The sequence below is a fragment of the Barbatula barbatula genome (assembly GCF_947034865.1).
Source record: "Barbatula barbatula genome assembly, chromosome: 16".
NCBI lineage: Eukaryota > Metazoa > Chordata > Actinopteri > Cypriniformes > Nemacheilidae > Barbatula > Barbatula barbatula.
In genome coordinates, this window is record NC_136779.1 from 19569291 (window position 1) to 19676593 (window position 107303).

Below are 107303 nucleotides of genomic sequence, written 5' to 3' on the forward strand. Positions count from 1 at the left end.
GGGAGTGGTGGGAACTTTGGGCACGTAGCCAGGCCAGGCTCTCAGGGTCACGTGAGAGTCGCCGGGCCCGAAGTTAAGGCAATCCGGGGATACGGAAAATGCTTGCAGGTCCCCTACCCTCTTGATGGAAGCAAGCGCCAGCAGGAGGACCGTCTTCGTCGAGAGCTGAGAAAGAGCGGCCTCTGCTAGGGGCTCGAAGGGGGGCCTTTGAAGGCGTGATGGGCGGCGATCGCGGCTACATACGCTTTCAGTGTGGATGGAGAGAGATTACTCTCTAGCCTCTCCTGTAAGAAGGACAGTACGTACCTGATCGAGCATTTCCCTTCCTAGTGTTCTTCTCGCAGAGAAGACCCACGGAAGAGGCGCCACTTAAAGACTTACAGCTGCCTCATCTAGGCGTTGACTGACAAGAGAGCACGTCGGCTGTCTGGTTCAGGTCGCCCGGGATGTTTGTGGCACCTAGGGACTTAGTCCCTGTGTGTCCACAACAGATCTTGCGAGTGTGCCAAGAAAAGCCAGTCGTTGAGATAGTTGAGTACCCGCACACCTCTCTCCCTGAGGGGAGTAAGGGTGGCTTCCACGACCTTCGTAAAGACTCATGGAGACAGGGACAGACCGAATGGAGGACCCTGTACTGATATGCCCGCCCCTCGAAAGCTAACCGTAAGAACGGCCGATGACTAGGGAGAATCGAGACATGAGAGTACGCGTCCTTCAGGTCGATGGTCACGAACCAATCCTGACGTCTGATTGACGTCAAGATGCGCCTCTGCGTGAACATCCTGAACGGCTGCTTCTGCAGGTGCTTGTTCAGGGTTCGCAGATCTAGAATAGGGCACAACCCTCCGCCCTTCTTGGGGACAATGAAGTACGGGCTGTAAAACCCGCTGGACATCTCGGCCGGGGGAACGGGTTCGATCGCTTCACCAGGAGGGTGGCAATCTCGGCCCGTAGTACGGGAGCATCTCTGACTGAGGTGAAGAGGATACCACGAAACCTGGGCGGAGGCCTGGCGAATTGGATCGCATAGCAGAGACGGATCGTATTCTGTAGCCACCGTGATGGTTTTGAAGTGCTCCCCAAGCACCCGAAGACCGAAACAGGGGGACTAGAGGTACGATCTGCTTCATCGCCCCCATGGGGAGTGGTTCGACGGCAGCAAACTTAGTGGTGGCAGGGTCTTAAAAGAACACGGCTCCAACCTTTTGTAAAATGTTGTTTAAAAAAATTAACAGATGTATAGGTGAAATATACAGACATATTGTAAATTCTGAAAATTTGGAGAGGTCTCTTCGTTTTTTCTGCAGCTGTTGTGAAATGGAATTCACTGTAAAAGCTATAAAATATAAATAAATAACACTTAAATGTTATGTTCTGTGACTTTTCCATTTTGTGTTGTTTAAAACTGATTATCTTTTATGAATTTGAACTGTTTGCAGATTAAATGTGCACCATATCATTTTACGGTACAATTTTATAATTCTTTTTGTATAATTGTAAAGCAGTGTGGTAAGCAAGGGTCTTCAGATGAAATGACTGGCAGGATTTTATCATTCAGTCTTGTCTTGTGGTCAGTTTGTCATTCACTTACATTTGTACTTTTCAAGAGAAAATAAGACAAATGATATAGTTGTTACCTATTACACATGATAAAGTGTTAATAAAATCTGATAAACCGTTTAAAGTCCCAGTAAAATAAAAAATTACAATTCTTATTTTGTAGCGTAGTTTATCAATGCGGGTCATTGCCTTTTTAAATGCATGGGCCGTCCTGAACTTAAGAAGAGTACGTTTTTATTAAATATAGTAAAATAATACAATGAAAAATCATTAAGTAAAATAAGATTTAAAAAATAAAATTCAAGACATGTTACTCACCTCCAAACCTTTTTAATCCATGTCTTTGCAACAAACATGTGTGCACATGATTTCAATAACCCAATGACCATGACGGTTTACCATGACGGTTATTGAATACTGTCATAGCCGTTTCCGTTATCTGGCATATCGCAGCTTTGTCAGCTGGTGCTGGGGCTACTTAGGACGGGATGTGAGGGTTGTCATCCCGTCCTGTGTTGTTCGCCGGATCCGCCATCAGTAGCCTGATCCAGCTGGACAGTATGTTGGATTCCGGCCACCTCTCAACTAAACAGAGACACATGGCAGCCAATCACATCTTTGGAGGGTTTTTCTGTGACAACAGGGGAGTCGGAGTAATCTGATGTAGTTCTTCTGCATATGGCGCTGAGTCCACAATGACTTCACGTAGTAGACGACTCATAAGGTCATCGACAACAAGAAGTTTAACAAAAAGTACTTGTTAAAGTAGTGTCCAAAAACATATGTTGTGCACGGTAGATTAGTGCTATTTGATTTTGCTTAAATCTGTTGTATTGAAGTAATTTATTTGTTTTCTAAACTTACTGTATGTTGGATCTGTTTTCACTGGCTTGGCTGTGCATTCCCCTTGTTTTGACTCGGGAAAAATGATTTTCTACATAGCCTGTCCTTGAGTTGTTGTTGCCTCCTGAGCCTGTAAACAACACAAATATCAAACTATAAAAAATCTTTACATCTCTGTCTATGTAGACATAGCTGGTTGAAACCCATTTTTGGGATCCCTTGAAACTCTGTCTGGGTGTTCACATTTAGGAAAAGGGGGGTTGTCATGAACATGGATGTTCTGTATGTGACTAAGATATGATGTCCAGGACCAGAAACAGATGATGTCGATGCTTTTCAACCATTTTTTTCAGCACCTCGCAGTCCTTACCTTGCTAAAGCTTGTGAAGTTTCTTAGACAAAGTATGTAAAAACATTAAGTGACAATTATTTATAGGATGCTTAAATAGCTATAAAACTGTAAACAACACTTGCCAACTTTATAGTTTAAAAATAAAGCTAATATTTATCTTTCTCAAAGTGTCAAATATCATAATACTGAGTGACGTGGCGTTCCATCAGGTACTTCTGAATCTGTGGATGGCGTTCAGTGACTCTGATTCCAGCTTATCAAGACGGCGCTTTAAATCCTCCTTTTCCATGTGGTAACTACCACCTACCTCATTGCTCTGTCAAGAGGTTTACAGAAGTGCAAATAAGAATATATAAATATTAACAGATACAAAATAAGCAACAAGTTCAAAAGATATTTCAGGTGAATAATTCATTAACATGTTAAAGATCCACTATTGAGTTGGTTTCCATATCCATCAATGTGTACCTTCCATATTTAGCTGAGTGTCCTATGGAGAAAAAAAATCATAACATTGATGAGAACTTATACGATAAATGTTATGGTAAACTATTAAATACATTTGATTCTCTACATCTACCTGGTGAGTCATATTGTGTCATTTCTGGGTTGTTTTTAGATGCTTTGATGCTATCTGGGTGGATTTTTGAGTTTGATTTGACATTCCATGCACCCTGTTATTTACCACAGTCATAATATACTTCAACAGTATTAAGAAGTATTCATAGGAACATTAGAATATGTGGGAGTATTAGCAATATGATCTGAAACCACATTTATCCAAAGATGATATGATGTATACGAATGAATTATGCAGATGATTTAATGTTACAATCAGTATACCTGCACAATGATTATTTACATAAATGCACTTAAAAAGCGTGTTTAAGAGCACTTTTGAACATTAAACAGCAATATAAAATCCAGTAATGTCTGTGAGACCTAGAAGCCTGAGGCCTAAAGTTTAATAAAGTTCAGAAGATGAGGCACAGAAAACCTAGGTACTTTCCACTGACCAGTTCAGATGCTTTGGGAAGATCTCACTTTGTTTGGCTTGTACTCTTTGACACCTGGACCTTCTTTGTCTGAGAAACTTTTTGAAATAAAAATGTCCACATCAGAGAGCACGCAAATCTCCAACGCATAGCTGGGTGAATGCAACAGAAGTCCCCATTTGTCTTTTGTGGACATCTCACAATTCACTTTACAAACTGGACAGGACTCAAACGCCTCTCTAAAGCAGCTCTTAAAAACACTGTACTTGTTGTCACCGCAGTTGGACTCTATTCTAAAACAATTAAAAAGGACATTTATCAGAAAATTGTTTTTATGTCAAACTGTATTATTTGTACACAAAATGAATTGTGACCTATATGTTTCAAACACTGTTTTCAACATAAGACAATTCCGATTCCTGAATGACAGACTCTGGGTTATATGTTGAGTCATGTGGCTCTAATTTTTGCCAAAAAAGATAGAATTATTTAAAACAGACATGCAATAACATAAAATGTTTCTATACAGACACATTATTTAAAGGTGTCATGAAGTGGCCTTTTTATTGTTTTAAACTGTTGTATGGGGTCTATTTATGACGTCCGTGTGGCTATTTTGCCTAGCATATAAATACATTAAATCACCTTCAGTCAGTTTATTGAAAGTGTAATGTATTGTAGTGTAATGTAATGTGACACGAGTGCATCCTTACTGCATCCTAATTTAAAATGCATACAGAGTCACAGAGCCAGCGTTTTGTAGTAAGGGAGGAGGAAAAAAAATACTGCAAGCTCTTTCTTGACCCCCCCAAAAACATGTTCTCTTAGAAGCTGAAGTGTATCATTTAAAATGCTCCGTCTATACCAGCATAAAGGTCCCAGCTGAATAAACAATAGAACCCTGCCAGAAAATACCATAGAAAACGTCATGGATTATGGTTATTGAATTGTTTTTAATGGAAACTATAATGGTCTAATGTCTATACGTGATGAATCGTAATGGTAGGAATAATGCCCAAAACACACTACAAAGATGATTTTTTTTATGGTTTGAATGATTTATGTTTACGGTTTATAATAGTATTTTAATGGAAACCTTTGGAATTTCTTTAATGGGTTATGTTTGATTTATATTGTTTTTCCAGATGGGGTAGCCTATATTTATATTATAGAAATCATGTAATTGATCAGCCTTTAGAATTATTAGTTATTATTAGAACATCATTATTTTAAAATCTATTGTCTATGCAGTTGTATACAAATAATTTATGTTATGGTGATGTACAGACTTGATTCCCTGTATAGTTTTTACATCATTAGTTGAGTTTTTCCTTAAGAAATTTACATTTCTGCATTTAGCAAAACGACTTACAGTGCATTCAAGCTATATAGTACAATGAAGCTATACAGTAGCAGCACTTTGACTATTGATGGAAATGTCTCAATGCAGCTGGCTCAAAGCTCACTAAAAAGCTATTTTCAAAGCTGAAATAATGTCCTTGTTTTATTTACAAGTTAAAATAGGTCAAACAAAATAGTGATGAAGAAGTGGTCAAAAATGTGAAGAGGTGTGACTTTAATGTGGTCTGTGGTAGATGAGATCAAGCTGGTTTCCTGATCTGTGAGTATCAGCTGTAACGAGGCATATCCTTTTATTATTATTTAATTATTAATTGATATGTGAAACGTATCATTGAAAAAACACCAAACAACTTAATCACCTCGGATCAATAACACATGCATCAACAATAAACAGCATCTAAACATTTGTGCTTGTGTGGTCAAGGAAGTAAAAGAGTTTCTGCATCTTTTCCTTTAGTCTGAGTTTTTAAGGTCAAATATTCCCCCACCAAACATACCTGTGCGGTCCCACTTTGGGCAGAAAAGTAGTGGGATTTCTGTTATTCAGACCCCCTTAAATTTTTCACTCCTTGTTATATTGCAGCCATTTGCTAAAAACATTTTTGCAGATGTATTAAAAAAGAAAAATTGAAATAGCACATGGTCCAAAGTTTTCATACCCTTTGCTCAGTATTTAGTAGAAGCACCCTTTTGATCGAATACAGCCATGAGTCTTTTTGGGAAAGATGCAACAAGATTTTCACACCTGGATTTGGGGATCCTCTGCCATTCGTCCTTGCAGATCCTCTCCAGTTCTGTCAGGTTGGATGGTAAATGTTGGTGGACAGCCATTTTCACGTCTCTCCAGAGATGCTCAATTGGGATAGAGTCAGGGCTCTGGCTGGGCCATTCAAGAACAGTCATGGAGTTGTTGTGAAGCCAATCCTTCATTATTTTAGCTGTGTGCTTAGGGTCATTGTCTTGTTGGAAGGTGAACCTTCGGCCCAGTCGGAGGTCTTGAGCACTCTGGAGAAGGTTTTCGTCCAGGATATTCCTGTACATGGCCGCATTCCTTTTTCCATCGATTGCAACCAGTTGTCCTGTCCCTGCAGCTGAAAAACACCCCCACAGCATGATGCTGCCACCATGCTTCACTGTTGGGACTGAATTGGACAGGTGATGAGCACTGCCTGGTTTTCTCCACACATACCGCTTAGAATTAAGGCCAAAAAGTTCTATCTTGGTCTCATCAGACCAGAGAATATAATTTCTCATCATCTTGGAGTCCTTCAGGTGTTTTTTAGCAAACTCCATGCGGGCTTTCATGTGTCTTGCACTTAGGAGAGGCTTCCGTCGGGCCACTCTGCCATAAAGCCTCGACTGGTGGAGGGCTGCAGTGATGGTTGACTTTCTACAATTTTCTCCCGACTGCATCTCTGGAGCTCAGCCACAGTGATCTTTAGGTTCTTTTCCTCTCTCACCAAGGCTCTTCTCCCCCGATAGCTCAGTTTGGCCAGACGGCCAGCTCTAGGAAGGGTTCTGGTCGTCTCAAACGTCTTCCAATTAATGATTATGGAGGCCAATGTGCTCTTAGGAACCTTAAGTGCAGCAGAAATGTTTTTGTAACCTTGGCCAGATCTGTGCCTTGCCACAATTCTGTATGGAATTTGAAGGTTTAGAACCGTCTCAAGGATGATCAGAAGAAATGGACAGCACCTAAGTTAAATATATGAGCGTCACAGCAAAGGGTCTGAATACTTAGGACCATGTGATATTTCAGTTTTTCTTTTTTAATACATCTGCAAAAATGTCAACAATTCTAAGTTTTTCTGTCATTATGGGGTGCTGTGTGTACATTAATAAGAAAATAAAAATATTTTAGCAAATGGCTGCAATATAACAAAGAGATAAGAGAAAATTTTAAGGGGGTCTGAATACTTTCCGTACCCACTAACGTTAGCCCAAAATATTTTTCTCAGATCCGTTTAGCCTCACTATAAAAAATTGTCATCACAGCATCTGTCAAATACGAAATAAATGAATGAGACTCTTTGGCATCGTAATCTTTGCTTTACAATAAACAATAATTATGACAAAGTTATTGTACACTGTATATCATTTGTAGCGAAGTATAATAATAAGAATAACTTTATTTTCTATAGCACCTTTAAATGAGGATCTCAAAGCGCTTTACAGCAACAAATAAAAGCAAACACAATATTAAAAACACAACAAATAAAACAATATATATAAAAAACTAATGTTTACTTAAAAACTACCCTAAAAAAATTTGTTTTAAGGTGAGATTTAAAAGTGCTAAGAGTTTTAGCTTGCCTTATCTCAATCGGCAAATAATTCCACAGTTTTGGAGCTAATGGAGAAAAAGCCCTATTGCCCATCAATCTTAAACGGGTTAAAGGAACAATTAGAAGACCAGCTTCAGATGAGCGAAGGTCACGTGTTGGAGTATAAGGAATTAAAAGCTCAGACAAATATTGAGGTGCCATTCCATGTAACGCCTTGTAAGTGAGCATCAACATTTTTAAATCAACCCTAAAATGAACAGGAAGCCAATGCAAAGACTCCAAGACGGGTGTAATATGACCTCTCATCCTAGTTCTAGTAAGGATTCTAGCTGCCGAGATTTGCACTACCTGCAATTTATTTAGGGTAGCTTTTTACGGCCCAGCCAACAAGGCATTGCAATAAACAATCCGGGAAAAAAATATGTTTTCACAGTGTTTTGAACTCGAGGCTCAAAAGTTAGATTGGAGTCGAAAATTCTTTAGTTTTGTTTTAAACTTCACAATTGAACCATCAACGACTAAGTAATCGACCCAGCTTTACGTAATTGGTGGGGTGAACCAATGAGAATAACCTCAGTTTGTCACTGTTAAGACAATTTTACAAAAAGACAATTTTGTGACATTCATTCTCTTATCTTAGAAAATATACAGAAACAGTATCATTAGGTTTAGTGTGTTTATAAATCTGAGTATCATCTGCATGTAAGTGAAATTTAAGACCAAGGGATCTCAAAAGCTGACCAAGATGTTAAAAAGCAAGGGGCCCAAAATTGATCCCGAGGGACTCCAGATTTCACAACACCAAATTTAGACCTGAATCCACCCATGGAAGCAAATTGTTTACAAGATTGAAAGATAACCAGAATCTGAAGCAATTGACAAGTCATTAGTAACCTTTACCAGTGCTGTTTCAGTACTATAGAATTAGCAAAAGGCAGATAGAAAAGGTTAAAAAAAATAGTTTTCAGTCAAATGAGAAATTAACTGAGAAACAACCACTCGCTCCAGAATTTTAACAGGAAAGGGAAGATTGGATATTGGACGAAAATTTGGTATTGGGCTAACTGCAGCAATTTTGAAAAAACAGAACCAGAATAGAAAACATTAACAGAAGAGGAAGACAATGAAATATAAGCACAAATACCCTTGCGTACATTATCAATCTTGGTCGCAAAAAAGTCAAGAAACTTATTACAAAGATAAGTTGAAGCAGTAACATGTAAAGAACTATTCATCAATGATCTTAGAAAAATAATACGATCTAACAATTCTAACCTTATAGTCCTACTAGACAGTACTTACAGAGAGAGACTTTTGAGGAGCAAAAGTATAGAGGTCAGGCAGGAGAACGTCATTTAACATAGAAACCTTTGACTCTAGAGAAACGTCTCCGGTTACTTTCGTAACCTCGGTTCCCTGAGAAGTGGGAACGAGACATTGCGGAGAACCGCATATGAAACTCCTCCTCTTTTTCACTTTTCCTGAAGTCCTATAGGATAACGCCAGTAAAAAAACTGGCCAATTGTCGCAAGACATGCGATCACTGAGCACGCCAATGAACTGCTAGATTGGCCTCTTGGCAAATTTGCATATCCAAACCCAACGAACGCAGTGGGCTGCACTGAACAGGGCAGACACCACAGCAGTAGAACCAGCACGGAATCCCGGGCGATATAATAGCAAACATAAGTGCACCAAGCACAGTGTAAACAGCAATGCGGTAACAACTGTGTAGCACAAGCAATCACAAGGTAGAAGATAAAGCTTAATCAGCACTCACCGAGAGGACTTGAGAAGCCAACGAGGACACATCCAATCTGTAGAACCTGGCGAAGGTGTTCTGAGAAGACCAGCCAGCTGCACAGCATATGTCCTGAATAGATGTGCCCTTAGACCAGGCCCACGAAGAGGCGATAGCCCTAGTCGAATGAGCTCTGATACCGAAGGGGCAGTTCTGACCCTGACTTTCGTACGCCAAGGTAATAGCGTCCACCACCCAGTGAGAGATCCTCTGTTTTGAGACCGCCCAGCCTTTAGTACCCCACCAAAACAAATAAAGAGCTGCTCAGACTGCCGAAACCCGGCCGTGCGATCAATGTAAGGCCGCAAGACCCTTACCCGGCAGACCGTTCTCTGAGCGTTAGCTTCCTGCTCGAAAGGGGGAGAAGATAGAGCCTTCAACACCAGCGCTAAGTCCCAAGGCGGCACCGAAGGGGTTCGCCGGGGGAAAAGTCTCCTCGCTCCTCTGAGGAATCTGACCACCAACATGACGCTCCGCCGTCGTGGCGCGGACGTCTCTTCGACCCGTACCTCTTCTTAGCTGGGCCCGACCATTGTTTATGACGGACGTCCGGCTCGCGACCTCGACTAGCCGACTCCACAACGTCACCAAAGAGGCCGGAGGGAGTGATCGGTGCGTTGAGAAGGGACTTACGATCAGCGTCCTTTAGATCCGCCAACGTAAGCCATAGATGACGGTGGAGGATGACCATGAACCCCATTTACCTGCCGATAGCTTGTGCGGTGCGCTTAGTAGCCATCAGAGAGAAGTCGGTCGCCGCCCTCAGATCCTTCGTGGCGTCTGCCTCCAGGCTGCCGCTATCCAGCGACTGAAGGATCTAACCCTGGAACACCTGCAGCACCGCCATTGAGTGCAAAGCGGAGGCGGCCTCGCCTAGGGCCGTGTAGGCTTTACCGGCGAGATGGGCGGTAAACCTGCACGGTTTCGAGGGCAGGCCTGGGTCCGAGCCCAACGAGGTGGTGGAAGGGCACTCGACGGGTGGCATGCGCACTTAACCCTGCCCCGACCACGTGGGTGAACATGGCCGGCGTAACAGCGTGAACGCGCGCCGACTGAGGTGCAGACCAGGATTTCCCCACGTGCTCGTGGACGTCTGGGAAAAACGGCGCACTCCTCCTCAACGTGGTCTGGCGGCGGCTCGCCTGAAAGTACCAGGAGTCGAGCCTACTTTTTGCAGGCTCCTCAGGTGAATCCCAGGTAATGTGGAGCTCGCTTATGGCCTTCTCGAGAACCCTTACAAACTCCTCGTGGAGGTCTGGGGGGCTCTCTGGATCGGGACGATCTCGCTCCGATCCTTACCAGTCCTTGTCCGAAGGCGAGATGGACATGGAGTCATCATCCTCCTCGAGGCCGAAGGAAACAGCGTCCGCGATGGAAGGCGGGGGATGAAGGCTCTCGTCTACGTAGAGGACTGGGGAATGAGGTGACGGCAGAGGACGGGGGCCCGGAGCCGGGTCATCGCCGCCACCTCGTGGAATGGGTGGACTCACCAGCAGCTCATTGGCGGCGGTGAGCCTCGACCCTATGAGTCCACGAGTGATGTTCCTGCAAGTCCTCAAGACACGCGCCGGCAGGTCCACACAGTGCGCGCAATCAGACTCGCAAAATGCATCCTCCGCGTGAGCAAGGCCCAGGCAGGCAATGCAGTGCTCGTGAGTATCATGCGGGCCAATGGGGCCCGCCAAAGATGACAGAATAAAGCCATCGGATGCGGTGAAAGAAGTTCTAGTAGCGTCTTCAACGATGGCAGCGTGAAAAAGAAGATTCTGGGGAATTGTTGTCACATGCACTGTATTTATACTGTCTAGATTCGTCAGTATTTGCATACTGTGCATGTCTTGCGACAATTGGCCAGTTTTTTTAATGGTGTTATCCTATAGGACTTCAGGAAAAGTGAAAAAGAGGAGGAGTTACATATGCGGTTCTCCGCAATGTCGAAGTGACCGCTCTCGAAAGGGAACTACTTATTGAGGAATCAATAAAAACAGAAAAGTCAGAAAGCTCAATTGATCTCCATTTCCGATATGTCACAGTATGAAAAGAGGAGATATTGGCACCAGGTAAGTACAGATCAAAAAAGATTGCCAGATGATCAGACAATCCTAAAAACAGTATACAACTGAGACACAAGAGAACCACTTGAAATCACCAGGTCTAAAATATGTCCTTTGTTATGTGCAAAACAGTCAACAAACTGATTCAAGTCAAAGCACTCCAATAATCTTTTTTGTCCATGTGAATGTTAAAATCCCCCTGTATAAGAGTTCTCCCAAACAGGACAATAGCTCTGCAAATACAGGTAAAAAGTCTTTGTTTGCCTTAGGAGGCCGGTAGACTGTCACTATAGCTGAAAAACGAGACTCAGAAGTAGTCAGAACGAGGCATTCAAATGAATTAAACAAAGGAGCAGCTACAGGACTTAAACTGTATTGTTGATTATACAAAAAAAAATTAAATCAAATTTTATTTATATAGCGCTTTTCACAATGTGCATTGTTCCAAAGCAGCTTTACAGGGGAAATAAAAAAAACATGTTCATGTCTATGGAAGGATGTGACATCTTCACCATCAGAGGGACTGTCTGCTAATTTTGTGGTTGACATGCACACTTTGCATACCCATTTAAACAAGACAAATCCATTTGAAATCGTTAGTTAAAATTGCCCATGCTGTTATCTAAATACTGTGATGTAACTGATATTTGCACGTTTTGTAAAAATGAAAAGTGAGCTCTTTTATTATGTATATTGGCATATTTTATGTGCACTATTTCAAATATCTACGTTTGTTCTAAATATACATACATGTCTTAGGAAGGTTAGTTGCACCAAATTAAGTCATAAGAATGTGTTAACCTTGTTACGAAGTATAAAATTTTGTAGTGAGGTAGGCGGGACGATAGCCGGGATTCGAGGTCTTGTATCCAATTGTCTTTGCAATGTGATCTTTGAAGGACAGCTGTTCATCAAATGTGACTCCAAGGATCCTGGCTGATTCAGAGGGAGTGATTGTGGAATTGCCAAGTTGGATGGTGAGTTCGAGTTGGACCGTGGGATGTGCCGGAAACACGAGCAGTTCTGTCTTGGCCAGGTTCAGCTGGAGGTGATGCTTTGGAACTGAACCATAATGTTCAGAAACCAATTGTCATCCAGTTCATTAGCAGTCAATTAATGATGTTTAATGAGCCATAAAAATCAATGTGCACTGTGTTTAAGAGCATTCTTTTGATCAGTTTTGTTAAGTTTCTTCACAAACTGCTTAATGGTTTTGGGAAAATGTTGGGAAAAAACACCACCTGTTTTTCATTGTTATACTGTTTGGTAAGTCGTTCTTTACTTGGTCTAATTTGAACTTATCTCAACGTACTGAACTATTTCTTTAAAAAAATGTACAAAAGAAAATAATGCATTAGGTTTAATTTGTCACTTTATTGGAAATAAATTCATAAGCTATGTGGTCGTCTACACACATGGGAAAAATACTATAATACAAACAATTTCAAGATACTTTGTGCATTACCAAAGTAGATATCACTGCATGCTACAATATGTTACCCACCCAAAGTCATATTGTCTGATTTCTAAATAATATCATCTTAAATGAGTCAAATGATAACATCAAGATTTAAAATAGTTACGTTTAACCGTTTACTTTTTTAACTTTGAGGGATATATGAAGATTTTGTCATTAACATACAGTATTTTTAAAGTTTTCATTATGCCTGTACAATATTTTCATGTTTATCTTAATATTTTTAAGAGAATTATATTAAACACGCAGTCGGGTTCTAGAAATGATTATACCGGTGCGTATTAATCATTTTAAACCATTGCTGTGTATTTTTTCAATGCAATTTAATTTAACCAAAGACAGTTTAGCGGTACAGTGTCAGCTTAGTTTCACTTTCAGTTTTAGCTGCAACTAGTGTGATTAGGTGGAGGACGGGTTCATTTGCATATTCATGTATTTTCGTACACTTAATGAAGCTGAGGTATTACATTCAAGCTATTTCAAGGCAGGAAACATGTTCGCAGGATAATACGTTAAAATGTGGATAAAAGTATGGAACACAGGGGGACTTTGACTAACACAAGATCTGTCCTGTGGAGAAGCTAAAGGATGTTAATCGACAATACCAGGTACGGTTTCATCATTTTGATGAACTACACTTGAAACCTTAAGCTAAACAATTTTAGATTTTTCAGTTCGATTTTATTTATATAGCGATTTTCACAATGTGCATTGTTCCAAAGCAGCTTTACAGGAGAAAATAAGAAAAACTGTAAAACACAAAAAATGTAAAACACAGCACAGTACACAGTGTTTATAGAAAAGCTAAATTACACTGGTAAATAAAATCTTATAAATGCAGTCTCCCCGTGGTTCATTAGGCATATTTTGCATTAAGTGAATGATTAAAAGAAGTGTCTTTAATCTAAATTTAAATTGGGCGAGTGTGTCTGATCTTCGAATAGTGTCGGGGAGGCTATTCCAGAGTTTTATCAGTTGTGTGTTCTTTAACGCGGTATAACTACAAATGATTGAGGACAAAGTTTGGGATTTCTCTTTGAAGTGTTAGTTTTGGCAATGATGCCACATTGCCACATATTTCAAGATTTGAGGAAGCAGCGAGGTTGATACAGATGGCCAATCGTTTGCTGGACCCTACGGATGCATGTACCTCTTTGCCCTTAAACATCACCCTTCTACCACAGGGACAGAAAGATGCAGAACGTTACTCACACCTGTCTCTTGCCCTTCAAAGCCTCACACAACATCAGTTACTACAACCTTATAAATTTCCAATTACACAACAACCAATTTCCTCTACCCCATCTTCTCTTTCCAGTGTGACAAATCCTCTTACTTAACTCTGTTCACATCAGTTCAGCATCCTTTTCAGGCATTTCACCCAGCATCACTTCTACAAACTGCCACATATCACCGTTCTGCAAGTGGACTGAATTTGAGTGCTGGGTCAACCCTTAGCCAAAGATACCAAAGATCACGTCAGAGGCTGGGCCCTATCCCATGGAAGCATGATTTTTACTGTATGGCAAGTCCAGCAGCCAATACACTACCACTATCTCTTCAATGGTCTTGGAAAAAAAGAAGATTTGAAGACATAAATGGATCCTACACAGATTTCAAGAAAAAACATTAGAAAGGTTAGACCCTATATCACTAAGCATGCGGCACAACTCCTTGTCCAGGCCCTGGTTATCTCAAGGTTGGACTTCTGCAATGCTATCCTTGATGGTCTTCCTGCAAAGGCTATCAAACCACTGCAGCTGGTTAAAAACGCAGCAGCACGCCTCGTCTTCCGACAGCCCAAAAGGGCTCATGTGACACCCCTTTTCATCTCTCTCCACTGGCTACCGGTTGAAGCCCGTATCAGATTCAAGTCACTGAAGCTTGTCTACAGGACCATCACTGGATCTGCACTGGCATACCTACACACCCTCCTACACCCCACCAAGATGTCTGTTGTTGTAGTTATACTATGTTTAGTCATTTTTTCAAGATACAAGGATTTTTGCAAACAATTTTTGTATGTATTTTATGAGATAGAAGCTGGATTAAGTTATATGCATTATACAACTCATTATGATTCTATTTCAATTTTAGCTAAACATAAGAAAATTATACTGAATATACAATAATTTATTCTTTTAAATACAGTTAATTAAAATCAAGAAATTTGGTTTAAAAAATGCAGCATTATAATTTTCAAAATATTTATTTCTTCTGTATTCTGCTATTACAGTAAATTCAATTACAGTAATGTGGCTGGAGAATCTAAATAAACTGGCTGGCAACCCTGCTGTCAGTAACTTAGTAAAGGTTAAATGATTTTCTTACAGTGTATACTGTTGCTTCACTTCAAATAAACACAAACATTTCATTTGTGTGTTGCGTTTGTTCATTTCCTTCGGATTCCTGAATTAGTAATGCCTGGTTGAAATTTGTTTCAAATTCAGTTTGATTCAATATCAATTTATTTGTATATATAAAGTAGGTTCTTAGAGTACATACTGATTAGAAATGTAATGTCATATTTAAGTTTTCCATTATTGAACAATATATGTATAAACATTATGTGTCATCACATCTGTGCAAGCTCTGTACGGACACATCTTCCGCTGGTGTGGACCAGTAACCACCCTGTGAACACCCGATAACTCATAGAAGAGATACATATCACAGCGTAAGTAATTATAAATGAAATGAAATGTTTGAAAATAAATACAATATTTGCCTGAGAAACATTTAAATGATTACGACAGCCTTGTTGTAATAATATTACGGTACAAAAGTGACGTCTATTAGAGTTCTTACGGTAATTTGTTGCTGCAACATGGCAGCGCGCAGTGTTTGTTAGTGTGTTTAGTGTGACCTCAATGAATAAACTCATTTATATAGGATAGATCGTACCTGTGAGTATCAGTTCTTTTATATAACTTAGAATTACATTATATAGTGACTCGTCGGGTGTCATGATAACAAATGATCACTATAGCGTAACGTTACATTTTGACTTCACTCTTGTACAATATATAGGCTGCCTGCATTTTGAATCACTTCGTTGGTGCACAAACTACAAACTATTGTATTTATGTTAGTTAGTTCCGAGAAAAGTATATTAAGCAATTCATGTCAAAGTTATTCAATGCATGTACTATATATGTTTGATGTCTACCTACAAGTTTATTGGAAAGGAAACCACATAGCCACCGTGTTTCTTTTGGGTTAAATTGATAGAAAGTCTTGATTAAGATCGTTTTAAAACGACATGGTGAAACCTCATTTTTTTAATCTGTTTATCAGTCAACACACATGTTGGTAAGAAGACTGCACGTTCTCCACAAGGCTTTGTGCACCTGCTCCATTCAGGTTGCTGATGTCCACACTCAACATTATGATGTCATTGTGGTGGGTGGGGGTCATGCTGGGACCGAAGCCGCCGCTGCAGCCAGCAGGGTTGGTGCGAACACCCTGCTTATCACGCAGAAAATCCAAACTATAGGTAATTCCAAAATACTCATTGTAACCCTAATGAGATATTAGTCATGCAACCTCTAAATGCGTTTTTTGTGAGGCGTGCAGGGGCGCTTTCATGTAACCCATCTCTGGGAGGTGTGGGAAAAGGTCATCTGGTCAAGGAGATCGATGCTTTGGATGGTTTGATGGGACGAGCGGGCGACTGGGCTGGGATTCATTTCTCTATTCTAAACCGCAGTAAGGGGCCCGCAGTGTGGGGCCCCAGAGCCCAGCTCGACCGTGGACACTATAGAGACTTCATACAGGTTCGTTCTCTCTGTATTTCTAATTTAATGCAGCAAAAAGCCACTCAAGGGTGTCCATTACCACAGTTAAGACCCTCCACTTTGTGTTAAACCGTTTACGGTAACACCACGTCTAATTTTTGTCTTACAGTCCGAGCTTTTATCTACAGAGAGACTGACCATCTTAGAGGGGTCAGTGGAGGATCTCCTAGTGTCTGCAGCTGACCCAGATAAACCAGGAAGACATAAAGTGTACGGAATACGTTTAGGTGAGAAACAAACTTGCCTATTGAATAATGTGCTGTTGTGACTCATGTGATTGTAAGTTTACTCTGACAGCTCATGGAGGAGGTGAAATCCATTCCCCCTCGGTGGTTATGACCACTGGTACCTTCCTGTCTGGTTCTCTCTTCATGGGTCCAAATTCATCTCCAGGGGGCCGAATGGGTGACCCCCCTTCCTGTGTGGGCCTGTCTTATAGTCTAAAAGAGATTTTAGGGTTGAAGGTTGGACGACTAAGGACTGGTACTCCTCCCAGAATCATCAAGGAGACTATTGACTTCTCCTGTACTGAAATTCGCTTACCTGATGAAAAGCCCACTCCGTTCAGCTTCATTAACACGCACATATACTGTAAGGTAAAGATAGAAATCATACAAACAATACTAAACGTAATGACATGCTACTGTATGCATGCACTGCGCTCCATCTTCTAATTATGTGTGATTCATATTCGCCTGTCATTCTTAGATCTTTCCTTCAGTAAAACCATCTATATGTCATATAACAAGAAAAACGGCATGCAGTGGGATTTTACACTTCTCCTGATTTGCAGGAAAATTATGATCCAAGCTGTGATGAGAAAGATAAAAAGACCCCTTTTGATTCAGTTTTGTCAGAATACATAATAGAATGTCACCAATATTTACTAGTTAACAGTACTAGTACTACTTAATGCCTACATTTACCAGCAGTGGATACCATAAATAAAACGTTGATCTCTCGTTTGTTCATTTTTCTTGTAGCCTGAGGAACAGCTTCCATGTTATTTAACGTACACAACCCCTGGGGTAGAGAGAGTGGTGAATGAAAGCGTGCATGTCAACTCCCACATCCATCAAGACACCAAAGGACCCAGGTAATGCAAGGACAATGTTAGCATACAAACGTCATCTTAAAGGGATAGTCACCCGAAAATGAATCATGAATTACTGTTTGGTTGAACGTGAATGTTAGCAACTGACATTTCGGGGGCACCATTGACTACCATAGTAGAAATAATTATTGGATTTTTTTTGTTCTTTTGAACAGAAAAATATTTCGAAGAATTTAGGGAAACAACCTACCATTTTAATGGTTATCAATGGTGTCCCAGAAATCGCAGTTGCTAACAATCTTCCAAACATATTTCTTTGTGTCCAACAAAATAAATACACTAATTCAGCTTTGGAACAACTTGAGGTTGGGTAATTCATGACAGAGATTTTCATTTTTGGGTGAAGTATCCCTTTAACTGCTTAGTGGCCCTTCTCAAAAGATGTGTTATTACATTTAAATGCAGTTGTCAATAACAAACTGTGATGGAATTAAAGGAAGAATATCTCACCCAAAAATGAAACTTCTGTCATCATTTACTCGCCTTCGAGTTGTTCCAAATCTGTATACATTTCTTTCTGATTAACAAAGAGAAAGTTATTTGGAAGAATGCTTATAACCACACAGATTTTGCTTCCCATTGATTCCCATCGTAGGAAAAAATTGTTTTTGTTGTTGTTGTTGAACACAAAAGAAGAATAATGTAGGACAGCAAACCGATCTGGGGCACTTTTGACTGCCATTTGTATTTTTTGTTCTATTGTAGTCAATGGCGGGCTGGTAATAAGCATTCTTCCAAATATCTTTCTCTGTGTTCATCATAACAAAGAAATGTATACAGATTTGGAAAAACTCGAAGGCGAGTAAATTGTGTCAGAATTGTCAGTTTTGGGGTGAAGTATCCCTTTAAAACAAACATTTTTAGATTTTTTTTCATTTTAAAGCTCTATATGCAATAAAATGGCATTTTCATTGTCCTAAGTCTTGGAGCATCCTTGTTTCATGCAATTCTTATTTTAGCCAGTGTGTGCGGGTGCGCCTTTTTTATATGCTTATAGGTTATATGCTATGTACAGTTTTTGCTGTATCCACCAACACCGAACACAAATACCTGCTGCCGTGTTATGTGCGTTTTAGGATGTACCATAAATGGTTCATTAAGTCATTATCATCTATGCAGACGCGAGTATGAGATGTTCAGGTGGTATCCAACAATTGGATGTGTCCTGTAGGTACTGCCCATCCATTGAGTCAAAAGTGTTACGGTTTCCCGGAAGACTGCACCAGGTATGGCTTGAACCAGAAGGCTGGACTTCTGACCTCATGTACCCTCAGGGTTTGTCCATGACGATGCCCCCTGACAAGCAGCTCTGCCTCATCAGAGAGATCCCCGGTCTACAGAAAGCCCAGATTCACACTCCAGGTACTGTACACTTTTATATTGCATAGCCAGACTGTACCGGACACGAAGCCATATAGACAATATTTAGCATTTATGTGCTATATATGAGCCAGCACTTTTTCCCGATTATTCCAGTGGAACTGCACTTTCCAAGTTGGGTGAAGCCGTCTTTGAAGTGAAGCCGAAAGCATATTTTTGTGTACACACACATCATGCATTATCCATCTGATGCTAAAGAGATCATGCATTTGCAGAAGAATGTGTATTTGTGAATGTACTGGTAAAACCTGTTGTTTCGCTTCAGGTTATGGGGTGCAGTATGATTTTGTCTGTCCGACACAACTCTATCCGTGGCTCCAGGTAAAGAGCACTCAAGGTCTCTTCCTGGCTGGACAGATTAATGGCACGACAGGCTATGAGGAGGCAGCAGCACAGGTAAACCACACTGCACCCATCCAAAAGGCAAGATATGAAACCATGTACAGTCATGTGAAAATGTGTTGGAGATGTAAGGTAATGGTAGGGGAAGCACTGGATGGGTCTTTCGTCTTAAATTGAGTTAACATGCGTGCTTTCTGACCCCATAACTGATTCTGTTCTGCTTTCTGCTATAGGGTCTATGGGCTGGGGTAAACGCAGGCAGGACTTCTCTTTCCAAAGTTCCACTGTCTCTGTCACGCACTCAGAGCTATATCGGGGTACTGATCGATGATCTAGTTGGACGTGGAGTGACTGAACCATACCGCATGTTCACGAGCCGGTCAGAGTTCAGAACATCGCTTAGACCAGACAACGCCGACATGCGACTTACTCCCAAAGGTACTTGAACGTGCATGGAATGTAAATCATTTACATACACAATTGTGTCACCAACACTCATTACGTTACATACATGATGAACACTTCAAGCTAATTTGTTTCTCAGGTTTTGAGGAGATCGGGTGTGTGTCTAAGCAACGTTACAATGAAGCTCTTCGAGTTAAGAAATGTCTGAACGAGGCCATGTCTGCCCTGCGGTCTATCTCACTGTCTGCTACTCGCTGGAGAAATAAACTGCAACATGTCAACATCAGCGAGACTAAGAGCACCATTCTAAAGTATGCGTTCATCACATTTATACATGCCACTTGTATACGTTACATCTTAATGTTTATATTTTAGAGAAACTTTGACAGAAGATAGTTCTAAAGATAATAAAATACTGCAATTTCCTTTTTTTGTTCAGCGGAGAGGAGATGTTGCAGTATAAAGATGTTTCCTTCCAGACGTTAGCATCTGCCTTTCCAGAGCATCTTGCACCATATCTAGAGTTTTCAGAGAGAATCAAAGTCGAAGGTAATATATTCCAGAACATTACTCCTGTGCGTCAATGAAGCTCTTAACATTATCTTACATCATTTGGATGAGTGCTAAGATACAAAGTTAGTGCCAAAACATGACGTTTGTATTTCTTTTTAATGAATACAGTACCTGATGGCGAAATGTGTAATGATCATGTGGTTGTGTGCTCTCTGCAGCTTTATACTATCCTCACTGTGAGAAACAGAGGAGAGACATTGAGAGAATGCAGGCAGAGGAGAGTTTATATTTGCCCCAGAACATTGATTATCTGAATCTCCCCGTGTCTCTGTCCAAGGAGGTCCGAGAGATTCTGGATAGTGCTAGACCAAATACAGTAAGACATTTAATATGTTCAAAGTGTTGGATGTTTGTAATGTTTTTTTTTTATTCAGACGAGATAAACAAATTGGAAATTGGGGTGTATACAGTGACTACCGTACACAAATAACTGACCAAACGCAATATTTTTACATGTATATATAAAATATACTTAATTATATCTTACAAATATAATCTCTTATATAATTAACAATGAATATTATATTAATATTCATTGTTAGTTTTTCTACATTTTTGCCCTACATCATAGGATACATTTAGACATGTATTTGTTAACTGTGTGTTTTAGTCAGTGTAATCTGCTTTTTAGGGTTTATTCAAGGAGTGGTAAAGTTAATTTTCATCCAACAATAAAAATAAGAAGTAATTATGGAAAAAAGTGAATCTGTGGCCAGAAGTATGATGTTGTAAAATATAGTGATCACAATTCACCATTTTCTTTTTTGCTTTACTCAAGTTTTCGGTAAAAAATATATTCCATACAATAATACAAACACAAAAAAATGACAAATAACACAGTTTGCACGTCACTACTTCTAAAATCTTTTCTCAGTTACATGAGCAATTATATTTAAATGATCTGCCACCTAGAGTAGATAGAAGACCAATAGTTAGACCATCCATCAGTTTGTTTGGTAGTTTTTTATTGCAACCAATTTTTCAAAACGACAAACACTAAGATACCAGAAACATACAAAATACTGTACTAATGCTCGTAATTCGTCTCTCCAGCGATCCAATGTGTAGTCTTGCATTATTGCTCTCTGAACATTAGAGCCTTCCTCTTAGTTTGCCTTTCTCTTTGAACAAAAATAGATAAGAGACACGTAAACACATCCACCAGGTCCATGGCCTTTACCAAATAATGTTTGCATAAATATTAACTTGGTAGTGTTACCTTAAGTACATATCACAAAACAAAACTGTTCTTAAGACCCTGTAGTGAATTGTTATGCTTTTGTTATGTTTTTAGCTGGGAGCGGCTTCCCGTCTGCCAGGGATCACCCCAGCAGCCATTGTTCATCTACTCCACTATGTGCGAAGAGAAAAAAACAGGAATCATGGGACCGGAAAAGACCTCAGCTGTTTCGGATAAAACTTTGATGGGAAGAGCTGGTTTCTTCAGCAAGAGCCAAAGTCTGCTGATATGTTGTTACAGTGTCATTTCTGTGATTTGAGCTGCGCCAAGTGAAACTGAAATAATGACACTTTTAAATAGTGTCCGACATGATTTCATCGTTGCCTGAGTTTTATTCTTGATCAAATTCTCCAGCTCCTCTGGAGAAAAAAGAAAATGGAAACTTCCATTCAGTCTTGGGTTGCCCTCGCGGGGCTTCTGGGTAAATGGTGGTATCCGTGAATATTACCTCAGCAGTCACAGTTATAGAAGAAAGAAGAGGACACTGTGGACAAGAGGAAAATGTTACAATATCAGTTTTACATTTAAAACATATGTAGCTCTTTTGAATGAATCACTGGTGAACCTCAAATTATTTGTGTCAGTGTTTGATTTTGTATATTAAAACATTTTTAAATCCTTTACCTTCAGTCTCTGACATCTAAAGATGAATTTAGCCCCAAGGATGTGATTCTGTGGCAGGGCCCTGAGTCCCCTCTGAGCCCAGAGCACCCGCACTGATAAAGCGACGGGCAGTATACAGCCAGTCTCACACACCTCCTATGTAAATATGAAGCAGATAGAATACACCACCACAATATAGATGAGTGGAGTAGGATGAGTCCGAAATGGACACAAACAATTTGAAACTGTTTAAAAACAGCGTAGACCAACATAAGATCTACACGTATTCTTGTTTAAAGCAAAGATTCAGGTGTTTATCACAAATGTGTTCATTTTAATCACACAGGGCAATTTTTTATAGTTTTAAAGGGGTAGTTCCCCCCCAAAAGAATGTTTACTCACCATCATGTTATTCCACAACTAAATATATGACTTTGTTCTGATGAACACAGCGAAAGAAATTTGAGAGTATGTTAGCAATTTTGATTTCTGAAACATCATTGACTACAATAGTAGGAAAAATAAATGGAAGTCAAAGGTGTTCCAGAACTGTTTCTTTTCCTACATTCTTCGAAACATCTTCTTTTGTGTTCAACAGAACAAAGAAATATTCGATGTTTTTTATTATGATGGTGGATGATGTCCCAAAACTGAAAATTTCTAACAATGTTTGTTGAAAACAAAAAGATATTTAGAATAAAGGAATTTATACATCCCTTTAATGGCTCTTATTTTCACAAAATTTGGACTATTCATTTGGACAATAGTAACAGTGGACTATTCAGATTTCCCATTATTAGCTGGTGAAATTTGATTAGTCACTGGCAGCCATGTATTTTATGTATCTACATCAGGGCTCTTCAATAGGCGGCCCGCGGGCCACATCCGGCCCACAAATGATTTTTTTTGGCCCGCTTGATGCACTAAAAGTGTATTCAGTTTCATTTGGGTTGGCATGACATCACCGCACGAAAACACACGAAGCACTCTGATCTCACATAGCTCTCGCGGTACTCCATCAGCCAATCACAATGCTGGCGCGAAAATGCAAACGGCGCAGGTTCATTGACAGCTATAGTGACAAGGGTTGACAGCGAAATCATGGCGATTGTAAAAAAGAGAAAGGTAGACACAGAATATTTAAAAGAATGGACTTAACAGTTTTGTTTTATTTTGCCTGACCACCACAATGCAAAGCCAACGTGTTTATTATGCACAAGACCGTGGCGGTCTGCAAGAATGATAACTTGAAACGGCATTTCGGGGCATTGCGCAGAAATTTCAAATGCAGTTATCCGGAACATTCTGAAAGCCTGTAACCGCAGCATTCTTACGTGTGGCTTGGAACCTGGCAAAGGCCAAAAAACCGTTCACTGACGCCGAATTAATTAAAACCTGTGCAACTGACATGGTGGATAAACTTCTAAATCACGACGCGAAAATAAAGAAAATGGTAACGGAGCAGGTTCCATTATCTGATTGCACAGCAACAAGAAGAGTGGAGCCATTGGCGGGTGAGTGCCTGTCTAATCTGTTATAAGACATAAAGAAAGCAGAAGCCATATCACTCGCAATAGACTCGTCTCGCGAACTAACCGACATTGCACAGCGGTGTTTGTCCGATTTTTTTTATGGGAAGGATTTCCGCGAAGAGCTGCTTTGTTTGCTGCCGATGCATGGCCGCACAACCGGTGAAATACTTTTTAATGAACTAACGGAGTTCTTTAAAAATAATGAATTAGATTTGAGCAAAGTTGTTTCTGTCATTACTGACGGGGCTCCCTCAATGGTTGGACATCAAAAAGGCCTGATAAGCACTAGCTTCATAAATCGGTGTTGAAAAATGAAAGAGACGATGGATGCAGTCACGAGGCTGGTAAACTTTATTCGCGAGAGCTCGAGTCTGAGCTCGTGTGCTGAAGAGAGTTTGTGAATATAATGTTACTGTTTTATCAAAACTGAGGAAATAGAACTAATAAAAAACATATTTATATTGTGATTTTTTTTTAAAACAAATAAACAACTGTAAAAAAAAATAATAATAATGACAATAATAATAATAATAGCAGAACAAACATTGTAGTTATCCAATTATAGTCGGTGGCCCTTGACTTGCTATTGTTAGTAGAATTTGGCCCTTGGTGAAAACTAATTGAGGAACCCTGATCTACATCAATCTTATGATATTAAGGATTTTCTGTTGTAGCACCCCCTATGGGAGAAATAGTGGACTTAACTAATTTGTGAAAGTGGCCACATCCATAGATAAAATTCATATATATTATTTTGTTGAAAACATTACACACATTCAACAGCTGAAGGCATTCTAATACTGGAGCAATTGGCTATTGTTGTTTACGAATGCTTCCACTGTAGACTAGAGCTGCGTGCGAAATTGCATTCGATAAGTACCTACCTATCGACATTGAAACAGTGCGTTCTATATAGTATGAATACAATTTGAACATTCTGCATCCGCCATGTTTTATTGTAATGTGACCCATATGCTCTTTGACGTATTAACAACCTATACATAGGCGTTGATAAAAAACAATTTATTCATGACAAATGAATATAGCTGTGCTTAAATTTGAAAAAGGGGCATCGGCCTTAAAGTTTTACACTATTTTTATATTTGATTAACATACTCAGCTCCCGTGGCATCATGGGATAGAGTAATGTTCCTCCAATGCACACTCGCTAATCTTGGTGGAAGCAGTAGACCAACCGGTCATTTCTGGTCTACTGTTTTTTGCACACTGAGGTTTCAAACATCATTCATGATACTTAATTTCACTACATAGTATGGAAGTAGGCGATTTCGAACGAAGGGTAGGTCTAGGTTCACATCGTTTTGCATTTTAAGTTATGATTCTAAATTTGTTACATTTAGGGGACAACTTTTATATTGTCAGGAAACATTTGCTTTTACTCATTAACATAATACGGCCACTGAAGAGTAAAAAAACTCACTGAAGCTGTTGTCGGGCAGTCCTCGAAGATGACTTTACTCCTCTCGGTCTCATTGCCTGTTGTCATACTGATCAGCTCTGGCACTGCGTTTGCTGTTAAAACCTCTATCAGTTCAGTCCGCAACACACCACACTCACTGGCCGAAGACCTGTGATTCATTAGTTAACATATAGCAATAATTATGTTGTAGCTTTTCTTATGTATATTTAAAGGTCCAGTATATGATGTAAATGTATAACACTTCAACCCCTCCCTTTCAAAGCACTAAGTCGGCTGACACAGGACTAAGATGTAAGTTTCTTTGCGGAAGGAGTTAACGTATTTACGAAACATGGTCTGTATAGCATTGGCCGTTTAGGGCTACTGTAGAAACAACAAGGCTAATTCCATGTAAGGGGACCCCCGGTTTATATAGATAGAAATAGCTCATTCTAAAGTAATACAAAAGCATTGCTTCATTACACAAGGTTGATGCTTTATACACCTTTGTAGACACAGTTATGTATATTATATTGCATTTCTGTCAATAGATCCTCCAAAAACTATACACTGGACCATTAAGTACTATGTTGTCCTACAGTGGTAAAAAGCTAATAATCCCTGTGCAAAACTACCAGTAGATCCTGTTTTCGTAGAAATAATACCTGAAGGTGCATCCAGTGATGATGTTTTGTGTGAAAAGAACAGGGGGTCGATTAAGAAGCCTTGCTGTACACCCTCCATTCTCCGATGACCCCAATACTGTCAACTTCCACAGACGTCAAGGAATTGATGCAGTGATCACAGAAATGTCCTATGAGCTAAATAAACGATTAAACTGAAGCATTTCACAGCCCTGTCATATAAAACGTATCAAAGTTCTCCATTTCAGAGTAATTGCGGAGTGCAATGTGAAGGATACAGGTTGTGCCTTTTCACCAAACCAACCAATCACTGGAGATCCAGGTTTCAGTCCATCTGGACCTGACAGAGATGTGGGTGTAGCCACGAGGGGAGTTGATGTCACCAACTGCAACATGAACAACACACTACTTTAACTGCTTCAAGGCCGCTGCTGTACACCCAAAATCACATTTAGAAAGAAGATTACCTGAAATGTAATGGCATGATTTTGCAGTAACTGTGCGTTTATATTTGTGTTAATTATTTTTGCATTCAATGTAATCTTGACAATCTCTCCTTTGCCAGTGTACTCAATCCCATATTCCACCTGTGGGTTCGAATAAAATCCATGAATGTGCTCATATACGCACGCGCTGGCTATATATTCAGAAGTGCATCCTCACAAATTGCTGCACTTACCTCTGACACCGCATTTAAACATGAGCCATTGTGTACACGAGGCACTGGCCAGTCACGGACAGTGGAAACTGGAATCTGGGACAGTGGGAAGAACATTTACATGTGCTCCGAAATATGAACACGTTACTACAGTTAATAAACATAAACATAATTTACATCAATTATAAGACATTTTCATCTGATGTGATCAAGCAATATTCAAACTGGTTTTCAAAAAATAGCTTCAGTATCTGTAGTATCACACTATTACTTTCCAAAAGTAGGTATGAATAGCAAAGAAGAAAACTAGACTTGAATTGAACAAAGATTTGTTCATATGGATCTGGTCATGTATATGAGATGCATTGATAGTTGTTTCTTCAACAATGAAATGGTCTCTGTACATGGTTATACATTTTTGATGTACTGTAACTTACTAACAGCTCTGGCCTGTCCTCCACTTGGGCCTCAGGAACCTGAAGTACGACACCAAAAACAGCCCTTAATGCTTTAAAATAAACATTACATTAGCATTACATTTCAGTCGCATGCACAATTGTGGGTTATTTCCCTTCAGACCAAATAAGACACAAGTAACTTACTATCTCGTTTACTAGTAAATTGCAATTGCATTAACAAGCCATTCTCAATCCAATCCAAGCTGTCAGAGCCCCTTTGCCTACTGTATTTATAGTCTTACCCTCAGTAGGCTAAATCCTGTGTAGTAAGTGCGAGCACTTAAACCGCCGTCCTCCACACAAGAGCGTGTTGTCACCGTGCGAGAGCAGGACAAAGAACTAGAACGCAAAAACCCTAACAAGCTGTTATCAGAACACAATTCTTTTACAATTTTCACGTTTATAAAACAGAGACACAATGTCTTAACCATACTTGCTGGATTGCGGTTGACGCAAGCAAATGAAGCTGGGCCTGGGGATGCCTGTCTAAAAGTGCTCACTATGGACGTGCTGTTGAAATATGTCAGAATAATGTCATCAACCTGCAATGAAGACGGAAGTTAAGATGCTGCACTAAAAATACATGTAGTAGTAATACAGTGCAAATACAGGTATATACAAATAAATGTAAAAATTTAGCTGGTAATCGATTTTCTTTGATTGTTTAGCAATTCAGATTAGGCCCGGAAAACACCAAGCCGACAGTCGACTATTGGGCAGTTTTTTGAGCATCGTCCGACTTAATTTGGGCGTTGGGTCAAGTGGCTGGTTTTCACATATACTCAGCCGATTCGGATTCAGGTCATTTGATTTACAGAGTAAAGATCTCAGGCAATGTTGATCGATGGGGCGTGGCTTAGTGTTTCACGTCAATGTCCAGGCCGACCTTTAAGCCAACCCTTTAAGTCTCAGTGCTAGCAAACCTCTTGATGCCACATGAACACAGTTTACCTTGTAAAAGTTGGTTTTCCGACTGTTGAAGGCTGTAGGCTCTCTCTGTAAAAGTGGATAAACGTAACTGGACTGAAAGAAAGCAGGGGAAGTCTGAACATCAGACTGGTTTTCAAAATCTATAGAAACAAAGACAACGCATATGTAAACAACATTATTCGTGCATTTAAGTAGAACTTTGCAATGCTTTTATCGTTGAGAAACAAATGGGATTCTGATAATACGAATTCTGGACCAGCGCAAACAAAGGAACCAGGATATAAATAAAGCTTAAGTAAGGCTATTTTCAACTTCATGTTCACATTCAGTGCGTATAGAAAATTCACAGATCTTATTCTGAACATGAGGTGTTAGAAAAGAGTTGCAAAATGATTTACCGCTTTCTTTCTGAACACAAAAGAGGTCTCCGGAGAGTGTAACCAGCATTGGATTGATATTGGCCTGAAACATCATCCAGCTTTCAAGACAAATGCCAGACCTTTGTGTGAAAAACCGCTATGAGTATACAATCACGTTTTTTCAACACATTTGATGCCATTGAGGTCATTATTATCATCACCCGGTGCTCTGCTGGCAGCCAATGAACGCAGAGGCGGGGTTTATGAGGCCACAGTCCATTACATCACAACAGCACCCGATATCACAAAAATCAGGTGTGACATCACATGCGCAATCTGTAGGAGAGAACGCACAAAAATAACATTAAGGAATCATCTACTCAGTGATGAGGATTAGTTAAAGTGGTTATTTTAAAGTCGTATACATTTTTAAATAGATTTGAAAACTTGGAAATACACTTTATGACCAAACATATATGGACGCCTTCAGACTATCACAACAACTTTGTCGTGACATTGTAACACACAACACATTTCGACTCACCCGATGGGTTTGTTATGGTGGCAGTAGTGGCCTGAACAGTAATGACATCATTGGATGTGGCGTTGGGATTTGGAGTTGCAGATGAGTTGGACTGATTCCAAGAGTCTGATTCACTGGTCACTGCTGCTGATGACTGGTTAGTGGTTATAGGTGGGGTGTCAGTGGAGGGGTGTTTGATCAGATCAGTACTCGGTGTACTCTGATCAGTAAGATTCTGTGTTGTGTTCTTGATAAATTGAGTCACTGGAGAAAAGGAAAAACAAAGAATCAAAACTCAGAATCTGCATTGAAGATGTGGGCAGATAGCGGAAGGTTGCAGATTTGAACCTTAGCAATGATACGTTTTGTGTTTAATATCGGAATAAATCACACTGGTGCTAAAAAGAATGTTTAGAAAAGTCCTCGTACAGGAGTGAGACACCGTCTACGAACCTGTTGGATGAGTGGTCTGATTTGTGATGGATTCAGTGTTCTCAGCAGCAGTAGCATCTGTGAACGTGACGTTCGCGTCAGCACTCGCACGTGAAACCGGCAGATTTGTTTCCGCCCTGAAATGATCACTGGTTGCTAACGGTGACTGGTCAGTGCTTGCTAACGGTGACTGGTCAGTGGTTGCTAACGGTGACTGGTCAGTGGCTGTAGGTGGGTTATCCGTGACATTAATCGGGTGTTCGCTTAAATCGGTGCTCAGTGAAGTCTGGGCAGTGAAATACGGCGTGCTCTGAGATGTTACCTGTGGGAAAGGAAACTTGTAAAGAATTAAAATGCAAAAGCAAACACGAGTCGTCATTTCGTTTTCGACATAAATCGTTTTCGGGTGTGATTAGCGATTCGCTCGTCATCGGAAATACTCTTAAAAGCTGGTATCATGTCGCGTGAATTTAAAACTCCATAATGAATCGATTTTTATACAGTATATAACTGCAAACACCAAAGACTTGACAAATGAATGTGAGCGTCCGAGTCCGTCGTTAAGGAAACACAAACCTGTGGACTTCCGGTTTTCTCCACCAGCGCGAGGGGCTCTCCTACCGTAATATGCGAGAAAAATGCGAAACTTGTTTATATATTTTTGGACGTTTTCACAAGAAAATAAAAGCACAGAAAATAAAATCTGCCAAACATAGGACTTCATAGATGGTATGATTAAAATCCACAATCGAACTTGTCTGTGTCCGTTCATTCAAATATTTATTTTGTGGACATCCTTATCTGTAAACAAAAAAAGCGCTTTGCAGAATTTGATCAAGTTGTGTTTACGTATCAACCTTTAACGTCAAAACTGTAAATGCAGTGAAAACACAGCCCAAGGACAAGATGATATTTAAAGTACTAGTAAACGCAAAAAGTAAAAAATGTGTCATCATTTACTCACCCTGAGATTGTTCCTAACATGTAGGCCTATACATTTCTTTGTTTCGCTGAGCACATGTACTTGTGCTATCTTTTATTATTAAATATAGTTTTATTTATTTAACACTGCACATAGGAATTTATAGTCCGTCTGATATTTGACCTGTGTTTTGACTTGCATAACCTTATATGTTTTGCTAAGTCAATGTTTTCTTGTACAGCTGCGTTGTAACAATGAAAATTGTGACTTGACTTGACTATCTGGGTTATCATACTGACCCAAGAGGACGGGCTAAACTGAAGAATAAAAAAACGTAGAATTTCAAAACAATTTTGAATGCTTAGCTTTTTATACATGAGTTAGAAACATTGTAAAAGAACCCCAGCATGAATTTTGTATACAACATATCAAGTGTGTCACATCATGAGACTTCAAAGTGACTTGGAACTTGCCCTGTAGTTTTAATACGTCGTATTCTGATTATTAAATATTCTTGTGCTTCAAATATGTGAAACTGACACAGGCTGCTAAGTATTATTAGTATCAACAGTGATGGTAGAATTTTCTCTTGAAGTGACAAGGGTTAAAAATTACTTTAGGGTGTCTATAAATACCCCTAAAGCGCCATTCCCAAGCCCAATTTGAGATATCACAAAGCCACGAGAAACCTCTAAATCCATTCTTTTTTCAAAGATAATGTCTCAACTATAAATACTATTCATGCCTTTTATACAGAACCAAACAATAAAAAACAATGCAGGAAGTGTTCAAATGAATACGTGTTATATAGCTGTCTGTACATTTACCAACTGTTTATGTTTAAAAAGCATACAAAAGAAATCAAGGCGTTAACAATTCCGCTTATTTTTGTGTAACATCACCTTAACCACTTGACAAAATGTATCCGACTTGAAATATGCTAATTCAGTGTTTTAAATGCATAAACCAGAATGTTTTGTTGTTTTATTGACTCTTTTTAATATTCTTAAAAGACCGGATGTCTCATGATTTCTTATGGGGATAATTACAGGGACGTTGAATTGTTGTGATATTTCCTGAGTCCAGTTTCTGCTTATCTCATACAGCTCCAGTACAATATGAACCTATGCCTGACAAGGGACTGTCTGTAAGAGGGCACTTTTGATTTGTTCATGTGTGGGTTAATATTAAACAGAAATGACATCTTATCATAGGCTTATTTCACAGTAGCAACATTTGTAACATTACAGCAGTACACAAGGCTACATGGAAATGACAGCAACTATTTATAAATGTGTAATTTGCTAAAACAGAAATAGCTAATGTTTTATAATTCATTTCAATTGTGCTTGTAGTCCCTAGACTGTTTTATCAATATTTTTTTATTAATTGTCAGTGGCTTAGTGTTGGTTTTGGTGCGGCAAAGACAAAAATGTACTTTACAAGCATCATTTTACATAAATGTATATTATGTGCTAAAACGCTGTATTGTATTGATATATATATTGTTAGTCGTAGTGTAATCTTCTCCTCTAACTCTTTTCCAATTAGTGTTTTGAAAAGGAAATTCCATAAATGTTTCTGTTTAAAAGAACACTTGCCCCAGAAGTTAAGATAATATCACATGAAGTTTGGAATTTTGCCAAGGCTGTCCATGAGTTATATAAGCTTGCACGGGAACTTATTGAACAGAGTAACGCAGAAAGATAAAAGATCAGTAAAAAGAGCTCTACGGAACAGTAAACTGACAGCAATTTACAGTGGCTGGCTAAACAACAGCTTACTTAAGGAGTGGACGAAGACAGAGAAGTGCAAAAGGGTTAAAGTGTAGTTTAAAGGGTGCTAGGGTTCAACTGAAAAAAAAACACTGCAAGGAGCAGAAAAACAGAGACGGCGCACAAGGGTAAAATAGAAGAATAACATCCTTCAAGACATAGAGGAAGATTCCACGAAAAGGGAGGAGGAAAACCTGGAATAATTACAGAACCAGCAGGGCTGCCAGAGGATAGTAGGAATTTCCAGAAGACGTTTGTGTGGTCATGGAAGAGAAACCCATGAGCTATGGAGAATCCATAAGGAGGGCTGGTGATGCTCTTAAACGCTTTCCTCTGATAGACGTTCAGGGTGTTCCTCTCATGAGCCTGATTGCAGAAAACTGGAAATCAATTTCTGAATTCTCTCCGGACCCATCGGACCTGCTTATTGCTACCTACCCTAAAGCAGGTACAATACAGAAAACTATTGCTTAACCATGTTGAAGTCAAGCCATTTTGATGTGCGCAAATTACAAAATACACAATGTAATGAACTGTTATATTTTGCATTTCCTTTTAATGTTTTAAAACCAATGTTTTAGCCATTTTGAATCATCTGCTATCCAATGCATCTGATTTTCTCCATAATACAGTTATGCCCTTTTGGCCCCAACTGGCTTAGTTAGTCTTAGAATAAAGATTTCACTTGTGACGTTTTGGAAGTTGGAAGAGGTTATCGAGAACCTTCATTTGATATATATAAAATGTTCCTGTCGCTCAGGTAAGAGTGTGGCGCTACCAACGCCAAGCTCGTGGGTTCGATCCCAGGGGATTGCAAATACTTAGCAACAAATGTATAGGATAATACAATGTAAGTCGCTTTGGATTAATGCGTCTGCCAAATGCGTGAATGTAAAATATATGTCCATTTCACCCAATATGTCACTCATGTTCCTCTGGTTCGCACCCCTCGAACAACCCTTTATTCATATTTATATTTTACTCTTCAATTAAAAAGACTTCACATATGTGTATTCATCCATTTTGCTATTATTATACAAGCTGTACAGGAGAAAATAAGAAGAACCGAAAAACTGAAAATGTAAAAAAGTACAGTGCACAGTGTTTGTAGAATAAGCAAGATCATTCAAATAAAGCAATATTGACGTAATTTACTGAACCTTTAAGCTATTTTTATATATCAGCAGTCTCCCCGTGAGCAAGCAAACACGGCCCTGTGGTGAGGAACCCAAACTCCAATGATAAATAAATGGAGAAAAATAACCTCTGGGTTCTCAGTCGGGGGGCAAGGTCCCCTTTGACGTGTCACAACTGCACTCAGTGACTTTGATTAAAAGTTACTGAGTAAATGTTTTGGTCTGTGGAATAAACTGAACTGAACAAGATTATTGTCTATAATGTATCTCATCTGAAACTTCAGGTTTCATGCTCACTGAATGGCACAGCTGTTGAAGTGGGAATTCAGAAGGGAGTCTTTAGCGGTGCCTTTCAACTGCACAAAAACGCAGTTTGGAACACATTGCTGACATATGCGCAGACCGATTGCCTGAATTTTTTAAATAATAAATCACCAAGGACCCTCAAAAAAACGATTAGTTTGATTACAAAGGATTGTTTGTTTGTTCAGGTACAACCTGGATTCAGGAGATAGTGGATCTTCTCCTGCACAATGGAGATGCTGAGATGTGCAAGAGAGCACCCACAGCGGTCCGTATCCCATTCTTAGAAATCTGCTCTCCTCCACCTATTCCATCAGGTACAGGACACAAACACACAATCACATGAGTCGTGGTATCCTTACTCTTTATTATGAATATGACTTCTGTCGTGTGTGTGATCTCTCAATTAATCTATGTATGTATATAATTTACATCTTGAGGTCGTTGTTGATTTATGCTGCATACAGGACTTGACTTACTTAAGCAAATGGATCCTCCAAGAGTCATCAAGACTCACCTGCCCATTCAACTAGTGCCACAGTATTTCTGGGAAAATAAATGCAAGGTAAGAGATCCATTTGGATAACTGTGCTGATCCGTTCAACGTAAAAGCTTATTGGGGTTTGTGATATTCGTCCCTAAAACATACAAATGTGATGTTTATTTAATCTGTTAAAAACACACAAACTGCCTCTGGCCATGGTGTAATGCAGGGATGACATATTTTTGTAGGCCAACCCGGAAGTTAGCGCCACACTGGGTCCCTCGATCGAAAGCCTGTCCCCCTGACTTTTGGAAGATCGCAAAAAAGAAGCTCTATGATAAACAAATATTTAAGGTGTTCACACGTTTTGTCTATCAAGATAATATTTACAAATGAACACAACATTTGTTACCTTTGAAGCCTAAATACAATGGGCAAAGTAAGATGCTAACATGAGGTTAGACAGGCTGCACTACGGTCGCAACCTTTTAAAACTTTACTAAAAATGTGTTCCCTGGTAAGTAAATCAATCCTCATCTATGTTTTTAGAGATCAGTGTCCATGTTGCATTATTTATGAGATCCATACTGTAGGTCTAATCCCGATGACATCTAACGTCCTGCCAAAGGACTTGTTAGCAACTGCCATTTTTAGACACAAAAAAGCTTTAAAATATCACCAGGGGATTATAACTGGTGGTGTGCTTTTTGCCTACTTCAGGCGATTTACCAGAAACCCACACAAAAAACCCAAAGACTGTGGAACAGTGAAACCGGAAGTGCCAAAATGCTAACTCTCTTCTGGCGTTTACATACAAAAATACATAATCTCTGAGGCAATCTATAGAGGTCCTCAAATAAAAAGAACCACACTTACCTTTTCAGGTTATCTATGTGGCCCGAAACGCTAAGGACAATGCTGTAAGCTACTTTCACTTTGATCGTATGAACTTAACCCAGCCAGAGCCAGGACCTTGGGATGGATATGTTGACAAGTTCATGAAGGGGAAATGTGAGATAAAGCTACATATTCATTTGCTTACTAAATATTTTTTATTATATTCACTGTTTTGCATAATGCTGTATTTATATTACCAACACAGTGGAAATGTTGTTTTGTAACATATTCCTGATGAAGAAACAATAGAAATCCAATAGAAACCATCACATAAATTTGAGTATTCCATACCATTAGCTTTTCCGATAATGGAAACCATTACAAAATTATTTTGTAATTATTCAAATATGATTCATCTGCCAGATAACACCTCACCAATATAATCCATCACATTCCAGTAGACTTCATTAGTTTCTATTAAAACCAATACAATTCCCTTTATAAATATTAAATCCATAAAATTTGGAAAGCTTTAGGCAGGACTTTATTGTACTTTAGCAGGAATGTGAAATTGAATCATTTACCAAGAATCTTTACTTGCTGTGTTTTGGTGTTCCAATGTTGATATAGTGGGATGGGGCTCTTGGTATGATCATGTAAAAGGTTACTGGAGGGAACGAAAAGAAAGCAACATTCTCTACATCTTCTTCGAGGACATGAAAGAGGTAGTTTTGTCATGCTAATGTCTCATACTATGTTTTAGTCATTTAAATCGTCCCACCACGAGGATTCGTTTCTTTTTCATGTTCCACCAAGAATCCTCATAAGGAAATCAAGAGAATCATGCGCTACATGGACCGCTCAGTTCCTGATGATGTCATAGAGAGGATTGTACAGCTGACATCTTTCAATGTCATGAAGGACAATCCAATGGCGAACTACTCATATATCCCAAAGCCTGTGTTTGATCAATCCATATCTGTCTTCATGAGAAAAGGTTAAGTACAATTACTGTTCCTTGTCATTCAATATTTTTACTTGTTTAAAGGGTGAGGCACACATAATGTGATGCTCGTGATGCGTAAATGCTTCGGATGCTCTACCTTGTAAAAGCCAATCATGTCTTATTTAGTGCTGACTGTATCTTTCAATGTCATGTCAAAGTCTTCCATTTGCAGGTTGTTTTATAAACCTTTCCAATGTTAATCGATGTGTATCTAAAACAACGTATTTGAGCTCTTCAAAAACATGCATCTTGATGTTAGCAGTTTATTCATTATCATTGTTTTTTGCCCTTTTATTTACCCGTTTACTAAAGAGACAGAGAGAGAGAGAGCAGAACCAAGATCCTACACTCAAACTCGTGTCACCCAAAATGTCAGCACACAGTCAACTGGTGCCAACAAGAATTATTTACCTGAAAAGCGTTGCAATATATATAGAGAAAATATTCACTTTTTTTAGACCAAATGGCTTGTTCATGAGCCTCTAATGTGCAGCACAAATCAAGTCTGAAATGAGCTTTGTCTGATTTAAATGTGAGCCAAAGTCCATAGTATATAAACTACAGGTTATAAATGATACAAATAAAAATGACTGTTTGTTTACACAGGGGAAGTCGGTGACTGGGTCAACCATTTCACTCCAGCTCAATCCCAGATGTTTGATGAAGACTATGCAAAACAGATGAAAGATGTGGATATTCCGTTCCGCTTTAGCATTTGAGTCTTTGTTTTATGCTTTCGTAATCTGTATGTAAAATAATTGGTGTAGCTAGTAACATGTAAGTGTGTCAAAGATTACCATATGCAATTTTTATCAGAGTATGAAACACAGAAAGATTTCAACCAACACCCTGAAACACATCACAAGTTCTCTTAAATTCTTATTCTGTTAGTGGCTTTTTTGATTTATGCTTTTTTATAACAGGGAATTGTTTTTGTTTAATGCATTTAAATAAATGTCGAATTACAAACAATAAATAACGTATTCAAACTTTGTCAAGTTTTCCATTTTTGTTTCTGTTAAACTCCTAGTTATTTTATTTTTCTTCGTTCTTCCTTTATCTAATTTGTTTCCATATTTACCAATCCCCACCGACACGTTTTTTTAGCTGCTATTCTTTTTTTAAAGCTTATGTTTGTTTTAATGTATACTTATACTGTTTCAGTGTAGTTTTGGGATGTCAGTTAGTACTGCTGTACTAACCGGTGCATCTCTTCATTTACTTTACCAGAAGCAGGTGATACAGAGGAAAAAACATAAAACATTTCATAGTGAATTAATTCAGGGTACTTAGCTACTAGCAGTATCAGAAATAAATTTATTTAAGCGAGTTAAACTAAATATGTGATCTGGCATTCATAAAAAAACATTGACAGATATAATTGCATAGGCCTAGTGCATATTCCTAAAGTCAGATTTGAAGTGCAACCACAAATATACAGATCTACAACCTCTTAAATCTATCACTGCACCTTTTAATTATCGAGCCTTGACTTTTGCTCAGATTTCTTTCGTGATAAACCTGTTGCAAAACTGTGTGCACTTGAAGCTTCAAAAGTGTGAGAAAGACAGACGTTTGATGACGTCAACCAGCCACACCACCCCCTAATGGTCATTTATTTACAGTGCATGAATGGGGGGAAATCTCCCTGCATGGGGACCAGACCCCATATTTTGGCTGAGCCCCTAACTTTCACACCATCTCGTTCTACCCTGTGTCTTCCAATAAACAGCTTTTTTGATGGAATGCTGTACGAAGATCTTGAGATCTATCAACACTGGAACTAATGCTTAAACAGTTTACCGTTTACCCTTACGGGAATCAACCCATGAGACAAATAATTGGTTACTGTTACTTTGTTTTAAAAAGGGCAACGGATGAAAAGTGAAACATGCAAACATGATCTGCTGAAAACGATCCCTGTCAATGTTTTAAAGGTGCAGTGTGTCATTTTTGGGATGATCTATTTATAGAAATGCAATATAATATACATAGCCATGTATTCCGAGGTGTATAAAGAGCTTACACAATAAAGCGTTATGTTTTTATAACCTTAGAATAACCTATTTCTATAGCCACTCTAAAAATTGCTGGGTTATTTCTGTAAACACATTTTTGTGTTAATTGAGCTGGGTCAAAATGTTGGGTTGTTTGAGGCACTGTAAACACACAGTTGGGTTGCACACGCTGGGTCAAATGGACTGTAGGGGTTATTTCACCACTTAACCGCATGGGTTGGGTATTTTGACCCAAACGGTTTAATCATTTTTCCTCATCATTGAACTTTCTGGATTCTACACTCGTCTCGTAGCTAGACGGCCACGCACGTGGTAAATCAATTGTGGTAAAAGCACACAGATTTAACAGTTGAATGCAATATTTAACCTGTCGCTGTGCAGAGTTAGCGTTTTTGTGTGTGTGTGTGTGTGTGTTACTTAAAACATTTAACGTTTCGTCCCTTACTTTAATGCCTCATAGAAAAAACTAACCTTAGGTCAAAGGAAAGTTCAGTTACTGTGTGTATACTGTATGGCTTGTATTGTTTAGTCAGAATTTGACCATTTCATACTAAATTAAATGTAATGGTTTCAGGGTAGGGGGATTTCGTAGATTTTTTTGATTCATTCGAATTTGGGCTTTTCACGATTTTATTATAATTTATTTATTGATAAATCTCGATTTTTATTAAAAACGTTAGCAAACATTATCAGTCATGTTGACAGTAAATGACGGAATTAAGTGAGGAAAGTAACCAGACCGCATGATGGCGCACGTAATTAACCACTCGTGTATAAGTCGCAACTGGGGAAAATGGCTGATGCTGCACTCGCGTCTCAGAGAAAACAGTAAGTGGTGTGGTGTCTCTTCCCTATTGCTGCATCATACCACTTGTCAGTGTGGATGCATTTTTAACTTTCTTTTAACTTGATTGCGTTGTAAGAATGCGTTTTATGCGCAAGACTTTCATGTTATATTTAAGAAGTTAACATAGGCCAGCGGTTGTTACTCGAAGTCCTCGCGATTTGTTCAATCCGATCTTAATTACTCTGCAAAGTGAACATCACTGAATATTCTGCCATGCTGTAAGAGCTTATGTAAGATTCAAAAGGCATTAAGTGCACAAGACGTAAGAAAATCTTATGATTACGGTTAAATAACCACTTGCATCTATGTAGTAAAGGAATGGAGAAATTTTCACAGGAAAAAAAGTTGTAATTTGTCGCTTTGATTATGAGATGAGTCTCTCAGTTTTCGGCGTATTTTTCTCATGGTTTAGATGCTAAAGGGGAGAGTGCTTTCAAAGCCCTGCCCATTTTGCTTCCCCCTTCAATATACAAGAAAGGAGGAAAGGTCTTCAGACCCACAACCATGGAATCCCGGAAGTCATTCATTGACGTACACCCTGTAAGTTTTGGTTTAAATTTTTTGTACTCTAATAATCACTATGTGTGAGATAAATATTCTCAAAAGTAAATGATATATGTATATAATATCATTGTAAATTGAATTTGTTCAGATGTAAAAGACTAAAAAGTGGAGTTTGACATTTTCTAACTAAATTAGCATTTTTATTAGGCCTTCATGTTTGTCCATTAACTGCACATAACTTAAATGTTAGTTATGTTTCAATACCAAGCATCATATATTTAACAGGTGGGGAACAACATGATGGAGTATTTAAAAAATGCAGAGACCAGTGAGGTATTCCTGCACATTTTGTGTCTTGGGGACGAGGCAACGACATCTCAGACTTTCGTCATTGTTTCGGGCCATGCCATCGAAACTGACTCCTTGCTTGAGGCAGTTGATCTGTGTTTCAAGTCCTTTTTTGTGCTTGACGTCAATAAGCAGTATCTTCCTAACTGGGAATTTCTACAGCATGCAGTCAGGGCCAGATTAACACTTCACTGTACCCTGGGCAACAATATTCAAGGGCAGGGCCCCATCATCACAACCCCAGGATCACCATAATCTGGAAAAATACAGACTACATTACAGTAATACAGTCAATATACTCAATATTTCAATAACTAACTGACATCAAATGCATTTTGATATACAGATGTCAGACATCCCAACCTGCAAAAAGTCATTTCAGGGAGGTATCCCGAAGTCCCCCCCCCCAAATAAAAAGGAGGACAAGGATATGACAATTCACCACAGAACAGCACTTTACTTGAGTACCGAAATACAGTTGAATATAACAACAATGAATGAAAAAAATAAAAATTGCACACACTGCAAATGTAGTAGGCCTAGGCCTATTTTCTACATCATATGCCTTTTACTTTTCTTGCAAGCTTTCATTCTATATGTAGATTAATTTTACTATTTATATAAGCAGCTTATTCTATTTCTACTTTTATCCCAAGAGCCATCATAGAACAATCATACACCCCTACCACCCAGTCAGCACAGTTGCACTTTAATGGGACTTCAGAGTAATGTTGGATGCCCTGTTATTGTTTTATATTTTTTATACTTTATTTATTGTGTGAGTGTGTATATGAAAGTGAGTATTGTTTTAGAGGATACACAAGCAAATTTCGTTGTATGGTACTACTGCACAATGACAAATAAAATCTTGCGGGCATCAGGGAGCCGCTATCAATATGCGGGAGACTCCCGGAACTTCCGGGAGACTCGGGATGTCTGAGATGTGCAAATGTTAATCGAACTACAAATGCACCACTATGTTCTCTTGTCAAGACCACTCAGTCATTATGTTATGAAAACAAAACACATCGGCATCAGTATAATCTGGCAAAATTGACCCCCTATATAGTCACAAAAAAGAAATAAGCAACGACTTTCAAAGCATCCAATATTTATTTAACAACACCTACTCCAAACACAAATGCATAGAATTGATAGAGCCATCACAGAGGAAGTTCACAGACAAGACACAAACAAAAATCCATTGAATCCATCTCCTAGAATCAAGAAGCATTTTGGTCCTCAGCTCATTTTAAACAGAAATCACCGTCACCTCAGAATTCAACAGGACTATCAAGTTATAGCGGAATATAAACATTTTGAAATCTGCTGTTTTCACGCAACAACAATAAACAAACAAAATTAACAGCATTTTCATGGAGCCACCACAAAGAAAAAATTGATCAAATGCAGTATCATCTGCTCCTAAACTCTTCTGAACTTGTTTTAAAACAGAAAACAATCTTTCACATCACAGTTCAACAAGACAGGCAAGGGTTAAACATTTTAGTGCAATATAAACATTTGGAAATCTGTCAATTTATCTCAATTAGACAAGACAAAAAGAAATGCTAAATTATCTGTCAAAATACACAATTTGAATCCTAAATAATGGGGAAGAGCATGTTTAAATTGAAATGCTTGATTTCATTTGGCAAACACATTTTACACGAGCATTTTGTAGAGCATAGCCTCGACGAGCGGTTCAGATGGCGGTTAGACTCGAGACCCATCACCGCTTTCCACACTGATCGCACTCGCTGCAGAATCCGGGTCGAAGGTTGAAGATGCTGCTGGGGGCTCTTCGCTCTTGGGGCTGTGAACATTAGCTAGCGCCGGCAGTGAAGCAATGTTCTGGCTAGCTGAGCTGTCCTCGTTGACGGATGGTGCCTTAGCAGACTAGTTGCTAACGTTTACTAGCGTAAAGAAATTCCCTATTTTCGGTATATATTTTACATTTTCTGCGTTCCTGATATCCTTCTCTCTTTTAAATTTCTGATTAGCGCTCCCACTAAGCTACTTCGTGTTTGCATTTTTTGAGTCGTGTTGTGTTGTAGCGCTTGCCGTCACGCGACAGGCTCAGTGCACATTGATTGGTGTTACCGCCCGCGGGGCCCTTTAGAGGTCGGGGGTCCCTGGGCAATTGCCCATATGGTTAATCCGGCCCTGCATGCAGTGTATCGTTTGGATGGTCATGAGTCTTCATGTGTTAAATTTTTGAGAGCAACAGTTTTTTCTGGGCACTTGTTTAAAGTTGTCACATGTATTTTCTGTTGTTTGGAGTCTTTGTTCGGCCTAGTTTTATTGGCACAATGTTTGGAATGATTCTCACTGATTCTACGATTCTATGTGCAATGTTGACATATTGAATTGAAATCTACAGTGTCTAGTTCACACAATTTTGTGTTTTTAAAGAATCTACAAAACTTGTTTTATCTGTGTCTGTGTTGGATGAAATGCATGGTAATTGCACCCATTCAATGGTTATAAAAAGAAATGTAAAAACTCATTAAATTGATATTTAAAATTGTTTTTGTGTTGTGTAATTTGAATTACGGAAAATTAATAATAATCTTTTTAATAATAAACTTTGTGATTATTTATAATTATTGGTAAATATAAAGGTAGCAATGCAATGAGACAACGTATAACCCAATGTTTAGGTTATGTTTAACCCAGGAACACAGTTAACCTGACCCACTGGTTGGGTCAAATAAACAACCCAGCATTCTGGGTAAAATGGTTAAACCCAGCACCTGGGTCAAAATAACCCAGAGCGTGTTCTGTCCCATAGTTACCCAGCAGCTGGGTTAAGGTTGGGTTATTTTTTAACCCAGCTATTTTTAGTGTGTACACTGCGGATCCCCCTTGCATGTATTTCACCATGTTCTGTCAGCCGTCGTAGTGTTTCGAATGGGTGGGGTAGTGTTGGCGGTTAGTTGCAATTCGCAACCTTTGCTGCTCGATATTACTGACATCACATTCTCTAAAATTACAAATAAAATTTCTGGCTCCATACTTGTTTAAAAAAGTATCAAGGCTATATGCCACTGCTGTCATCAGGCAACAGGAGCAGCAGGTGATGCAACTTCGTATAATTCTAAATAGTATTTAAGATGCATATTATAGGAAATGGGACACAGCAAGTCTTCACCAAGTCTGCATCCTTCAAAGATCACAGCCTTCCAATTGGGACACAGCTAATGAGTGCCAGGTGCAGATGGCCTTATTAACTCATTAAAGGCGAAGTATGTAAAAGGCGAAGTATGTAAAATCCGCAGTTAGAGGGCGCACATTCAAAACAGATATGTTCAAAACAACAACAAAAGCATAGCTTAATTATGCTGTGTCCACTTCCACTCCACCACTAATAATCAATCAGACGTAAATGAGAAATCACATTTATGGACGAGGTAAAGCAGTAAAGTTTTATCAATATTACGTTTGATGACGTGATTTTTTCCTTATAGCGAATGACACTTAATGACAGTTGTCATAAACATGCATAAAACCTTCATATTCATGACATGTGTGATGTAGCAAATAAATAGCAAAGGTTATGTTCGTCTTAGAAACTAGCTACAGATTGGAAAATTCTGTTTGCTCATTACGGGACCTTACGTTAACCCAACTGATGGAAATAAATAATAATAACTGAACTTAAAACAGTTTTGTTGCAAAGCACAATATTATGGTGAAATTAGATCTCGTGTTTGTTGACTTAAAACCAAATTTGTTGTATAAGTGGTGTCGGTTCTACCGGCGTCTGTCCGAATGAGAGTCGGGCGCTCTAACGACTTGGCTAAACACCGCAGCGTCTTTTCACACTGCAAAAAGGCTAATAAATATGAGGGGCCGTTTAGGCCATAATTATTGAAATGACTCTTACAAACACTAGTGAAATAAAAACATCGATCGAACTTAGTGAAATTCATTCATACATATTAATGAAATGACTCTTACAAACACTAGTGAAATAAAAACATCGATCGAACTTAGTGAAATTCATTCATACATATTAATGAAATGACTCTTACAAACACTAGTGAAACCATACATATGTATTACTGTAATCTTTTACAGACACATTTCAGTGTAGTCGATGAAAGATTTCAGTGTAGTTGATGAGAGCATATTTCACTGGAAAAGGAAGCTGCATCCTCACTTCCGTTTAGTTTGGCGCGCGTTGATGACGTGCAGATATGCCGCGAACAGGAACCTGTCAGATGCAATTAATTTACTGAATTAATTACTTATTAGTTCCTCCAACAACTCCGACCCACTTGCCAGGAAGATCTCATATGCACAGATCTCATATTGCCTTGGCTTAGGAATGAACTGGCAGCGAACTTTAAGCTGCTTGGGCATAAGCCGCCGCACACAGACAACGTCTCGCAGGAGTCACGCAATCTGCGGTTGAGATAAGTGCGGTCACGCTATACGCTTAATTGCGCATCTACACAGGGTTGTACGGTAGCGATCCTCTTGAAAAGTCGAATTGTGAAAAGTAACCACTGTCTGGACATTTCGTTATGGTGTTAAAGGTTATGATCGTACTTTTACAGCAAACAATAAATCTATATTCCCATTATTTTGTTGTTTGCCTATGCAATCAGATCATTTGGATCCGGAAATGGAATATGGCCTTTTATATATGGTATGAAACATTCTAGAATATGACTTACAAGAAAAACCATAGCCCCTTAAATTATTTATTATTTGTTTATTTTATTTGTATTAAAAAATATATATTATTATTATTTTGTTATGTTTTTATTATAATTGTATTTATGTCATGCACATGGACTGTATTTTCTATTATAACGTTTTGAAATGCCATGTTGTTTTGTATACAAATAATTGTTAAATAAAATTTTAAAAAATAATTATTTGTATACAAAACAACATTACAAAACGTAAGGACTGCAGTTCTAGTAAACAAGGGTTCTCCTCATCCACACCTCTTACAGCTTGCAACAATGAATGCAAGGTTCTCGTTTGGTCCTCTAGCTCTCTGTGAAGGCTCAACATATTCGTAGCACCATTCGCTGTTTGAATGTCCTCTAAACACTTAAGTGCACTTCTTAGAAAAGCTGTAATATCATCTTCATTGTTACTCGTGTATGAAAATAGCGCAAAACACTTGCTAAAACAAAAAACATCGCCGTGGCGTCATTTTGAAATCTTAAAACCAGAGTTTTATTTCCTCGACACACTCTTTAAATCCTGGTAAAGTGGGAGTAAAGCTTCATTCGAATGTGTAGTTCCTATTGGAATTGCAGACGCCAAGAATTACGGAACCGCACGCTTCAGCTTTTTGGGACAGTTTTATAGTTTTATAGCCAAAATATATTTTTAGACAATAAAAAAATTGCATTGACAACGAAACTGTATAAGGAAAAACCGAAGGTAGCGCGGGCGATTGTAAAATATTGCTCAGTAAATTAATTGCATCTGACAGGTTCCTGTTTGCGGCATATCTGCACGTCATCAACGCGCGCCAAACTAAACGGAAGTGAGGATGCAGCTTCCTTTTCCAGTGAAATATGCTCTCATCAACTACACTGAAATCTTTCATCGACTACACTGAAATCTTTCATCGACTACACTGAAATCTTTCATCGACTACACTGAAATCTTTCATCGACTACACTGAAATCTTTCATCGACTACACTGAAATCTTTCATCGACTACACTGAAATCTTTCATCGACTACACTGAAATCTTTCATCGACTACACTGAAATGTGTCTGTAAAAGATTACAGTAATACATATGTATGGTTTCACTAGTGTTTGTAAGAGTCATTTCATTAATATGTATGAATGAATTTCACTAAGTTCGATCTATGTTTTTATTTCACTAGTGTTTGTAAGAGTCATTTCATTAATATGTATGAATGAATTTCACTAAGTTCGATCGATGTTTTTATTTCACTAGTGTTTGTAAAAATCATTTCATTAATATGTCTGAATGAATTTCACTGAGTTCGATCGATGTTTTTATTTCACTAGTGTTTGTAAGAATCATTTCATTAATATGTCTGAATGAATTTCACTGAGTTCGATCGATGTTTTTATTTCACTAGTGTTTGTAAGAGTCATTTCAATAATTATGGCCTAAACGGCCCCTCATAGCCCCTCATATTATGATGACAACATGGATACAGTAATCATAACACAGAGAGAACATTATAGTTGCATACCTTTATCTTTTCAGCATGCAGGGGCGCCAATTTGCCAATTCCCCACACAATGAATGAATGAATGATAGATAATAGATAACCGATTTGCGGCGGCCCAGAGATTTTTTACTGCTTGTACGGTGCCGCCCCCCGGTTCGCCCGTGCCTAAAACCGCCACTGGTTAAAGGCAGAAGCAGCTTGGCCGCTGGCAGAGAACAACTTCAACAGCAAGGCAAACTTCATACGGCATGAATTGGATGGATGAAACGCTCAGACTTTGATCAGCTAGCCGAGGACGGGCAGATGTGGGTGGCCACAGATTCCTCCAAAGTCAGGAACTTCATGTAGCCATAGATCGTGTGGGCACGAGTCGGATGGAAAAACGCAGGGCAGCTTCTTTGTCCGAGGGGACCCAGTCATCGCACTCAGAGGCTGGTGACATCATCATGCAAAGGTACTGCAGGGGGAAGACGGCTGTCCCCGAGATCCCCACCCACGGAACTCTAGTGCACAAACGCAAGAATGCATTCTCGAAATGAAGTAGCCTGTGCTTCAACAGAATGTCGGCTTCCACATTTGCATGTCATTATACAGCTTTCTGCCCTAAGCATGATGTGCTGTACCTGCATCTAGGACAGAAGATGGAGGCAGTAAACTCAGACCCACACAAATCCCCAGAGGAGACTGGCCCTCAGTAGTGTGGGCCAGTGGGCAACGGGCAGTCGATAATCATAGAGCGTGTTTCAAAAGCCCATCCAGGATCCGCCTAGTCAGTGGTGAGGGCAAGTGAGAATAGACTTGAGGACTAGAACTGCAGCGTGCAGACGTCTGGCCCCTATCAGATCCAGATGGCAACAGAGCATTTTTAATGGAAAATACCACCATGTCTATGATAACACGACTAAATCTAATTATGAGATCATGAGCATGAATGTTTGATTTCCACCATTCATTGATTTCAATGATTTCAATAATTGGCATGAAATTTAAGAAAACACGGTTATATTTTCACAGAATGCTCTTTAAATTATGATGATTAAATGTAGAAAACATTAGCTCAGTGTCTACAATCTAAGTCACATATTTCCTATTAAATCTTACATCGGGGTAAATTATTGCAGAGCTATGTAAAATAAAGGTCAGTCTAATATTCAGCTGGTTTATTTCAGTTCAAAACTTTTCCACAACCTTAATAACCCGTTAACTGTCATTGTTCCATACATGGAAAACCTGAGTTTGCTTCAATATTGTGCATGGAATTTCTAGTCGAATCATGACAAACTATATTTGGAAAGGTCTAAGACTCTAGAATACAATTCTTTTTGGTGTTTTTTCAAATAATTTATTCAGGAAGAGTAATTGTTTCTTTTTTACGGAGAGTGTGCTTAGATTTGTTAATTGTCCTTTCACTTGTCACCGTTCCGTATACGGAACATCCACGCTTGCTTCCATATTTTTGTGATAATTCTGATCTTATTATGACAAACTATATATCGTCGGAAAGGTCTGAGACTCTACAATACATACTTTATGATTTTTTTATAAAATAAAGTATGTAGGAAACGAAATTGATGCATAAAGGACGAGAGTGTGTATCAAAAATAAATACATTCCGTGGACCACATTTACATCAATACTGTGCATGTAAATTCTTATCTTATCATTACAAACTTTATATTGTTGGAAAAGCAAAATAAACTAGATTACACATTTGATCAGTGTTTAGAAGAACAATCTATTTAGGAAGATACATGGATACATAAATGATAATTGATTCATAAATTAGTGTGCATCAAAAGCATATTATACAAAAATATTCATAAAAAATTATTGTTTTTATGTTGTTTCTGTGCTTTTGTAGTTTTTAATTGTGTCTGGTATGTGGAAGAGTAAAAAAAGCATCTCAATGTCCTTTGTGGTCAAATATTAGTTCAAGTGTTAAAACCAATGGAAGTCTATGGGCCCCTAAAGGATATAGGTGGTATGGCGGCTAAAAAACTTTACAGACCCCTCAAAATTCTATCATGACCAAACTTGATACAACACTTGTTGACACTTGGGACTTTGACCTTCGGAAAAAAAAATCTGATTTAAAAAAAAATTAATTGTCTTTTTTATTATTTTTTATACCCTAAACCTTTTATTTATTTATTTTTATAATAAACATAACATATTCCTTTCCAAAAATAAATTTTTTGGTGTGATTTTTTTTAGGACTAATCTTCTTATTGTCTTCTTTCAAACGAGACCAACCGTAGGTCTTTATTCCAAAGATTTCATGAGTTACAGCCATTCAACAATGCGTTTTTTTCATGATTCTCTAAGTATAGTGGCAGGATCATGACAGAACCTAATGTTTAATGTGGAGAGAGGCAATTATTGTTGTAATTGCCTTCCAAACGCTCTCTCCAGGTCTCGTCTCTGTTCCCATCCTCTCGTTATTGATTAATGCCCTACACCTGTTTCCCTCTTGATTTGCTCCCTTACTTAATGCCCTTGTGTCTTCTGTCTTGTGCTGGTTCATTGTGGTTTGTGTGGTGAGTTCCTGTGGTGTGTTAGTTTAGTTATTTGTAGTTAGTTTTAGTCCTGTTCTGGCTTGTCATAATAGTCCCATGTTTTGTTATATTACCCCGTGGGTCTTTGTTTTATTATTTATTAAATATATGTTAACCCCTTACCCGCTGTCTGCACCTGGGTCCTCTCTCCGTGTCTCACCACTCGAGAATCATGACAGTTTTCATGTGAATGCTCAAAAAGGGCCCTGACGTGGAACAGGTTAATAATATACTTGTCTTAAGTGTCTTATCTGAAAACTGTAAAGCGTAGACTTTACAATGACTTGCTATAAAAGCTTTAGGGTTAATCATGGACTTTGGATTAAATTTGAGTTGATGTAGAAGATTTATAGCAAGCTTACTGATTTGTGAACTCTGAAACTCTGAGTTTGTTCTGCTAGCTTCGTGCAACAGGTCGCTGGTTTTTGCATTCGTGTCCAAACACTCTTGGCACGGTATCTACACTCCATGATTTGTGACCTTATATGGCCATGCATTCTTACTTGCATTGAACTTGTTGGTATGGGTTTAATAATGTTCTTGTAATATTGTTGGTAACTGTTTCAGACATGTCTTTGTTCATCTTTTTTCACCAGTATTTCCCTTTTAATTCGATCATCTTAATTTGTGTCTTGAACTTGAAACTTAGTTGTAGATTACTACTAAAATAACAATCACTAATAATCACTTATCACTAAAACGATAAAAATAAAAACTTTCACCCATCACCATGTTGAAACATTAACATAAACCTGATACCTTAATGTATCATGTTGCCTTCATAAGCATAACCGTTGTCAGTGTAAAAAGATGAATCTCAACATCATATAGTGAGGGATGGAATTGGCAGAAGGATCTTTTCTCTCTTTTACATCTCTTTGAAATACAGTGCCCTCCACTATTATTGGCACCCTTGGTAAATATGAGCAAAGAAGGCTGTAAAAAATAAATTTGCATTGTTTCTCTTTTTGATCTTTTATTAAAAAAATGTCCACTATTCCAAAATTTCTTTAAATAAAACAATTTGAAGTGGGGGGAAGATAAAATTAAGATTTTTTTTCTCTTTTACACCATAGTCACAATTATTGGCACCCTTAGAAATTCTTATGCTATCTCCCAATTATATTCCCATTGATATTTACAGTATATTTTCTTAGCACACCAAGGTGACTAAAGACATACTGTTGTCCAGTCATGACTTCTTGTTTCACAGGAGAATAATTATTAGTAACACGAAGCCCAAACCCCCTTAATCTTTTATCACAATCGATAAAACCAAAGAATGTACTTCTGATGTGCAATATAGTTCTGTTGAGCTACACAAAATACAAAATGGCTTTAAGAAAATAGTTAAAACAATGAAAAATCTAATATCCAACATCAGGGCAATGATCAAGAAGACTTAATGGACTGGAGATCCAGAAAATCAGCTTGAAACAGGTTGTGTGTCTATATTGTCTCAATGCACCGCAGGGAGAAGAGTTTGAGTGGCCAAAGACTCTTCAAAGAGCACAGATGGAAAATTGCAGTAATCCGTTGAACGGTCAGAAAGCATTTAATAAAAATAAAGGAAAACTGCTCCTACTTCCACAAGTTGTTTGGGACACTGTTCAAGAAACAAATCTTCTGCTATCATTCAAAACCAAACTCTACCATATCAATCTGCTGTACAGGAACTCCAACCAGGACTGGGTTCTATGGCCATATGAAATGAAAAAAAGATTTTTTACAGCAATAAAACAATATCGGTTTGGTGCACACAGGGATAAAAAATGGCCCAGGTCCACAGTAAATATGTCGCCAGATCTTTATTGTTGTGAACATCAGAGGTCCTGGACATCTTGTTCAGATACATGGCATCAAAAACCTGAAATATCATAATGGGTCATGGTTAGATCTTCCAGCACACTGGTTCAAAATAAACATCAAAATAAATAAAAAAGTGTCACTGAACACAAAATCAAGATCTTGCCATAGCCATCCCAGGTCCCTGATCTGAACACTATGGAAAATTAGTGTATTAACTGAAGATAACAGAGCATCAACATTTGAAGGACTTTAAGAGATTCTGTACGAAGGAATGGACTCGAATGACTAGCCATATGTTCTCAAAAACTGTACCTTCTTCGTGGCATGCTAAATAATAAAAAAGGCAATCTTATAATTCCTCTTATTTATATTTAAAATGATTAATATTTGGGAGAGAGCATGGGAGAGGTTAAAGTCACCTAGAAGGGTTGTACTGTGTACTCACTTTGAAATGTTAAAAGGTAAAAAATAACTAGTAATCCAATTTCGGATTAGTACGGTACATTATGAACACTGTTTTATTACAGTAAATGAATCGTGTAACTTTACTTTGGCAACTGGGTTGAAAGTACAGCATATACACAACATGAGCTAAATATTTCAAGTCTGTCGTGCAGGGACGTGCACAGGAATTTTGAGGGGCATTTGCTCTGACCTGAAAAAAGGGCAACCCCCCACCCCCCAAAAAAACCTCACAGGCTATATGAAGGACTGAGAATAACAGGATCTTTATTCATATATATATATAAAGAAGTAAAACACTGAAATACAGCACTCAATCACCTTAACTAGTACCAATAATAACACAGAAAAACATAACTCCCTGAAATATCTCTCCTGAATCCGCCTCCCTTTCATGGGCATCTTGGCTTCAAACATTATCCAAAATAGTGATAGGATTAGGCATTTAACCATTTAGAATAAAATAATTAATGTGATGCAATGCTTCCATCATTTATTCTTCTTGCTCAAACGAAATGTGAGAAACTAACTATCAGCAGACATGTAGCTTAGTTTGCCTAATGCCTACCTACCAAAAAATAGTAGCAGGCTGCTTGTCTGCAAGCTATCTGTCTTATTATTTAGGCTAAACGTGGCAAACTCAGCCTGGATTTATGAAGATTTTAATTCATTTCACAAAATGAATGATGATGATGATTGTTCGTTTGTTATAAATCACAAACTCACCTTTTCTGACAACGTAATAGTGGCCATTTCCATAACACCAAAAAGGAGGACACTTTCCAGCATTAAGTGAGGCAAGAATAACTGCATAGGACTCTGGTGTACTCGCAACTACAATACAATTTTGTGCATCATATCGCCTACTCTGTTTTTTTTTAAATTGTCTAGCAATGAATATTTGACCTAAGCTTAAGGGAAGATGTATCTGCAGCTCGTCGGTTACTTTTGTTTTTCTGTGCTGGTGTGGTAGGTCTTATACATTTTTCATGGCACCAATTGGTGGAGCCGATTATTAGCTGTCCTATCCGTTGATATGGGGAGGGAATATATATCCTAGGTAAAAGGGGTTGGTTGTTATACTAGTCCCGCCCTTCTTGCTTCTGCGGTACATCCGGTCGTCCAACAGGTATGTAGGAATGTCGACTATGTCATTTATAGCCTGTATTAGATTAACGCTAGCGGTTCTTTGCAGAACGGCGCGTTGAGAAACCTTGTGACTGGCATTTGGTTGGCGTCGCCCCAGGTAAATGTACTGGGTGTGGTGGTGTGATGTAAGATTGGCTGGGGGTGACACCAGACAGGCTTTGTTTACAGGCGAACCGTGAGTGAGCTGGAGTCGAGCTTGGGTGTCCGTAGTTAATATTTTGGCTTTGGCTGTGTGTGTATTTAACATACCGACCGTGTCGTCCCCCCCCGAACATTTGTGTGATTACTGGATTCGCGGAGTTACGAGATCAGGTGTGCACGGTACGTGGGTTAAACCTCGTCCCGCTAACATTCTATTTTTAGACTTTGGGATGATGATGATTTCTGTATGTCTCTGTCTGCATAAACAAACTCCGCCTACAGACTGAATGAGCCGCAACCGCTTAAACGATCATTTGTTGTTGCTTATCGGGTTTCTTCATGGTATGTATTTGGAAAGTTTATCCGGATTGTAATGTGGTTTAATCGATCTAACCATTTATTGCATTACTGACAGATTGGCTGTGCCCCTACAAATGAGTAGTTCTCACGCGTTTGAGCTACGAGAGTTATCCGGAGGCGCTGTTGCTTTACCATATGTTATTGTTATTTTTTTCTTTAGTTTAATTTGTTTTGCTTGTGTTTGCTGTTTGTATTATTATTTTTCTCTTATTTTTACTGTGCCTGGTTGGCATTGGTTTTGTTTTGTTTGGATTTTTTGTTTTGTTTGGCTTACGGTGGCATTCTTCCATCCCCATATTTTATATTTCTTCATTTCCAATGATTGTGTACGAATCTTTTAAATAAAAGTATATATATTTCTATGCTCACGTCTCTTGCCGCTTCTTGAAGTGAACCTGTGTGCTTTAAGTTATACAAATTTCCATTTTGTCCCTGGCCAGTATCCAGGGTGGTGTAGTCGCTCCATTTTGTGGTCGATTGGCGTCAGGTCACACTGGCATGTCGCAGGTCCCTTGACTACAAACGTCCACTTCACAGCGACATCCATGAAAAGTGTCTCTACAGCCTTTTCATATAAAGTTGTGCTCTTTTGTCCATTCCAGATTAAAAGAGGTTTCAGCAAGTTACCGCTATGATGTGACGAAGCCAGCACGTGGACTCCACTTCCACGTCGTGGAGGCTTGTTTACGTTATTAACCAATGATATATCAGATATTTATTTGACACCTCTTTCAGCCAATCATTTGTTTGACTGGAGATCTTACGGCGTCAGACGCAATGCTGCTGCGTCCCAATAAATGTTCTAAAGCGGTTTTTGTTTAGGCCGATTCAGCACAAAAGAAGGACAAATGAGTGTCCGGTTTGAGGCTGCCACGGATGCGGGGGCTTAAAATCCGGACTGTCCGGCCGAAATCCAGACGTGTGGTGTTGAGTTGTATCACCCGATAACCGCGACAATCTCCTTCTAGGGCCGCTCATGCTGGCTCAGCTCAGGTGCCGGTCACGTGCAGTGCTGAACCCAAGAGTTCGCCCTTCCTCTTCTGACTTTCACTTTCGTTGCCCGAATACGGAGGTGAATGAGGCTTTTCGCGTTTTTATCTAGACTTATGTGAAATTCTGCATTCATTGTACATGATTGATTTACTTATTTTCCACCTCGGGAGGGCAACGTGAGTCGAGAAGGGCATATGGACCTGAGCAACCCCCCTGTGCACGTCCCTGCGCACGTCCCTGCTGTCGTGTAACAAAACTTTCTTAATAAGACTTCTGGAGGCTTTTACAAATGAACCTAACAGTTTATATTTTAGAGATAGTTGAATAATAATAAAAATTGTCATCATTTACCTACCCTCATGTGGATTTAAAGCTGTATACATTTCTTTGTTCTGATGAACACAAAGAAAGATATTTGGAAGAATGTTAGCAATTTTCAGTTCTGGGACAACATCCAAAAATATATAAAAAAATGTTGTTCTGTTGAACACAAACGAGATTTTGAAGAATTTAGAAAAACGAACAGTTCTGGGGCACCTTTAACTGCCATTCAATCTTTGGTAGTCAATGATGTTCCGGAAGTGAAAATTGCAAACATTCTTTCAAATATCTTTCTGTGTTAATCAAAACAATGTAATTTACACAGGTATGGATATATCAAGACAGAATTTTCGTTTTTGGGTGAACTATCCCTTTAATATATATATAATTTAACGCTTTGGATAAAAGCGTCTGCCAAATGCCTAACAGGTCATTGACATCCATATTTTACTGATATGGCCAGGCAAAGAGCCATGAGCAAGAAGAGTCACCCTTTAAAATACTTATTTTAAGCCAGATATCTACATTTTATGCATTTGGCAAACGCTTTTATCCACTATACATTTGTTTCTAAGGTCGTGCAATCCCTGGGATCGAACACATGCTCTAATAGCGCCATGCTCTAACCACTGAGCTACAGGAAAGCTCACTGAGTAACTTTTATTAGAATGCCTTTGATAAAAACATTACTGGTGTGCATCTTCAGACAAAACAATGGCAATGATGTGTAATATATACTCACCTAAAGGATTATTAGGAACACCATACTAATACTGTGTTTGACCCCCTTTCGCCTTCAGAACTGCCTTAATTCTACGTGACATTGATTCAACAAGGTGCTGAAAGCATTCTTTAGAAATGTTGGCCCATATTGATAGGATAGCATCTTGCAGTTGATGGAAATTTGTGGGATGCACATCAAGGGCACGAAGCTCCCGTTTCACCACATCCCAAAGATACTCTATTGGGTAGAGATCTGGTGACTGTGGGGGCCATTTTAGAACAGTGAACTCATTGTCATGTTCAAGAAATCAATTTGAAATGATTGGAGCTTTGTGACATGTTGCATTATCCTGCTGGAAGTAGCCATCAGAGGATAAACGATGCCTAATTGGCACTAAGGGGCCTAAAGTGTGCCAAGAAAACATCCCCCACACCATTACACCACCAATGGCCTGCACAGTGGTAACAAGGCATGATGAATCCATGTTCTCATTCTGTTTACGCCAAATTCTGACTCTACCATCTGAATGTCTCAACAGAAATCGAGACTCATCAGACCAGGCAACATTTTTCCAATCTTCAACAGTCCAATTTTGGTGAGCTCGTGTAAATTGTAGCCTCTTTTTCTAATTTGTAGTGGAGATGAGCGGTACCCAGTGAGGTCTTCTGCTGCACTTCAAGGTACCAGATACTGGTTGGTACAAACACACTCGATTTAGCATATGGTATGTGCAAATAGAAAAGTCCAGCAAGCTACCACTCTGTCCCAAACGGCTACAGGACGGTACTGAAAGTACTTCAACTACGACAGGAACAAAGCCATGACAGTAACATTGGACTGGTGAGGATGCAAGGCCGAGACAGAAAACTCATTCCAGCTGGAGGAACAGATGTTCTGGAGGGAGTGACATCAGTGAAAGAGTTCCATACTGAGAGGTCTGCTATCATGGAGTACCTTCATCCTCTTCTCTGCCTGGAGGGCTGCTTGTAAAGCCCTGCCTTGTTGATCTACCAGTCATACTACCAGTTGTGGTCTCAAATGAGTCAGAACACAACATTATTATCCCAGCTAAGAGTGTGACTGCTGAGCTCAGTTCAATCCAGGCCATTCTGTCTCACAAACAGAGCGTGACCAATCCATCTGAACCAGAACCTTCCAAGGCAGCTGACATAGCCTTTGACTTTGTTGAGTCCCTGGTCCCTCCAGAATGGAAAGACAGAATTATTCGAAAATGTAATAGCATGCCTGAGGTCTTCGCCCAGAACGACACTGACTTTGGAAGGACAGACAAGTCAAGCATCACATCAAACTGTCCGATCAGAGAGCATTCAAACTCAGAGCTCGGCCAATACACCCACACGATGTAGAAGCTGTTCGTCAACATCTTCAAGAGCTTCTGAGGTGATTTGTGAAAGTGAGTCTCCATTCTCCTCTCCAATTGTTGTAGTCAGGAAGAAGAAAGGCCAGGTACACCTCTCTATTGACTACAGGAAACTGAACCTGCAGATGGTGAAAGACGCCTATGCACTTTCGAGGATGGATGACACCTTCACAGCACTCTCCGGTTCCAAGTGGTTCAGCGTCCTAGATCTAAAGTCTGGCTACTATCAGATCGAAGTCAACGAGTAGCAGGATGGACAGCTGCGTGTAATCGCCTATGCGAGCAGAGGGTTATCGCCTAGTGAGTCCCGTTATCCAGCTCACAAGCTTGAGATTTTAGCGCAGAAATGGTCTGTAACAGAGAAGTTCAGTGACTACGTCTATGGCAATCAGTTCACAGTAGTCACTGACAGCAATCCCCTTACGTACATACTTCCTTCAGCCAAACTCGATGCAACCAGCTACAGGTGGTTAGCTGCTCTTTCTACCTTCTCCTTTTAGCTCCAGTACCGCCCTGGAAAGCAGAATGGAGATGCTGACGCACTATTGTGACGTCCCCATGGGGACCTGCGTTGCGACCCCTCATCTTAAAAAGAGTGGGACAGGATCCACCAGTTCACACAACACCATCTATCAGATCCAGGTAACATTGAGGCTGTGGATCAAGGGGTTGTTCGTGCCATCTGTGAGAGACAACTTATTTATTGTGCCAATGATGGAATGGGTAGAGATGGAACTATCTCCCTCGTCGAGAGCCTTGCTATCTCTGGAGGGGCTGTACCTGACAGCTTTGAGCAGAAAGAGGAGCTTGGAGGGCTTCCCATCGTCCCGCACCTATCAGAGGCAGATCTCAGAGACAAACAGAGAGCTGACCAGTGCATTAAATATGTCATCTCGCAGATTGAGCATGACGAGAAACCACCACCCGCTGTGAGAGCTTTGCTTTCCGGACCTACTTCAATTAAATTCAATTTTATTTATATAGCGCTTTTCACAATTTGCATTATTCCAAAGCAGCTTTACAGGGGAAAATAAGAAAAACACTAAAAAATGTGGTAAACATGGGTCATATGGGAAAAGACAGCACGCTAGACTTGGTCAGAGCGAGATTCTACTGGCCGAGGATGGCCTCTGACATTCAGAGGAAAGTCAAGAAGTGTAACAGGTGTGTGCTCAGGAAAACCTTACCTGACAGGGCAGCACCTTTAGTGAACATCATGTCAACAAGACCGCTTGAACTGGTCTGCATGGACTTCTTGTCCATTGAACCGGACAGAAGTAACACAAAGGACATTCTTGTGATCAAAGATCACTTCACAAAGTACGCAGTGGCTATCCCAACACCAAACCAAAAGGCTCAAACAGTTGCAAAGTGCTTATGGGAAAATGTCATCGTCCATTATGGTATTGCCTAGAAACTGCACACCGACCAAGGTCCTGAGTCGCAGCAAATCAAACAACTGTGTGACATTGCAGGCATACAGAAAATTCGAACAACTCCATACCACCCAAGGGGCAACCCGGTGGAACGTTTTAACCGTGGATCCTTTGGTCCACGAGTACAACTGTACCCAGAGTAAAGTGACTGGGTTCACCCCGTATGAGCTAATATTCAGACGCCAGCCACGCCTGCCGGTCGATCTTGCATTCGGCTTACCTGTCAAAGAAGAGCAAGTCACACTCCCAGTACGTAAAGCACCTCAAATCCCATCTCAAGGAGAGCTACAAAATAGCTACACGGGGTGCTGCCAAGGAAGCTGAAAAGATTAAAACAAGATTTGACAAGTGTGTGACTCCTTCTGCTCTGGACTTCGGAGACAGAGTACTTGTCAGGAATGTACGTATTCGTGGAAAGCACAAGCTCGCTGATAAATGGGAGTCCACTGTCCATGTGGTAGTGAGGAAAGCTGGAGACCTCCCTGTCTATACAGTAAAACCAGAGACCGGAGAAGGCCCTCGGCGGACATTGCATCGAGACCTCTTGCTCCCATGTGGGTTCCTCCATGTAACACCAGAAGAAGAACCCAAACCACTCGAGCGCCACAAGACACGCCAGAACATTCGCAGTGACCCAAGAGAAGTTGATCAGTCCTCAGATGAGGATGATATCATTCCTGTTTTCTGGTCCCAAAGAGAAAGAGTCTTTTGTACGTCATTTTTGCACGTCCAATTTGGGTTACCCGCAGGTGCAGACTGTGACGCCAGATGACGTCTTTTTTTCAACGTCTACCGAACGTCCAGTATTGACGTACACATGACCTCTATATATGGTCTAGATTTAGTCCAAATGTGGTTGTTGTGGGTTTTTTTTCAAAATAAATTCACACTTATTTTAGAGGCATAAACGAAGCTACAGTAAGTTAACTGGTACAAGAAACAGGTCCTCCACCTTCTTGAAACATATGACTAGTCATACACAGAGGTTTACAAAAAAAACAATTCAATCACCACTCATTTATTTTAATCTTTATTTAACTGGGACTGTTAAAGACGCCTTTAAAAAGACGTCCGTTTTAAGACTATTTGGTCGAGGTAAAGTCGTGGTATTTTTTAGACTTGAATTAAGCATAAATTCATTATTTCATCATACATTATTATAATTTTAAAGTAAGACAACTGACAAAAAAGTAAGCAACAACAAAACATTTATTACTATTACATACAAATAATTGTAAATCGATTATAAACCAAAATAAATACAACCGCCAGATCATCAGGGGCATGTTTAAGGTCTCCCACGGCTTTGGTTATCGTGTGTTCGGCGGCCTTGCTGTCCCACAGACTGCATCTGTAATGACAAAGATACACTTGTGTTGTTTTCACTGCATAAAAGTAATTAGAGTTGATACATGGTTTATTTCTACGTAGTAGCCAATACAAGAAATGTTTTTATCCTCTGTTTCAGTTAAAAGTAAGCCATGACTTTCGTCAACTCACAATATAAGCTGTTTGGTTACTTTCCTGTTTTGTTATTTTGTGGAACACTGTCTCGTATTTTAAATAAATAGAGAAATTGAAACAATTAATGCCGTTTTGACTTCACTATCTTCTGCATCTTTTAGGCATATTAGAAATAAACTGGGGAGCAGCAGTGTTAGTGTCGATTTTTAGTTAGGCTATTTAAACCATGCGAAACAGACTGAGAAAATGCAGGATTAGTTCACCACTTGAAAATCGTCACTGAAAAAATAGAGAAGAGAGTTTATTTCTTAATTAATTTGAACTATTATTATTACTTTTGTACATAATATGTTATTTGTTTAGTTGTGGGCTCATGTTTTAGAATGAATTTAAATAAAGTAAAAATATTTTTACCTCAGAAAAACGGCAGTACGTGGTGTTAACAGAGAAGTCAGTCAGGGCGGTGTGCGCGCGATGGTCAGTCACCATGGTCACAGACCCCAGCTTCGCCGTCTCGGCATGCGAGCAAGAACTTCTGACAGAAGTTTTTTATATAATATATTTTTTATTTTGGGATATTTTATTGTACATTTATACGATTATACATTGTGATATACTACCAAATGACCAAAAAAGTAAACGCATTAAAAAATTAGTCTGCGCTGCAGCTCCATGAGTTCATGAAACTACGTCATTGCGCATTGCATTTTGGGAAGATTCCGCCATGTATTCTACGTATACTAGCAGTACACAATAAGAATAACAACGGGACTTACAAAGATCAGATGTAAAGTTCCATACAGAGAACATGTTAAAGATAAATACCATTTGCGGTACTTATAGTAAATATTAAAGCAATCCAACGATACGCAAATAAGCTGGTGATAGTGGACATTAACCTGCACTTGCCATCGCTTTGTTTAAATATATCTTTATATTTATTTAACATTATCTGTAACAATATGTGTAAAAATATTGTAAGCAACAAATCAACCTTTTAAAAAGACAAAACGATTCTGCGTCTGTTTTTGGTCTAAATTTGGACCCTTAGACGGAGCAAAAGAAAAAATATTGACATCCATTTTCGTCTAAACTTGCACCAGTATTTAACTGCAGTCAGGCCAGCCTCCACTTTGAAAAACACGGTCAAATCAGCCCTCACGCGGTTTTGTTACGGGCGCATATATGAGGCACTCCGGTAAAGATAGCACGAGAGGACCTTCTTAGAATTGCGAGAACATTTCAAAATAAAAGTGCTCTTTTGTCTCCCACTGATTTGTTAGTTTAATGACATCTTACAATCAATGTTTTAAGACAAGAACCATTTAATTCTTGCTGTGACTTTCAATTGTTTACTTTAACAATTAACAAATTATTCTTACTTTAATTTTAATTGGTAACATTTTTTAAGTATAATTTTGAGGATATTAACACCCCTTCAAATACTACATCGAGGACATAATGTATTACATACAGTATCAAGAAAATCATTTTACCTATAAATACTAAGTTTAGACAGATGTTTAAAGAAAACCTCTAGTTTCCACAGACTCATTCTACTTTAGGGTGACAGGACACCTCCTCATATTGTCCCATATACAATATCAAGACAATAGAAAGCAGACTTTTCCTACTATTGGCACTCAAAATGTCTATTATAAGCTGTTTTTTAAGATTAGACAAATGTTTTTTATGAGTTTAGACAGATGTTTAAAGCAAACTTCTGGTTTCCACAGACTCATTCTACTTCAGGGTGACAGTAAATCACCTCTTATTGTCCCCTATACAATATCAGGACAATAGAAAGCAGAGTTTTCCAACTATTAGCACTCAAAATGTCTATTCTCTGCTGTTTTTTTAAGATTAGACAAATGTTTTTTATGACTTTAGACAGATGTTTAAAGAAAACCTCTGGTTTCCACAGACTCATTCTACTTTAGGGTGACAGGACACCTCATATTGTCCACTTTACAATATCAAGACAATAGAAAGCAGAATTTTCCTACTATAAGCACTCAAAATGTCTATTATATGCTGTTTGTTAAGTTTAGACAGGTGTTTTTTATGACTTTAGACAGATGTTTAAAGAAAACCTCTAGTTTCCACAGACTCATTCTACTATCTTTACCGTAGTGTCTGATATATGCGCCCATAACAAAACCGCGTGAGGGCTGACTTGACCGTGTTTTTCAAAGTGGAGGCTGGCCTGACTGTCAAATACAGACGGACCAAAAAAAGACCACATTTTGACGTCGATATTCGGGCTGAAAGACGGCATGGACGGGCCGACTTGATTTAGCCCCAAAAAAGACGTCAAAATGACGTCTGGTGCTGGGTGGGGAGCGCAACTCTCTACTCTGCCTGAGGGTAGCACATACACCCCAGGAAATGTTCTAAATGAGGAAAAAACACACCTTTCCTCCGGCAAAGACGTTGTTAGAAAGCATCAGGGACTGGTTTAAAGCTGTGAGAGAACAACTGTGAACAATTGTTAAGCCGCGTTGACACTGCGAACTCCTCAAGATACCTCCGGTAAGGATGCTTATAATAATGCGAGTGTTATGCTGACTGTGTCAGTTCCGTTAGTGCGCAAAATACCGTTCATCTAAAACCAAAGACCTTGATTCTTGATGTTTGATACCACATAGACAGGGATTCAGATTGTTTTATGTTGTTTAAAATGCTCATAAAAGATCGCTAATTGCGCTAGCCGCGTGCTATGGAGCGATTTTAGTCTCATTAATTATTCATGCGTAAAACAAGATACACCCCACTGAGCAAAAGTACGTCGAAACGACGTCATTTCAACGTCTTTGTCGGACGTTGAAAAGACGTCCCCTGAGGAGCCAGAATGAAAGTTTTTCTGACGTCTTTTTCTGACGTCTTCTGCACGTCCAAAATTGACGTCGATAGGACGTCTTAACAAAGTTCAAATTTAGTTCAAATGTGGTCATTGAGGACTTATTTTCAACGTCTTATAACGTCAACTGCAGACTCATTTTAGACATTTTAACAAAAATAAGAGACACACTTTGCGTTCAATTAAAACGTATTTATTTAATGGGAAGTCTTTATGTGGTTGTACATTTAAAAACAACGTAAATAAACAGTAATCCATATACCTTAGGACCAATGAACTTTGTGTCCCCCCTCCCTCTCTTGATGGTGCATGCTTTATCAAGTCTCTATTTGGTTGTGTACATTTAAACATTTAAAAATAGAAAACAGTCATTCATATGCTTTGGAACTCTTTAGAAGTCTCTATGTAATTTGTGTGTGTAAAAACCTATAGCATTTAAAAACAATAAATAATAAACTATATTTACATTTATACTGTATTATATACTATCCATGTTTTAGAACTCTTTATTTTTATTGTGTGTGTCCCCTCCTTCCAATCTTGATGCATGCTTCAGTTGTCCGGGGTTTTTTTTCTAATCTCCTCCGTCGCATTCCTTGCTCCACTTCATTACTGGAGCTGTAAAAGTAGAAAGACAAAAAATATAAATATGCAAAGGCAGCCTGTAGTCATTTACAAAGTACACATTTACATTATAAGAAAATTGTGCTTTTTGTTCTGCAATTGTACATTTTGCACTGAGCAAATCCATTATGGATTGAAACATCTGACCTTTTGCACATTTTGTCATGGTCTGTGCTTACCTAGAATTGCTCTGTCAATGCATGTCATCTCCAGAGCCATCTTGTCTTTTTTCCCTTTATATTAAAACGGGCCATGAGACAGTTACTGAAGATCCTGGAAGAAATTCAGTTACAAGTTTAGGTCAAAATTTTAATCATTGAAATTTGGATCATTGAATATGGGTTTAAAGGAATAGTTTACCCAAAAAATTTAAATTTCCCATAATTTACTAATCCTCAAGCCATCCTAGGTGTACATGCCTTTCAATCTTTCAATAGATCCTCTTTTCTTAGCTTTGTAATGGCAGTAAATGGTGCCTGAGTTTTTGAAAGTGGAAGTGCAGAAGATTGAGCTAAACAAAATGGCATTCCCAAATAAGAAGTCTTTAAAAAATCTTTTAAAAAAACAAATGTCATAAGAAAAGAGGATCTTCATTTTTTTATTTTAGCACAATTAGTTTGAACCGGAGTACATCAAATAGTAACTCCAGGAGATGGAGGAGAATGCACGTCTGAAAGAAGGCATGACTATATACACTCCTACACGAGATGGATGCCTTCTAGCCAATCAGAATCAACGATTCAGACGGATCCATGGTATAAGAGTGAGATATCACAAACAGCAATATTAATAAAAAATGTATTCAGTTGTCTTTGAGGTTAATCAAAACATGTACTTACTAAGTCAAAGACGTTGGGCTGGGTGTATGTAGCTTCTGTTGACACAAGCAAAAGGGAGAAAAAGAAGAAACATGAATGGGAGTGAGAAATTTTAATTGTCTTTGGGAATTAATACGCATTAAGTTTTTATTGATCATTAATAATAAATTAATCAATAATTAACTGCATGTTAAGAACAAGGCAAATCAGAAATACAAGAGTGACTGTTTGATTGATCACTTACAAAAAATCAGAGGGCAAATGACACTGAAAAAAAACCCAGAGAAGACAATTAATTTTACAGGGTAAAGTGAATATAAGGAATATTGGCAACTCTTATTAAGTGCTTTTTAATTAGCTGAAAAACTGAAACATTTGCTCTAAACCGTGTGTAAATAAAACTTGCGGGTTTTGTGCCGTGTTTTGGTTTATAAACCATTGCATATCTTTATTAAGAGCAGATTGCCTAAATTCAGTCGAGCCCAAAAGCAACATAACAGGAAATGTTTTTGAGGACAAACATTAAATAAATGTCATAGACAGTGATGCTTAATTTAAAAAATATTAAATAGTTGTATCAAACTTAATAAACATTAAAGTTACTGAACATGGAAAACTGTTGTTTGTTATCTTTATTAAAAACTAATAAAAAACGTGACAAATAAGGTGAAAATGAACCTTAACATTTTATTAAGCAATAGGCCTACATGAAGCCACAGTGTGAGATTACCGTTATGTCAAATGGCCGCGACAGTGCTGTCAGACGCAGGTTATATTACGTCTGTGTCCGAAATCCTTCACTCAATTTCATTCACTTCTTCCCCATATAGTGGACTGAAATGTCAATCGCTGTATAGGGAATAGTGAAGGAGTCTGCGGTTTCAGACACGTATCTTCGGTGTGCCCGTGGCGCTTATTTGGAGTGCTTGCGCGACAGCGCCCTCTGACTTTCGAATGTGGCGGCATTAAACCGTAAATCGTTGAAAAACTGAAGAATCGCACGGTTAATCCTCACAGCCCTTATCAACACAACATGTTGCTCAGATGCAGTTAACTGTGAATTAGCTCAAACTTGATTTTATGCCCAGTCACATATGCTTTAACAGAAGAGCTTACTCGGATTTGTATAGCTGCCCCATTAGCGCAAATGGTGTAACACACTGTAACAACGACTTTAACGACAAACGGTAACGTTAGACGGACAATCAGTTTGTTAGAAATCCAACTAAACTTGGCATTTAACGGAAAAGACAGTTCATCGATTGTATAGCCGTTCACTAGTGAAGTTTCGCTGCGTGTAATCGGTGACGATCAAACAGTTCCCCCTCAGACTAAGAGAGAAAAACGAACAATCACCCTCTATCCTGAAATAAGTTAACTTTATCATTTACAGTCTTGGTATGTGTAGATGTCATTTTAGTGGACTTGAGTTAAAAAAATCTAAATAAAATGGTTAACGTCAAGTTTAAAAGAACTTTACCTCAACAACACTTGCAGTACTGGTGATGTCCACTCAGTCAGTCCGTGCGCGAGCTGCCTGGTTTCGCGGGCATTTGTCAAATTTATATATTTTAAAAAGTAAACTTATATACACCTTCTTTCAACCTAAGCATTTATCTAACGCCTACTTAATTATTATTTAAAAATAGTGTGTTTTTCTAATGTTATATTTGCCAATGGATGTCAGCAGTTTTGCACGTCCACAGACCCCCCCCCTAGCTATACGTAAATATTGAACTTAATATCTACGTCAAAGAGGGGTCGTTGTCCGACGTCCAGATACTGACCAGATTTGCATGTCGTGTAGACGTACAGATATGGTCCTGGACAGACCGACTTAATATAGACATGATCTGCACGTCTGGCAGACGTCACCTGTTTGTTGGGACACATGCGTAAACAGTTTCGCATGCATAAAACCTAATTTACGTGCACATAGTATATATTTACATTTACGAAAAGCAATTCACGTGCGTAAAACAAAACTATTTTCTCATAAAGTACGTTTCGCAAACATACAACTGCGCACAAAACTTTCGAAAAGTTAAAATGTACACGTTTGTATTGTTATGCGAATGTACAAATCGTCACACACGTGTGAATCGCCTTGGACGTGTGTGTGTGTTTTTTGAGACTCTCCTGGCAACGCACTTGGGTTGTTTTACTCTTTAGCCAATCAGATTCAAGCTTACCATTCAACCAATCACAACCCGCTGAGGGCGCAGGACTCGAGGAAAAAGGCTCTGCGCAGCTTTTGTGCAGGCGGCACATAGTTTGTTTTGTAGGCTAACGTTACATAGTTTAACCGTTCACGGAGAGTCTGTTTTTATGTTTTTAAACGTTGCTTACGTTACCATTACGATATGTGTTTATGTCAGAAAGCCTGCCTTAGGAACTAAAGTGTTTTTAGTGTTTCCCAGACGGACCAGTATTAGTGTGACCTATCAGTAAAGGTTTCATCCTTTGTTCATGTGGCTGCTCCTTTTCCGTAATGTGTTCATTTATTTGCACAATGTTGAAATCAGTATTATGTATGCTATTGCTGTTTCGAATGTTTACATTGTTTGTATTGTTCCGCTTTAGCGGTTATTTGCGGACGTGATTGCCGCGATGTTTCTAATCTAACGCTACATGTAGCTGCTACAACTGGGTTTGCACATTACTACTTGTGATAAGATATTACCCTAAATATTATTATATGTGGTGTTCATTGTATTAGGGTTCAGGTGGAGATGTAGGTTATACATTTGTACTGTGCATATTTGCATTATAAGCGCTATTGGCTTTGCCAACAATGTTAGCGATGGTTATTGATATTTTGTAATTGTTATTATTTCTCTTGTTCCTTTGTAGAACAAACCCACATGTTCAATCATAGTGGCAACAGGAATAAATAGGATTGCCAAACAAAGCCGCAATGTCTTCCTTCACTCTTGATTCTTTGACCGGAATCTGGTTCATACTTGGCCACCTCAACCAGTTAAATTCTTAGAGTAGTATAGTTCACTACTTGACAGTTTATGTGGTTGCCAATCCAAAATAATAGAGTTGTTACATGAACATGTTTTTGGTTACATGTGGAATAGAGTGTTTTTATCGACTGCAAATCTTCAGTTTCCTCCCATTTTGCGATTCATTGCTGTATCATGTCTATTTACCTTACCGTGTTTCTATCTGAGGTCAGTAGTATTGTCAAAGACGCTTTGTGTCGTTTTTATTAAAATCTGATAATACTAGTTAACTTTAAATGTAGTAATTTATTAGTATGTGTCTATATAGGCTAATATATCTATCAGTAAAATAATCCCTTCAATGGCGTTTACAGAAGCGAATAAGGACTTCGCTATGTATGTATGTATAACTAACTATATTCATTTACATGAAGAAAGAACTACAAAGTCAGGGGAAACATTAGAGTATTTCAAACTGACTTGACAGAACACATAGTGAAATGAGACCAGGTGGACAGCAGCGAAGTAAATTGAGTAATGTATTTTATTTAAAAGTAAAAAATATAAGAAATTGTACCCACGAAGCTGCGCAAGCGTGGAAAAGATCGTAATGTGATTAACGTGCGGTGAGGGTGATGCGTCATTTCTGTTGTATTTGAGCCAAACTGCACTAAAGTTGCGCAGAGCCGTTTCCTCGAGTCCTGCACCCTCAGTGGGTTGTGATTGGTTGCATGGTAAGCTTGAATCTGATTGGCTAAAGAGTACGACAACCCAAGTGCGTTGCCAGGAGAGTCTCAAAAAACACACACACACGTCCAAGGCGATTCACACGTGTGTGACGATTTGTACATTCGCATAACAATACAAACGTGTACATTTTAACTTTTCGAAAGTTTTGTGCGCAGTTGTATGTTTGCGAAACGTACTTTATGAGAAAATAGTTTTGTTTTACGCACGTGAATTGCTTTTCGTAAATGTAAATATATACTATGTGCACGTAAATTAGGTTTTATGCATGCGAAACTGTTTACGCATGTGTGTATCTTGTTTTACGCATGAATAATTAATGAGACTAAAATCGCTCCATACGTGCTAACGTTTAACAATTAAATGTGAATTTGTTAAGATTTGAGCTCTGCTGCTCGCTCAGCTAAGCTAGTCACCACTGTAACAGATTTATTATATTATTCATACCGCTAAATGTGCCTTTATACTCTGTTCTTTTGACTTATTTATCCTCTTGTTGTCATAGCCTATGTAAAATAAAGGTGATTTAGTTCATTTAATTGCCAATATACATGTTTGATATGTAGGCTATATGAGGAACTCATCTTAACTGTTAAAAAGAATAAATATATTAAAACGTTTTGTTTAAAACCTTAAAGAACATAAAAATCTTGTTTCAGAAATCTCATGTTTTATTTCTTTACTGTGAGATAGAAGTACATGATTGATTGTTGTTCATTGGAAATGACCATATTGTGTGGTGTGATGTGTACCTATTCATTTACATAATGATTAGAGTATCTATATCCTTTACAATTGGTTATATTTGATCTGACATTTGAATGGAGATAAGTTGATCGGATTTGAACAGAAATGAGGCAACAGTAACTAGAGGGATAGATCATCTGAATCTGACCCTGGTGGACAGTGGCGAGCCAACCGCAGAAGTCAGAGAACGGACCAAGAGCCTGGGGTTGCCCAGCCGTGGCATCTTTGGAACCATCATCATCCCATGCCTTCGTTTGAAACACAGATAAGAACACACGTAAACCTACCGGGGTAGTGAAAAGAACATACCTACTCCAAGAAAACCAAACACACACACCAAGAACTTTCATGGACTCTTTCTTCGTTTAACATTGTTTATTTGGGGTTTTTATTTTGCGCTTGTGCACTCAGGAAGCCGGCTTAGGTAGGCAGGGATTGTATAACTGTCTTTAATTTTGTGTAATACATTTCTAAACCTTACCTTTTTTGTGGTATTTGTTCTTTGCTGACTTTGTTACTAATTCAGGCTCTGTAGTCGTACGTAGAATATTCTGATATTAGCCCTTTTTTCAATTTATAGCTAATTCAATTAGTTATCGGCAGGGCCAGATGGAATCCGCGAATAGTACCGTGTATTTGATTGAGTACGCATCAAGTACTCTGCTGTTTAGGGTTAAAATCTGACGATTTTATGGCGTGATCGATTCCGAAGACATCCACAGTCTACTTCTCAAGCTAATCTTATAGATCGTGTTCGTTTCTAGAGTAGGCTACAGAACAAGCAAATTTTACCTCACGCAAAGCAAAAACCACAAATTAAGCAGCCTAAATGTCCACACGACATGGTTGTCGTGTTCGTATTGCATCACGTCTTTTTTTTGATAAAAGCAAGCTTAGCCTACACATTATACTTGGGTTTAAGAAGCGCTGCGTAATCAGACGCAGCAAACTCACACACAACAATGCAATGAGCGAACAAGTTTTTTAAAGCGCTTATGTTTTTTTCCACATTAATTCCTTTCTTCTTCATCTTGTGCTGAAACAGTAGCACTGAAAGATCCATTAAAGTAGTCAAAAACATGACTGAGATCATCATAGTTAAAAGCTGTGAACAGCGCAGTTTACATTTATGATCATCATTATAAAAAGATGTCATTTTGCATGTAAAATGTATATTAGAAATAAACAAGTAGGTCTATATTCAATAATGGTGTTATAAAACATGTTCATAACGTTTTTATTAAGGTTTAATTGCAATTTTGACAGCTGATTTGTAAATACTTTTTATTTTGTAAAGTTTAAAGGCCCATTCTCTCAAATCTTTTAACACATTTTTTTTAAACTTATTACACATTTTAAACTATTTAAAAACTATTCGGCAGATTAAGAAAAAAATTATGCGCAGAATTAACAAAAAAGTCTGCAGATTCCGTCTGGCCCTGGTTGTCGGTTACACTAACCTTAGGCAAGAGGGTTACATTTAGCTTGTATGGTGCCCTGGGAAAAACCTCTTTAAAACTTTATTACAAATGAACAAAGATTTGTTAAGAGACTAAATTCTCTAATGTTCACCAAGGTCTTAACTTTCGTAAACCTTACTCTACACCAGAAATCTGCTCAGCAGTGTTGCCAACTTAGCGCCTTTGTCGCTATATTTAGCAAGTGTTCAGACCCCTCTAGCGACACATTTTAAAATAGAGACTAGCGACAAATCTAACTCCTTTTTCTGGTGTTATTGGAGCCTTTTGGAGACTCTCTGACGTGAAAGCACATATCGTTCTTAATCTTCACAACGAGTTAACGGGTGCTGCCGTGAGCTGCATATGGAAAGCCAATGGGGTCAGAATTACGGCATAGATTTAAAATTGTATTTGCGGCGCAAAAAAAGGCGTCCCGATTCCAAACGCCGTCCATAATGCTGTATTTAACGGCGTTTTAAGGTGCCCGAAAAGCGCCCATTTTTTGCGCCTCTGTTTTGCAATATGACGGCGTCAAAAACGCTGTTTTGGTTGCACAGAGCGCACATCATTTACAGCGTTTTGTTTGTTGTATAATGAGCCCCTCCCACTGATTTCCACAGCCAATAAGTTTGCACTGCTCTCACCCAATCACTGGTGAGCTGAGCCAGACCAGACCAATTTTACCCACCAGTGGAACAATCATGGCTTACGAACTGAGAGACACCGGTCCCCGCTGCAAATCTTTGTGCATGGTTGCCTGGCACAATAGAGACTGCCCAGCACAGCCGTGCAGGACATTTTAATTTCAAGTCCCCCAGACTCCAGTGGAGTTGTGAGAGATACAGAAGATAGTGGTGGGGGGCATTCTCCATTCGTAGTGGCACCTCGTGTGCATTGGCATGACAGAGTTGCAGTCCCTCCAAATCAGTTTTCTCTGACTGATGATGAGATGCAGCAGCTCACAGAACAAATCGATACATTTGGAGGCCCTCGAGAGGATTTGGGAATCAATGTTCTCAAAGATGTTTTGTCTTTTGTGGGAGAACTAAGAACTTAAGTTTCCCCAGTAACCACTGATTGCTCTGCAGTAATGTGCCACTGTAAAAAACTACTTAAGTCGCTTTGGATAAAGAGAGTGTGTGTGTTGTGTGTGTGTGTGTGAGAGAGATAGTGCGTGTGTGTGTGTGAGAGAGAGTGCGCGTGTGTGTGTGTGTGTGTGAGAGAGTGCGCGTGTGTGTGTGTGTGTGAGAGAGTGCGCGCGTGTGTGTGTGAGAGAGTGCGCGTGTGTGTGAGAGAGTGCGCGTGTGTGTGTGAGAGAGAGTGCGTGTGTGTGTGAGAGAGAGTGCGTGTGTGTGTGTGAGAGAGTGCGCGTGTGTGAGAGAGTGCGCGTGTGTGTGAGAGAGTGCGTGTGTGTGTGAGAGCGTGCGCGTGTGTGTGAGAGCGTGCGCGTGTGTGTGAGAGAATGCGCGTGTGTGTGCATATTTTTATATCCTGGTGGTGACTTAAACCTGAATACACAACACATGGGGACTTGTGTTACTGTGGGGAGCAACATTGAGGTACATAACGATAATTGTTAAAAATCTAAAAATGCTAAATGTTTTCTACGAACATTAGGTTTAGGTGTATGGTTGGGGATAGGGAATAGGGAATAGAATATACAGTTGGACGGTATAAACATCATTAAGCCAATGGAAAACCCCCACCGGTGTTTGTGTGTGTGTGGGGGGGAGCTGTAAAACTTAAAATAATATGTATTTTTTATAACCTGTAATCACATGCATCAGTAAACAACTGTATATTTGAATTACATAACATTGTTACTTTTTATTTAGTGTAATCATAAAGGATTGTAAAGAGCAGTATTAAACATTAACATAACAATTGTAAATCATTAAAACATGTTTTAATTCTAGAACAATTAATGCCGATAACTGGAGATACAACTGGCGATTTTGTCTATATTACACCAAAAGTGGGTGATTGCAAAATACCACTTTGCATGTTTTCTCTGAAAAGTTTATAGCTCTGATGAATTGGCAGCCTTAAAACGATGCTGCAGGTATTCGCCTCCGGGATAATTCTGAAAGCCTCATTTTCCTGTGGGTGCAGGAACTCTAATTTGGGTTCTACTGGAAACCCATGCCTGGGAATAGCAGTGCACCCAGATGCAAATGATAGTATTTTGTCCAAGGTGAGTGGATATGTACTTCCTTCTAAAAAAAAAATGGACACAGAGGAAAGGCCATGACCATTTTGCAGATGAATAATGCCCATAAAATATTTGTTTAATAATGCCCATAATGTTTTATGGAGACATTCCATAGAATGGACGTAATGTTTTTTCTTTCTCAAGACTAAATAAGTAAAATCAGGACACAATATGGTGTATTCATAAGAAGCATTTTCCGTAGTCATTTTGTTTCACCTATATTTGACATTTTGCACTGCATTAAATTACATTTTAGCATTAATGGAAATATCTGTAAAATAAAAGAAAATGTACTGGTAATTTTCTGCCAGTACGATCTGTTTTTACAGGATTTTTTACGGGAGTGTATGTAATTACGTCTAATAAGGCCTACAATTCGGAGCAATGGGATCGGTAGGATTAACAACTATCTTTGTGCAAATGGAATTTTTCCGACAAATTATTCAATCAGCGATGAGAAATCCATCACGATAACCACCAGACTAACATCATATACGTAAGCAAAACACTTTATGTAATAAGCAGGAATGGGATTGGTTGGCCTATATACAGCTGCTGTGTAACCTTAAATTACCAAAGAGAAAAAAAAATCTTCAGAAAGCAAGCAATGATTTGTTTAATGTTAACAAACATGGGCACATAGTAAAATCCTGTAAAATGATCAGTGGTAAATTGGTCTGGTCTGGCTCAGCTCACCAGTGATTGGGTGAGAGCAGTGCAAACTTATTAGCTGTGGAAATCAGTGGGAGGGGCTCATTATACAACAAACAAAACACCGTAAATGGCGCGCGCTCTGTGCAACCGAAATGACAGCAGCGCAAAAAGCGGCGCTTTTCGGGCAGCTTAAAACGGCGTTAAATGCGGCGCTTTGCGCGCGGTTTTTAAAAAACGGCGTTCAGATGTAAACGCGTTTAATCAATGCCGTAATTCTGACCCCATTGGCTTTCCATAGCCGCACGCGCTAAAGCAGGCGGCCCAGTCCTCGCGAAGCAGCCCCTCCCCCAGCTGCAGGAGATTTTCACCCCTCCGCGTCCAGACTGCAAAGTATCACGCGTTTGTGCAGGAAGCCGCCGTTTAAATCACTGCACACAAATTATTCACTGCATTTTATTGACTAGCACAACCTCAATCACTATACTACTCTCTTCCACTGTGTGTGTGCCTCTCTGTGACAAACTAAATTAGCTTGCTAGCTCATCATGTCTCAGTCTTAATTTTGTTAATCTAGATTGTGTAAGCATTTAGTTTTTAAATGTTATGGTTAAAACATTTCTATATTTTACTGTGACTTGTTGTAGCCTCCTAAATGAACCATAAGGTTAACCAAACATAAGAAAAAAAATGTATGGTTTTCATGTTTTACTATGTCTTGTTGTAGGTTAAAAACCAAGCTAAAATAAAATAAAATAAATAAAAAAATAAAATAAAAAAGGAACAAAATAAATAAGTAACTCCGCCAGAGTGTCTCTTTTGTGTCACTTTTGCCGGTACCAAGCCCGGATAAAGTAGGAGGGTTGGAATTGTGACGTAAAAAATCCTCTCTCCTTCATCGTCCATCACAATTACATGCACAATGCACGTGGTCAATTATGCAAAGTATGCGATGACATCATTTGGCGACTTTTAGGACAGCCAATAGCTACTTTCCTTACATTTGGCAACACTGCTGCTCAGCATGGTTAATACCGATCAAAGTAGGACCAGGCATTAGCAAGCAAGATAGACTTCATGCAGGCCCACAAAAACCGACAGTCGACTTTTAGCCTTTTACATCATTTGCAATTCTCAATAATTGTCTGATGCTGAGGTACAGTCACAGTGCATTTTCATTAGACAATCTAATGATACATTTAAATAGAAACATTTAACCGTGAAACCATCTATATGTACACAATTCAGCCTCTAAAGTCTTCACTGGCCCTCACTGCCTCATATTACTTCTCTGCTTCAGATTTCCTAGCCGCCTGTAGCTTCTTACATTATCTTGGCTGTAAATTATCCCACTCCAAAAGTCTGTCTTATTTGCTACTCTCGTATCGTAACTTGGTCTTAGTCTGTACCTAGATTCTGTTTGTTTACATCATTTTGTGTTCATTTTTCTTCTCTATGTCAAATTTGACCTAATCTTATTGGTGCTAATTTCACTCTGTTGCTGTTATTTTGGCATACTATAGTTATACCAATTAATAAAACTATGATTGTTTGAGCTTGGGAAAAGCGCTGTATAAATAAAAGATGTGGTGTTTTTTTAACCAGCAGGAAGCAGAAGCAACACCAAGATAGGATATCTTTTAGGTTGTTTTTGTGAAAATGGAAGGCGGTCCAGCGAGCTATGAGGAAGCCTTTATGAAGTCGAAGGAAACTGTTCGTCGCTTATCTCTAATCAGTGTTCAAGGTGTACCTCTCAAAAGTCAAATTGTGAACAACTTGGATTCAATTTTGCAATTCTGCCCTGACCCATCTGACCTGCTTATTGCTACCTACCCTAAAGCAGGTAAGGACAATATGTGTAATTTTTTGAGATACATACTGACTACCTAACTGTAAAAATATATTAAGGTTTACAGCATTTGGAGAGGATCACTAACACCTCATTAAAATCACATCATTAATTAGTAGTATTCTTCACGTGATATACAATTTGAAGACATAATTGTAAAAGACAAATTTTTCTTCATTCCGGTTTCTCATAAACGTTAAAGATCCACATTATCCCGAATATTTAGGCACTAATGCTGACATTTACTTTCTACAGTCTTGACTCGACTAACTCACCATTTGTGTCGCCCCTTGTTTCCAAAATGTGTGTACGCATGGGTCCTCCCGTAAAGTTTACTTTTAATAGATCACAACCTTTGTGTGGAAAGTGTCGTAGCGTTTATAAATAAGACCCCTGAACAACCACCAGGTAAGCCCAATTTCTGTCAAAATTAAACCTGGTTTGTAATAAACACTAGTTTCTGTTAGAAGAACAAGGCCTTGTTATGCCAGATTCACATTTTGCGTCTTTTCCGCACGCATATTCATTATTTAAGTGTAGGCGGCAAGCGCAAATAGGTTGGGGGGGAAATGACTGGGGTCATTAGAAGAGAGAAAGAGGTGTGGCTCGCGTTTTCCACTCAGTATAAGAAGCAAAATGTGTAAAAAAAGTCTCGCGCCATTCCATTACAAGGAAACAGCTTCACATACCAGAATAACAACCACAGAAAACCAAATAAAAATAAATTTTATTTATCAGCGATATCAAACATAAACATGATAACAGAAAAGTTTTATGTTCTCAGTTTGTGTATGCCTTGAGCCACGTGTTTCTATAAAATAAACAAGCTTAACGTGAGACTATTGCTTTCACTGGTGCTTGTTCTTTTAACATTAGCTAATGTTTATTAAAATTAAGGTTTAATGGATACTTTGTTTCGGTAGGCTTTGTTAAGCTGATTTTATAATGGATGATCGGACTCGTTCTTTTAACAGCAGCTAGTGTTTATGACAAGGCGTGACAGAAGGACCTAGGTGTCTAAAAGAGCAAGCGGCGCACTCTGAATAAGACACTTCACAGACTCCCACTAAGAATGTGGACGAAGAAGCGCATCCTTACATCCATCCGACATCAGGATTGGTTTTGTGGCTATCGACCTTTATTTTTTTATGTCTCGATTCTCCTGCGGCACAGTTTCTTCGTTACAGAGAATGCCTCTCAGGTTCCTCAGCACAAAAGGTGAATGAATGGGCACGCCATCTTCCTTTTATATTTGTATGCACAGGTTGGAGACTGGCATGGTACACAATTCCTGGAAGCTGAAAACAGTTCTTGAATGGCCAGCATACTCACCGGACATGTCACCCATTAAGCATGTTAGGGATGCTCTGTATCGGCGTAAACAACAGCGTGTTCTAGTTCATGCCAATATCTAGCAACTTCGCACAGCCATTGAAGAGGAGTGGACCAACATTCCACAGGCCACAATCAACAACCTGATCAACTCTATGCGAAGGAGATGTGTTGCACAACATGAGGCAAATTGTGGTCACACCAGATACTGGGTCGTGCCCCAGACTCTCCTTCAACTGAGCCCGAGCAGCTTCTCCCCCGGCTTTGTTCCAGCACGCAGCTCCCGCTGACGCCTTAACGGTCCTCAACAGCGCAAGCCGGCCCAGCAGCACGAGAACAGCCCTACTTCCATCTCCTCTCCATCCCAGCAGACATAACTCCCCACAGGGATCTACACCTCTACCATGCGCTTCCTCAGGAATCACTGCCCTAGCAGAAACCTGAATCCCTAATAGGAAAAGCAAAGCATCGCTCCAATGGGTGCCAGCATTTACCGCAGCCTCGTCCGCTCCAACAGGTGCCCGCACCATTGCCCTCCGCCACGTAGCAAGCAATGCTCCAGCAGGAAACAGAATCTCTATCCTATGCCACTGAAGCAGATACCCCTTTCACAGGAACCTCCATATTCCCCCAGCTACCGCAGCAGCTCTAACACCATCAGGGCCTTACTACTCTATCAGCACGAGAGAAGCTTTCTCCAAATAGACAAGCCGTCTTACCTGCATTTCTCTAAACATTCTCCAAGCATCCCTCCACCACCCCGGCTCCTCACCACAAGCCTGTTTTGTGCCCGCAGGACAACGGGCGGAGAACTCTTGGTTCGGGCTAATACCGCCCTCGGAGCCCTCTCCCCGGACAAGGGCAGAGTAATCCGCGTTCGGAAGAATCTACCTAGCTTGGAGCCCTCTGCCCGGACTGCACTCCAAATACGCATCCCTTCTTATCCTACTTTATAATTTTGTAGATGCATAGGCAAACTCGTTAATCAGTATCTTGATATGCCACACCAGTGAGGTGGATGGATTATCTCGACACAGATTTAGACAGATTTGTGATCAATATTTGAGAGAAATAGGCCTTTTGTGTACATAGAAAAGGTCTTAGATTATTGAGTTCAGCTCATGAAAAATGGGGGCAAAAACAAAACCGTTACGTTTATAATTTTGTTCAGTCTATATGACCACTACATTATTACATTAAATGGAATGCTGGTTGCCACTTAAAACATTCTGAAGGGAACTAATTTGTATTCCTTTGTATAGTGCTTGATGTAGTATCATCTTTGGTTTAAGGTACAACCTGGGTTCAGGAGATTGTGGATCTTTTGCTAAACAATGGAGATGCTGATGCATGCAAGAGAGCACCCATGATTGTTCGTAGTCCTTTCTTGGACAGCTGCATTTCTCCACCCTTACCATCAGGTACTATCATAACATAATTTAAAGCAGCTATCAAAACAAATAGCCTACTCTTGAAGGGATAGTTCACCCCAATATTTTGTCATCATTTACTTAGCCTCTTGTCATATCAATGACTTTTCTTTCACAGAACACAAAACAAGGTTGTTGGTACCGAACAATAGTCGTAACTGTTTATTTAAATTGTCTACAAGTCAATGGGTAGTGCCATTGTCCCGTTACCAATATTCTGTAAAATATTTTCTTTTGTGTTCTGCATAAGAAAGAAAGCAATTCAGGTTGGAACTAACAAGATAAATGATGGTAAAGTTTACCAATAATTAAAATTATTTCTTTAAACTGTTAAACACAGATTTTTTGTTCAATTAACATCAATTAATCTAAAACAATGGAGATCATACATGCACACATTGTCCGCATTGTGGCCCATATCTGCAAACCACAAAGCCTTTAAAGAGCGCTTTCCCGAAATTTGGAGAAACAAAAGTTTTTGCAAGATGTTTTGATGCTTTCAAACAAAACATTGTTCCTGTTGCCCGAGTGCAGTTAAGTTTGGACTGAAGATTGTTATGAAAAGTTATATTCTGTATGCGAAATGCACTTTTCTGTGCATGTTTAGTACCTTGTTGTCATGTAACCGTATCCACTGAACTCAGTAAATTGTGGCAAATAAACCTGATGACCCATGTGCTCAAAGAGAAAAGATCCTGACACCAGAAAGAAGAATCAATGAAAGAACAAGCCTCCCTCATATTCAAAAGAGAACACAGTACTATAACAATCCCATTACAACAAACTTAACTGAAGCATGATATTTATCTGAAGTGTTCCTAAAAGTGTATACATACTTCACCCTGGACTGCAAGATACATAACATGGGAAATACGAATTAACAAAAACTATTAATTAATGGTTCTACCATATGTGTATTTATTTATGTATCATCATTTTACACTTTCTCTTCAATACTAGATTTTCTTTGTGTGCTAATGCATATATTTATATTTCTACAATAAACATACATTTTCTGTCATGTCATATTTAGGGCTTGACTTACTCAAAGAAATGAAACCCCCAAGAGTCATCAAGACTCATATGCCCATTCAACTAGTACCTAAAGGATTCTGGGACAATAAATGCAAGGTATGTGGTCAATAAAGATAAGCCTTCACACAAGTCACGTAAGAAACGTAGTTGTAATCTCTGTAGTGCATAAAGGACCATTGGAAAGTCAATAAGGCTACATTTGTTACATTTAGATATTTACATGGACATCAAGTAAGGCAACCAGATCATCTGTCCATCTTTGTTCCCCAGGTCATCTATGTGGCTCGAAATGCTAAAGACAATGTTGTAAGCTACTTCTTCTTTGATCAGATGAATTTAACCCACCCAGAACCTGGCACTTGGGATGGATACATTCAGAAGTTCATGGAGGGACAATGTGAGAGAAAACAACACAATTATTCACTCTCTATAACTTCAAGTATAACTAGTTCTATTTATTTATCTAACAAATGGATATAATGCTAGAATCCTTACTACGCTTTGCAACCTTGTCTCATAGGAAATACGTAGGTACCTCTGTTCACTTTTTGCAGTGCCACAAAATACTGGGGGCGCTAAAGAGAAGAACTGTATTGGTCCACAATAGAGTGTGTTTCAGTGTCACGATATGTCTCTGAAACGATTTAATAAATACTTATTATTTGTACTTTAATATATATTTTAGATCAGCTAACTCCACCCCTAAACCTAAAACTGCACTTCTTAAACACATCAACACGCAACAAGGACATAGAAGTCAGACAGGGGTATTCATTGCAAACACTGACCAAAAACCGTTAAAATCTGATTCAATTCTAAATCATTACACACCAGAATAATATAATATGGTGTTGTTGTAACAGTACTGTTGTACTTATGGCAAGTATTTTGTGGCACTGTAAAAAAAAGTACAGAGGTACTTATTTCCTTTAAGACCGTGTTGACGTTTTGTGTTCTACAGTGTCTTGGGGCTCTTGGTATGATCATGTGAAAGGTTACTGGAGGGAACGAAAGGAAAGAAATATCCTTTACCTTCTCTATGAGGACATGAAAGAGGTAGTTTTAATGCGGTGTGTTTGTGCTTTTCTTATCTGAAATAAGTTTTTTTTATTTCCTCCTTGTTGGATCAATTTCTCAAAGGATCATATGTTTTTTTTCATTCAACAATTTTTTTGTATACAAACAACATGGCATTACAAAACTGGCCGGTGATTTCAAACGAGAGAAGCCATTCGGCCAGTAATGCAGTGCTAACATTACCCCCTCATGCCGTTTAGCCAGTTAGCTGAACCGTTGCCTCGTGAGAGATTGGGAGATGAGCGAGGACTAGTGTGCCCGTCCTCCCTTAGAGGGTGCAGCTGCCGGGCTACAAAGGTGCTACCTCTACCTCTTCCTCCCAAGGCCACCTCAATAACTCGACTTTACAGCAAACATAAAATAAAATACAGATAACAAATATAATAAAACACAATAAGCACGATAAAACAATAAACAATGTGATTTTTGAGTTATTTAAAAAAAAAAGGAGATTTCTTTTGCAAATAAAATACATTCATATAAAGTATATGTTCAGCTAATTGTAAGTGTTTTGCTTGTCTCATGAACAATTAATAGATATAAGTTGTCTGTCACACTACAGTATAGGGGGCAATTCTTGCTGTTAAAAAAACATTAACTATGACCTTTTCCCCAATAAACTCTTAATTTGTTGCTTCTAAATAGTTAGTAAGGTATTTGTTAGGTTTAGGTTTTGGGTAGGTCTATGAATGTAGGGTACGGTCATGCAGAATAAGAGCTACTTTTAGCCTTAAGATGTTTTGTGAATACGGGCCCAGGGTAAAAAAACCCCCAAAACAACCAATCAAACAAAAAATAACTAAACAAATAATAATTCATTATACAAGGTGCTGCGGTTTTTCTTGTAAATCATATTCTAGAATAATGGAAAAAAGCTTTCTTGCATTTGTGTTCTTTATCACTTCTTGGGCTTTTGTATACATTACAAATTCTCTAGGAAATGCACAAAATGTTGGTTTCATTTTTAAATACTCTGATTTGTGTATATAACATTTTCCAAGCATCAAGATGCTGTTAACCAGAAAGTCATCTATACTATTATTTAATAAAAGTCCATAAACTATGTCTTTTTTAGTGAAGTTTTCAGAGGATCCTATGTTTTCCTTTTTATTTCCCCACCAAGCATCCTGTTCGGGAAATCAAGAAGATTATGCACTACCTTGGTGTGTCGGTTTCTGACGATGTCATAGAAAGGATTGTGGAGCTGACATCTTTCAAAACCATGAAGGATAACCCTATGGCCAACTACACCTTTATTCCAAAGCTCCTGTTTGATCAGTCTGTTTCTCCCTTCATGAGAAAAGGTTCACACATATTTAACTCATCATTTATTTTCCTATATAAGTCAATTGCTCTGTTTTTAACTTTTTTTTGCATTGAAAAAAGTACTTATCTCTTTGACTTGTGGCATATAAAACAGTGCCTTGTGACATGATGCCTAATCTAGTTTGAAACGCCTATCTTTTAGTTATCAAGTAGTGACACAGCAAACGTCTGCACAATCCGTACAATGACTGGCATGTGTTTGTTTTTAATTGCACAGGAGAGGTCGGTGACTGGGTCAACCATTTCACTCCAGCTCAATCCCAGATGTTTGATGAAGACTATGCAAAACAAATGAAAGATGTGGATATTCCGTTCCGCTTTAGCATTTGATTCCTTATTGTTTTTATGCATTTTTAAACACGTAGAAAAAGTAATTCATTTTCATCTGTGGTTTTCAGACTTGCACAGTAATTATGAAACACTGAATATCAGAACAACAGGAGAACACGATAGATAAAAAAAATATTTGTTAATTAATAACACAATGTTTCTGTAACGCTATTTGACACTGTATGGGGCAGATTCCCGGATACTTAAGACTAGTCCTAGACCAAAAAAAACTTTACAGCTGTCTTGACTGAAAACAACTTGCACAGACATATCTTAAAATCAACACGGTGTCACAGGACTCTGTGACTGCAATCTATTAATTCGCGTTCATGGGCACGTTTTGTGTCACCCTGCACATATGTACTGTATATATACAATATATATCACCACAATCTGATGGGAATTTATACCAATTCTACGAGGTATGAATACACACGTGGCTAGCGAATTGAAAGTCGTGCTGACTGACACGAAAAAAGAGGAAGATCCATGTCTATAAACACAAAAATATAGATTCCAAATTTGAGGCTGATTTGTTGTTACTGTTCTACAAACACCAAGATTAAACTGTGGTTTGTAGTAAAAACTGTTAACTTTCCTTATAAATGTTTCCACTGTAAGTGATGTGCAGATATTTTTATAACTGTATTTAACATAATTCAAGACTTATGAATGTATACTAATGTATAACAAATAGTTCAAATTATTAATGGGAGAAAATCATGTGTTTGCATTTTGCTTCCATTATTTAAGACATATCCGTCATGTCATGCACTCTTTAATCTGCATACAATTCTGTGATCGCTTTGTTCTGCATGCTCTTAAAGACTAACAAAAGTATATTTTAAAGAACATTATTGGTTAAAGCTACTGAACGAACACAACTCTCACTGAACTAGACCTTCATCTGAGTCTGAATGGAACAATACCAAGTGCTGCTTATGCCAGTGTCACTTGTGGCAGATCGCCGCGAAGACGCTTGAGTTTCAGTGTTTGACAGTAGCTTCACTCAGACAGTGAAATGCTTGCAAAATAAACTTAGAACTTTGTCGAAAAAATCCATGTGTTCATGTTCTCGTATAGTATACAGACAAGTATACAGAGTGTCATGTTGTCAAATTTGTGCAGTTTATTCACTGGCAGAACAAGCAGAGGACATATTCAAATAGTAGAATTCCACTTTTGTGATTCCGTCCATATTTTCCCCTAAATCGTGCAGGTGCTAGGGCTCTAGATCAATGGACTGGATGCAGCCGGAAAACAAGTTTTAATTGCAAAGCTAAATGAAAACGAAAAAAAAAAGTGCGCCATTAGTTAACCTCGCACACAATCAAACTACAAACGCACTTCACACAAACAAGCAGCGCTGTCTAATGCCCCTGCCTGTATTGCGCACTTGCTACACTATTCAATTTATTCTTAGCACAGATAGATTTTTTCGTAGCATGTGCGACAAATATGACACACTGTACAGCCCTGGGCATGATTGAAAAAATGCTACACAAATCAGTCAGTAATGAGTGCCGCTGTTGCAACGAGTGAAGCAAGCCCCACTTTGTATATTCACAGTTCCGATTTTCCTGTATGAATGCCAAATACAGTTAGCTGTCGGCTGTAGTCTTTCTGGTATGTTCAAGTGTAACTTTTGTTACCTGACGCAGGCGATGCCTGACTTTTTTAGTCAAGGGGTGGGAGGTTGGAAACCTGATTAGATTCCAGTCTTATCTCTCTGAATCGGATAACAAAACGAAATCATCAACCTGGACGAAATTTCTATAGGCCATGTGTCCAAGCTAACGAGAATGAATCCTTTCAAAGTTATCTTATACCACGGGTAATTGTTGTAAAGTTTATGAGAATCAGTTTGGCATGGTTTTGAAAGAATGTGATGTAATGCTAATTTCAGGCAGAGGCGGTTCTAGGGTGGAAAACCAGTAATAAGCCTAGAGCTCTGATAAAATCCAAGCATACCTCTATAAGTATATGCACAAAGATAATAGATATTACCAAGACGAGCCACTGCCAAGAGGGATTGCAATGCGCAATAGAGCCGCTCTAGTAAAGGAAGTCCCACGTTCGGGTTTAAAAAACCCATCGTTAATCGATACAGATTGGTGTGTCCCTTAACCTAATGCATCCAGACTCCGTGTGATCAACCCGAAGAATCAACTAGGAGGGTCAGTTTTCGTCTCGGACATTAAAATGATTAGTTCCCCCAAAAAACATTTACTCACCCTCATGTTGTTCCAAACCTGTATACATTACTTTGTTCATCTGAACACAAAGGAAGATATTTGGAATAATATTAGCAATTTTCAGTTCCGGGACATAACAAAAAAGGGTTTTAAAGGTGACCTAGTACTCTCTGCTTTCCTAAATTCTTCCAAATATCTCATTTTGTGTTCAACAGACTTGTATATTAATTTAATGAAGAATCCCCCTGAACTGAAAACTGCTAATATTATCCAAATGTGTCAAACAGAAATAGATTGTTTTTAGATAGCAATTTTAGAAATATCTGTCTCCCCTAGATAGGACTATAGTCTTGCTATGATGCAGTGGCGGTTCTAGACAAAATTTACCAGAGGGGCACATTAAAAAAATTGAAACAAATGATATTTAAAGATTACAAACTTTATTTTACTTTACAATCATATAAACATTTATTTTGTACAGTAGTGCAAGAGTGAGTGCAGGTGCAAAAGAGGTAGGGCCATAAAAAATAAAAAATGCATCCAGGGTACAACAATATGCCATTTCCTATTGTGGACAGTTGAGTCCACACTTAACTTGGCATAACAATGCTCGATCAATTATACCAGTTTGGCCTGAGCTCCGTTTACTGTCCCCCATCAAAGTGGTTGGGAATATATTCAAGATGGGCTGTACTGGTACATCATTCTTGGACTTGATGATATCTGTAGAAAGATGTACAGTAAACACACATTTATTTACTAATGCATGTATATCGACATGTATTTCAATTTATAAGCCAAGTATTTACTTAAAAAAATAAACATTAAGAGTCATATTGTCACAAAAAGGAATTTACAGCAGAAAGCACTATTTTAAGGACCCACAGTAGACCAACATGATAACTATATGATAACAACATGATAACGTTTCATGATAACTATATAAAGAAAAAGAACTTGGGGGCATGCATTACATTTCTTTGCCTATTATGGGAACATGTGTGCAATATATGTACACAATAAAGGATACAACTTTGTGAATATAACATGTAATGCTATTTTTGTCTTCATTTATAAATATTGTATATGTATTAGCCATTCATGGTCAATGCATATATTGCAGTATAGTGAAAAATATAAGCACTAGTTTCCCATATATGGAAATGCATTATGTAATATATCACATTACATTTTGAAGTATATTCCCATATATTTTTGTTCCATGAGGGCATTGTTTAGACCTAGTATCAAGGATACTGACATTTAGATATTCGTTTCTGCTTCAATAAGTTTGCTTAGATATGAACATGCTTGATTTTATTATCAATGTAAGGAACAAAAGTAACATGGTTATGTGCAAGAACAACAAGTCCCTTATGAGATCAAATCGTTTTTTTTACCTGCTTCGACTCTTGCACCAGGAGAAATTGAAGCTCCGCTCTCCAAGAGTAGTTGCTGAGCCGAGCAGCACCGCAGGCGGCTACAGTGTTTGGGTGCGCCGCTTTAATTCACCCGTGTAGAACGTTGAGTCGTATTACATGTAAAATCAGAATTAATTGATACTTTTTTTGGTCAGCACGGGGGGCCACAGGGGTGGCCAGGGACATGTCTATAGAGGCACGGGCCTCCCTAGGCCTCCGTGTAGAACCGCCACTGCTATAATGTCATTTGTATTTATATTGAAATGTTACTTCAAAAAGGTATTGTTTAAATATTAACTGAGATAAAACTAAGAGATCCCACAATATGTCCTCATATTTATGTCTTGCTGTTGGACATGTAAATAAACACAGTGCCTAAGAACATTATAAACTGCAACTTTACGGCGGTGTATTTGACTCATATTTGATTTTATAATGGTCACATTTTATTTTGTTAATGTTTCTTGACCAGATAAGATGTAGCCATATATTTTTTAATTGCCATATAATAACTATAACTGTATCAGGGCTATATGTGCAGATACCTTTAAATTAATGGAAATTATAGGCTACCAGTGATAACAAACAAATACATTTGTGTTTCAGCTACTCTCAACAGAATCGTTGTCTCTCTTTAAAGCAAAATATTAGACTTTATAAATGAACATTAGGTACAATTAATTAGAATTATAAATTTGTAGATATTTAGTTTTTTCATGGTATGACTAAACAGAGTGAAACACAAAAAAGTAAGTCAAGACAGACAACTCAATATGTACCATTTAAACAAAAAAGTGTTTAATGCCTTTCTTGGTAATTTTAAGAATAAAATACTTAATAATTCAAACACTCATTTGAAAAGGGTTTTCCTATATATTAATCTCTGTCCCTAAATATATCATTTTTTTTGTTTTTTCTGAGTTTTGGATCATTTTCTGATGATTTCATCCTCTCTGTGTTGGGAACAGGCTCCTCTGGATGTTATACACTCTTCCTTTTAATCCTCCTCCTTTCTGTTGTCTTCTCATAATTTTTTCCCATTTCTTTCACTCCCACTTTTCATCTCTACATTTCAAGGCTTAGCTGGAAAGTGATTAAAAAAAGAGTTTGTTACAGAAGTTTAATACAGATCACAGAGCACAGGTGTCAAAGTCAGTTCCTTGAGGGCCAGTGTAGCTCTAACCACATCTTCCTTGAAGTTTCAAGTATTGCCTCTGCCATACCTGTCTTTTTGCCCTATCGACTTTCATTTATATGCATGCGAATGCGACGGACCGGAAACGCAAGCTTCTGCTGCAAAGTTGTGCATGCCGTTGCGTTCCAAATGTCAAGTTTGTTGAACTCTGACCTGCCAATTTGTACAACCAGATGGATTCACGGTGTGAGAAGTGCTAGTTTTCTCATATCCTGCTCCCCGCCGATATTCACAACTGCATACAACAAATGTTTGCATGGTCAACTCCTTTGTGACCAGGGCCTACTTCTGAAAACCCTGATTACTTGGTTCTTGTTAAACTCAGCTGGATATGACCCTCCAGGAACTGACTTTGACACCCCTGATTTAGAAGATTGTGATTATGTCATCACATGGAACGCTGCAATTTCTATTTAGTGCTTTTGTGTTTAGAAAATTATCAAAAATTATCTAAACGAAAATAAATAATGTAGGCATGCAAGCAAATCTAGCATTGTCAACTGAAACAGTTGGATAAACAGTATTAGAACATTCTGTCATTGTTTTTTAATCTAATTTGCATGCATTCACATGGCATGTGTTACATTGTTTTGACAACTGTTCTGTAAGAACTATTCCTTTACTGCACACAAACTTCTACAAAGCATACACTATCTTACACAGTGTCACAACAAATAGCTAAACATGGAAAGCCATACTTGAATTTAAAGTGTTAATATTAATATTTAACTTGTGTTACAGAGAACTTAAGTTTTAAGTACCGCAACCTACTACTAGTTAAGTTAGTTAACAAGCTTAATGCACTTGCAAAAGCCTTAAACATGGAGTTGGTTTGGCAATATATGTCTATATTTTTCTTTCATGCCAAAAATCATTAGGATATTAGGTGAAGATCATGTTCCATAAAGATATTTTGTAAATTTCATACCGTAAATATATAAAAACTGGGTAGATGCAACAAAAATGACCATAAAAACACTCGCTCAATTTGGTAACTGCCCAATGAAGTTATGCATAGAATTTCCTCTTTCAGGTTCATATTCTCTCCACAACGTCATTGGTCCATAGAGAGCGTTACAACAAACCGTTACAACCTGTTTCTCCTTAGCAACAGCCTACTACAGCGCCTATGATTAACAACTTTAAAGCTGCTTTTTCTCAATTTTTTTTTTTTTTGTTAAATTAATAAATCTTGGCCAAATATTTATAATGTAATATAATAAACCATACATCCCTGGAAAGCTTATTTATTATGTTTCAGATGACGTATAAATCTCAATTTCGAAAACATTGACCCATACAACTGGTTTTGTTGTCCAGGGTGTCCAGGTAGATCATATATATATATATATATATATATATATATATATATATATATATATATATATATACATATATATATATATATATATATATATATATATATACATATATATACACATTATGTGTATAAATGCTTGCAAGTCACACAGTAGGCTAAACTGTGACAAAAGTGTTTTCAGGTCACCAGAATTATAATAGGAACAGGGATAAAATAAGGCATTACTAATTGATAATCGCGATCTCTATTTATTCCTTGTCATAAATAGAAGTCATTGGTGTTTTAGTGCCAAGTTAGTGTCACATGAAATCTGAAGCGAATCGACTGATATATGTTTTAGAAAAATCAAGGTAGAATCATACTGCACATGTTCAATACACGTACGTTAATGAATATGTGTACATTATAAAATCTAAATAAGGATATATTGAATACAGTATGTAGTTATTCATTGTTTCCTGGTCGATAAACCAATCGGGCAATTAATTGAATAGGAACCAACAAGTCATGTACAAAAATACATAAGTACATACATAAGTTTTAAAACACTTGTTTTCTAAAGGAAAAAGACATTCCACGAAACAAACATTTAAACAAACATACTGTTTAAAGACAGGAACAACACGTGTGTTTTAAGAGGTGATTGTTGCATACCTTGCTTTAGTTACTTGAAAACTGAGGGAGGGGCACTGGTTTAGGCTGGAAGTGAATACAGCAGGTTAGTGTGAAAAAGGTTACATGAGTGTGAGAGTTAAAAAATGAAGAGAGGAAGGAATGGGGATTGATGATAGATAGAGCAGTAAAATTAGTAGTACGATGTAAATCTGTTGTAAATTGAGTAGTATAAACCTGAGTAGTATGAAAAAAACAGGCACAAAATAAGTAAAGCTGCACTCTTACAAAAGTTATTAATACTGATATAAGACAGATTAAATTTTTCTAATTAGGTGGATTAGTATATTTTTTAATATGTTTTAGAACTTACCTTCCAGGTGGTTGCGGGCAACAAATTTCAATACCTCATCAATGAGAATGACAGGGAAAGAGAGCTTCAGTACCACCAACCACTGTTCAATGTTCAGGTCAGTTAACTTGAAGATCATCTAGAAGAGGAAAAGGAACATCACGGTCAGTGGACCGTCACTGTCAGTGGACGGTTTTCAAATGTGAAAAACAAGAGAAAGAGTCATACAGGCAGGGGGTCCACATATAGGATCATGAAGTGGAGGGACATGGACAGGGTCATGGCTCCCACCAGCCAGCCATTACTCCATGGAGGCATACGTAAGAGAGACTGGTTCTCAGACAAACTACAGAAAAAGACAGGGAATAAATGTCTTTGTTAAGCTTTAAAGAATATATATTTTATGCATTCTATTATATAATTATATATAGAATTAAATTTTTGGAACAGAGCTATAGTATTGATTAAGAGAAGCCACAACATCTGTAACAGTATACAAGAATCAGATCAAATGTGTAACCTGTTTAGGGCATTGAACATCTCAATTGTCACCAAGACAGACAGAGCCATGGTCATAGGTGGAGCAGCCTCAAACACCTCACACTCAATGCCAGTGAAGTCCTCATTCTCTTCATGACACTGCATGAAGTGAGACTACAAAACACAGCAGAATACCGGAAGATAAATCACCAGAAATAAACAGAAAAACGTATCTTTATTCAAAATGAAATAGTTGAGATATTGATACTTACCAGCTGGTAAAATGTGATATGAGGACCCTCCCCATCATACATGAACCAGTGTGCAGCAGCAGCCACAGTGGCAGCACCCACATAACCTGAAAACAACAAGTTTTTAAGAATACCACCAGAGCTTACACAGAGAACATAAGCTATTATAAAAAGATGATAAGGATACAAACCTCCAATGACCATGTATCTAAAGAACAGCCAGCCAGAGATGAGAGGTTCTCTGGCAGAGCGGGGTGGCTTGCCCATGATATCAAGATCGGGGGGGTTGAAGCCCAAAGCAGTGGCGGGCAGTCCGTCAGTTACCAAGTTCACCCACAGCAGCTGAACCGGGATCAGAGCTTCAGGCATACCAAGAGCAGCAGTCAAGAAAATACTGAAAGAGAAGAGTGTCACAAACATGAGAATATGAAACAGAATATGAAACAAAGGCATCAGGTGTTTAGTGTGAGGCATGAATTCTCACCAGACGACCTCTCCAACATTTGAAGAAATCAGATAACGAATGAACTGCTTCATGTTGTTGTAAATGGCTCTGCCTTCCTCAACAGCGGCCACAATGGAAGAAAAGTTGTCGTCGGCCAGGACCATCTCAGAGGCTGACTTGGCAACGGCAGTGCCAGAGCCCATGGCAATGCCAATCTCTGCCTTTTTCAAGGCAGGGGCATCGTTGACACCATCACCAGTCTAGAAGAAACAAATAATCTCAAAGGACTCTGGAGGTAAATCTCGTCACAAGGTGTCCATGAGTGAGTGTAGATACTTATGTCTTACCATGGCAGTAATCTCATCTTGGCCCTGCAGGAACTCAACAATCTTAGACTTGTGGGAAGGCTCAACACGAGCGAAGCAACAGGCCCTGCGGACAGCCTCACTCTGCTCAGAACGGGGCAGGTCATCAAACTCGCGGCCAGTGTAAGCCTTGCCAGTCACATCCTGACCCTCAGTAAAGATGCCAATACGACGACAGATGGCCACAGCAGTACCCTTGTTGTCACCTGAACATTTCCATTATAATAACGTTCCTTAGTCATTTGATGGACATGTCTTAGGCATTGCAAGAGAACAAGATCAAAGTGGTGAAAAAGACTAATAAAATAATGGAAAAGGAGTGAACTGTAGTGAAAATTCGCACCAGTGATCATAATAACACGAATGCCAGCAGCCCTGCACAGTTCAATGGCGCCAGTAACCTCTTTGCGGGGAGGATCCAACATACCAACACAGCCAACGAAGGTAAGGTCTGTCTGAGAAATAACAAATAGGACAGACAAAGAATGTCAAACTTTCCTATACCTGGTATTAAGATTTGTTTTGGTCTTTTTACACCTGGTGTTTTAATCCGTCTCTTTCGTCCACTTTCTACCACTTTTGTCCTTAAGAGGATGGTTTATGGGCAGCTAAATTCGAGGGCTTTTCAGATATTTCGATCAAATGGACAAAATAAGCGCATGCAATGTACATATGAAAGTGTAAAAAATTATAATAATATAAAGCGTTTTTCATTTTAAACCAAACGTTTAGGTTCAGCCGGCAAAGTTAAAATCCTGTCTGTGCAATTAAGAATGTTAAGGTTTTATGTCCGTATGCAGTAAGCGGTCTCTTGTGGCTGTTCGAATGCATTCAACAACTTGAGCATCTACACCACGAACACAATTCGGTAGAATGAGTTTTCGACAACCTCTGGAAGTGGCCAAAAGTATACAAGCTCAAAACGTTTCACACCCGTTTAGACCTGTATTAAGCGTTGTCACCTTGTGATCCGATTAACCAAAACACACCCTAATACCAGGTGTAAACAGCCCCTAACACAGCAGGAGCTGAACTGTTCTTTACAGTTGGGATGATGCTTGGTATAAATCTATCAACGTGTACACTTTCAATGTTTACCTCATAGTCAGCAAATTTAGTAGAGTCCTCAAGTTTCATTTCCTCAACCTTCAAGGGATGGTCACGGGTGGCCAGAGCCAAACAACGTAGGGTATCACGGCCGGTACCCCACTCCTTGATAATATTCATGATCTTGTCCTTCACAACACCAGTTAAGGGCAAACGTGTAGCACCAACACGCACATAGGCACACCTGTCAATCACTCCCTCTGGAGCTCCCTATTACCCAAGCAAGGAAAGAGAAAATATGAATACATCAAATAATGAAACAAAGTCAAAGAAGCAGTAAAACAGAATGCTTAAACAAAATAATTGACTTTGATAATGTGATGCTTAAACTAGCATTGGAACCATGGTACAGTAATGGTATCAAACATGCCGAATGATATGGTACTTTGATATACAGTGGGGTAAAAAGAATGGTAAAAACACACCTTCACAAACATTTTGCAGCCTGCATCACCCTTTACAGGGGTACAATAGACAGACATGGATTTCCTATCACGGGAGAACTCCAGAGTGAAGTTTTTCTTCATTAGCTGCTTCACAACCTACACAAGGTGACAGTGGATTTACGTTGGAGTTATACTGTGATATTTACATCTCCTATTAGCTCTATATTATTAGCGCATCTAGTAAGGTTTACTCCCATACGTACACTGCAGCAGGCATTGGCTCTCTCGACTGGGGACAGGTTGTTAACATTGCTCTTGAACACATTCATCTTTTCAACTAAGCAGGACAGGGCAGTCTCAGTGGCCTCGCCAACCTTCTCAAAGATCTTCTTGGACTGCAGCAGAATAATAAAATATTTTTTCATTAAAAAAATTATATTATAGCTTGACCAAGAATGTCTGAAAGAATGCACACCTACCTCGTTGTAGTCGAGGGAGGAATCATTGCACAGGGCGCAGATTGTGGCCAACTCAACCAAACTGTCATACTGACTACAGTCAACGCGAGCACCACCCTTTGTTCTAAAAGGGTTAGATGTACGACTCTGATTAGGATTGCCTAACAAACAGTATAGTCTGTTAAGAAGAAACATTTGATTGTATACTTACACTTCACCCTCAGGGGTGTACTTGGAGCCAGAGATATCAAAGCTGTCAAGTTCAACATGATCACCATCAATTTTGTCAACGATGAACATCTGTAAAAACATTATTTAATTTTAGTCTCTGAGTAAATAGGTCTATAAAAATGTATATATCCACATCAATGAGCGATTTACACCATCGTGCTGAACCATTCCAAGCACGATCTGAAACGATTCAGGTTATGTTTCCACTTGAGCCTGTCTCGGCACAGAACGATAACAAACCGTTCACGGCCTGGAATGTTCAGTGCGGTTTTCTAAACGTGTGTAGTGACATCGCCACTTAAGATACCAGTTTCTCTTTGTTGCCCAAAAAACACTTAATTAAGGAAGGAAATAAAGTTAACTTAGTTGGTTAATAGCTGGAGCTGGGGGTACCAAGATAAATGAAATTGTTCTCAAGTCATTGCTCAGACTCTTCTATTAGCCCTAGCCTCGTAATTAAATACTGGATGTCTGTATGTGCATGAAAACTGCTCTGCCTTTGAACACATACTTTGGTCACACACATCTGGTTGGTGGTCAAAGTGCCAGTCTTGTCAGAGCAGATGACAGAGGTGCAGCCCAGGGTCTCCACAGAGGGCAGAGAACGGACAATGGCATTTTTCTTTGCCATACGCCTAGTACCAAGAGCCAGGCAGGTAGTGATGACAGCAGGCAAACCTGAGAGGCGAGGAGAAAAAAGTTAGGGGTCGCCTACCTACTACAGGTAAGGGTAATCCTTAAAGTAACAAACTTTCAAGATTGAAAGATTCGGTGCAACAACCTACAATTTGATCAGATGTAGCAAACATTGAAGACCACAAATTCTGAGATTTTATGGGTGCACATTGGTTAACAGTGCAAAAGTCATGAGGTTTGCCAATAAAAGCAAAAACATTTTCTAGGCCCTTGCGATTAAAGTTTTGCCAAATGCAAAAAAGTTAATGTGAAATGTCGACAAAAGATAATTTGCTACTCGAATGGTCGTAAATCAGATGATCTCATTAGAGAAATGTGTTGAGTGAATTGTTATCCTCACCCTCTGGGATGGCAGCCACAGCCAGAGCGACAGCAATCTTAAAGTAATAAACGGCACCACGGATCCAGGATCCACCATGGACAGGGTCGTTGAAGTGGCCAATGTTGATCATCCAGACAGCGACGCAGATCAGAGAGATAACCTTAGAGAGCTGCTCACCAAATTCATCCAGTTTCTGCTGCAGTGGGGTCTTCTCCTGCTCGGTGGCAGCCATCTGGTCACGGATCTTACCAATCTCAGTTGACACACCAGTAGCAACAGCAACGCCAATAGCTTTGCCAGAAGCAATGTTTGTACCCTACATGTGGGAGAGTAGATCATGGAAAAATTCAAACAAATTACAAGTTTACCACCTTTTGTTGGTGCTGAAGGACATAGCTTTAACCATCAAACCAATCAAATTTTAGAGTTAGGGTTAAAGTTAAGCGTTAGCTTAAGGATAGGGTTTAATGTAGAATTGGGGTTATAAATCAATTAATTTACTCTAACTTCATGGGCCAGTTTAGGAATGGGGGCTTACTGAACTTTTAGCAAGTAGGCCATGTACAAACTCCTATCTAATGTTAGAATAAGATTTATGGCTAGATCAAGAAAAACATATTGGACACAAAATGAAAGATTCTTCTTTTGTCTTCACTCACAGAGAAAAGCATGTTCTTCTTGTCCTGATTGACAGCTCTGAGGTCGGGGACAGGCTCGGTGTGCTTGATCACACTGACGGACTCACCTGCACAGAGTTATTATTGCTTATATAACATTGCAATTAAAATTCAGATAATAAATTGCATGATAGTAGGGATGGTCTGTTTGATGATATTTAAGTTACACTACAATCCTAGAGGTACTAACCAGTCAGGATGGACTGGTCAACACGAATAGTGGTGGAACGAATAGAAGTAAGTCTGATGTCAGCGGGGACTTTATCACCAACTGAGAAAGAGGAAAGAGGGTTAACAGAATGGCAACCTACTGGAGGCAAACAGTTATTTATATATTTATGCAAGACAGTATTTATACAGTATTTACCGCAGCTCATTTTTACTAACCACTAACCATGATAAACTGACACCACTTTATTAAATGGCATTACGCCCCATATACTGCCACTGTAACTTCTGTCATGTCTGCCTAAATGTTGTTCTTTTGTTCTACTCAAGACAATTATTGCAGGTTTATTTGATATAGCAACAAGAGAGGAGCTTTTTAGAAGAAACCTTACCAGACACCTCCACAATGTCACCAGGGACAATCTCTCTGGCCTTGATCATCTGGACGCTCTTTCTGTCAGCGCGGTAGACCTTACCCATCTCAGGCTCATACTCCTTCAGTGCCTCAATGGCGCTCTCTGCATTACGCTCCTGTAGACAGAAGATATTTGTATTTGTATGCATGCAAATAATGCATTTACTTATTCTTTGCTGTTTTACAGTAACTGTGTATTTGGTGCATTACCTGCCAGACACCGACAACAGCATTGGCAATAAGAATGAGCAAGATGACAAAAGGCTCAACGAAGGCAGTGACTGTTTCCTCACCCTCCTCAAACCAAGCCAGCACCTAAAACAGAGAAAAATAAGGCAGCAACACAAGATGTCTATTAGTCCTAATTTCAGTCATTGTGTCAAATAATCCACACGCTGTCTTTTAAAATGTGAAACACTTTTGCACACTGTGTACAATATTGTCCTTGTCACGAAATGTAATCTCTTAATTCGTGTTAATAGACACAAATTTCCCCTTTCCTTCGTGTCACTCAGCAGGATCTTTTTAATCTAACAAATTTTAATACGCAGTATCTTTCATACGTATAAATATATATCAATGCAATCTGATTGGAATTCATGCCTATTTCACGAGGTGGCTCATTTTTGTGTGAATTCTTACGATAACATTTGTACGTTTTACTATGATTTGTTTTTGCCCCTGTAACATTAGGTTTAGGGGTGGGGTAAGTGTGGGAAAGCCACCTTAAATATGTACGATTTCCTTTGATATCAGGTTATAAACATATAAATGGTAATATACACGTGGTCTGTGTATTGAAAGTTGTGCTGAGTGACACGAAACAATAGTTTGTGTCCACAAGAATCAATAGATTCAAAATGTTGTGCCTAAGCCACAAACTGCCTTGAGACTGGATAGATATCTTGTGAGAAATTATCCATAATGGGAAAACACGTTTTAAAAATGACATATAAATTACCCCCTCATAACGTGTGTCGTAAACGAATGTGTCGTAAACATTTGTTGAGCATGTTCATCAATGCAAAGAAATACACTGCATTTGTATAAACTCTCGATTTGTTAACCAGTTGAAGGCGTATGGGCTCACTGGGCCCATATTAAATGCTATTAATGAAGTGGAGAAATGCTACATTATTATAACATGATTCTAATGGTCATGAGTGTATTTACCTCTCTTGCAACAGAATTACGCATATTAATAAGCCACTCAAAACTTTATTGCACAATATTGTTGCACAACAGTCTACACTACCAGCAAATGTTCTGCCCTACCCATACATCTCCCCTGACCTTTCCTGAAGGATAGAGTTTCTGTCTTTGACTAGACTACTTCTTAAAATAAACCTCTTCTCCCACTCACCCTCCTTCACTACTCCCCGATATTTCCCTTCTAAGGACATTGAAACAACTGGCCAAGATGCAAAGAGGTGGGAGTCAGAAATGAATATCCCCCGCATTCACCTCTAACCTCCCAACACACTTCTAACCCCCAAGCCTCCACCCTACTGATACTTGTCAACTTGACACAAAAAAAAAGACTCCAAGAGTGCGGCTTCCACACTAGTGTTTAGAAAACTATTTTTTAACAACCTTGTTGCACAACACCACAGATGCTTGGGTTTGTGTATATGGCAACCTACACTGTACTACAACAGCTGTTTAAAAGACGCTCCAGTACTTTTAGAGGGTATGTTAAATTAAAAGTGAACCGACAGTAAATGTCAAAGATCACAGCATCTGTAAATGACATCATCTTTCACATTCTATCCAACTAGCATATTTATTTCTAAATAATAACTAGTATATTTGGTTTACCATTGGGTTTGTAATGCCACTTTTAATTGCTGACTTACGAAAGAGATGCAGGCGGCAAGCAGCAAGATTCTGACCAACAGATCCTCAAACTGCTCAACAATCAAGTCCCAGATGGATTTTCCTGTAAGAGAATGGACCTAAGTTTAGTATTGTTTTAATGAAATGTTTGTACATTAATAGCAAAATGTTCATACGTACCCTCTTCAGCTGGCAGCTCTGAGAATCAAAGTATATGGAGCAGACAGAATAAAAAGAAAAAGAAAAACTGAGTTAGAATCATTCATTACATATCTGCAAGACATTTTGCATATGTATAAATCAAAGTAGAGTCTTTTTTGATGGATAAAGATGAATGAATTAGGACCCATAATATACATCTCCCTAAACACATATACAATATTGAAGAATGCAAATTAAAAAGTGTACTAAAACAATAAGATCCTGGATTAAGTAGACGAATAAAAACACATTTTCCTAACATCATTTATATATGACCAGTCTAATATATTTAAATATTCATTTTAATGTTCATATTTTCATCCAATACCCATATTTTTTGTAAATTAAATGCTTGCTAATACACATTGTTTTGAAATGGCCTTTCACATAAGTGTTTTCATGCTATCAAGTCTTTCGTGTTTCCAACACTTCAGGAAAACTTAGTGGAAGTCAAAAGCACTTGTGCATGCTCATGCGACTTTGCAATGACAGTAACATGTGTGATCTCCCAGGCCAACTTCAGGCAGCATCTAAGAATCTGCCCACCCCCATCTGCCTAAATACTGTTCATTTAATAATACATCTCAAATAACCAAGCAAGGCCCCCGTGCCATCACATGTCTCTGTTCCCGTATCCCCCTCTGCCACAGGCTATTTTCAAAGCCTGCTTCTGCGCAACAACCTGTTGATGTCACTTCAAATGTCATGGAGTAGGCTGAACATTTCTGAATATTCTTAAATGAAGATCAACACGTAGCCTTCAGAGTGGCAGATAGTCTATGCAGTTGTGTTTACCATTATAACTATTCCAAAAAGACCCAAAAGCTGTGGCTTTGAAATAAGAGATGTTTCCCACATTCATATTTTCTAAGTAACCGCTGCATGCCTCTGATTGATCTCACCATTATAGCCATACTTGGCCAGGTTCTTCTTGACTTGATCAGTTGTTAAGCCAGTGTTCTCACTAACCCCGAAGTAGGCCAAAGTCTCGACCGGGGTCTTGGAGTAGGCGTCCTCCATCCTGTCAGGAGTGAAGGAACTTCGGTAGTAGCAAAAGCTTCGTTAAACGGGTCTATGCGTGCTTCTTATTGATAGTATCTTTTGCTCTTGGTGTTCTCTGCACTGCAAAATCTGACCCTTTACTTGGACCCCCTCCTCACAGGACTGATGGACTGACAGAAAGAGCGAATAAATTCCCACTTGTGTGCCATTTTATACTGCTGCCAGTTGCTCCATTGGCCAAAGTTGTCGATTGTCACACCCCAGAATTCCAGTCTCCTGCATATGGGTTTGCAGGGCAGGGTCATGGTTAAGGGGTTGGACGTCTTGACTTGAGAATCTAGGGGGTAACAGAGTGGGCGAGGAACATAAGGGTAGATACCTAAGGGCTAACCGCTGAAATGAAAAGTTGATCTGTTTTTGGAACATGCGTGGTCAGTGGAATAAGGAGAGGGGAGAAGGTGAGAGAGTGAGAGACAGAAGAAAGTGAGTGATGGGCCAAATGGCCTCTGGTGTGGGGAGGGGGTGTACAGAAGTGCTGGTTGGTTAATTTGGTACAAGCATTAAAGGAGTGTGGTTACAACGAGTGAATGCCACAATGAGATCCATGCTTTCGTCATGAGAAAGTACCGTTTTTGGAAAGGATAATATCATGACTTATGATCAAATTCAGATCTCATTTGATTTTACATTGATCCAATTAGATTTATACAAGTCTGCCAAGCTGCTTTAAAAATGTTTGAGAGCTTGTCAGCAATTCAGGCTGAAGACCACTAAAGATCAGCTTTCACAGGCCGGGACATTAGGTAATCTAGTTCCAACCTGACTTCTAACAGCGAACAACTATACTTGCTTTGTCCTTATTGGCCAGCACTAAAACTGTACATCATTTTAATGTTCCACTAACCATATATGTAGATAACATGCTGTATACATTTATAGACTTTTTTAGTTGACTGATCCAACTACGCTAACAAAGGTTTAGATCTAGTTCACTAGTTTTTGCACTTGCTTGATCATTCCTAAACGTAAACCTAAAAACAGACTTCATTGTTCTGTTATTCAAATATGGTCAATTTCTTGTTCAGCACTTACTCGACCACAAGGTACAACAGCGATGGAGGGATAGGAGCGTCAGGCTGGAGAATTTTCATCACCTCTCAGACACTACACACAACTAACCCTTCCATTTAAGAAACTCAGATCCTGTGAGCTATAGTAGGTCAGGAAGATTATAAAATAACAATAAAATACCAAATATTAAAATACAGTATTTGTTTTTATTGTTATCAAAATAGGAGACGTAAAAAGCTTCAGATATCACATCAAATATGTTCAACTAATTCCAGCGAACCATGGTGATATAAATACAGCATATATATATATATATATACATGAGCAGTGCCTGGTTTCTTCCAGACACGATGCTTCAATATGAGATTCATCAGCCCAGAGAATCTTGTTTCTGAAAGTCTTTTAAGTGCTTTTCTTTTTGCATATTTATGTCTTCACTGAGTAGAGGCTGAGTCTGGCCACTATATATATATATATATATATATATATATATATATATATATATATGTATATATATATAAGTATATATATACATTATTAAAAGAGAGTAACTTGAATTATAGAAATTCAATATTCTTAAAAAAATACTGGACGTTTTCCTCAAATGAGAAAAATAACATAAATTCATGTAAGATGAAGAGATAAAAAATAAGTGTCCATGCCTGATATGATCCTCCGATTATCTTAGCTCAGCCTTGGATTGTCATCTGCTGGCTGCCAATGATGGATGAGACATGAAAACATGACAAGTGTTATGAATGTTACGTACAGTGGTAAATATCGCACTGAAGTATTATAATCTCACTAAAGACAACATAGTCTTCAAAAATCAACTCAAACTTCGTCAATTTAATACATCGAAATAGAAACAAGGGAGAACAAAGAAAACTAATGAGATAAATCATACGACACATATAAAGAATGACTAATCAACTAAACCAGCATGCGATGGTAGAAAAAACATTCTATGACGTGCTATGAATAGGGTAAATATAAAGAAGACCAGAAGTTTTTTGCCAGAAAACATTTTTTCTAACTGTGGCAAAACCCTGCAAAAGACATTAAATGGTCTTTTTAGGTAATTACAAGGGATGTTTTTGAGGTTGGCCAAGAACCAACTTCAAACTACTTTATTAAGAGCGTTCATGTCTGCGGAACTAATGAATGCAATATTTCCGACATCATTTGAAGGCAGCATGAATTGCCATGTACCACCTTACAAAACTGCGATCCGAAGTACAGAAAAGGGAGCTGAGAGGCATCAAAAACAGACATTAAATGGCCTGTCTGCACTTTTGAAAACTGTAGGACAGCTGCATTGACATATTTCACACCTCTGACACACCCATACACTGGACAGTTTAATAGAATATTATAATTCATTCAAATGGCATACTGGGGAAAGTACATAAAAGCGACATTACCACTTATTCTATTAAAAGTTCTTCGTACATGCATCTGTGCGTTCTATGTTGTTGTTCATTTAACACACTGTAATTATAGCAATGCAGACGGGTGTGTAGCTTTCCTCCGAGCACCCAATGACATTTAACTCAATATCGTACAGGACAGACTATCCTCGGATTCACAGCACAGGGGCTTAGCTGAAACCAGTTCATCAATCTTACTTTACTGTTTCATATATACACCGCAACAGCTGTAATCTATATCTTTTCCAGTATTTTTGCTTTTGCAATGAACTAAAATTTCAAAGCTGCCTGAATAGAAACTACTATTATTATAAAAAATATACTGCTATAATCAATTAACATGCCTTTACATCTATATAAATCTAGTATATATATGATAAACGTTGGCATTCTGTCCCCTAATCTTAGGTGAATTTGTAGTCATACATACAGTACAAGCAAGATACCATTTTATTGGATTGTTGGTGGGTTTAGAGGACAATTAGGGGGATTGTTCACCCAAAACTAAAAGTCCTGTCATAATTTACTCACCCAGACTAAAGCGTTCCAAAGCTTTAAACATTTCTTTGTTCCGTTGAACACAAAACAATATATTTTTAAGAATTTGGGAGACCAATCAGTTCTGGGTCACCGTTGGGGTCACAGCTTCTTCCTACTACGGTAGTCAACAGTGCCCCAGAACTGTTTGGTTACAAACTTTCTCCAAATATATTTATTTGTGTTGAGCACAATAAGAAAATGTATATTTTGTATAAAATGTATAACTTCTGGGTGAATGACAGATTTTTACTATTACTTTAAGCAAATGATTATTTCTAACAATAGCGGAAAAACATTTGAATATTTAGTGCGATATTGTCTAAGAATATTATGAAAATACCATGAATGATTCTAAAGATATGCTTGATTTTAATGCAAAATATCATTGCTTATTTCTTTGAGACTGAAATATAAGCTGGACATGTTCTTGCCAGGCTAACAATGTCATGTCATGTCATGAGTTCACATTAGAGTGAAGACAACATGAACTTTTCTTATTACTTTAGTGCATGAACACCCCAACACACACTTGGCACGGACACGTTTAGAGTTACTTAACCGGGTGTTCGTGGTTTCTGCTGACATGAAAGGAGATACTGCTGAGCTTAGAGTTCATACCACTGTCAGAGTACAGAGCTGTGCTATAGCATGTGCTATTGATCATGTTTTAGTCCAGTCTCTTTCAATCATGGTACACTGACATTTGTAGACACAGTAGTGCTGTGCATCTAGTTTTTTGCACTGGAGTATTATATATTTAGTGGTGTTAGTGTTAAGAATTGAGCTAGTAGCACCATATGTGTTACCTTGAATTAGTATCAGAACTAAAAATATTCAAAGACACACGTCACTGCACAGTGCAGACATTTAATAGCACACTTTTAATATTTGGCTTGGTTTACAATAGCATACTACTACTGCTTACAACAGCTAACATAGTAATTTGTATATTAACATTATGAAACAATGTGCAATAGTAACATTTAACATTCCAGACAGTCATATGCCAAACTATCACATTACAAAAAAATGACACACTTTATATTTAATAAAATTGGAAAATAGCTGCTGATACTATATTCTGTTTATTGGTCATACTGGTAAAATGTACTGCATTGTTGGAAATAGCATTCTTAACATGCTGTCTTTTCAAAAAAACGAAAAACGGTTTGAGAGTACGATTTTCTGATCACAGCCATAAATTAGACATAAAAGCTACGAAACACAGCTTGGTACAGCAATGCAATGCATGAAAAAGTGCACTAGTCCACTAGGGGTCAATACACACACAGAAAGTGTGCAATGTGCTGCTCAAACACGCTCAAACCAAGAACAGTAAGTTTAGAAACATATCCTTCTCCATACTGTTTAGTTGTTGTTCTTTGTTTTCTTGCTGTTTGCTCAGATTGTTTGCACTGCGCATTTGTCGAACTCGGACATCCACGCTCAATCCGTGAAGAGTAACAAAACCATCCAAAAGTTGGACAAAACCTCCTTAAGGGAGAGGTTAAGACCAGAACCCCCAGTCCTTTTACCAGAACTATTGAGTCAAAAAGCTGGACTGTACGATCTAATCGGCCTGGTCACCCCTGTCAAGCAGAAAGGAGGTGACCAGGTGAGACTGGTTGAATCCAAATGAACTCCAATGGATCAAAAAGAAGATGCAGGCTGAAATGTGTGGTGCTTATTATGCAAGTACATTGAGAAGCATTGCCCAGTGGAGCGTTATCAGTGGTTCCATCTAGTGGATTGCCGAACAGTGCTGGGAGCAATTCAGACAGCTACATTTACATTTATTCATATGGCAGACCAAGCAACTTACAAGTAGTTTTTTTTACAGTGGCACATTACTGCAGAACAATCAGGTGCTTTGCTCAAGGGCACTTCAGTCATGACCAAAGTTTATTACCGTCTGAAAGTTTTTTCATCAAATAATAATTGCTTGCCTACCTCAATCCAAAGCATGGAGTTTTTAATAAAGTAACATGTTCACGTGATATGGTGACAGTTTGGAGCCTGTTGACCGTTAGACCTGTGGGAGAAAAAACCCTACGGGTTTTGGGAAGTGCGTTTTATTTGCTTTCCACCAGCCAGGATTAATATCCAGAGAGAGCACGTGGCCACATAAATGTGTCTTACCTTAACAGATATCAGTAAAAAATAGGTCAAAAAGAGGGTGGGATTTAAAGTCTGGGGTTTTGTCTTCTGTTGCATGGCACAAGAGCTATCCATACTGATAATGTGAGTGACCAATCCACCGAAGGATTTCTTCTGGCATATCAAAGATTTAAGAGAACATTTAAAAGAAATTGTGGTCAGACTCAATAACTAATTTCATAGGGGTCAAGTATCTGCTTGAAGATCTTCTGAAGACAAGTCTCTATAAAGATAAAAGTGGAGGCAGCTAAACATGGTTTTGAGTATTTCATCCTGCGGACTCCCCTCATAGAAATGGAGCAGCTGAAGCAGCTGTCCGACTTGTGAAGCGAACCCTCCAGAGCTTGGAGGTCAATAGAAACCTATCATAGGGTAATTTCAGATCTTTCTATACACAGCAGCTAATTTGGTCAAAAAAAGACTCGTTGATGCCAGAACACAAAGTGAAGAAGACTCTGTGGAATATATACGTCCGAACTTTCTTCTTTTAGAGATTACTGGTAGAAAAGCAAGCTTTTAGTTTGAGGGCTACGCTGGCATACTGGTGTCAATTAACAGGTCCAAACTTATTCGTGAGTAACATATGGCATACCAAGGAGAGAAATGTTGCTGTGGCAGATGTGGTTCTGGTTGGCAGACCCGAACGCTCTAATAGGCCAGTACAAATTGTAGTCATCAGCATAAACGCAGACAAGAAAGGAGAAGAAAGGGATAAAATGGTGAGAACATTCCCCCGTTATCCTGTCTCAATTGTTAAAATCTTACAACTAAGAATGTCAAATTAATGAAGAAACTTTGTGACAAGATCCCAGCTACCATTCTACATAGGGATGTAAGAAGCTTAGTGGTTTTGATTCCCACTGAAGAACAGAAAGAGATCAAAGTTTTACCAAGAAGTGTATGACCTCCTTGGGTCGACTGACCAGGAGCTCAAGTGGGAGGTGTAACGTAAATTTTTATGTCAAGATAAAATGCATGTTAATTATTGTGTAAATATGTGCAACATGGACTCAGAAAGGTAGCTGATTGTCATGCCATGATCTGTCCTAACAGTTGCAGGTGTACCTAATTACTCTTTAAGAAGTGCATGTGCTACCTCTACCCAAACTAGTGTTGCTGGTTGGAAAAGAAACAACGGAGAAAGACTATTAATCCTGCATGTGTGCAACCATCAAGTTTAGGTTCATTTGCACTGAGAAGCCCTGGGAAATGCCCCAATGTATTCAAACAACTTTAAGATGCTGCTGGTAAGAGAGAATAAATTCTCTACTAGCTGCACAGGGCTCCAGACAAAAAAGGAAATTAAGGAGCCATTGGCTCCTATGGAGGAAAAACCAGCCGCCAAATAGTTTTCAGCCACATAACATGAAATTGAAACTACTTTTAGTTATCCTGTTGCATGTACATATTCTCCCTCAAAGGTTTTGCTCACATAAAGTTTTAATTCAAGTTGTTTTTCCTCAAAAGCAAGTACATACGGAATCTGCAGACTTTTTTAATGTTAATTCTGCATTCAAATTTGGAAAGAATCTGCAGAATTATGTGGAATAGTATCAGATGTGTTTACACTAACCACACATATAATTGTGCGTAAATGTGTTCAAATAGTCTTAAAATGCTGCCTGTCTATACTGTATATTTTAATGCAGTTGATAGCAGATTTGGTTCTGCTTATTTAAAGGAGGGGTTAAATAAGCAGAGTTTCCCAATCTTATGTTAATCTTGAGTACCTGTAGAGTAGTATTACGTTCTTTATATCTCTGAAAAGTGTTTAGTTTTCTCACATTTACAGAAGACAGATACAGCTGTACGATTATTTCTGAAGAAACCTGACCTCCCGGGGCCGTTCCAATGGGTGGAGTTAAAGACGAGTATACGCAGCAACTGCGTGACGTCCGCCAGCTGTTGCATGGATGTAAATACTGTACCAAAATGTTTTGTTGTTGTCATTACGTTAACTTTGGCTTACAGTTTGATCGAGTCTTACATGTATGATCCTGAATCGGACACTGTATAGCAATAACAACAGCAGCAACGAATCTGGAAAGACTGAATCTGCAATAGGTAAGCAGCAAAAATCCAAGAACCACACGGAGGGACCTAGTGAATGACCTGCAGAGAGCTGAGACCAAAGTAACAAAGGCTACCATCAGTAACACACTATGCCGCCAAAGACTCAAATCATGCAGTGCCAGACGTGTCCCACTGCTTAAGCCAGTACTGGTCCGGGCCCGTCTGAAGTTTGCTAAAGAGCATTTGGATGATCCAGAAGAGGATTGGGAGAATGTAATATGGTCAGAAGAAACCAAAATAGAACTTTTTGGTAAAAACTCAACTTGTTGTTTGTGAGAAAGAATGCTGAGTTGCATCCAAAGAACACCATACCTACTGTGAAGCATGGGGGTGGAAACATCATGTTTTTGGGCTGTTTTTCTGCAAAGGGAACATGACGACTGAACCGTGTAAAGGAAAGAATGTTTGGGGCCATGTATCGTGAGATTTTGAGTAAAAACCTCCTTCCATCAGCAAGGGCATTTAAGCTGAAACGTGGCTGGGTCTTTCAGCATGATAATGATCTGGCCGGGCAACGAAGGAGTGGCTTCGTAAGAAGCATTTCAAGGTCCTGGAGCGGCCTAGCCAGTCTCCAGATCTCAACCCCATAGACAATCTTTGGAGGGAGTTGAAAATCCTCTGTCATTGCCAACAGAGGGTATATAACAAAGTATCAACTTTTTTTTGGTCACTTTAAAATTGTTTTCGAGTTATTCTTAAACTTGTGAAATAATGACTAACCAATACTTTAGTAGGTTTAGTCAGAATTCTGTATTTCTTTATTGGGGTATAGAGGGTCAACTGAAATTATAAGATTTAAAATGTTAACATTGTCCTCCTAGCCAGCAGGCAAATCAACCTGACCCTAAAGTTCATGCTGTCTGCAGTCTCTCTTGTCCAAGACAGCTTGAAATCCAAAAGAAACACTGGGGGAATCTTTAAGGTGGCAGAAGACATGTGTGACAATCTGTCTCTAGAGTTTAGAGATATTCTGGGCAGGCTCCTGCATAAACACCGGGATCAGCCAGTGCTGGACTGGTAATCTGGCATACCGGGCAAATGCCCGGTGGGCCGACGCACTTGGGGGCCGATATAATATAATATTATATTTTTTTAGTCGGCCAACGACCGGCCCATAAAGCAGGGACAGCAGCCCATTGGTTTATTTTCCATACTGACACTGGGCTGGCCCAATCATCTCTTAACAGACTCCACCCCCCCAGTTTCTCGTGTCAGATGCAGTCAGTGTCTAATAGAGTGTTCACACCAAACGCAGTAAATCGCGCTATTAGCATCTAGTTGGACGCTTGAACATTTTGCTTTTACTCGCTTCATTCGGGTCATGGAGGGGCTTCTGTCAGGCGGCGCCCGTCTATTTGCGAAATGGCGGACATGGATTTAGTTGAGAGGATAGCTGCGCATTATGTGCTATGGAAGGCTGAAGAACGACGTAGACTCGTGCGGCGCCATGTCTGGGTCCATCAAATCCTTCAGAGGCGCAGTCCTTCATTGTTGTTTCGGATTCCTGCCTCCGCTTGCTATGTCATAATCACGTCCCTACTAGTGCAAGCTCCTGGTTCGTAAACGTGGCGCGAATTTTCGCCAAAGTTCAGATTTTTCAACTCGCGCGAACTATGGAAAGCCAAATAATCCAAAAGTGGGACGAGACAGCGGGTATTATAGAGCTCGCGCCGCGCTGACATGCCATCTGCGTGATTCAATCGCCCAGCCAGCCGACTCCACGTCAGCGCACACGTTATTTAAACAGCCCAAACCGTACACTCAAATCTACAATAAAGAAACCTCTCATTCCTTAAAAACAAGTCTATCAGTTTTTCCCTACAGAAGACGAAAGGAAATCAGGATGAAATGCATAATATTTTTTTATTATCATCTTTAATAGTGTACAAGTAAACGGTAGTGTTTTGCATCGATACTTTGAAGAACTGCACATATGTATAGACTCTGTTCTATAGAGGCTACGAAAAGACCTGTACAAAGCAGAAACTTCAATGACTTCCAATATCGTAGTCGTGAGGAGCACACCAACCTCCTGGAAATTATATAGGACAGTTTACATGTTCAGGTAATTTATTTTATTATTGTAGTACGTTTTGCGCCTAGCCATTTTACCTCAACTATTTATGTTAATAATAGCAGAGGTTTATGGGTAAAATGTAAATGAGTGTCCAAATGAACATTGTATATGTTTTAATTGGTCAGTGCAGCGGATTGGTTGGTGCCACGCTGCCCATCGGTTGGCGATAGGAAATTGAATCGCGCAGATGACATGTCAGCGCGGCGCGAGCTCTGTAATACCCCGCTGTCTCATCCCACTACTGGATTGTTTGGCTTCCCTTACTAACGCTCAATTTGCGCAAATCACACCACAAGTAGGTGTAGGTCTATCACCAGGGAGTCAGTCAAGAGAGAGTGAGTACACTGGTCCATGCACTTAGTTCTCAGCTTTGTAGGTTTTTGGGGGAATGGAACAGTAGATATGCATATCTACAGGGACCGCAAGGATGGTGTACTGGTTGGTTGTGTCCGACCCATTGTGGCCGGTCTGAGTAAAAATGCCAGGGCCCTTTTTTTGTCCCACTCCAGCCCTAGGATCAGCTGTGGGTTTTTACAGAGAAGAGTTCTACAGTGTCCTTGACACGGTAGATGCACAAATTGCGGAGAGGTTTATGCAACCAGGCATTCAGACTTTAAAAAGAACTGGAAAACTCACTCCTGACTACCATTGCAAATTATTCAGCAACTGTACTGAATGAGGAAGACGTGAAAGTCCAATAAGCCATGTTTAAAAACAAGTACAAGATCAGAAAAACTGCAGATGCTGTGCCCCCTGAAGTCCGTGGCCTATTTGATCAGGTAGAGACATTAGTGTGATTGTTGATGGTGGTGCCAATATCATCTGCCGAGGCAGATTGAAAACCCAGATTGAAAACATGGTTGGGATCAACCATGACACAAAAAAGACTCAATGACATTGCTGGTTGCCATATTCATTAAGAGAGGCTTGACAAACAGGACAAACTAAAAATTGCCCATCAGTATGTTCAGGTAACGAAAGGAGATGTTTTTGGGTCCTTCACTATGTAAATTTGTTTGTCTGCACTCAGTGTCTCTGCTAGCCATTTTGGTGCCCTAAGCATAATTCCATTATGATGCCCCTTTCGAATTTTATTATTATTATTTATGTATTTTGCACATAGGGTATTTTCTTTTTGGTTCAATGATGACAGAATTTGTATGCTGAGATAAGCAAATGTTTAAATAAAACATGTTTTGTAGAAGGAATGAGGTTTTGGTGGGTGACTGGCATACTAGAAAAATAATAGTTTGATCACGCATTGCTAGTGTTGATCAGGTAGGCCTTTGTTCATTGTTGTTTCTCCATGATTTCAAAATAAGAATCCCCCAATAGCCCAAATGATGCACAGTAAATACTAGAGCACTAGTTAAAGACCAAATTTTCCAAAATAACTGAGTTGAAATAATTCGCTCATACAGCTTGACCCCCCCCAGTTAAAAAATCCCATCTGCGCCCCTGCCTACAGAGTGTCCACCTGCTTTTATGAAACGAGACAGCCTCGATGACGTAACAGTCTTCAAATAATACCTCCGTAATACCAGCCTTCCGAAACGAGACAGCCATAATGTCCCTAAAGTCGTAATCGACTCCAAGACCGGAATCGACTCACCGTAATTTTGTCATTGACACACATCGGTCCTCCACTCCCTATGACTGTACATGTTTACATCCGATCCAAAACACTGCGGAAATCAGAGTTTGAACGATGACTGGTAGGCCTATCCTCACAAAACGGCCCGCATTATTTCCCATTCCATTCTCAACCTTCAATCCGATCACCTTACATTCTAAAATTCTTAATAAAAACTCCTATATTTCTTCTGTCCCTATTCAGTCTTTTATTTCTCTAAACAACTGTTAAGACTTTGTAAATTGCTTTGAATGAAAGCGTCGCTCTATGCTTAAATGTGGTCTTTGCGCATAACTGGACACAAATCAAATCAATAAAGCGTTAAATCCATCTTAAAAACAGACAGGAAGTCACAAATCATATATTAAGTTTTGTGAACACTCTATGACCCGGGCAGGAACTCATTTATAAAACATTGAGATAAAACAATAAGCATGGC

At 38.9% G+C, this 107303-nt stretch overlaps 5 protein-coding genes and 2 long non-coding RNA genes across 18 annotated transcripts; 3 read left to right on the forward strand and 4 right to left on the reverse strand.

The window, feature by feature from the left end:
• Positions 1 to 15526: 15526 nt before the first annotated feature.
• Positions 15527 to 22201, forward strand: mto1 (mitochondrial tRNA translation optimization 1). Its single transcript, XM_079477025.1, has 13 exons — positions 15527 to 15635; positions 16027 to 16225; positions 16306 to 16505; positions 16636 to 16753; positions 16824 to 17122; positions 17510 to 17622; positions 18812 to 19002; positions 19286 to 19416; positions 19596 to 19800; positions 19907 to 20078; positions 20207 to 20316; positions 20499 to 20656; positions 21635 to 22201. Exons 2-13 carry the CDS (start codon positions 16036 to 16038, stop codon positions 21755 to 21757), a joined length of 2010 nt encoding a protein of 669 aa, XP_079333151.1. The 5' UTR covers positions 15527 to 15635; positions 16027 to 16035; the 3' UTR covers positions 21758 to 22201.
• Positions 21107 to 30354, reverse strand: LOC306906153 (tectonic-3-like; the record flags this gene model as incomplete). The annotated part of the gene is made up of 18 exons (XM_079477294.1): positions 21107 to 21939; positions 22029 to 22064; positions 22205 to 22339; positions 25157 to 25304; positions 25801 to 25904; positions 26058 to 26165; positions 26247 to 26366; positions 26459 to 26533; positions 26875 to 26913; positions 27138 to 27250; positions 27329 to 27437; positions 27847 to 27965; positions 28224 to 28324; positions 28406 to 28520; positions 28729 to 28971; positions 29161 to 29461; positions 29716 to 29756; positions 30330 to 30354. 18 exons carry the CDS (start codon positions 30352 to 30354, stop codon positions 21922 to 21924), a joined length of 1950 nt encoding a protein of 649 aa, XP_079333420.1. The 3' UTR covers positions 21107 to 21921.
• A 1333-nt stretch (positions 30355 to 31687) lies between these two features.
• Positions 31688 to 36594, forward strand: sult1st6 (sulfotransferase family 1, cytosolic sulfotransferase 6). The gene is made up of 7 exons (XM_079477026.1): positions 31688 to 32284; positions 33464 to 33592; positions 33743 to 33840; positions 34644 to 34770; positions 35227 to 35321; positions 35413 to 35593; positions 36209 to 36594. Exons 1-7 carry the CDS (start codon positions 32101 to 32103, stop codon positions 36319 to 36321), a joined length of 927 nt encoding a protein of 308 aa, XP_079333152.1. The 5' UTR covers positions 31688 to 32100; the 3' UTR covers positions 36322 to 36594.
• An 8918-nt stretch (positions 36595 to 45512) lies between these two features.
• On the reverse strand, positions 45513 to 48261 carry LOC306905998. Its single transcript, XR_013787796.1, has 3 exons — positions 48182 to 48261; positions 46127 to 46338; positions 45513 to 46006 (listed from the first exon to the last, which is right to left on the reverse strand). It is a non-coding gene; the product is annotated as an uncharacterized lncRNA (long non-coding RNA).
• Positions 48262 to 48412: 151 nt separating this feature from the next.
• On the forward strand, positions 48413 to 80863 carry LOC306905995 (sulfotransferase 1 family member D1-like). Of its 11 annotated transcripts, XM_079477034.1 has the most exons (10): positions 48444 to 48513; positions 70618 to 70699; positions 71029 to 71213; positions 72977 to 73211; positions 75842 to 75970; positions 77013 to 77110; positions 77285 to 77411; positions 77976 to 78070; positions 79215 to 79395; positions 79635 to 80863. In XM_079477034.1, exons 4-10 carry the CDS (start codon positions 73028 to 73030, stop codon positions 79745 to 79747), a joined length of 927 nt encoding a protein of 308 aa, XP_079333160.1. In that variant the 5' UTR covers positions 48444 to 48513; positions 70618 to 70699; positions 71029 to 71213; positions 72977 to 73027; the 3' UTR covers positions 79748 to 80863. The 11 variants fall into 11 exon arrangements, with proteins under 11 accessions (XP_079333163.1, XP_079333162.1, XP_079333160.1 ...); XM_079477029.1 differs by lacking the exon at positions 71029 to 71213 and having other exon boundaries at positions 72974 to 73211; XM_079477033.1 differs by lacking the exon at positions 48444 to 48513 and having other exon boundaries at positions 69900 to 70699.
• Positions 61386 to 64292, reverse strand: LOC306905997. The gene is made up of 4 exons (XR_013787795.1): positions 64081 to 64292; positions 62622 to 62656; positions 61962 to 62055; positions 61386 to 61776 (listed from the first exon to the last, which is right to left on the reverse strand). It is a non-coding gene; the product is annotated as an uncharacterized lncRNA (long non-coding RNA).
• Positions 80864 to 83778: 2915 nt separating the features above from the next.
• On the reverse strand, positions 83779 to 96167 carry atp2a1l (ATPase sarcoplasmic/endoplasmic reticulum Ca2+ transporting 1, like). Of its 2 annotated transcripts, XM_079475713.1 has the most exons (24): positions 95784 to 96067; positions 94861 to 94878; positions 94701 to 94783; positions 93055 to 93159; positions 92822 to 92960; positions 92452 to 92532; positions 92244 to 92329; positions 91603 to 91900; positions 91078 to 91244; positions 90547 to 90635; positions 90357 to 90459; positions 90141 to 90272; positions 89917 to 90033; positions 89483 to 89701; positions 88728 to 88839; positions 88367 to 88590; positions 88059 to 88279; positions 87766 to 87968; positions 87596 to 87681; positions 87364 to 87497; positions 87072 to 87189; positions 86865 to 86982; positions 86534 to 86578; positions 83796 to 84446 (listed from the first exon to the last, which is right to left on the reverse strand). In XM_079475713.1, exons 1-23 carry the CDS (start codon positions 95899 to 95901, stop codon positions 86574 to 86576), a joined length of 2976 nt encoding a protein of 991 aa, XP_079331839.1. In that variant the 5' UTR covers positions 95902 to 96067; the 3' UTR covers positions 83796 to 84446; positions 86534 to 86573. The 2 variants fall into 2 exon arrangements, with proteins under 2 accessions (XP_079331838.1, XP_079331839.1); XM_079475712.1 differs by lacking the exon at positions 86534 to 86578 and having other exon boundaries at positions 83779 to 84446; positions 95784 to 96167.
• Between the last annotated feature and the right edge of the window lie 11136 nt (positions 96168 to 107303).

Bases quoted from the DNA above. Each gene is read 5' to 3' on its own strand.
- atp2a1l (XM_079475712.1), bottom strand. From the start codon at position 95,901: ATGGAGGACGCCTACTCCAAGACCCCGGTCGAGACTTTGGCCTACTTC. The intron at 91,901-92,243 runs GTGAGTGAAGAC...TCCCACATGTAG, and splicing joins AGAAGAACATGCTTTTCTCT to GGTACAAACATTGCTTCTGG. The intron at 91,245-91,602 runs GTGAGGATAACA...CTCGCCTCTCAG, and splicing joins TGTGGCTGCCATCCCAGAGG to GTTTGCCTGCTGTCATCACT.
- sult1st6 (XM_079477026.1), top strand. From the start codon at position 32,101: ATGGAAGAGAAACCCATGAGCTATGGAGAATCCATAAGGAGGGCTGGT. The intron at 32,285-33,463 runs GTACAATACAGA...TTGTTTGTTCAG, and splicing joins TGCTACCTACCCTAAAGCAG to GTACAACCTGGATTCAGGAG. The intron at 35,322-35,412 runs GTAGTTTTGTCA...TGTTCCACCAAG, and splicing joins TCTTCGAGGACATGAAAGAG to AATCCTCATAAGGAAATCAA.
- mto1 (XM_079477025.1), top strand. From the start codon at position 16,036: ATGTTGGTAAGAAGACTGCACGTTCTCCACAAGGCTTTGTGCACCTGC. The intron at 16,754-16,823 runs GTGAGAAACAAA...TTACTCTGACAG, and splicing joins AGTGTACGGAATACGTTTAG to CTCATGGAGGAGGTGAAATC. The intron at 19,417-19,595 runs GTAAACCACACT...TTTCTGCTATAG, and splicing joins ATGAGGAGGCAGCAGCACAG to GGTCTATGGGCTGGGGTAAA.
- LOC306905995 (XM_079477037.1), top strand. From the start codon at position 73,028: ATGGAAGGCGGTCCAGCGAGCTATGAGGAAGCCTTTATGAAGTCGAAG. The intron at 78,071-79,214 runs GTAGTTTTAATG...TTCCCCACCAAG, and splicing joins TCTATGAGGACATGAAAGAG to CATCCTGTTCGGGAAATCAA. The intron at 79,396-79,634 runs GTTCACACATAT...TTAATTGCACAG, and splicing joins TTCTCCCTTCATGAGAAAAG to GAGAGGTCGGTGACTGGGTC.